General features: G+C 44.9%; 2 protein-coding genes and 1 pseudogene across 4 annotated transcripts; all 3 read right to left on the bottom strand.

Moving 5' to 3' along the window:
- Positions 1–19,245: 19,245 nt before the first annotated feature.
- Positions 19,246–35,952, bottom strand: MAB21L3 (mab-21 like 3). Of its 2 annotated transcripts, XM_087758932.1 has the most exons (7): positions 35,820–35,952; positions 31,279–31,419; positions 29,087–29,158; positions 26,406–26,697; positions 23,334–23,515; positions 22,347–22,541; positions 19,246–19,479 (listed from the first exon to the last, which is right to left on the bottom strand). In XM_087758932.1, exons 1-7 carry the CDS (start codon positions 35,865–35,867, stop codon positions 19,246–19,248), a joined length of 1,164 nt encoding a protein of 387 aa, XP_087615058.1. In that variant the 5' UTR covers positions 35,868–35,952. The 2 variants fall into 2 exon arrangements, with proteins under 2 accessions (XP_087615058.1, XP_009458806.1); XM_009460531.2 differs by lacking the exon at positions 29,087–29,158.
- An 11,719-nt stretch (positions 35,953–47,671) lies between these two features.
- SLC22A15 (solute carrier family 22 member 15) lies at positions 47,672–93,183 on the bottom strand. 2 transcript variants are annotated; one of them, XM_087758521.1, is made up of 12 exons: positions 92,973–93,183; positions 78,457–78,629; positions 74,689–74,821; positions 73,516–73,680; positions 71,713–71,842; positions 69,753–69,968; positions 68,266–68,406; positions 67,375–67,460; positions 64,435–64,555; positions 63,404–63,476; positions 59,872–60,060; positions 47,672–56,986 (listed from the first exon to the last, which is right to left on the bottom strand). In XM_087758521.1, exons 1-12 carry the CDS (start codon positions 93,109–93,111, stop codon positions 56,900–56,902), a joined length of 1,653 nt encoding a protein of 550 aa, XP_087614647.1. In that variant the 5' UTR covers positions 93,112–93,183; the 3' UTR covers positions 47,672–56,899. The 2 variants fall into 2 exon arrangements, with proteins under 2 accessions (XP_087614647.1, XP_009458807.1); XM_009460532.2 differs by having other exon boundaries at positions 78,457–78,669.
- A 7,149-nt stretch (positions 93,184–100,332) lies between these two features.
- Positions 100,333–100,440, bottom strand: LOC148055618 (U2 spliceosomal RNA; annotated as a pseudogene).
- Between the last annotated feature and the right edge of the window lie 43,739 nt (positions 100,441–144,179).

Below are 144,179 nucleotides of genomic sequence, written 5' to 3' on the forward strand. Positions count from 1 at the left end.
AACTGAGGCTTTCTATTCCTAATTAACGGATTCGTCTTATTTTCTGCTCTAACCACCATATTAGCCTTTTAAATATAGAAGGCTCCTCCCTGGCTATGTACACAGCCAGCCCGGCACCACCATCCATCTCAGCTACGTTGCCACAGGTTGTATTTTCAGAACCACTTGATGGGTGGATTAATGGCTGCCTTATTATTGCCAGCTCCTCAGCTTTCAGGGGGGTGGGGGAAGTAATAAAAAAAAAAAAAAAAAAAAAAGTGAGGCTTTCAAGTGTCATGAAGATGGCTAAAAAAAGCCAAGATTTTTTTATTTTTTTTTTTTAAAAAGGAATCTGTAGGGTTTTTATTTGCTGCTTAGTTTGAGAAATGTGAGGCTTTGTAGGCTCATTTTTCACACTTCTCCCACACACCCCCCAAGCCTGGAAAGATCCTTTATTATTTTTAAATGAAAATGTGGTGTTTTTATGGCTCCGAGCTCCAGAGCTTTACTGGAGTAACTACTAACTGTGAGTGCTTGTCAGCGCTGCTCAGTGCAGCCACCTGCACAGAAATCTCGAGGCTTCCAATCACATTTAAGATGAAGATCGAGGTCTCTCATCTTCTCTTTAGGGCTTTGAGAAGTAATATTTAATATGAAAACCATAGAAATGATTCACAAATAATTGTGGTTGTTGATACAGGTTTGATGTACAAAATGAAAAGGGCTGGTTTAGGGTTTTTTTGGGGGTTTTTTTGTTTGTTTGGTTGGTTGGTTTGTTTGTTTTACATTATCACTATCAAGAGGGAAACTACCCAGATTTAAAAGTTTCCTTGTAGGTAACACAAACAAAACCCCAGCGGGATGCAGAAGGTCTGGGTGCAGACTAAGGGGAAGAAAGCAAACTGTATGTACAGTGCTAGAGCTGGGAAGGGGGGGGGGGGGAAATTAAAAAATAGGCATGACTTGCTCTCTCCATCGCCCCGCAAAACTGCGGCAAAGCAGTGCAGAGATCTCCCGTCCAAGCTGATGTTTCTCATAGTGGAAATCCAACCCCCCCGAAGGAGAGGGAGGGATTATTTTAACCTCTCGCTCAGAGCCAAGTCTCCAGCTGCGCTGCAACAGGCAGCACGCTGCTCCGATGCTGTTACTGCTGCGGCGTGGCTGCAGCCCCTGCTCCTGGTCCCACCCAGCCCATGGCCATACGGATTTGACTACGGCAGCGCTCCCACTGCGGACAGATCCGAAATGGCCCCCTGCACTTTGCATATACCCAGAATGACTCAGCCTCACCCTGGCTTGCTGATGACGCCTGTTATTCTTCGGAAAACCAGGGTGACATGAGTCATTTGGTCACACCAGCCCGAAGCCAAACGCTTTGGCCAGCTGCCAGCGCTGCGCAGACCGTCCTCGCCCCGCTGGCTGCAACAGGGCCACGCTCATCCTCTGCGGTCCCCGTGCCTGGAGCTGGAGTCACCTGGCCGTGCCACGGGGACACATCTACCTCGTGGGACAGGAGACGTGTGTCCCACGCTCACCAGAGGTACCCGTCTCCCCACCAGCAGCCAGCCGCAGCAGGCTTTTTACTGTGACTCCTTTGAGTGGGGGGCACCTTTGAGCCGGGTCCCCCCCGACATCATATTTCCCACACCCCATCACCTTGCACACTGGGCAGGGCTGGCTGCTCTGCTGCAAGGGCATGCGGGAGGAGAGGTATCCCTCCTGGGGTCCCCCCTTTTCTCAGCTGCACCCAGCTGCAGGTTTTGGGGCTGATGGCAGGAGGGGGGCTGCTGACAAGGCACACTACAGGGGAGCAGCAGCCCAGGCACCATCCCCAGGGCTGAGCCAAACTGCGTCGAGTGCCAGCAGGGAGCCACACCAACAGCCCGCTGCTCTTTGCGCTCCGGCGAGTGCTGCCTTCAAAAGTCACATCACCCAGGGTTGGGCTGACTTGCTGACACAGGGCATGCCCTTGCTCAGCAATTAATTTGGATGCAAGTAGCATTTGCATGTTAATTACTCTAAGTAACACCATGTGTGGAGTAAAGAGTGAGTGCTTTTCCCCTGCTCTGAAATAACTCCATTTATAGACAAGCTCTTTGAGATGGACGAGACTCAAAGCAGATACCAAGGTACTGCCTACAGTTTCCACACAGCATCACCTCGACTTTGTTGGACTGCTACATGGGATCAGGGGAGCCCAGGGGCACCCCAAATCAGAGCAGGAGGGCAGAAGCACTGTGCTAAGTAACGCAGGGTCCCCCCCACGCCAGCTACCCTCGCACATGGACTTTCCTTCAGTCTGGCACAGCACCAGCTGCCTCCCTGAGCTGGTATCTGGGAGGGTGGGAAGGAATTTGGACCCAGTGGATCTGGTTACCAACGCACAGCGCTGCTGTTAAGGAGGCACACGCCACCATCGCAGCGCTAGCAAGCCGAAAGAAAGTCTGGCGTTAGGACTAGCGATTGCATCCAAAGTGCCTGGCTGCGTCCGGAGCCGGCGCTGGCCGAGGATGCCTCGCGCCCAGCCAGGGGGGCTGCAGTGCTCAGCAACCTGGAGCCTGCACCAGGGTCTGGGAAGGGGTGAGGCAATGAGTGGCCCCCCCGCAGCTTATCCATGGGTTTAAAAGCTCTTCTGGAGAAAAGGAGCAAGAGGGAGCTGTGTAAACGGCTGCTGAGTAATATTTAAATATTTCAGTTTGCAGCGTAACTTGAGTCATTTGGAATGGAAAGTTTCCATTGCCCAATAAATCTAGCACACTCATTTAAGAGAAAAAAAAAAAAAAAAAGAGAGAAAAAGGACAACTTTTGGTGTTGGCTTGAGGAATATAACAGCGCAGCGGAGGCGCTGACGTGCACCACCCACCAGCAGGTACATGATGTTCTTGGCCCAAGCTGGGGCTGAGGAGGGGCACAGGGCAACGGAGCGGGCACAGGGCAACGGACGCGTTTGCCGCCCAGGGAGAGCCTGCTCGCTCATGCTGGCAGGGCTAAAGCAGAGGAAAATTTAGGCTTGGATCAGGGCAGGTAGGGGAAAAAAACACATGCATCTTTGGATGAAATTAAAACGCATGAGACACTTTTCAGGAGGTTTTTTTTGTGGAGCTGCCCAAGTCTGAAGCAACACTGTTCCCATTGCCTGACTGCAACAACAGATTCAGCCCAGGGGTGCAGACGTGCTCAGCTGTGGCTTCTGCCCAGGGAGGGCAGGTTTTACTTTGGGCAGTTACCCTACTGCCCTGGCAGGGACGGCTCTGGTGCTGGATTACCCTGAATCCAGGAGCCCTCAGCTTAACGTACAGGGAGCGGGATGGGGGATCAGCTCTACCTGCCCTGGCGCCTTCTGCCACTCCCCACAAGTGGAGCTTATTCCTAACGGTACACTTTCCAGAGGATCACATTCCCCATATCAGGTTTTAGAGGAATAGAAGGACGTTATGGGGGGAAAGAAGGAGGTTTACGTGTGCATGGACTGCTATAGACCCAAGCAGCCCTCAGCCATCCTGATGGCTCCCGGAGGGAGTGAAGATGCCGTGGGACCTCACTGCCTGCAATCACAGCCCCACGGCAGGTGCCCAGGGCCAGCCCCTGCCCGGCGGGGTGGATGGCGGGGCTGCAGGGCACCCCAGCAGCCGCTGCTCTCCCCGCAAACTGAGGCCCCCGGGTGCCCTGTACAGGCAGCCCCACGGGGGGAAGCGGACTCCCTCTGCATCCCTTGGAGCATCCTCACAGGCCTCCCCGCTGCAAGAGCCCCCAGCGCCTGCCTGCAGCCCTCCCCGTGCCTTTCTGTGCACCACCTACGCCTCTCTCTCAGAAAAACCTTTCCAGTATTAAGGTCACTTTGGTGCCAGAAAACTTCTCCCATGATCCTGTTCCCCCTCCACCCCAGCCTCCAGCAACACGGTACAGGTCTGTAGCCTAAGAAAGGGCTTGTACAAGGACCATGGGCGCAAGGTTTGGGGAACCAGGGGCTGCTCGCAGTGGACAAGGGCACGTGTGTGTGCACATAAGAGTAAATGGAGCAGGACCCTTGACAGCACCTTCTTCCCCACTCCCAAAGAGACAGGCGAGACGAGGGAGAACAAAACCGAGGTAACCTGAAGTCCCACCAGACCCTTCTCCCCAGCGCTCACGGCTCTCCAAGGGGAATAGGCGGGGGGATCGCACTGCGGCACTCCGGAGATCACAAGCGGGCACAGGCAGGCTGTAGGGCGTCAGAGGGATGGCCTACCTGCCCTCTCCCCACCTCGTACACACCAGACCCCAGGCTCAGGGAGCAGAGGCAGTGAGAAGGGAGGGCTCTTTCTGGGAGACCATGGGCAGAGCTGCACGCCCACTGTCACCCTGATGGACACCAGAGCACCCAGCTGCCAGCAGCAGGGCCAGAGCAATGCCCTGCCCCTGATGGGGGAGAAATAAATACAGGGAGATGTAGCCATAGTGCAGAAACTGCCCCCAAATATAACATTAGGCCCCCAATGTTTTTGTGGGGCTGAGGCACAGGCAGCCCACGGCAGGGCTCTCACCCAAGCTGACCAGCTCGGGTCGCAGGAGCAGGGCAGAGAAGTATTGCCGTCCTGCAGCAGGTAAGCGCGATAGCATCCATTCACATGCTGCCAATGCGTTTCTGGGCAGCTAGTGACACTGGTCAGATACTCTTATAGCTTCCTGCCCAGGCTAGAGAAACAGAATTACTGCAAATACTGCTATTTCTGGTCTGTCTGAGAAATATCATCTTTGCAGTCACTCTGCCCTGTTGCAGGGCCGCCTTTTAAACAGAGGCCAGGGCAGCAGCATATATAATGCTCTCCTCATGACAATCTTGCATTTACAGCCAGAAACTATCAAAACTAATGAAAGCTATTACAGCCAAGGCACAAGAAATGTTGCAGACAGAGCACTGCAATTTGGCAAGAGGTGGCTCTGTAATTGCCAAGAAGGATTTAAACAAATAAACAAACAGAAAGGAAACCATACCATTAAGAGCATCAAATAACAACAGAGAGAAAAAAAACCAGCACAGCATCACTAACAGCAGCAGCTTTTCTGTACACAGGAGCAGCTGTACAGTCACAGGTGACTTTCTCAGCTCAGCACAGGCTAAGGAGTCAGGCCAGAGGCCTGGGAAAGCTGGGTCCAGGTCTGCCTCCCACCCTCTGCTGCACCACCTTGGACAAGCCACCGGCCATCCTTTCACCCCACGCGCTGATACAAGCGAGGAGAAGCCTAGAATATGCAACACCGCAGTTGCACCTCCCTCCCCCTTCCCAAAATGATGCACAGTGCTACCTGTGCCAAATGGCTGTGCTTGGAGGGAGAAACCACAGCTCCCTCACCTCCCTTAACTGGATTCAGCACCCAGTTCAAGTCTTACCCTGTCTTGGCAGGCTCTTGGAGGTGGGCTGATGCTTACAGTGCATTCATGTCTTGCCCAGGCTAGGAAAAGGAGAGCAGAAAGTCTGAGGATACTTTTGGGGATGTTCTGGCAATAAATTGAAGGGAAATGGAAGGAAGAAAAAGAGGGGGACCAGGTGATTTTAATGGCCATCTTCCTTCAAAGCACTACCATGTGCCTTACATCACAGGTGTTTCAAATGAGACTCCAGCACCTGCATTTCATTTGACCAGGGTTTTGTTAAAGGGCTTTTCCAGCTCATAAGAGCAGACCACTGGGAGAAAAAAAAAAAAATCAATAAAAGCTAAGTTTGAATTGCAGCCTCTTATAGAGCGATATTTAGATTGAACTGTTGTCTAGTGTAAGAATCATTATATTCTTCCCCCATAGCTCTGCTATCAGCATTTCAAGACTTTTGCTGGGCAGACATTACTGTCTATTAAGCCACAGAATTTGACACACATTATAGTTTTCCTTTATTATTGGTCACAGACCAGATCAGTCTCTCTGTGAACCAAGAAATGGATACGCCTGGTCATGCCTCTGAGTTTTGTGTGAAATTTCAGTGTAGGCTTGGCACAGCAAGTGTGTGGGTGCCCAACCAGCCTCTCAAAGAGCGATGCCTGCAATGCCCGTGACATAGGGTAAAACAGAAATGTATTAGGGCTCTCCCAGAGTGCTTTAGGCTGTATTTTGACGACTGAGTATTGCCAAAATTTCTGTTTGTTTTTTGAGATCTTTCCTGTTCAGAAAAACACACCCGGACCCCAGTGCCCTCCTGTTCACTAACCACGTGTTATGCAGAGCTCAGTGAGCAGACACTGGGTTTGGATGCTAGCATGTTTTTCATAAATTACATGTATTTTGGAAGTAAACAGTGACTATTTGTTGAAGCATTGTTTTCTGTTTTCTTGTTTTGATTGTAGGCTAAAGGTTCAAAGAGATTCAATGTGAGAACACCAAGAGTGGCCTTTGCTGTGGTTTCCTAAGTAAAAGAGGAAAGTTATATACTGTGGGATGTGCTCCTCCACTTTGCCCGGAAAACCTCTGCTCTCGTTAAATCCTAGCAGATGAAAGCAATCAGTTGCTACAGCTTCTCCATGCTGCAGTCACGTTAATGGCTTTGCCCAGGCTGCCTGATGAGGTTGCTGCCACCTCCACATCCCAACCTCCTTCACATCCCGACCCCCTTCTCATCCCAACTGCCCTCGCATCCCAACCGCCTTCACATCCCGACCCCCTTCTCATCCCAACTGCCCTCACATCCCGACCGCCTTCACATCCCGACCCCCTTCTCATCCCAACTGCCCTCGCATCCCAACCTCCTTCACATCCCGACCCCCTTCTCATCCCGACCGCCTTCACATCCCGACCCCCTTCTCATCCCAACTGCCCTCGCATCCCAACCTCCTTCACATCCCGACCCCCTTCTCATCCCAACTGCCCTCACATCCCAACCACCTTCACATCCCGACCCCCTTCTCATCCCAACTGCCCTCGCATCCCGACCGCCTTCTCATCCCAACTGCCCTCGCATCCCAACCTCCTTCACATCCCGACCGCCTTCTCATCCCAACTGCCCTCGCATCCCGACCACCTTCACATCCCAACCTCTGTCAATCCAGCCCGCCACGTGGCTGTTGAACACGCAGCAGGCAAAGCAGGGATCATCTCAGGTCTTTGCTCCTGTTTTGGAGTCTTTTTAACAACTCTTGAAGAACTTTATTTGTGGGAAGGCTGATACCCATATTTTTAGGTGTTGCTGTCCCCATTTTAGAGGCCCCAAGTCTGTGTGTATCATGGGGTTTGACTTCACCGCCTCTGATGTCTGATTGCTGTGCCTCAGATTCCCCTTTCTGAGGGGACCGTGCCTGGTGGAACCTAACTGAAGCCATTTTCAAATTAGTCTTTGTGTTGCAGCAGCTCCGAGAGGCATAATAAAGACTGGGGCCTCTCTGCATGGGGGCTTTAGCAGGATCACTGCCTTTAAAAGCCTTTAATACAAGAACAGACAGCACCTGGGCACAGGCTACCTTATCTGACAAAGTCACCAGGGCAACCGGAGGACAACGTTTGATGGGGTCAGTCTCATCCCCTCAGCAGCGTGCTTTGCACCAGACTTGGTGGCAGCCGCCTTCGGTTCCAGCTGGGCACGCAGGCAGAGAGAGCTTGGGCTCTGCCCCTAATACATGTTGCCTGTGTACCTACAGAGAGTGCTAGAGGAAAATACAGCCTAGGTCTGGCTGGATTGGTACATATGCTATATAATGTATATCGTATCCATATTGCATATGATCATCATCACTTATTAAAGTGATGCCTTTGCTGAGAGCAACCTCTTTCATCAGCAGGGATGCTTTCGGGAGTGTGCGGTGCCACAGAGGGAGAAGCTCCTGAGGGCACGTATCTGCTTTCACCCCCATGCAGCACTGGCTCAGACCACCACTGCACCCAAGGCAGGCTCAGCCAGCCAGAGCAGGATTTCTGCCCCTGCTCCACTCCCACCATTGCTGTGGGCTGAGCAGAAAGGCCTCCAAGCGCTGCCGAGGGGCTCTGCCTCCGGAGCAAGCTTCCTCAGCTCCTCATGGGGCCTGGAGCTTGCCCAAACTCAACATGCTGCATGGAGGTCCCGGGGACAGCCCAGGACTGCAGCTGGCCCAGGGGGAGCAGCAAGCATCCTTCCGTCCTGCTGCAAGGTTAAAGAGTATCACGGCTAAATTTATGCTTTCCCGTTGTGCGGGTGCCCTTTCTCAGTTTCTGTCAGGCATCAGGAGGGGAAGACAGTCTGTTGCTGTCTTTTTTTGGTCATTAATGTTGGATGCGAGTTCCCCGAAGCCATATACTGAGCATCTGGCACTGCCATCCCCTGTGTGCTGGCACTTCATCATCCCAAACCAGAGGACGTCGTTAGCGACCTGCATGGCTGTAGCACTCAGGCAGAGCGAGGTGCAAGTTTCTCGTCCATGTGGTCCCTCCCCAAGTGCCTCCTCATCACCCCAGAAGTCCTCTTGGGTGTCTGGAAAGGCTCTGGCGGCTTTCCAGCTGTTTAGATCAGGGTCTCCTCCGTTACTCTGAGGTTTTGCTAGGGGTTTGCATTGTGTTAAATTTCAGGAAGCACAATGAAACTGAAGATCTTTCTATGCCAGGCTCCTGCCCTAAAGTACTTAGTCTCTAGGGAATGGAGAGCAGACAAAGGAGAAGGAAGAGGGTACAATACCTGAGCAATACATCAAGCTGATGAGAGAATATATTATTCATTAAGTGTATCTCCAGGACAAGTAACAGAGGGAGTGTGGGAACAGAGCTTACAATGGTCTTAGGTACAGTTTTAAAAAAATTATATACCCATTTTTATCTCTACTTTTTTGACAGCTGTTTATTTCTTTTGGGATAGGACTCAGCCTAGCCCCATTTATTGAAAGTGGGTATATTTATATGTTCCCACTGGTTTCACTGGTGATGATGGGATGTGCATGTGATTATACGGGTGCACGCACCTCCTCTGAACCTGGAGCTTCCCTGAGCTGAAGGAGTTCTCTGTACAGATTTTGTCCCCTCTTTGGCTTTAACTGCCCGCTGACTAAGGTGAAAAACAGGACAGAGATCCCCAAGCTGCGCTATGGCAGCCAACATTTTAAAAAATCCTTTTGGCAGGGTTTGGGATACCTTCTGCCCACTGTAATGCCCATGGAGAGAGCTGCAGAGATCTGAGTTTGTTTCTGAAGTTGTGGTAGGTGGGGTCTTTCCAAGAGACCTGCCTGTTAAATGGGCGCAGGACAGAGACCAGAGCTGCTCTGACCCACAATCACTTTTCTCTCTGGTGGCACACATGCCAGAAATTCATCCGCACGCTGCCTTTCCCAGCCTGCCAACTTTTCTCTTATTGCTACTTTTAATACTAACCAAATCATCTCAGCGGAGCTCACAGAAGACCTCCTAGCTGTATATTCGCACTGTGGGGCTCCTGCTGACTTTTGGAGGATGTCTCCTGTCCCCAGACTGCTGGAGGACTCATAGGACACTGTGCTAAATGCACCGGAGTGGGAAGGAGCTGGGGAACAGCAGTTCAGCTCAAGGACCTGGGCCTCCAGCACAGAGATAATGAGAATTAAGTGGCTAGTGCCAAGGGCATCCCCCTCCCAGAAGTGCCGTGCTTCAGTGCACATGCAGCTTTGGCTTCTGGCATCATTTACACTCCCTGGGTTTTCCTTCCCCGTTGCGAGCCCTCTGTTCAAGCCCTCATTTGGGAAGCAAAGCAGAGTGAACCAACCCTGCGAGGGGCTGGTGGCTGCAGAGCTACCCCATATTTCAAAGTGGGTGCTAAAACCCTTCTGCTCAAAACTGAGCAGGGAGCCAGCGAACAAATCCTCCCCGGCTCGAACCTCCGCAATCGCTTTCTACCTCCCTCGCCACCCAAGTAGAGGCAACTCTGCACTGTCACACAAAATTAAAATTTCTCTTTATTCTCCAGGCTAATCTCTCCCTCCACAATATGATCCTGAGGTTTAATCTGATTACGATCCTTCATATCACACTGTAACAAATGGCCCCAGCTGCCAAGCTAAGCAGTTTAATGAGATACCGTGTTGGCTATCAAACAAAAGGTGGAGGAGATACTGAAAACAAAGGCATTGCTTGCTCAGCCCCATCCCTGCAACATGGTGCACAGGCTGCAAAGAAACGCTCACACAGCTGATGTTGTGCCTCTTAGAGACCACCGCACCTGGGAAAGGAAGAAAACCTGCCTTTCTGCAAGAGTTTTGACGGAGAACTGTGCTTTACCAGGTAGGGCTGGTGGATGCTGTGTGACCAACAGCCCTGAGATACGAACACGTTTGCTGGCCATGGGGGTCTGAACGCAAAATACAGAAAATGCAGTTTGTCTTTGTTCAGATGTTATTACATCTGATCTAAACATAAGAGCCCGAGACATATCACATTGTGAATCAATATAATTGTTTGTTAATCCAAATGCAATCAGACCCTTTTTTTTTCTTCCTGCCTAGATAAGACCCACCCTTCCCCCTCAGAACTGCAGCCATAATGTAATTCCCTCTCAGCCGCTAATGGCATTCATAAATTACGCTCAAGACCTATTGTTCATTTAATCCTTTTTGCTGCTATTAGCTCTGGTCACTGATCTGTTGCCTCTCCAGTCTATGGTATTTTAATGACACAGCTAGAAAACAGCCAAACTCTTCAGCTTAGTGGTAAAAATCTGGATTTGTGTTACAAGGAGGGACAGTGTCTACCACTGACTCGAGGGGAAGAAGTGAGGGAGAAACACAGCCCAAAGAAAGCTGTCGACTGTGGAGGGCAGAGGAACACACTGAAACAGACTGATTCTGGCCTGAGCTCAGGTGATGAATCTGTTGGCTCACAGTCTTGGGAATTCGGTTCACTTCCAAGACAACCGGACCATGGCAAGCCTTTCAACCAGCCTAATCTGGTTTGCCAAAGGAAATCATTGACGATAGTTGCTCCTCCTTTGAAGTTGCAGTTATTTTTTAAGGAAACTTGACCCTTGGGTGTTCTTTCCTCTTCAGCACAGGGGGTGTGCTGCATGGATTAGTACTATCTATGTGACATGCTGTTACAGGAGATACTGCTGAGACCCCATCTGGAATGCTGCAGACCACCCTGATTATCCATGCTGAAATGAATTACACTTGGAAATCCATAGAATCATAGAATTGTTAAGGTTGGAAAAGACCTTTAAGACCATCAAGTCCAACTATTAACCCAGCACTACCAAGCCCACCACTAAACCATGTCCCTAAGCGCCACGTCTACCCGGCTTTTAAATACCTCCAGGGATGGGGACTCAACCACTTCCCTGGGCAGCCTGTTCCAATGCCTGACAACACTTTTGGTGAAGAAATTGTTCCTAATATCCAACCTAAACCTCCCCTGGCGCAGCTTGAGGCCATCTCCTCTCATCCCATCGCTTGTTACGTGGGAGAACAGACCGACCCCCACCTGGCTCCAGCCTCCTTTCAGGTAGTTGTAGAGAGCGATAAGGTCTCCCCTCAGCCTCCTCTTCTCCAGAATAAACAACCTCAGTTCCCTCAGCCGCCCCTCCCCAGCCTTGTGCTCCAGACCCTTCCCCAGTCTCGCTGCCCTTCTCTGGCCACGCTCCAGCACCTCCATGTCCTTCTTGTAGCGAGGGGCCCAAAACTGAACACAGGATTCGAGGTGCGGCCTCACCAGTGCCGAGTACAGGGGGACGATCCCTGCCCTGGTCCTGCTGGCCACACTGTTTCTGTTACAAGTCAGGATGCCAATTGTCTTCTTGGCCACCTGAGCACACTGCTGGCTCATATTCAGCCGGCTTGTGACCAACACCCCCAGGTCCTTTTCCGCCAGGCAGCTCTCCAGCCACTCCTCCCCAAGCCTGTAGCGTTGCATGGGGTTGTTGTGACCCAAGTGCAGGACCCAGCACAGTCTTGTTAAATCTCATACAGTTGGCCTTGGCCCATCAATCCAGCCTGTCCAGATCCCTCTGTAGAGCCTTTTGATCCTCCCAGCAGGTCAACACTCCCACCCAACTTGGTGTCATCTGCAAACTTACTCAGGGTGCACTTGATCCCCTCGTCCAGATCGTTGATAAAGACATTAAACAGAACTGGCCCCAGTACTGAGCCCTGGGGAACACCACTTGTGACTGGCCGCCAACTGAATTTGACTCCATTCGCTACAACTCTTTGGGCCCGGCCATCCAGCCAGTTTTTACCCAGCAAAGAGTACACTCATCCAAGCCATGAGCAGCCAGTTTCTCCAGGAGAATGCTGTGGGAAACCGTGTCAAAGGCTTTACTAAAATCCAGGTAGACAACATCCACAGCCTTCCCCTCATCCACGAAGGGGGTCACCTTGTCATAGAAGGAGATTAGGTTGGTCAAGCAGGACCTGCCTTTCATAAACCCATGCTGACTGGGGCTGATCCCCTGGTTGTCCCGTACATGCCGCATGATGGTGCTCAGGGTGATCTGCTCCGTAGCCTTCCCCGGTACCGGGGTCAGGCTGACAGGCCTGCAGTTCCCCGGATCCTCCTTCCAGCCCTTCTTGTAGATGGGTGTCACATTTGCTAACCTCCAGTCAACCGGGACCTCCCTGGTGAGCCAGGACTGCTGATCGATGATGGAAAGTGGCTTGGTGAGCACTTCTACCAGCTCCCTCGGTACCCTTGGGTGGATCCCATCCAGCCCCATAGACATGGAAGGATTTGGTGGCTGATGAGGTCCATCCCAGCCCTGTGTCCTTACCCTTTTAAAAGGGGATCACAGGCATTCACCACTTGATGTTAATTTCCTTAAAAATTCTTTTTGTGAGGAATTTTTTTTATTTATTTCCCCTGAGTTGTGTTTTTTTGGAACAGGACTTTCATAAGCTCTCTTGAATTAATAAAACTCCTTCCCTGGAAAGCGTTACCTAGCCCCCCTGAGTTACAGTGCATGCAACCTTGCCCCTCAGGCCCCCCCAGCCGTGTCAGTGACAGTACCAGCATCAGAAGAGGCTATGACCTGGCCTTTGCTGCTGGGATGCGGTGCAGAAGCAGATGGGTCTAAGGCTGCCTGCAGTTGCGGCAGACGGGGTTTGGCTGTTTAGGTTGCTGGATAACAAATGGTACCCATCTTTCCAAGACAACAGCAAAAACTGATAGGCCAGATGCAACTGGGCCATGGCTTGGGATCAGGCTCTGGACCACCCCGCATGTAAAGTGGTGCCCTGCCAGGCTGAAGGAGGCTCGATGCACGTTTCTCTGAGCTGTTGGCCTGTGTAGCTGCCTGATTCCAAGAGTGGCTTCTCTAAGAAAGGAAACAAGAAGATGTTGAGCTTTTTAATCCAGAAAACTTTAAGTTGCACAAACTACGCTTGTGCAGCTGGTAATTACCAGCACCCAGGGGAGCCTGAGAAGATGCCATTCTTTTTTCTAATTACTACAAAGCCTTTCAATCTGATTAATTCTTTCCTTGATGCATTTCCTTGTAATTTCTATTTATGAGGATGCTAAGAGTAAATTAGAGAATCTTTCCTGTGGAAAACACATCCTGCACTCTCCACAGGCCTGGTCTCTGGTAGCATCTGTGCATTCCTCATCACCCATCCAGGAGATGCTTTCAAAACCAGGCTCTGATCCTGTTCCTTTCTTTCAGACCAAAGGCGTTGCTTGGAGCAGAAATGACAAATTCCTGTGTGATGAGAAAAGCGTTCTCCATTTCTTTATGCTGCAACACAAAGGCTAAAATACATTTGCTACCTGGAGCTGTTTAATTTGCTTTGCAACTGCACGTCTTCCTCCAGCCAGAGAAGTCAGACCCCAAAGAGATCAAAGGCACCCACACACGTCCTGTGGCAATGCCGGGGAGTTGCACACACACGTGGCAGAGGTTGCCCTAATAGGGCAAGTGGGATCTCACCATGTTTTGAACACTGGTGGTGTGTCACTGTCTCATGTGACATTGCAAGGGCCTCGGATGAGAGTCCTAGGGCGAAATACTACTACTACTGCTTTAAAAACACCAATCCTAGCATTGGTAGGGAGAGAAACATTTAGTGTGAAGGCAAAATTAGCCCGTTATCTCATCTATCACTGTCCATGCCCCGGTTTTGCTCAGAGAGGCCAGGCTGCTCCTATTGGGAATGTAGTTTGCAACGTGCTCAAACTCCACTGCTGGGCATCACTCCAAACTAAAGATGGAGCATAAGAGGGGGGATAGATGGTCTGTAATGGCCTCCCTGTACACCTGGGTCCCATGGCATAAAGAAGAGATGATGTGCACTCAGAAATGACCATTCCCACCACAGCCAACGGTGTGGCATCAGAAAACCTGTTCAGAGAAAAATCTGTCAGGGGGGAGGGGGGGGGGGGGGGAGAGAAGGAGAAAAAGAGGGATACAGAGGTGCTTGGGAGGTAGGCATACGTGGGAGCCATGGTTGCCTTCTCACGGGGCCCATGGCCCAACCCCATGGAGAGAGGGCAGGACCCGTGCTCTGATGAAGCAGGGTGGTGGCTAGTCCCGCAAGTTCCCTCCTTCCCAGAACCCTGCCTGCACTTTGCTTGTCGGTGCTCTCCCCAAAACAAGGCTGTTGGGAATTACTGCAAGCCCATCTTTTGCTGCAGAAAGCAATAAATCCATAATCTGGCTCTTGGAGTGGTTCCCAGCATTTAGAGACTTTTTACCCGAGTCTTGCTATTTATTAGAAAGCTGTCCCATGGTCTTTTTCCTTCTTTCCTTTTTGGCAATAGAATTTAGTGTTAAATTAATCGAGTTCATTTGTCTCAGTTCAATGACAACTAACGAGACGCTGATTTTAAGAGCAAGCGAGATCCTGGATCGGTGTGCTTGTTTGAGAGAGACATTGCCCTCTAGTGACTTAAAGGCAGACAGTATAAAAGTACTAGAACATCAGGAGTTTTGTAGGGTTTTATATGGTAACAGAGGAACACATTTCAAATTAAAGTTTCTGATAGATGGAGTAATGGTGTCTGGGGTGAGGAATACCCTATAGCTGTAAGGTGGCCCTTAGCACCCACCATGAGCCATCTCAGAAAGCATCCCTAGTCCCAGGTAAGGCTCCAGCACATGACAGGACAGCGAGGATCACACACACCTCTCCTGCCCAGCCAGCAGCTAGCAACAAGCTGAGGGTACCTTGAAAAACACCCTCCATTAGCACTCAGCCTGAGTGCCATCACCTTGTGCAAAGGCAACGGTGGCCAAGAGCTCAGCCATGAGTCAGTTGAAATTCTTTCATAGCTGCTGTTTCGTGTCTCCTGAAGAGACAATTTCTGTAAACTGTCATTGCACCCCGTGTCTTGTCACAAAGATGTATTTTAATTTCTCCCTCTTTTGCTTATGTGAATGCTTTGGGAACGTCTGTTGTTCTTGAGTGCTGTGCTTCACGTGCATGCAAGACTTTTGGCCACTACTTGCCCCTTTCTTGTTTTAAAGCCAATAATTCAGTTAAGGAGAGAAAGTAAAACTGAGAGGTAAGCAAAAAGTCACAGCCAACCATAAAGAAATGATGAAAGTCAAGAATTCTCCTTCCTTCCCTGATAGAGCAAATACTCATGAAAGCAATTAAAAAGAGAGGGAGAACGATGGTCATTCCTTCCAGATGCTCTGAACAGAGATAGAGCTTTTGATTAAATTTAACTTCAGGAAAGTCTGTATTTGTCAAGATGCTCATTTTTTTTAAAGAAAAACTAAAAATATGAAATGTAAAACCTTTTTCTGTAGCCAAAACACAATATGATGTCCTTTTTTTGGAGGAAAACCTTGGGACAAGGGCATGATTTTGCAATCAGGCTGGATGTGTAAGCGAAAAGCTATTTGCAGAAAGTTTACCGTGATGAGAAATGCAACAGGTACATTTGGCAAGGTTTTTTATCAGAGACCTCCTGCACAACTCTCCCACCACCACAAAAAGCTGCCTCACAAAAAACCCCCCCACACCCAACCAGACCTGCACCAAATGATATAAGATAGTATGTAGTATACCCCCCGCCCCAGTCTCTGAGAGGGAATAATTTCTTGTATTGAACCGCTTCAATGAAGATGTAAGTTCTTCCTTCAAAGCCTTGTCTCTCACCCTTTGCTAGTGGCCAGCTGTATCATGTTTGGCTGTTCTGGAGAAAAAGCTGAGGATGGTTCCTGTGCCTTTGTGGTCAGTAGCAACGTACCTTCCAGGGTAGATCTTTAATGTTACATCGTCACGATGATATTTCCTGTGGCAGCATATGCTAGCTGATGCATCACGAAACTGCCACTTGTGCCCCATTTAAAAATGAGCCCAGAGAACAAAGGTTTAGCAAGAGAAGTTACCTGGTCAAAACAGTTCCACACAATGCGGTTACCCATGCAGAAAGGTGACTCAGGGGGTATTCCCAGGGTCTGAGAAAAGATGGTGCTGGTTTCACAGTAGGGTCTGCACACAGTGGGATCTAATGCAGGAGACCAGTGCAAGAGCGACCACGAAGCTGGGATCCTGCCTGAGCTATATCTTCTCTGCAAAAGAATTAACTGTAGAAGAAAGCCTCCTCCTATACTTGGGTGAAGGATAAGGAAGCAAATAGAATAGAATAGAATAGAATAGAATAGAATAGAATAGAATAGAATAGAATAATTTCAGTTGGAAGGGATCTACAACAATCATCTAGTCCACCTTCCTGAGCACTTCAGGGCTGACCAAGTTAAAGCATGTTATTAAGGGCGTTGTCCAAATGCCTCTTAAACACTGACAGGCTTGGGGCATTGACCACCTCTCTAGGAAGCCTGTTCCAGTGTCTGACCACCCTTCTAGTAAAGAAATTCTTCCTAATGTCCAGTCTGAACCTCCCCAGCACAGTTTTGAACCATTCCCATGAGTCCTGGCACTGGATACCAGGGAGAAGAGCTCAGCACCTCCCTCTCCACATCCCCTTCCTCAAGAAGCTGTAGAGAGCTACGAGGTCTCCCTTCAGCCTCCTCTTCTCCAAACCAGACAAGCCCAAAGTCCTTAGCCGCTCCTCACAGGACATGACTTCCAGCCCTTTCACCAGCTTTGTTGCCCTCCTCTGGAGGCATTCAAGGACCTTCACATCCTTCCTAAACGGTGGGGCCCAGAACTGCACACAGCACTTGAGCTGAGGCTGCACCAACGCTGAATACAGCAAGATAATCACCTCTTTTGACCGGCTGGTTACGCTGTGGTTGATGCAGCCCAGGATGCGGTTTGCCCTCTTGGCTGCCAGGACACCCTGCTGACTCATACTGAGCCTGCTGTCAGCCAGCACCCCCAGATCCCTTTCTGCAGCGCTGCTCCCCAGCCACTCCTCTCCTCATTTATGCTTGTGCTTGGTGTTACTCCATCCCAGGTGCAGAATCCAGCATTTGGACTTGTTAAATTTCATCCCATTAATCATTGCCCAGTGCTCCAATCTATCTAGACCCCTCTACAAGGCCTCTTGACCCTCAAGAAAGTCACCAGCACCTCCCAGTTTGATATCATCAGCATGATGATGGCGCATTCAACTCCTGCATCCGGATCATTGATGAATATACTGAACAGAACTGGTCCTAGAATTGAACCCTGATGTCACCACTGGTGACCGGTCGCCAGCCAGATGTAGCCCCATTCACTTACAACCCTTTGAGCTCTGCCCTTCAGCCAGTTCTTCACCCAGCACACCGTGAACCCACTCATCCCACAGCTGGACAACTTGTGCAGAAGGATGCTCTGAGGGACAGTATCAAAAGCCTTACTAAAATCCAGGAAGACTACATCCACCGCCTTCCCTTTAGCCACTAGGTGGGTGACCTTATCATAGAAGGATATCAAATTAGTTAAAGAGGACTTTCCCTTTGTGAACCCATGTTGACTGTGCCTGATGATTGCATTATTCTTTAAATGCCTTTCAACAGTACCCAGCATAATCTTCTCTATAATTTTTCCAGGAACTGAGGTTAGACTAACAAACAGGTCTGTAGTTCCTTGGGTTCTTCCCTCACACCCTCTTTGTAGATTGGAATAACACCAGCTAGCAGGGATCTCCCCAGACCCTCGAGGCCTTTGGTAGATGATCGAGAGCAGTCCTGCTGTAACATCTACTATCTCCTTCAGTACTCTGGAGTGAATCTCATCAGGCCCCATGGTCTGGTGAACATACTCTCGCATACAAAATCAAGCCAGAAAGCAGAGGCTGGTTAGACCACAATTTGACACAAGGGGGAGATGCTCTGCCACGGATGGTCATCTTGCAGGCCATCCACTGCAGCAGCTCCCTGGAGTAGGGGCTGCAAATACTATCTCTGCCACCTCCCTTGGCAAAGGAGATAGTTATTTACTTTCCCGCGCAGGTGTTGGGGGGGGGGGGGAAGCCCACTTTTGTTTAGTTTCAGCGATTTAATAACATTAAACCCAACATTCTTTATACTCATTCTAGAACTCTGTTCTTTTGAAACACTAAAACCAATTTTCTTTTTAAACATCCTTAATATTAAAAGCGAAGGGGGTTTTGGAGCTAACAGCCTTTGAAAATTATTCTCCTTCTGTACACCACCCAAAAATATGCGGGTGCTAACAACTAGGGAAAGACCTGCTCCTCCTCCAGCCTGCTGGATGGAGCCAGGGGTGGGAGTGAAATCTGCTCTGGCAAAGCCCCCTGGTTGTATGGCACTAACACAACTGGCAAAGGCAAACATGAAGAAAACGTATTTGAAGCAACTGGAAGAAAAATGGAAACAGAGGAGAGAAAAACGAGGAGGCAAAAACCACCGTTCCCCCTCTTGCTTCCCTTGAGCTATTCAACACTAGCAGCATGGTTGTCTTTGTACTGGAGCAGGCTCCCATTTAATTGGAGATGGAGGCATCAAAGTGCCTCTGAGAAAGCTTCCAGCTTCAGTACACTTCAGAAATATTCCCCTGCTCTTCTGCAGAGCTGGCCTGTGAGGCAAGCAGGGAATTAAACCCGCTGTCCTTGTGAGAAAGGGGGAGGCAGCAACAATATATGTGCTACGTTACGCAGCCCGTAGGCAGCAGAGCGAGACTTCTTTGCGCCATCTTTCTGCATAGGTGCCACAAGACTAGAGATGGAGAACAAGGCAGTTGCCTGCTCTGACTGACGCAAAAAGTTGGGTTTCACTGGCTGTAGTTTCCAGGCAGGCTGTCACTGTTGAAAGCAAATTAGATCAGCTGGGCATCAAGCGATACCTCCCATCAGTTTTCACCACCCACTGCTGCCAGCTTGACACTTCTCTTTCATGCTGCATGTGCCAACTGTCTTACAAAGCCAGCTGCAACATCTACTGGAAGGACACGAAGAACAACCACAGGTGGGGAGAGGAGGCGGGGGATTGGCTCAGGTTTGGGGTGAGGAGACCTTTTCCTGCCTTAGTCCAGACAGAAGACAGGGTTCTCCAAGAAGACTGCGAGCTTGCTGGCCACCAGGTCCAGGTCACTGGTGTTGGCGTATTTGAGCAGATTGGTGTTCTTGACAAAGTAATGCTTGAGGAAGTGCTGGCTTACACACTTGTGCAGCTTCTGCACCAGCCTCAGAAAGGCTTCAGGGAAGCAGCGCCAATCCTTGGTGCGTGGGTATTTTTCACACGTCCAGAATAGCACTGTCTGCAAGAAGCAGATGGGAGAGAAGAGGTGTTAGAGGTTCTGTCGAGGGCTCACACAGCTTACCAAGGCAGTTTTAGTGCTGGTAAATGGCTGACAGCCTTAGAAATCAGAGAGGTTCATACTGCTATCTCCCTGTGTTAACATTTCTGCGATGGAGGGATCACAACTAAAGCCTCCTCTGGGGATCAGGCAGAGCAACTCTGATGTGCCTGGTTAGGATCTCTCCGCAGAGGAGCCCCTCTCCATTGACTGGGCAAGGAGCCCAAGGAAAATGGTCTTGCTAAAATAACCTTAGCCTATTTGCCATCTTCCAGCAGGAGCCTCTGTAGAAATGCCAGGCATTTTAGGCTGTAGAGAATGGCCTATTATACAAGTGTAGAAGCCAGTAGGTGCAAGAAGAATAATCAGATTAACATAATTATTTGTTAGCTTCAGCTGTATTTGTGCTGAAGATGCACACAGATCTGCATCCCAAACAGACTGAGATTCCAAGCAACTATTGCAGGTGCAGGGCATGCTGTCTGGTCAAGTACAGCCTGTTTTTTTCTGACACGTGATACTTACAGCATGTGCTATGATGTTCTATTCCCCCAAGTTTATTTTATGTGATTTTACATTTGAGAAATCCGTAGTTAAAATAACAAAATGCATATGATCATTGCTCTTAGACTATTATTCTTACGTTGCCCATGTTGCATTTTTCAGACTTTCCTATGACTTAGAAGAATTTTGTCGAGGTACTTACACTTACTGTACCAAAAAAGCCGTACTGACTGCCTTGGTCAACCTGAAATCAGTTTTTAAAGTACAAAGTCACCCATCTTGAGTTCAATAATTCTGCTAAGTTCCTTACTGTCCTCTGAATCCCAATTTTATTTTGCAGATTCAGCGACCCAAAAAGAGACCCACAGACGCTGTGAGACGTGGCCAAACTACAGCCTTCAACTCCTCTTTTTCTTCAAGAGGTAGAATTTCATCAAAATAAGCCACACTCTTCTGGATTGCCTGGTTAGTTTTTTCCTCCAGCAGGACTTGCAATAGCTGTATTGCTTACAAATTTCTTCTCAGACAGCTTTTCAAATGTGAACAATTTTTTGTTCACAGCTGCAATAACCACAAAGACTTTTTTTTTTTAATGTTGCCAGAGAACAAAAGATGTAGTGAGGAATTCAAGCTGTAACCCTGTGAGAGCTGCTCCTTGGAGACTTGCAGAGCAGTTACCTTTCGTCACACTAAAACTACTTCAGCAAGATCCATGGGCAGCAGTTGCGATGAAATTTCTGGAGGCAAGGAAAACAGAGCTGCTCTTCCAGTCAGGTGACAAACAGGTGATCCGTCCCCAGCATTTACCGAACCATCCCTAACTGCCAGCTGTCTACCGGAGGCATAGAGTTGGCTTTCAAAATGTACCTAGGTTTTTTTGGACTTCTCGATCTTGAACTTCATTCCTATGGAGGTAAACATAATGAGTGCGCTTACTCGGTCCTCTAAGGCTTTCACAGCTTCTGGGGGAAGGATTTTCTCCGTCATAGAGGGCCTTTTTTATATGGAGTCTTGTTTAATAATAGTTGTTGGACATCTCTGACAAGGAAAACGTGATAATGTGAAGAAACCTATCACTAAGCCTCTGCTCAACTGCTGGTTTATCCAGTGACTGTTTCTCTCTCTTGCTTTTCTTTTTTTTTTTTTTTTTTTTTTTAATGTAAGTAACGTTGAAGCATTCCTTCTGTCTAGTAAACCAATCCTCTCTTGCAGTAAAAGCCTGAAGTACAGTTACAGTAAAGGACTGAAGAGGTTCTAAAGAGCTTTTTATTTTGATCGAGAGTCCATGCAGCAGCACTTGCTGCACCTCTTCTCCTTCAGCCAGAGAAAGAGATCATTACTAATGGTTAAATGATTTTCCACTTTCTCCTACCTATGACAGTTTTTCTACCAGGTTGTTCTGACAGTCATGCATTCTGCTAAGCTATAACCAGCCTTGTCAACTCTTTTTTGACTCCATCTTGACTCAGATTAGTCCCATGACTCTAATAGCATTTGATGGTTGCAGCCTTTCTATTAGGAGAAATCTTGGCATTGCATCTGGTTTTGGACACCAGAAGATCAGTAACTACTCTGGAAGCCTGGTGGCTTGTGGCTTCAAGGTGGGAGAAGAACAGCCTCTCCCTGGCAGCTCCAGGAGGATGGAGGCCCAGAAAACAGGATTGCTCTACTGTCTGATAAATGGTGCTGCCTGTGGTCTATCAGCGTCTGCAGCTGTCAAATGTGAGGACAGAGTCATAGCAGAGTCCTCTGTCTCTTCTTCACAAATGTTGTTTGAAGCCATCTTGAACCCTGAAGTACGTGCAGGGAGGATGCTACCACCCCTTTACCTCTTTCTTCCCTTCCCACCCCAGGTGAAACACCACCAGAACTGTTAGTTTGCACTTCATTCATGAAATAATGCTCACCTCAGAGAGTTTTGTTTGGTGCACTTTCACAAAGACAAATGCACAGTTTTCCTCCAGACAGATAGATGGATAAGGATGGCTGGGATAGACCAAAAGCAGGAGGTAACCATGCAATTAAAGACAGTAATACAATGCCTATGTGAAGTCAAAACAGAGCAGGAGCCTCAACTCTAACATTATGTATGTTGCTGCAATCATAATGTTCCTACAGGCTTTAGTTTCTTGTTGAAGTCTGGAACATATATTTACTGAACTTCTCGCCACTGTAAACGAATGAAATGGTACTGCAGCTTTGACAGTTACCTTAGAACTTATATAGACGCAACAGTGATTTATGCCATGATATTTTGACATTACTGGATGGAAGACCCTGCAGCAGATACTGAGACCGTATCTTGGTATCATGGTGATGCCTACCTGAAGGTGATAAGCTGTGATGACAGGCTTATTTCCAGCACACCAGACATCTTCCTTCATCTGCCTCATGACCCTGAAGCACTTCATGCGACAACCACCATCTTCATCAAGTCCTTCCATGAGTATATGCTCAGCACGGGAGAAGCACAGCTGCCAGTGATAATTGGAGCGGGCCAAAAGGTCGAAACCAAGCGACTGTGGGCAAAAGTGGAAGCGTGACACCAGATCAGAGGCAAACTTCTCTGAGCAACACAGAGAAATGTTACTAAAAGGATGCGTGACATCTCTCAAAGTGTACTCTAAACAGGGTTAGCAGAGGCAGCAGACATGGGTGATGCTCCCATCCTAATTCCTAGCCAAATGACTGTGCAATTTGTTTTGTTTCCTCACGTGCTGACATCAGTTACTCCCAGGAGATCCAGCTCTAGAGCCACCAGGTGCAGTACCAGCAGTGCTGCTAAAGCAGAGGCACAGCTCTGCAGGCACTTTGCCGTGGAGCAGCAGGTCGTGCATGAGAGGGGAGCAGGACTGGAAGGCGTAACTGGACCTGCAGGAACACGGCAGCTGGGGCTGAGCTGGAGTGCCAGAATCCAGCCATGAGCTTTGTAGGGAAAGATGGGATTAGGCCGGAGGGAAAACTGCAAGATAGCAGCCCATTTGCAGAAGGCTTACATGAGGCAGAGCAGAACAGCAAGAATGATGCACGTCAGCACTGAGCTACACAGGCAGAGCTGTGTGCGAGAGACTCCTGCAATACACAGTTAACTCAGTTTTTCTTCCATAGAATTCACCACTGTAAGGGGGGGGAAAAAATCCCAATAAAATCTGACAGAATACTATGAAATATCACTTCTCTAGAGAATACACCTTCCAACGATCCTGTTGCCTGCCATGCAGTCCTTCAGTTGGGAAACCGCTGCCAGCACTGTCAGACACCTGTGAGGTAAATTCTGGCACAGAGTTAGTAGTGCTTTTTACACTGTTCACCTTGATGCACTGCACTTTTTCCTGGGAAGGCCAACGCTTAAGGCAACGAGGCCACCGGGCTTTCTCGGGCCAGCAAGTTGGAATCTCCACAGCAGGGACCAGCTCTACCTCGACCTGGGATTCTGACGTCTCCACAGCCACCCGGACCACTGAGCTGAAGCTCTCCAGCACCGTCACTTTACCTGTGAAGGAACAGCAAGAGAAGATAATAAAGAGGAAAAGGTCCTTTTCCACAAGCCAAGCAAAGGGCTGTCTAGGGCTTTGCAGTTCTATTTTTCTGCCTTAACATTTTCTCTTCAGTGCCACGAGCAGAATACAAGAAAAAAGTTATCATCTCATTCTACCCTAGGGAATGAGAACAGGAAGAAGATGAAGGAACAGCTAAATTCTCAATTTTACACTCAGTTACCTTGCTTTTGTTTTCCTTTGTGGGTCCTCTTAAATCCCAGGACCAGCTCCTTAAAAATACAGATAGAGAACTGCTGCAACCTAACATTTCTAATGGTACAGTACAAGGAGACCACTGCAGATTAGAGGGGACAAAATGAACACTTCATCTCTAAAGATCTCCTTATTCCTTCAGAGAACCCATGATCAGACCAAACGACTTACCCTCGCCGGTCATTCAGAATGTTTTGTGGGGTATCCGTAAGTTTTGTTTCTGGAGATGCATTTGCACAGGAGACAATGCCAGAATTTATGGCCTGTTGTGAAGAACAGCCATACAAAAAGGGCTAACTGCTTGACTCACTGGGACTGCTGAGTGTCAAAGAGTTAGTTCCGTGGTGATTTGGAGGAAAAAAAGGTTGAAAGGTTGGACCAGATGATCCTTGAGGTCCCTTCCAACCTGGTATTCCATGATTCTATGATTCTATGAAAAAAGTTTCTTCAGTGAAAGAAGAGCGGCTCATCCCCAGAGGAATGAAAGCTGCAACTAATGGACTTAGTGAGACGTTTCGTGTTGATCCAGCTGTGTTCATGCACGAAGTTTCTGTCCCCAGCTTTCCCTGTCACTGGCGGGATCACTGTCCCTTCAACTTTGCCATTTGAGCCAATTGCATGATCATGCTCTAACCTACTGAAGTAAAAGACGGGGCGGATTACCATAAGCAGGTTAAACAGTATTGTGTTAACCCACCTCATTTTGACTAGCATGGGCTTAGGAGCAATTCCACAAGGAGCCCGCAGAACAGACTTGAAGGGACGGAGATGAACATCATGTGCCCTCACAGAGAAAATATCTGCCTACTCCCAATGGTAATTTAGCACCTCCTCCAGGAAGCGCAGGGGTGAATTACCCTGCAAATAGTGGAGTCCATCCCAACCAGAACTTTATAACCTTCAGTAAAATCTGCGTCTTATTTCCCTGCTGAGCCAAGCCCGGCACCAAAACAGGAACCGCGCTGCTCCCGAGCCCTCAGCAGGGATCCCTAGCAGCTGAAAAGCATTAGAGCAACCCCTGTGTCAGCATGTAAATACATTCACAGTATTTCCAAAAGCATTGCAATTGCGCTACCTATTTTTCCACCGATGAAAACTGAGACACCTCAAAACCTGGTTTTGCTGGTGCACAAAGAATTAAAAAACAGGGAAGCAATGAATTCAGGGAAATTTTTCTGTAACTGTAGTTGTAATGTGGGATGAAGGAAGTTAATTCTTCACAGAAACACACACAAATAGTAATTACTCCTCCTGACTTCATCTTAGCTCATCTCCTCTGTGTCAGTCTCCTCCCAGCTGGCCTTACAAAAAAAGGCATCAGAATCATCACTCCCTGCATCCCTTGGAAGTACCTCTCCTGGCTCAACAACTCGATGCACTGCTGCTAGACACAATGGCAGGTTTTCACTTCAACACAATGACTTTCACATAAGTGAAGCCTCTGATGCAAGCCCATTCCATCTGGTCTTGTCTGTGAGCCTCAATGGTGAAATTTCATTCCCATCAACATTTCCATCTCTATAATAACAAATATCTCCTGGAAGAACGCAATGATCTAGCGGAGCTTGACTTTAACATGTTTTCTCCTGTGACTAAAATTCAGAGTGCAATCGGATGAGTGGAAATGGCTCCTGTTTCTCTGGAATACAGAAGACCCATATCAGGCTGCTGATGAGTAAAGTCATCCTGGAAACACGCTATGAGAAGAGGCGCCACAGTCTAGATTTGACCATGTCACAGTGTCTTAATGTGAAAAGATGGACATAGACTATTTAGCTTGGACCAAGTCAAGTGTTCATTAGCTGAAGTCTATACCACGCCTCTAGGATGCTAGGAATTAAGCATGAGGATCAGCGTTCAGGCAGCATCTTGCTACAGATGTTGCAGCTATGAAGGCACGTTGCATGCACCACTGATTGCATTATGTCCGTGATCAGCACTTCCAGTATAAATAGCCCCAGGAAAGGAACAGGCACTTCGGATTGCTCACAGAGGGATCAGCATCACAACTGAAAGCAAAATTCCTGAGTCCAGTTCTGCTGAACAGGACTGGAGTAGCCTGGGTGCTGGGGAAAAGAGTACTTGTCCAACAGACTTTGCTTAAGTAGAAGTCCTTCTACTTAGTTCCCACCACCCCATGCTGGAAAGCTATGGGCAGCTAAGGTTTCCCCAGAGCATTATCTGCCCTATAAACATCTTCAAGCACTTTCTCCTCTGACTTATGCACCTTCCCTGTATCCAGTTTTCCTATAACATCTCCCTTGCTAGTGTAGATATATTGCGGCTGCTGTAGTAGAAAAAAGATTTTTCCCAAACAAATTCCTAAATGTTCTGAAAATCTGTGTTGCATCTTGGCTGAACTGTAAGGGTGATGTTGCTGGAGACCCTACCCAAATTCCTAAGAAAGGAGCAACATCTTGGGTATGAAGAGACCAAGAACTACTTAATTCTATCCTCGATGCAGGTCTACATGCATCACTGAAATGGGCTAAAGGCTCCCTGATTTTAGAGGGGCTTATTGCTCTCTAACTTTGACCATGTCAACCAAATACTTTGTGTGTGTGATGGTTTCCCCTCTATCAGCTGCAGAAGACAGCCAGTTCCCCTTATACCTGTCCCCACTAGACTCACTGGAGAGGTTACAGGAGATAATCGACTTCTCCACCAGCTCCCGGAAGACGATAAGGACTTTGGCTGGAACCAGATCACCTTCGATGTTCACATCCGTTTCATGCCACTGCTGAAGGCTTTTTGAGAACTGCTCCACTTCTAGCCATTGATGCAGTTCCTCAGGGTCCCGCACAGAGGAGAGGAGCTTGGCTCCATGCACGGTGTAATAACGCCAGTGCCGTAGCTGGCATTCCCTGTACCCGCTCAGGCCGCGCAGAGGGACGGTGATGAGGAATTGGCTGGGTGCTAAGACCTAGGAGAGTGCAGAGAGATTGAGAGAGGAGAGAAGGGCAGATCCATGAGCCTGGAGTAAGGGTTAAGGAAGTAATAGGTAAAATTGGGGGCTTTGGAGAGAAGGAAAAGCCATGGTATGATGGGAGCTATTAATTACAGCCAGGACCTGTCCCATGCCTGTCTGCGGGTTGCTTTGGAGGTATGCAGACTAAAAGGAAATTGTCTTAGGAGTCTGATGTGACAGCCATGGCTCATAGAAGACAAGAGTGCACTGACTGATTTGCCACCACACCTGCCATGGTTTCCCCCATTCCTTGTCATTTCTACTCTGCAATTGCATGAGATGTATTAACTAGCAGCTTCCAAGGAGCAGGAAAACATCAGAGAGCACGTTTTGAGATCCAGCAAAGGGAAACACAATAGTGCAAGTTATTACCTCAGAATTGTTACTAGAGACAAGCCTAGAGTTCAATAGTAGTAATAACTATGGCAAAAAGTACACTTTCTGACCTCTTTCAAAGTTCGCTACAGACATTAGTAAAGTAAGGCTATGGCCCATTCATTTTACAAGTGTTTCAGTCTGCATGACTGTCCTTTAAGAGTCAGAGACGTGAGGCAAGTGACATGTCTGACCGACACAGGCGGTGGCACTCTCAGAAATAAACCCAGGTCTTGGCCAGCTGTACTGTATGAACCTGCATCTCCAGCTGAGCAGAAGCCAGAAACAGTGTAAGGATGGAAACGGTAACGAAAGGACAACAAACCCTCGAACAGGCTTGTTTGCAAGCCAATTAATTGGCCTCACCATGGGAATGACCATTTTCCAATAAAACCAGTGCTGAATCAGTATTTGCAAAGAGTAAATAAGGTGACACAAATACCATGAAACCTCATGCTGGCCCAGGGCATAGCCAGACATCTTCAAACACTAGTTTGGAAGCATTTGGCAATCATGGCTCCAGGTATTCAGAGAAGGCATTCAAACTCCTTCAGACTTTTACCGTGTTGACTCAGAAGCTTTTCAACTCCACTTGCTACCAAGCCTAACTTACATTTGGATTAATAAGCCTTTCTGGGGCTTCTGCCAACACCTTCTGCCCATGGGCCTGGGACCCCCATTTTGGCTCAGCACTGGGCTGTGTCGTAGGAGTGCTGGTCTCCAGCTGTGTGACAGCTGTGCCTCCGCCTGGCCATAAACCTTGTTGTCCTACCTGCAGACTGCCTTCCCAGCCTGACCTCAGACCTACCTGGCCGCTATGGACTTGCCTGGCAATCAATAGGCTTCATCTGACCCTGGTTACTGTCATTGGGCCTGATCCTGACGCCGATGAGTGCTCCTGGCTTGACCTCAGACCTGCCTTACCAGCACAGATTGCCTGATGATCCAGACCCTTGGCTGACCCCAGCTGCCCTCCCTAGGTCTGCCTCGCTCGGAGACCACGGAGCAGGTGCTGCCATGTTGTCATGCTCACCTCCTGGCTCCCTTTCCCACAGGGAGCAGCCGGTCTTCTCTGCTCCCTGGCACGAGATTTGAAATACAAAAGATGGCCGGCAAGAAGCATACAAATGGCAAAGGAAACACCAGAAAACCCTTCTTTTGTCAAATATAAACCACCTAAAGGTAGGAGGATACTGGAAGATGACGTTGCAGACCAAGATGACCTGCACAAGTCAGGTTTGATGAGGCTAAGAAATCCTGTGAGCAGCTCAGGAACAAAGTGCTAGGCTCCATAAGGAAAAAATACAATGGCTGTCATGCAGTTACTGCTCATCTCACTGTCTCGGCCACATTTGCAGGTAAACAACCATTCCTTCCCATACCAAGGTGCTGACTTGTACGCACTGGCACCCAACAGATTTTAAATGGAAGAGCTGCAGGTATTATGTAAGTGCCTTCAAATACAAGTCACAGGGCTCCTCCACTTGGGGCTCACCAGGAAACACCAGAAATCGCAAGGCTGGGGATGGCACTGTAAAGCTGGGCAGCTGGTGTCCTCTTGGCCTAAACAAATCCCAGTCCCACACCTATGCTCTGTCACACGATGGTCTTACGCGCCATATGCAGACCACGGGCCCCACCAAGTCACAAGCTTGAACGAGAGCCTCAAATTCTGGGTTGTGTAATTTATGGCCAATTCTGCTCTACTAAAAACCTGCCTGCGGTATGCTGGGCAAATTAAATGCAGCCTCATTCTTGTGATCCTGGCCAGGATATCCCAGGGAGACAGAAGCATTAGGTTAGAAATAAAATATTTATGCTTTGAGGAAAAAAGCAAGTCTCTTGCGGAGAGGATGGAATAGTCACGGGAGGACTGGTTAGGTGGGTGATGTTGTCTGAAGAAGAGGGTGGGCGAGGAGGAAGCAGGCACAGGGACCGGCAGGCACCAGGTGGCAGGACGGCTTTGTACCTGGATGGATGGGTGGAACGGGCGCTTCCCCCGAAGCATAGCTGACCACTTGGCCAGTAAAGCTGGCTGATCCTGAGAGAAGCAGAAAGGAAAACAAGAAGTACACAGAACAGAGAGAAAGCATGTGCCAGGTCATTCATTCACAGAGCAAAGCCGCAAGCTTCCTTCGAGCCTATTTGTTAAAGGAAAATCCCCACCATGATTACAGAGTTAAGCACTTGGCAATGCTGTCGGGCAGTGCTGTACTAGTAATTACCCTGGACGCTAACCTGCTCATGACGCCTTACTGAAGCCTCCACAGCCTTTGCATCAGCCCTGCACAGCTGACAGCTGCAAAAATGGTGGGCCACAACTAAAACCAAACCCTTTTAGTGTTTAAAATTAAAAAAAAAAAAATATTCCGTTTTGTCCATCTGAATTTTATTTTGATTTTTTTGATAAAGATTTTGACTTTTTGTCCCCTGGGTTATGGAAAAATATTGAATATCTAAAGACTTTTTTTTCATATTCCCCCCCAGCCCTGCATATTTAGAAGGAGGCTTGCAGCTTCTCAACAAATCTAGACCCCTCGCCATGTTAAATTAAGTCCTTTTAATCAGAAGCTGAAAGTTCTGAAAAGTTCCTGTAAATTTAATTGACAGGAAAAAAAGATGTTGCAAAATTAAACACAGAATGGTTAATACATTGGCTTTCCCTTAACACAAGTCTCCTCTTTGTTGAGATGTGTCAGCAGTGATATTAAAGATTCTATTTTTCAGAAGCAGAACAGCCCAAGCCAAAAAAAAGTTGTTATTATTAACTCATTCTTTGCTGCCCCATACCTACAGGACGGTTAGCCAGGCCCTCCTAGTGTGACTACCACAGATTTATAGCACTGGGTTCAGTTAAGTATGAATAACAAACCTGCTAACTTTTAAGAAAATAAATTTGGGGGATTCCTTTTAAGGATAGGTTGTTCAGATCAGCCTACCGTAATACCAAATTACTGCTCAGAACAGATTGCCTTAGTTTTGTTCTGCTTTGTTCTCCAGAACAGCAATTTTACTCTGCCCCTGGTCTGGTCAGACTTCATTAACCAAGCAGGTTTGTTCCAGCATGAGAGGTGGATGGCAGACTATGGCACTAAGGAACACGTGGACCAGGATGTGGCACCGTTTTACATCACTGTGGTCATTCCTACTAGTAAGGTGACATGCCCCGAGATACATGAAATTCCTGAAAAGATATAAATCCGAATGTTGTTTTCCCCAGAGCAATAGCCACATTTCAGGCTGGATGATTATATCCTGCCTCCACCTCCATATCCTTTCAGCAGCTTGATGCACACACAGTTCTCCCCTTTCAATCTGAGACAGCTGTAAAAGTTGCCTCATGCTTTTACATGTTTGGTTTGTTTTGATCCATAACTGGCTCCCTTTTAGTGTAAGGGTTGACATCGCCAGAGTACGTACACTACTTCAGATGAAAAAGATCATTTTCATCTGAAGTTGCCATTGCTATGATTGTTTCTTATATCCTTACGCTGGTTATTCTTGTGTTAAGTAGTCACAGGAAATAACCAGTCTTTTCCTGTCACAGCTGGGATAGAACATTATTATTTTGGTATTTGATGGTCTAAAATGGGGAAACATTTAACTTCTCCCACCAATGAGCACATTTCTTCCCAGTAAAAAAGAAGTTCCAATCCGTGACCAAGAAAAAAGATATTTTTCTGAAGGAACTTTCTAATGTTCATAGCAGAAGAAGGATTTTTGATTTTTTTTTCTTTCTTTAGTGAGTTGACAGGTTTTCCACCTGTGAAAAATATGAGTCATAGCTCATGAAGGCATGAGCATTTTTTTTCTTCTTATGTTACTGCTCTACAAGTTTTTCTTTCTGTCTCCCAAAGAACTTTGGCTTCTGCTTGCAGATTGACAGCTCTGGCAATAGACGCTCTTCGTAAAAGCAGCAGCTGTAAAAAGAGGCTCTGCATGATTTACCCGGCCCTCTCTGATGCTCCTCTAGTTGTAAGACGTCCACGAGTCAGTCCCTACCACCCAGTCAGTCACTAGAACTTCCACGGTGAAGCATCAACACGTTGTTTGTGGTGCTTTGGGTGAGGTACCTGTCCATACAGACACTTATACAATGGAGAAATCACTTACTGACCGCCTACAAGCTGCCAGAGAGTATACTAGAGCTCTTGTTCATACCTTAATATTCTCATTGTGAATGCCAGAGTTGGAGATAGCCTGGAATCGTGTGGCCTTATAGCTGATTTCCACAGTCAGTTGCTGGATGATTTTCTGTACCTCCTCCACTGCTTTGGCAACCAGATAATGTCGCCGTTCCACCTGTTGGTTCCAAGAAAGACACCTCAGATTATAGGTAACCACACTCTTCATCTCCAGCGGAAAACAGATCATTGACTTAAAGCATCCTGAAACATTTGTGCCTGTGCTGCGCTGGGAATAAAACTAATCGTTCCCTGTATGTTACAATCAATTTACCATGAAACAGAGCTCTTGCTTGTGAACACCGAAGGGCCAATACTCAAGACGGCTGAGCATTAATTGATATTTCCATGCCAATACCATTAGATGGAAGGGAAGGAGTTCATTTCATGAATAAATTTGCTGTGAACAAGCTACAGTCTCATTCTTTACCCATTTTGATGCAGAATACCCAGCTATTCCCCTGCATATACTTGCCATTCCCAGAGCCAGGTTATGTTTCATTTGAAGAGCTGACAAGACTTCAAGAATTACAGATACCCTGTGCATTAGCATTTAGATGCCTACATAATATGTTAAAAGTATCCATACTGTCTTCATATCTGAAGTACAGATGAGAAACCATTCCTAGATGGTGAGAAAGTATCTTTCCACAGGTAATCCCACTGGGGACTAGATGTTTGTGTGACTTGATGGATAGTCCTTCAATTCGAGCAGTAGTAGCATAATTATTTATTAGAAATTATTTCAATGGAAGGTCTGAGTCTTGGAAGGATTGAGATGAAGTATGGACAGCTCAGAAAAACAGATGAACCTGAACCTTCACATACTCCTAAAAATTAAGAGAGCGTACGGGGATGGTCAAAATCTGAACAAGAAAATTCAACAGGAGGAACATGGAGGAACTATGTTAGTAAAAGACATTTAAATATTTCCCAAAGATCCTTACACAGTTACCAAAGTGAGGAGGAGACTCAACTACTGTTAATGATGTTCATGAAAATATTCCTCATTACTTATTCATCCAGAATTACTTATACAGGGTGAGATATGAAGACCGTTTACTGTGCTTTTTTGCATACTAATGCTTTATCTCATTTGGTTGAAATCCTTGCTTTAATTTCTTCTTGCTTTTTCTTTTTTCTCATATTCTACTAAATCTCACTTGGTTTGGAGGCGAGAACAAAATTCAGAAACAGATGAGAGGTTTGAAAGGACCAGATCAGAAAATGAAAACCTACGTGAAGCTAGAACTAAAACCCCAGCTGGGCTATTTGCAGGCATGAAACAAGAGTGTTTAGATCATTAACAGCTTGGCTAAGGTGAATGATCAAGCATATTTGCCAGTCAAATATAACTGCTACAGTCTTTTGTTATTATCACAGACCAAAGGAAAAGGAAGCAAAAGCATAAGAAACTTTTTGCAATGAGGGTGGTGAGGCACTGGAACAGGTTGCCCTGGGAAGTTGTGGATGCCCCATCCCTGCAAGTGTTCAAAGTCAGATTGGACGGGGCTCTGAGCAATCTGATCTAGTGAAAGAGGTCCCTGCCCACGGCACAGGGGGTTGGACTAGGTGATCTTTAAAGGTCCCTTCCAACCCAAACCATTCTGTGATTCTGTTCTAAAACTCCTGTGTCCTGCTTGCTTAGCATCTGCATCAACATCTAAGCAACACTCTTCTCCCTTTTAAAAACTACCACTGACAAGCACTTCATCAAAAGTCCATTTGGACACCTTTTTGTCAAATACTGAACTGTCAGACGAAACACTCAAGTGTGTTGAAATGTGTCCCCAAGCCCTGGGAGGTGACAAATAGCTGCACTCCTTCACAACAACGGGCCATACGATGGACTAAAAAGGACTAGTGCTTGCCTAAGGTCAATTAACCAATGAAGACCAATTGACTAACACTGAACTTGAAGGTTTGAGCAGGCTTTGAATACCTCCCTGCCAGCCAACAAAGTTAACAGTATTTTTACTAAGCCTGAATAGTTTTTGCAAGTGGAAAACACAACAGGCAGCAGTATCATATTCCCTTCACTGAGCTCTCATCTACCCTTGACATCCTGATTCTTTGCTAGGTTAACAACACATAGTTCCTTATATTTATATAATATCCTTTAGTATCCCTAGTAATTCATCCTCTCCCTCATTCCAATTCATCCTTGTTCTCTGAGAAAATTTATACTGAAAAATTTTAGCCCATGTTCATTTTCACCTCCTTGTCTCAGCTTTCATTTATGGCACTTCTCCATCTGTAGCTATAGCTATTTTCTCTGTCATGTTTTTGCTCATCCAGAAGAACTCCTTAGAGCAGTCCAATAAGCTTGATTTGCTCAACAAGACACCTAATGGTTGCTCCAACAAGCAAATAGTATGAGTGGTAGAGAAAGTTGTCCGCCTGTAAGAGACACAAAAACTAGACACAAAACCCAGACTTTCTGTTGAAAGTATACAATCACTGTGGGTCAGCTCAAATGGAGGTCTAAAGGTGCCTCTGGACACATTGCTTATGCTATGTTCTTTCTAAGGGACACCTGCCAGAAACACTTTCTGCCATCTCCAGTATCCTGGGAGAATCCATCCAACCCAGCCTGGCCTCATTTAATTGTCCCTCATCACCTGTTGGCTAGGCTATAGCAATGGTCATGAAATCTTTAAGAGAGTACAGATTCTCAAAAAACCTATTAAGGGGGGTATCACTAAACACCTCTTTCTGCATGTACTCCTCATCACTGGGGCAGGGATAAAAGAACAGAGGGCACGTTACAGATGGTGCTCACTGTTGCTAACTTCAGTTAGCTCCCTAATTGTGCCATTGGAAGATATAACCTTCCTACAGAAGGGAAGGCATAAAAATCAGAAGACAGAACTTGAGTGGGTAAAAGCAGCTTCTGAAGAGCCAAGGCATTTATTTAAGATGTCTTTAGCACCAGCATGGACATGTGAGAAGAGACAGAATAAGCTCTTTGTTGGATGGCCACCTTCTACCACCTACTGGCATTCCCCTTACCAGGTCTTAACTTTGGAAATCATGCCAAAACAAATGCACAAAACCAGAACAACAAGGTTGATTAAGGTTTTATTACAGAGGAAGGAAACAGGACTGAGATTTACTGGGGATCGTTAAGAACATTTAGGTTTGTTCTTATTTACCCAGTCACATCCACTCCATACGCCCTTGAGTTTTTCCATTGTTGAGTGGCTTAAGGAAGAAATCTTTGGTATCATAGAGATTCATTGCACCAGGTGGTTGACCTATTTTTGAAAACAGGCAGCATTTTACCGGCAGAACTGTGGCTGCCTGAAGGTTAGGCAGCCTCACTTGGACAGGAGACTCAGGAGCAGGCAGAAACTAGGAATCCATCAGAGCTGGAGGGCTGCTAGAAAACAGGCTTTTGGTAGAACCTAAAATATTGGCAACTATGAGCCTCACTTAACTACACTCTGCTTCTGTTCCCTGTACTTACGGCAGTCATATGAGCATCTTCCTGTGCATGGCTTCCCTCTCTTCCCTCCTTTGTAGCTCTGTTTTATACATCGTCAGAGAAGTGTTCGCTTTTGTAGCTCACTGAAAAAATTCTGATGGAATGATTTTCCAGTGCATAACACTGCATGGCTGAAAATGAAAGTTCTCACAGAAATACACCTACTTGTCACCAAAACATTTCCATAGAGAAAACAAACCTTTCTTACCAGCCCCTTCATGGTACGAGAATATTTCATCCTTTACAGAAAAGAAAGCCTTACAATTTTCCATTTTGAAATGATTTTTCACTTTGGTGTCTTTCATTTTGTTGGGGAAAGCAGACTATAAAATAGGAACTAGCTAAGTACTGTGATAAAACATGTCAGCTTTAAAAATGTTATGGCTCACTTAGAGTTACTTTTATTAAACAGTATTGTTTCATTGATGATTTTATTCTGTTTTACTTCATTTCATAATGGGAAAAAAAAAATCAAGTGCTGGAATATCTCAAAATAGAAAACGTGGTTCCAGCCTGCATGTGCTAAAGAGGCATGTTATTTTAATCATGATATATAGAGAAGCATCCTTAGCTGAGGTGACAGACCGATGGGTGAATTCTAACAATATCTGTCTCTCTCCCTAGTTCTTACATGCATCTTTCTTCGAGGCAACGCCTGGTGTAGTTTCAGTCTTGTTTCTGTCAAGCCAAGACCACTGGACAAGGAGAGAGGCAAGGCCCTTTCCTTAGATTAAATGCTGGCAATTATAGCTAGTCTCACATCTGGAAATCCAGATCAGAAGCAAAAGTTCAGGACATCTGAAGAGGAAGAGGGCAAGCACCTTGAAAAATTAGGCTACCAGCTGAGATCCCTGATAACATTCTGCAACAGAAACCTAGAAATCTCATTAGAAATACAGTTCTCATGAAACTTCACCCAGTCTTGTCTCAGAAATGAAGACAGCAGGCAAGCAACTAGCTGTCAAGTTTGGCACCCTTCAGAATCAACACCTAGTGTGGGAGACAGAAAATCTGGACAGATAAAGCCTTACCTTGGTCTGGATGTAGATTTCTACATCTTCATCTGTGAATGGTTTCATGGCAAGATGGTCTTCGCTGCTCTCTAAAGTGTGAATTCGCTCTTCACTCGTTCCCCTGCCTCTGGAAGTAGAGGGACACTCAGAGCGAGCTGCTCAGAGCCTTCTTGCCCTGTGGAGCTCAGGTCATCTAATTCCTCTGTGGATGAAGAAGAGGAGAGAGAAGCAAGGAAGTATGCCTGTTTTTAAAAAATCATTTTCTGGTCTGAGTTACAACGGCGACATCCAGCTGCTTCAGAAAACTAGCTCCAATTATTATTTTCTAAGTTCAGTCATTATTATTCATCGTATTACTTTTAAACGGTGGGTCTTGCATGCGGACACACACACAAATGTCCCAGCTACTGCTCTGTCTCAGGGCAGATCTGGAAGCGCCTTTCAAATTGCACTGCAGATTCAGTACGCTCGTGCACAGCATTATTATTCCGTGTGCCACAAGTACTTCCCTGCTTCACTAGCCCTTCGCTAAACCATTTGTTAAACACTCTCAGCTATCCCTTGTTGACTTCAATCCGCCCACTTTCCATCTGAAACTGCGTGGGTATTTTTACACTCCGATCATTCATTTGGGTTGCAGTCTGCAGCCGCTGCTCCCCTCTCTTCCCCTCTCCTTATATCTCCTCTCTCTCTCCGGCTGTATTGACAGTAAATATCCTGCAGCCTGTCCCCTCCTGCAGTTTGCTTTGCTTTCTTTACAGTAAACAGACAGAAAGCTGTCTCTCGTTTTCTGCCAGCAGCTCAGCTAACAACCCCATATGGATAATTCAGAGGGAAAAACAATTGATCAGGCCTCATTGATCCAGTGAGGGTTGGTGGCTTTTAGAAAAAAGGGTACATCAGCACATGGAAGGGAGTGACGGAGTATAGAGATGAGATCCCATGCTGCTAAGTGTCCCTTATTAAGGAAGGCACACTCCACTTTTGAGTAAAATCATTATTTCCCCCTGGAAACTGAACTTTGATGTCCCTTGACTGATTTATTACCTCTACAGCAGCCAGCAAAAGGCAGCACTTCAGTAGGCGCTGGGTGCTACCTCAGGGCAGCACTGTTGTTGCTAGTTATCCTTCATGATGTTCCTTGTTAACAGTCAAATACTAAGTACATTAATGAAGTACCAATACCTGCAGGACATCTGATTCCCCAGAATCTACAAACCAAACCTTTCTCTGTGCCTGCCAGGCATCTGCTTCGTCTTTTTGCTGAGGGATCTGGGGACTCCTTCACAAAGACATGTAGGCATTTACTTGCCAAACCAGCTTCCATGGAAGTTGTGCACTGCAAAAGATGAGCCCCCTCAATTTTTAGGGAACCATACCTCATCCTTGCTCACTTCGAGACTTACTGTCTATCTTTCAGTGCATGTGAGCTCTCCTGGGGAAGCCAGACAAAAGGCAGGATCTGAAAGAAGGTGAGAGGAACAATAGGTTAGGAAGGACTTGTAGGGGCGGGTTGGATGGGATTAAGTCCAAGCAGAGTGTGCAAGGGAGGAGAATGAGCCGTTTAAATGGTCAGATTCCGTTAAAAGTGCGTCCCCAAAACATTAACTCCCTTGTGCCCCCTCAGGCAGCTAGCTGTACATAAAGACGACAACTTCCTTAACACTAGCATACATTACTTTAATACCCAGAACCTCAGATGTGTATTAGGAAGCAAGGGGAGATTAAGGGTCTCACCTTCTTGCACGTGTAATGTGGCTCCTCATGACAGCTGTCCAGAGTCACAGGGGCTGGGAAACAGATGAAGAATGTGGTTTTGGTCTTTTTTCTTGTATACAGTACCACACGTTATGTTTATAACCCTTTTTGTATTGGGAAGCACTTCTCCAAGAGGGTCTGGATGTCCCCGGCTCCCCTTCCTCGTAGGGAGGGAAGGTGGCATAAAGTCTAGGACAACGGCTATCTTTATGTTAGAGCATATTTAAGTCCAAGTTTACGCTGAAGTCCAAGGATCTGAGCAACAGTTCCTGCCTGCTCCTGCCATCTGAAGAGAATAAATAACTCTCCCTTACTGTCCCCTGTTAAGGAGGTACAAGGGAAGATGGCTGAGGAAAAAGCAACAAGAAATCCAGTATCAAATGTAACATCACACACAGATTTTTCTCAACTCCAAAACCTCCTTGCTCCAGCTGTAAGAGTTTGCTGCTTCATAATTTCCTTGGGCTTCAATGAATCCAAAGAAAGAAAGAAGGAGAAGAGCAGTTACAAGAATTGGATGCAGGAGATCATAGCAGATGGACAACTTGCACTGAACGCCTATAGATTTTATTATACTACTTATAGGATGAGTGCTATTTGACTGACAGAAAGTACTGCAACCGATAAAGGCCCTTACACCAACAGCAAAATACAGTACAGGTTAGAGTAGCAACAGGACCTTCTGTAAAGGGAAAAGCAGCATGGTGGTATGGGAGACAGGAGCCAGTCTCCAACTCACTGAGGAAAACAGACATCACAAGGACTCTCATTTGTTATATGAGGACCAGATAGCACAGAACACAGGAGAAAAGCAGAAGCAGATGTCCATGTGTGAGGAGGGAATATTACTGTGGGAAAAACCTGCAGCAGAAGGGAGAAAGAGAAAGGGGAGTGCAGGGAGAGAAACATCTGCAGAGGTAAAAGAGGACGTAGACCCAAAGTGGGAAGAATCCAGGCTCCTCCAGTGAGATCTGCTGAACTGATGCAGTGTTGTTGCAGTGAAACCTTCATCTATCTTCAGCCAGTAGTCATGGCTTTTGCAGCTCACCCCATGCAAAGCTCTGGATTTCTAGCTTGACTTTTTTTTTTTTTTCCTCCCATTAACCACCAAAACTACAGAAGGAAACCCATTCTCCAGGTTGGTCCTTGGTCCTTCTCAGGGAGCATCTATCCTGACAGTGCTCATATAGGAAAGTAAGATTACAAATGGAGAAAACCCAAGACGGACCCAAGCTCTGAAGCCTAATAAACACAATCTCCTTGGAACCTCCAACAACTTAATGCCCCAGGCACACCAGCACGAGGGAGTGAAGAAAGGCTATTTCTTGTTTCGCACTCTTCAAGAAGTGCAGAAGGAAAGAACACCCCTCTTGTCACTTAGACTCCCCTCCTTTCTCCAGGGCCAGACACATTTTGTTCCTTGAAGGAGAATGTCTGCTAACTTTTTGAGCAGCTCACGCACTGCTAACACTCCCTGAGCAGGGGAGGCCGCAGCCTGCTGCAGAAATGCGTCTTCACAGACTATCAGCCAGGGCCGTGTGTTCCCATCCAGCTCTCCCAAGCGTCAGCCTGATGGCCGAGCCAGCCATGGACTGAACAGATGGGAAAAGCTCACAACTGCTTCATGGAGATACAAAGCACCCCACTGAAGCCAGGCAAAACCACGAAGAGGCAAACCGACAAGGCCTCTTCAGTCCTAGTTAGCTCACAATCCATCAGATATCATGGATCTGAGCCCTGTAAAGAGCTTTTGAGCTTTGTTAATTTAATGAAGTAAATTCCCCAAGTATACTCGTTTCTAAGAAGATTCCCATCTGTACTGAGAATGGCTACCTTCCTGACACCTCTGAATCCCTTTCTTTTCTCTTGATTTTTGCAAGAGCCTTCAGCCCCCATTGGGGTCTGCGCATGTTTCTGAAAGGGAGGCTCACCCTCAGACAGTTTTTGCTCAGGGCACTGCAACCTTCCTTCCCTCTTTTGCGTCCCTCAGGAGGTTATCAGCATCACTTACATAGTTAGCTGACAACAGACACTCCCCCAAATTCTGCTTGATGGGCATCCGTTGATTTAGCCAGCTGTTCTCAAGAATTTTCAAGCCACGCTTCAATATCTTGGTCTTCTCAAGTCATAGTTTTCTGCCTGCTGATCTGCGTAAGTTCATCTGAAATGATTCAGCTATATTACATCCCCCCATTTGTTTTATTTCAGCGCCCACCTTGTAATGGAGTTCAGTTTGTGGCTAATTTCCTTTGTACCTGTGTCTTCATTTGCTTATCGGCATTCTTCTAGGAGGATTTAGGGATTTCCTAGTGTCTGCAAAAATACTATGATACATCCTCTTCATTCATGCCCTTGGCAATATCCAGAACTGAATATGGTTGCGGACCTGTGAAACCCACATAAAAGTGTTCTGTAAATATATACCTTGAATGGTATTAGATTGGCTCTTGTATCTTCCGAAGCTGCCAATTACTGATGCTTTCCATGCTTGCCTGGTTTTCCTTTCTTCACCCTTCAGCTTCATAAATATGACAAATGTATTTCAAACCTACGATCAAAAATCATCTAGACTGTGAACTGTACAACAATTAAAAAATGACCAACACCATGTAAATAAGAGCAGTAGCATTAACTGTATGGGGAAGTCCAATATTGTGGCATTTTCTGTTTGGCAACTATTTAGAAAAACTACTCGTACGGAACAGTAAGCATGTATTAAAAAGCCTCCAGTAAATCACACAAATGAGTCAGTCCAATGTACCACTTGTGACTCACAGATGATCTGCAGTGGCAACAAATAAGCCCAGTTGAAGATGCTGCCTTCCAGATGAAATACAACCCTTAATTTGCAGTTGCTAATGATGACCCATCCCTTCTTGCTCTAATTACCAGAGGCATTAAGTCTTTTGCATTAGCTGAAGCATGTACTTGGGTCAAGAGAGACTACCAAAACAAATCATCCCAGTAGATTTAATCATCTCTGACAGTTCTCTTGCCTTCTTAAACTGTTGCCCCATTTCTCCCCATTAGTGGATCAAGCGACTGTACAAAATGAGTAATTGTAGCTTGAGTCCCCTAAGACATTTACGCTGTAACAGACTTTAGCAGTGATGGTTCAGTACTGTTCAGAGTCTCCATTCAGAGGATACCAGCATAACATAAGCAGGCTTTTTGGGGGTACAAGTTCTATGAATTTATTGGGTTTTTTTCACTTTGTGTTTTAACAAGTAGATACGGGCAAAGGGGATGTTTCAATGACAAAAGCCTGGGATGGACTACAGGGAAAAGAAAGTGCTGCTAATTCACTGTGACAGCATCAGAATCACATACGGATGCCAAATTGAAATGCTTCTCCACTTGTTCCCACCCCTCACCAGTCAATACTTGGCAGGCTCAAAAATGCTCCAAATGCCTATGCTGCTTGTTCTCACTGCCACACGTTCTCACATTAGCCTTGGGCCTGCACTTCATATCAATTTAAAGGTTTACATCCTTTCCAAACTAAGCATAGCATTGGATCATGTCCAGTGGTTTATCAAGCCTGATATCTTTTTTCCATTTGTGGCCACACCGGACACGTCAGAAAAAGGTAGAAAGCTTTTGCTAGAAACGAGTTCTCTCAACCTAGGAAGAGTTTTGAAATCCAAAATTATTTACAACTGGAATCTTTTCAGGCTGCAGCGTAGCATTTCCAAAGAAAGTGATCACTCCATTATCAGTAGCTGAGGATGCAGGAAATTCTGAAAAATGCCAAGATTCTGATGACCCACCACTGACCAGCTTCAACTAGCAAACGCACAAGAATCCAGTCAGTTTTGCAGCTGTTGTTAAGAAGCAAGCCACTAGGTAGCAAACATAAATCATGTAGCTAGGCTTCTAGTATTGCCAAGATCACTGGCACCCAGCACGGTGAGCTGTTCAGAGAGCCTGGAGATTTCCAAGTTCATAGTGGTCAGCTCAGAGCGGGGCAGGAACCTGGGGCTGCGTCAGCTCTGGGGCTCCCAGGAGAGCTGACTGAGATGTTGGGCCAGGAAAAGATGTTGGGCCAGGTATTGTCCTCTGGAAGTTCACTGAAATAGTACAAGTCCAGTGCATCATGATTTAAACATAAAATATTTCATTAGACAATTTCCAAACATCTGCAAAGGGTATTTTTCATCTACCACTATGTTTTATCCATCACTAAACTACAACTACTGATGTATTATTTCAATCAGGATGTCCCACCATCTTGAAAACCTACCTGTGGCCAACATTCATAAAAACAGGAGCCTTCCAGTACTTTTATTATACACCTAGGTAAACGGCCTGAATGCCAAAAAGGAAATTCTCAATACCAAGAAGCTCTCACTGATTTAAACACATGGTTAGAAGAACAGCATCTGGAGAAAACATGATGTTTGGCAGAGCACAGTGCAACTGGAAAAAACATTTATCACTGGAAGTCTTGGCAGGTGAGAAAAAGCTGCCTCATTTTTGGTGTCAGCATAGGCTTGCTGATTATTTTCAGCTGTCAAGAAAAAGGACTTGAAATCTAGAGGCACGATAACTCTGGGACAGAGAGACCACAGCCGAGACTTACAAGAGCCAAAACCAGGAGCACACTTGCAGTGATGCTCTGTCTATATGTGGGGCTGAATGAGACCGGACCACAGCATTTCCAGGAGCTGGTATTTTTTCCGTGGCTGCCCTCCAGAGCACAAACAATGTTAGCTTGTATTATTTTCACGCTGTCGTGTCCAAACTGACCCGATTCAGAACTTATTGCTTGAGTCTATGACAGTTTGAAGCAAATTGAATAAATCACCAGTGCTAAGTGAGAACAGTCACTCACTCCAACACAAGCTCACTTGGGAGAGAGAAGTCTCAGACTGGAGTCGCTGTTTATGTGCTTCATCCAGTGACTGACTAGTAAAAAATGTACAAGTGTTCATTGGAGCCAGAACTAGAAACTAGGTCTCATATCTCACAAGCCAGTGACAGCTACACACCCATAAGATCTATTGCTTTCTCTTGACGGAAATGTAATAATTACAGGACAAACAGGTCAGCTTCAGCAAGCAGTTGAGAGGGGTCTCCAGACCCAAAGAGCCTGGTCCTTGGGAGCTACTTCTGAGTGCCGGGAGATACATTGGTACGGGAGCGGCGTGGGATTAAAAAAAAAACCCACAAAAACAGAGTGAAGAGGGCTGGATAATCACATTCTGCAAGAGCTTGAACCATGTTAAAGCAGCTATGGTTTTGAACGATCTTGGTTAGCGGTATGGCCAATCTACTGTAAAAGCTGTCTGATCAAACTTCTCAGCTTGTGCCATCTCACACACACAGGTAACATATCAAACTCACAACGAATAGGTGATCCCAAGGACATGTCAATTTGGACATTGCGTTGTGTAATGCGGCATTGAGGAGAGGATGGAAAGGAGAAGCTGAAGAAACAATCAGGATGAAGGAAGATTTTGTCAGTAAACCTGTAGAAACATCTCAAGAAAAGCACAGGGAAAGGGCCAGACAACTGCATGCTTTGGGTGGGAAGAAAGGAGGGGAGGAGAGAATCATTAAGACCCTATAGTCTGAGGGCCCTGAGGGAGAAAATTGCCATGAGGGAACAATTACGGCACAGACGAGAATGAGAGCACCAGCAGAAGTGAAAAAAGAGATGCTCTTTATTAGAAGTATGATATATGTACCACAAAGCAGATCAAGAGATTCAGCAGACAAACCAGTGAGAACCAGCCTTGTCTGAGAGAGAATCTCAGCACAGGCTTCAGTCAAGTCTTTTCAGAGAATTTCTAGACAGATCAGATCATGACCTGCGTTGCTACACGCTCCAGCTTCAGACACTGGAAAGTGAGCTAACAGCCTCCAGTCCAAGCTGTCTGGCAAATACGTACGCTGTTCTTTTCGTCGACAACTTCTAAAAACTTATCATCAAGAGCAGGCAGCAGGAGAAAGGAGGAGGAATGCAATTGCATTCTTCAAGCAAACACTTCCTCCTCTATCTGAGACCATAAAACTATACAGCTTCAAGCTAATCCCCGTCATCAGCTGCCCAGCCCTTTCCACTTTATTGGTTGTTTTGTGCAGTCAAAGCCAAATTGCCAAAGGGAGAGGGTCAATCATTTGCACTGCTTCTGCTGCAGGCAGTGATAGGACACAGGGTAGATAGTTAGGGCTAGAACTAGTTAGATGCAGATTCGGGGCACTGAAAGCAGGAGTGGGGGAGGAGAAACAATCCCGGAATAAAAGCACTGGGAATATGCAGAAGACATTGCTCGGCCAGGCTAGGAAGGAGCAAGCCATCTCTTTGCTCCTTGGGCTTTCATGGAGGGAGGGGAGGGCAAGCAGATGCATGTGTGTGTGTATGTTTAGCAGGGGAAACACGGTGAATAAAGCTACAAGTCATCTGGTAGGAGAGGGCAGGACTGCTTCTCCCCCCTGCTGAGTTTGGGTCAGGAGGGAAGCAGAACAGCATTCGTAGGAGCACAGGGTCATTCAGTCCAGTTCCTGGGATCAGGGACAACAAAGATGTCAGCTGAGTGAGCTTCTACTCCATTCACTGCTCTCTAACAAACCAACGGCTAGCAGAGAAAAAGCCGAAACGGCCACAGCTGTAATTTGAAGTTTTAGAGAAGACAATGGACCGTCAATTCAAACATCCCTAGAGAAAAGGCCACTGTGCAAGCACTGCTTTCTCCTGCCCTTGTGTATTCTGTTTCTGAAAGCCACGCCACCCCAAAAGCTCACCCTCCCCATGTACCATGCAAGGATCAAAGCATTAAAAATTAGTTTCCTAGGAATTTTCAGTTTCTCTGACATCTTCATGCCAACTTTAACAGAGATGCACCCTACCCAGCATCATCGTTATAAACACTGACTGAACATAACCCATGACCTGGTGAACTCACGCTGGCTCCATTTTATAGATGGGAGCAGGAGTGGAGGGTTCAAGAAAGCAACAAACTTCATTGAGAAAAAGTGACTTACCCAGAGCCAGTGCCAATTTCAGCTGTAGTATTCAAAGGTTCTGTCCTAATTGTTGCATTGGTAGCATATGCGTTGACAGGGCTTGCAGAGGCTTGAGAGGATTTTTCCCCCCTTTCCTTTAACAGGGTATTAATCAAACATTTCAAACTGAATATCAAACCAACCAGAAAGAGAGCTTGACCTGAACAGAATAGGGTCTGTGCAAGTGCAAGATCCCCACCGCTATTTAAGAACCAATAGACAGCAGAGTGGGTATTTGGTACCCACCGCAAATGTATCCATGGGTCAGGATGTGCAACGCAGCTGGTGAGGTGCCTTGATGCAGGTTTAAAATCAGAGGAAAAAAAAAACCACTATGTGAAGTACAAGTAGCTACTTCCACTATTGCAGAAAAATAAGGGTGACTGCAGAGCAGGAAACAAGCACCATAAAAAAAATGCAGCGTTGCAGGCTGAAGCTGGCAGGGCAGATCTTCACAAAGGGCAGCACAGGCTTGCTGAAGGATGGAGCCCTGCTGCCCTCCTGTCACATAAGGGAGCTCTGCACGGCTCCGCATTTGGCTCCTTGGTGTAACTGTGGACAGAATACTTCCTCTACCAGCTTTACTTTTACTTGAGCCCAGAGTTTGGAAGACAGCACCGCATATTTGGGGAAGAGGGAGAAACTGTCAGTCAATTGCTAGGACTTGGGCAGAGGTAGTCTCTACCATTTGGTGCATCCACCATCCAAAATGAGGTAGAGGATTTCTACCAAATCCAAGTGCTACTAATAGCTTTGGGAGGTGACAAAGTTTTGCAGGAGCTCTTGGAAGAAGCAGAGGTTGATCAAGAGAGGAATTACCCTACTCTGAATAACTTTATTAGTAGCTTTTACTTGCACAAAGCACCTGCATGCTGCTCATGCTTGTTCCTCTGCTTATGTTGAGCCCGCCCAGTGGACAGCTCCATCCTGACATTAGCAAAGGCATCACCTTGTCCTGGCATTGCTGGTAAGCGGAGCAGCTGGAAGACAGGTTAGGGATCAGGAGTCTCATACTGCAAGATGCAGCATCTGAGAGCTAACAACCACCCTACAAAAATAATAAATAAGGTAACATTAGTTAAATATGAGCCTGGTGCAGTTTGGAAGAAGCAAGTAATTTTGCCTGATAGCTGCTCGGCAGCTGGTAGGCAACACTTACTACTGCCATCTCAACACCAGCACTGGCTGTTATTAGCAAGGGACAAGCACATTTCTCAAAACGTCCCTGCTTTCAAGGGATGGCACTTTAGTTCCACACCTCCCATTTGATGACTTCCAGAGGTGTCTTGCTCTTGTCAGAGTGAAAAATTACTGACAGCAGAAGCATCACAACAAAGCAAAGATTAGAGCTACACTGACTAAAAAAAAAATCTCACAGCCACATAAACCACAGTCCTTCCCAGATGTAATTTCTGGGTCCTTCCCCCATTCTTGGTGTCTCACCCTGTTTTTCCTTATCTTGGCCCAACAAAGAGTACAAGGCAATGGCTTGGTAGCCAAACAGGTCCCAGTTACAGCAAGATACAGCCAGTTCCCAGACAAAGCATCGGCAAGCAAAGCTGCATTTAAGAGCAGCCCAAGTTAACACAGTTTCAAAATAAAGGTGTGTCAATGTAAATCAGCGGCTGCCCACAGGAGCACTCCTTATCCTCATGCAGATGACAACCCACAAAGTCTTTCAGGCCAGTAGTTCCCTGCAGCACATAGCTGAAACATATTAGAGAGGAGGGAAAAACAAATTTGAATGGCAATGGGTGGAATTATGCCAAGTACTTCACTAGACACATCTGAAAAACTGGGCCTTCAGTCATTACCTCCATGGTGAAACAGCAGCAAAAGTGAAAACTAAAGTAAAATCCTCATTATCTCAAGTACCAGAAATAAGAGTAAGGCTCACAAGAATCAGAAATAACAAGAACAGAAGATGGCCTTTGCCTGGTAACTTTAGATCAAGGGATGAACAATACAAGTGCTTTTGGATGCTGGTGTATGCTTCATATATTCTAATTACTCATTCTAGAAAGGCTGCTGATGAAAACACCTGGAGTTCACAAGACTTCAAAATACCTTGTTTAAAGCATCAGGAGATTATAGAAAGCATACGACAGATTAATCAGAAAAGATACTCAAAAATGGTTGCATTTTTCTTTTGCAGTACACAATACAAGAGCAAAGGATGATTTCTGCAGCGGTCTGTGCCCAGGAAGCGTGAATAGGAGTCTGGCTGGATGATCGTTCTTGGCTCCCTGTCGAGGAAGAGTAAAATGCAACATAACACAAGGTCTGGTAATATTATCTATCACATAGACCACCTGTCTTCAGTATGTACACTTTAAAATACTGATAGATGAAGTGCTTTGGCATCTGCTCAAGGGACTGAGGATTCAAGGAGAGTATTTACAATACTTGGGGTTTTTTTGAAGCATATACAGAGGGATGAAAGTACCCAGCAGTTTAAAATAGAGCACTGATCCCTATTTCCCACAGTCACTTTTTTCAGAATCAGACAATATTTTCTTTGTCACCGGACAGAGGATGGGAAATGCAGTCAAGCTCTTTATCCCCTCATTTCCAGGTAATGAAGACAAATATCAAAATTCTGCCATTCCCTGCCAAGATGTTTAGGCAGATGTTAGGCATGTTTTTGTCCATTTGCATAGCGCTTTAAAGAAGGGGTGTTAAGTGCCAACCAGCGTTCATGGGAACTCCCTCAGTACAAATGTTAGTAACACCACCACAGACATTTTGCCATGCTAAACCCCCCAAAGTGTTTCCAGTCTTTCAACATCAATCAGCACAACTGAAGCCAGTAGTAAATTGATTCTCACATTCCACTGGTGCCCGTTTTTGTTAGAAATGATTTGTGATAGATACGGTGGAATATATTGATTAGTACTGACAGTCCCAGTTTCCCAGGCGCTTTGTAGCACTGCCATTCCAAAATGACCTGCTTTCCACCTTGTCAATTTTCTTCTGCAGAGTCTGTTATAAATATCTATTCTATTACAAGAGCTTCAGTCCCCTCCAGAAAACAAAACAAAAGGGTCAGGCAAGTAAAAAAAAATCAGTACAATAAAATAGGTTTGCAGTGTTGCAAAAGAGCTTGTTTTTATTGAGAGATTTTGTGTCAGGGGAAGAAAAGGCACAAAATAAGTTAAAGACATTATATGAACCGTACAAGTCAGAGGCAGTATCAGAGCTGTTACAAATCACCTAAAAGTTGGCTTACTAACATAGGTTAGCCTCTACAAAAATCTTAAAAGAAAAAAATATATTTCAAATGATCAAAATCATTCAGAAATTAAGTGAGAATGTGAAGACCACCAATATTAACTTTTGACTAAATTCACCTGGGCTTACCACCATCACCTTCTCTTAGAAGATAGTTATCACTGGAAAATACGCAGTAGTACAGAATTATTTTTAAAACTCATTTACATTTTATAAATTAAGAACCTGATATTTACCTTTTGTACCTCCAGTGAAGTACAGTACATATAGGTAAGGCAGTATGCATAGGAAATACATTAAGGAAACAGAACAGATAAGTGCAATTATTCCAAATATTTTAACATTTATTATGGCCCCTCACCTATGGCAAAGAACATCTTAAAAAGATGGATCCAACAGCTGTTCACAGAACATATGAATATACCACCATAAAAGGTCTCTTGTGGAAAAGCTTATGCTGTCTTTAGTTGTGACTTCTCAGATCAAGTATTCTAAAACCAGACTTTTCAGCAGTACAACTCTGAGTTAACAACAGCACACTAATACAGCTAAAGGAGGGAATGTAATTCTGAAATATATCAGTCCTCATTTTAACATGGGAAGGCTCATAACACTCAGTATTCAAGTAATCCAAATTAAATATTTAGAAATACACACACCAACTATATACAACGTGATTTTTGTTTGAAGCAGTGAATCTATTCCCTCCCTGCCCTCATTGCCACTTTCCTGTTACTCAACTCTCAACTGGCAAGGACTTTTGATTGTTGGTTCAAATTAAACTGGCATGAGGAAACAATACAAAGTCTACAGGATATAGAGACTATACAAAGATTTGTTTTCATGATGATGAAGGGTTGAGCAGAAAGTGGTTTACCCCTTTGGCTGCTCCTCTGGTCAAGTGGAGATCTAAGTTCTGTCTTCTGAAATCAGCAGGGATGCAAATGTAACCAGACACAGAATTTGGCTATAAGTGTCTGATTATATCCTTAGGAGTTTTATTTACTTGACCTAAGATAACAGTAACACAGAAAGGGAATACAGTATCAACTACCACTCAGAAAAACTGCCAGCCCAAACTGTAAGGACTTAATTTGCAAGAAAACCCTGTACAGTCATGTATTAAGCATAACCATCAGGGTTTTGGTAGTGAGGGGGGTGCAGGGTGCCTTGTGTGGGAAGAGACCAGGGACCGCCCTGTGCTGGTCCCAGCCAGCTCAGCAACAGGCAGCACAGAAATCACAGGATGGCTGAGGTTGGAAGGGACCTCTGGAGGTCATCTGGTCCAAGCCCCCTGCTCAAAGCAGGGCCACCTACTAAAGCAGGCTACCTAGGACTATGGCCAGATAGCTTTTGAATATCGCCACGCATGGAGACTCCACCACCTCTCCAGGCAACCTGTGCCAGTGCTCCCATCACCCTTCACAGTAAAGAAGGGCTTCCCTACGTTCAGATGGACCCTCCTGTGTTTCAGCTAGTGTCCCTTGCCTCTTGGGCACAGTGGGCACTGGCTCACTGCACTCCAACACTCCAGAGGAGTTTCTGGCACTTCTGCAAAAGCATGTTTAAGAAAGGGCAGTAAGTGCCAAGAAAAAGATTATAGTGCTATAGCAGTAGGAGGAAAAAAGGATAAGACCATGCCAGCACAAGAGGAGCTGGAAGGAGAGACAGCTGAGCAGGAGACATGCCAAAGGAAAAATCATAGCCTGAGCAGAGGCTGAGAGTAGACTCAGAAGGAGCTACGACTCTGAAGGGACTGCGGCTGGTGAAGAAACCCACACAAGAGCAGGTGAGTAAGAAACAAGGAGCAGTGAAAGCACAGCAAGCACAACAGACTGATCCCAACCTCCTGGGCTGCCTGTTGCCTTGCTGAAGGGACTGAGCATGACATGCAGCCAAGGAACTGGAGACCACTGTGGGGTGGGGTATGGAATGGAGGGAGAGAGGGAAGACTGGTGCCTGGAAGAAAGCAGCAGTGTTTTCCCTAAGTGTTTTATTTATTTTTTCTTTCAACACCAAAACCAGTAACTAAAAGCTCTTAATTGGCAATAAATTAAATAGATTAAAACTTCCCAACTCAAAAACTTATTGCCCCTGAAAAGTCATGTCCTCAACTGAGGTTAGTACAAAATCAAGGGCCTCCTGGCCCTTCTAAAAGCAAACAGTACACACAGGAGAACCCATGTTCCAAGTGTATAATTATTCTGGTCCTTCAAAAGCTTAAGTCTAACTAAATTTAAAAGACCTTTAAGAAAAACTTTAAGCAGAAGGACTTGTGGTCTTTAAGTCATGAATTCCCACATAAATAAAGGAAATATTTTGTAGTTTCCTAAAAATCAATTAAATACAAAATAGACAAAAAGCTCAACATAAAGAGGTAGTTTAAAAAAATCAAAGTATTATTAGTTTCAGGAAAGAAAGGTAGTGCAATAAGAGTACCCATATGAAAAATATACTTCCAATGTCTACGTGACTTAATTTTAAACAAGAACAAAATAAAATTTGGGTTAGACTTTGGGGAGTGACAAGGATTAAACACTTGAAAAGAGTCTTTTAGAGGCATACTCAAAATCACAGCAACCACAATAAAGTCTTTTATCACAAATCACCCAGCAGTTGTCTGCTCTGTAACAATTTTCAGTGTTATAGACACTGATTTTTTTTTCCCCCCTACAAACTAACATCAGAATGCCTGTCTCCCAACCGAGTTTCCATCATCTAAAAACATTTTGTTTGAACACAGATGTGCCAGATACCTCTCATGGGACATCTTTAAGCAACTCTAACTTTCAATATTGGCAAAGGTTTTCTTAGTGCCATACTTTTTGCCTGCCTCCTGATAAAGTAGATCTAGTATGAGCACCTCAGATGTGCTGGTGGGAAGCAGTAACATGCGTGCTAAAGACCTGTTTCCTCTACAAACCTTTTGTACATGAGGGTGGGCAAGTACTTAAACATACTCAATTCTATAAGCTTGTTGTATACGAGAGGACCCTGACAGCCCATGGTCCCGCTTCATTCTGCATACACACTGGAGAAAGCAGATTATTTCTTTTAACCATTCTTCTAGGGGCAGCCAGCTCTTGCTGCACAAACTTTTAGCCACCTGCCTATTTACTGGCAAACGAGCAGCTATGATAGGGCTGACTTGCAGTGAGTTTTAGTTGTAATAGGGATTTAAACTCTAGGCATTATTATTTAGCAATGCCTCAAACAGACTGTGCATTTTATAGAAATCTGCTAGATCCTAGGAAGCTCCAAGGCAAGCTGTTATTAGCAATGCTAACTTGTAAGGCTGATGAATGAACTAACAAATTCCAATGTGCAGTTTTTAACCAGGTTTTATCAGTCTTAGAGTAAGCTTTGACATTTGCAACTCAGAAGCAAGCAGGCTCTGCAGATTTCTCTATAATGGCTACATGGTATAAATACTGCATGTTCTACGAACCCTACACTTTATCTTAAATCCTTCATTTAATTTCTTTGGTTTCTCAGAAACAAAAGCTACTTAAGTCAACTAGCAATGAAAGACAAGCAAACAAAGGTAACACTCTTTCTGTCCCCTAAAGCTCTGGAGATGCTTGTAAATACCAGTTTTAGCAGGCTGCGTGGAAGAATTCCAAATGAATGCAGCTAGAACTAGTTTTGGACCATTGCTTTCCAGCAAAAACCATCTTTGGCACTTATATAATCCAATTCTATGATGTTATTTTACACACAGTCCCATATCAAGTTGACTGAGGAAATTAAAGACGACTTTTATAAAACAGGCACTTCAAATTAGAACACTTCAACAGAACAAATCTGCTCCCCATTAGGCAACACAGGAGCTTTTTTGAGAATGACAGAAACAGCAAGTAGTACCGAAAAATAAGATGAGAGTTCCATAAATTCAGACTGTCAGGGTGAAAGTGTTACCCAGCTCTACTGAACTTAAATAACAGTAGCACCTGGAAAACCTGAAGGCTACAATAGACTGGACAAGGCATTAAAAATACATAGCATGCAAAAATTCTGTATAAATTTGTTCACCCTCCAATTCTACAGTTCGAGCTGTCACATAGGTTTTCTTCCGTAGGTATCTCTCTTCCACTTAATACATCTTGTAGTAAGATACAAGCAATGAGACTCAAAATACAGCTATACCTTAAGTCTCCTGTTTGGTAAACAGCTGAACATAGACATTTCTGACACAGGCGTTAAGTACATCAGGCCAGACTAACTTTCACCTTCAAGTGGCTAGTGCTGCTCTTGGGCTTTTCTGACATATTTACTGCAAGGCTCACAACCTGCATGCACAGATGCCTAGATTCAGCTGTGCCAAAGAGCATGATCAAAGAAGCTCTAACAGGGTGGGAAAAGGTATACATAGCACACCATCCTTCAGGTAAAACAAAATAATACCAACCAAATCTGCATTCAGTGATTGTGCAGAAGACTCAGGAACAAGAGTTTTAGCTCAAATGTTTCCATTAACACACTCTAGGAAGAGTCAGTTTGTTCCTCACTTTCCCCGTTTTCCTCAGTACAACAAATATTCTCTTGCAAACTGTTTTTATATGCTTAGGTGAAATAGGCTGGAAAACGTACAGCTCAACTGCATTCCCCGTGGTTCTGCAAAGGATATTCTGCTAACCTCAGTACATCCATAGAGTCTGGAAACCCTGGCATGGATTATGCTCCTCTGCTCACAGTGCACACGGCTGCAAACCTTAAAGCCTTGACTGTAACAAAGGTGGCAACTAGCTACAACTTGCTCCATGTTCATTAGGCGTCTCTGGACAGGTGTGGACAAGTTCTTCACTCAGCACCCTGACCTGTACACAGAGTCACCTGCGGCCCTCCTTTATCGTGGAGCTTCTAAGGTTCTGGTGCGTCAGGGAGTCTCTGAACAGCACTTTCCCAATCCCTAAATGGAGAGCACTAGCTTCTTTTTCAGGCGACAGTTTAAAAAAATAAACTTGTCAAATCACTTCCCTATTCTACTCTCTTCAGCCTATCAAAAATAGCTAGGTAGTAAAACCCTTTCAGAAGGCTGAAGTATCACTTCACAAGAAGTTCTGTGACAAAAATGCATCAAATTCTAATCTTCCCATCTTTCTAAAGGGAAGCTGGCAAATGAAGCGATGACCAGTTATACAGCATTCTCCAAAAGAGGGTTTTACAAACTTTAATGATTTTAGTGACATGCCATTTCATAGAAAAGCTGAGTCCAAAAGAAAACTGAAGCATGCCACATTTTATATTGATCAAAAGAAATGTTTCATCACTAAAATAGCAGTGCTGAACAAAGTTGACATTAAAAAGGAAATGATGAAACTAGTGTCCCCAACAGACAACCTGGAATGAATGCTAGCTCTGAAAGAAGCTTCAAGTCAACACAAGCAGCAAGAAGGGTATTTCCACCCAACGGCTATTATCTTGTGCTTTCACTCACCCTTGCCCTGAAGTGTTTCTGTTGAATCCTCTATTCTTTCAAGTCCCTCCAGCTAATTCTCCTCCATGCTGTCTCACATGACCTGTCACTCTCCTTCACTCTTAGCTGTATTAAAGTATCACTTGTGAGGTCCCCAGATAGCAGAATCCTAAACATACCTCATCTGAGACAGGACGAAGATCTGACTAATCAGCACCATGGGAAAGCCTCTCTCATCTCTAGCATAATCCCGCTAAGCGAGCTGGCTGAAAAAAAAAGTGACAGCTACAAAACCAAAGGAATCCAGGGAAGGAATTCCCATCTTGGGGGTAGGTACCCTAGTGCCTGCATAAGACAAGAACCAGTTAACAGTGCAGGCTGCTTAGTATACAAAGCTACTCTAGCAAAAAATGTGGGATAAGGTTGCCATACTTCACTCAACTATAGCAACGATACTGGGTCTCAGACTTTTGGCATTACAATGTGTCATAAACGGATGTATCTAGTGCTGTATCAGCCTCTGCTCTCCAGTAGCTCCTCAGGGCAAACACAGATTTATTAATTGGGCCTATGCAGACTGCATACATACACCTTTAAAGTGTTCTCTCTCACCTTCTGATTTGGGCTGTCAAGTAACATGGTTGTGAGACCCATAACAGCAGGCACTGATCAACTGAAGAACTTCTGCTTAGCAATAATGCTCCATGTAGATATGGAAAATGCTGACCACACAGGCTACAAACCACTGTGCAGCATCTCTCCCCAGTGAATGCTACATACAGTGCAAGTATCTCAGTATCGTAAAGCATTACACTCTATGGGTAAGACAAAAAATGATCCGACAGGTTTCTGTACCAGAAAGCCAGTTCTTACAAAACAAACCTCTCTGAAAAAACTAAATGCACATAACGGATTTGGACTTCAGAACACAAAGGGGGAGAGCAAGTACTTGTAAGCAGCCTGATACTATATTGCTGGGCTCCTGCTGGAGGGATTCTTTCCTATAAAACTTCTGAATTAACTGGCCAGGGAATAACAATAGGGAGTTCCTATGCTTGACACAAAATAAGATGCTGCCCTTTAAAATTCTGAAGGTGCAAACATGGAACAGATTTAAGGTTAAAAAAAAGAGCAGCAACTTCTATGGAATAAAATTGCTGATGTTTTCTTCGCTCTTGTTTTTGCAGTTTTACATATTTATACTTATGATATCAAAGTGCATGAGTGGAGAGGCAAATTTAGTAAGTTGAGGACTGTCACAAAATCCAGCTCAGGTCCTGCAAAGAGTGATCTCCTCCACCTGAACCATTACAGCATCCTACTGTTCTAATGAAAAATTATGTTGAGGTGTCCCATGGCATGACCAGGGTTGCCAGAAGCAGATAACGACAGTAAAACTAGAGAGGGAGGAAGGCTAACAGTTCCTGTCTGCCTCTCAAGTGACTTACTCCACCTACCGTCCAAAGAGGGACAGAGGCAGCAAACACCTAAAAAAAACCTGTTGGGTCTTGGCAGCATGTTAATACCACCAGGCTTCCCACTGTTTGCTTCTAAGTAAGTAGGTTTTATTTATTTAGAAGCCATCAGCAACAAAACAGAAAGTTGTTTTTCCAGCTGTCCATAATTTAAAATGTGAATGCAAAACTAAAAAAAAATATTTGAACAAATAGATTCCACATTTCCAAGTATTTCCGAGTACCTTATTTGGAGCAATTTTCTTGCATACAAAAGGGCCAAATAAGGCAGAAAGACTATCCAGCTGGGTTTAAAAGTGCCCTGCCACATCTACAACAACTATTCAACAGCCTGGAAAAAATAAAGCAAAGACTGCAGGCTGGAATTCTTCTAGCAAAGCTCATAACACAAGCAAAAATCACAACAATACCGACACATTGTCCATATGGACTGAAGTTCTCCACTTTGTTCACAGTCAAGTTCAGGCCAAGGGGGAGTACTGCCTGCGTGAGTCTCCAGTCTCTGGGCTGCCCTCTGCACCAGCCAGTGTAGTCACACTTTGCTCAGCATTACAGTTCCCAGTGAACAAAGTACAAGCAGCTAGCTGCAAACTGCAGATGCTGGTTACTTTCACTTCCTTTCAGAGTAAAGGAGCTTCCCAGTTTAACCTGGAAATATTCAGCAGCTTTGAGGTTTTTTAGTTTAACATCCACAAAAATGGCTAGCAAGCCTGACAATATACTTGCTGCCATTGTGTAGCACTTTGCTAGGAACACCAAATATAAAGACTAACAAACATTTTATGGAAGTCAATCTTAATAAATAGAAAGCCACAGGTTAGAGGATGAAGATGACAATATAATCAAGAAAACTGAATCTTCGTAAGGCCTCATCTTTGTAGTTGGAACATTTCATATGTTAGTGTTTTGTATTTCAAGATTCCATATCCCTCTAGTGAAGCACTTACAGAAAGTTCAGCGTAAACACGAGAGTGAAGTTGTCCTCCTCAGCAAGGTCAAGTAACCAAGTGCTTGAGCAAGCACCTGGTTAAGAAACAATATCAAGTAACCAAATGTTGTCTCAAAGAGGTTTGCTATTTTTTTTTTTTAAATGAGAACTTTATCTACACACAAGAATTTTAAATAAATACCAGCAGCTTCCTGGCAATAATCCCCAAAATGTAACAGCAACCCATAGTTCCTCTTACTACTTCAGAGTTAAGTTTCTTCCAGAAATAAAGACAGACAGGTCCACAAAAATGAGCTATATATTCTAACACATACCTCACACACAGTATGTGATAAATACCTCACCTATGTCCCACCCATGAAATTATATCCTTCACAGAATTATTTCACTGCACAGAAGTTGCTGAGCTTCAATATTTATGGCAAAGTGAGGACAAGGTAAAAGTAGGCAAAGCTATAAACAGCAGTGCTGAGATGTGGGGAACATGTGGCTAATGTATGCATAAGACAGCCCAAGAAAGTGCTCAGTGGATGAAAATCAGGGGAAAAAAAAAATCTGTAAAATCTGTAGTGTCCTTTATGTCTGCAAGCTTTATGGTTGCTCTTTTCTGTAGTCCTTCCTCCTGGCCTTCCATTATCACTAAGTTAATGCACAGCTCATGACTAACCAGCCGCACCCTGTAACTCTATACAGGTGTCTGTGTGCAGAGAGAGAAACCTTATGTTCACAGTTGCCTCTCCCCTATTCAATATGCAGAAGCCATTTTAACATACAGTTTCAGGAATTTGTTTCTATTGGAGTAGCACAGAGCACGTTCTGTGACTACTTTCATGCTACAGAAAAAAACCAGTGGATGTTTTCAAGTTTATCAATTTATACTGAATCAAAATCAACTACCTTGAAAATAAACCACAGACATGTGCATTAGTGATCTGTCCAAATCTGTCTAAGCCTAGGTAATTTCCTAGGCTTCAGAAATACATGATCCCACCCTCGCTGTCTCACCTAGCTTCAAATGCAGTCCATGTACTGTTGTTCTGAACCACAACAACTTGAACAGCTGTCTCATATGGAGAGCATCAGTAGTGTAATTAGTCTGAACAGTACTCAAACCCCTCTCCTAGTCAGGAAAAAAAACACAGGCACTTGCCCAATTACATTGGGCAAGGTCCCCAGGCAAGGTCCCCAATACTCGTCGTACAGCTGGACTGACTGGACAAGTAAGAAAAGGCATAAAATAGGCCGGTGTTTCTTCTTTTCATTACTTGATCATATGAGTCTCTTCATCAGCATCATAAAACTCCTCATCTTCACTTCCACTCCCTGCAGAACTGTCTTTGTCTCCAGACTAGAAACAAAAATGAAGTCATTGGTTAGTGCAGATGCCATTAAATCAAATCTCGAAATACGTAGGCATGAACCATTACACCTCTGTTGGAATGCTGATAGAGAAAAAGTAAGAAGAAACAGGTCAAATCACTGTATTAAAACTTTGTGAAAGACATTATGTGAATTAATACTTCTTTGTGTCCTTGGTGGTTCTTCAAAAATCCTTGAGAGAGGGGCTTCTAGTGGATGGACTTTCTTTGCTCCATCAGTACACTAGAGAATACATGCAGGAGAGAGACCAGCTAGAATGGTTCTGAAGTGATAATCTACTCAGCTTTCTTAAATTAAGTCTGAGGTCCCTACTCTGTGGTGAGCTACTGGAAACAGAGGCTCAGAACACAGATTACTTGATTAGGTAAAAGCTTCTGCATCCTGAATTATTACTTCTCCATGCATAGCATGGGCATTTTCCTACGCAAGTTTTTAATTAAAAAGATCCCCCTGCAATACTAACTAAAGGTGTTATGGAAAAGGGAAAAAGAACAGTGCCACTTCCTATGTTCAGAAAGTAAACTCCCTATTACAGGTATACCTACTCCAGCCAGTCCTTTTAACAACAAAATTTATATCATAGACCCAAACCAGAGTCAGCTATTACAGCTAATTGATTTTTATTTGGCCAGTGTAGCATTCTTCCATGGAACTGATACAACTATTCCAGTTAAAAAGATTCTCTTGCTAGCATAAACTCCATCTAGTTTGAGTATTTAGGATTTTTTTTTTTCCAGTACGCTTGCATCCACCCTAAGACTTCTGCCTGCCTAGTCATATGCGAAGAAGGGTGAGAGAGAGGGTGAAAAATAGAGAAATGGAAATCGCGCTCTGACTGACAGTACCATACAAGCAAAATCTGTAGCTTTATATCTGTCTTCAGAGGAGTTTTGCTACAGCAATGTGCGCTAACTGCAAAGGAATTTCAAATAGTTTGAGCACTAAGACCTGTCAGAAGATATAAAGGGAATCATGTTATGCTTTTTTTCTGGATTTCTAAAATTTTGAGGAAAGTCAGGCTATCACTGGATGCTGTCCCACTTCAATATCACATTCATGTATGTTAACAGGGACAAAACCTCCGTTCTGGCAACTAGAACACGTGTTATCCTGGAAGTGGTACAAAAGGACAATGGATTCCACAGGGGGAATTCTGGGTATGCCAAATAAATTCTACATCTTTCTTACAGCAGCTTCATAAGACCTTTCCATGGCCTTGTCAAATAGGGTTCATGTTTAACAGCTTTCCATTTTATCAGCACTTTGAGAGCTTTACAATAAACCCCTAATGTGACATTCCAGATATAACTTCACTGAAGTTACAGGATTACTTCAGGCCTGAACCAATGACTTCTTTCATTTGGATTCAATAATTTTAATCCATCTGGGGAAAAGTGTTCCTGAAGAACATTAATTTTTCTTTTGTGGATCCTGTTCAGATTGGGATTTTTAAGCCTGCAGAAGTGCAAGCAGGGAAGATTTAAACCGGAGAAGACTGCTTGACATAAGTGAACCAAGTTGTGCAAATACTGATAGACAGACAATACTTACCATCCCAAAGGGCAATACTGACATTACTTGGATAGAAAGGAGAATAAAATGTGACTTTTCCCCCTCTAAGTTGTAATCCCTGCACTGTTTGCTAAAATTTTTTGTTAGTAAGCCATCTGCACAGGTAAGATGTAATAATGATGTAATTACCAAAATAACATATGATGGATTTCTGTAGCCAGCAAGAATGTGGTGCCATAACACATTCTCCAGTACGGTTAAAAATATTTATAAAAGGTGCATGTAAAATAGCTAAAGTATTAATTGTTACAGGGCTGCCTCTTTCATAATTCCTGTGAAAACAATTTTATGACTACCTGTGAATCTCAGACTGCTTGACCAAAAATTAATCAAAGGAAAGTAAAAGGTGTTATAAGATCCTCTCTCATCTCAGCCTAATGGGACAACTAACAGTTTTTATTATGAGTTGCCCTTCAAGTCTGAGCACTTACTCAATTTTTATTAGTCCATCGATACTTAAAAGTTTGGGACCAGGATTTAAGCATTAAAACCTTACCCAAATTCAAACACCCACTTTGAGCTCTCTAGCTACTTCTCTACTCCATTCACAGAGCAGCAGCCATGTAAAAAACCCTCCACACGACTGGAAGATGTACACACCTCAAGAGGTGTCCAGGAGTTTGACAAAATGTAGTATGAAGTGATATGAAAAACAACATTGAAGGAAACCTCACTGTAAAACATCCTGCTGCGAACATTTATTTATGCTTATGCCTGGGAGTTTTGTAGTTCCAGCGTTTTCAACAAATCTCATTTCCCAGAATCAACAGTGGGACAGATCTCAGAGGTTAGTCTAGCTTTAATCCATTTCAAGACTCTCTAGGATAGACCTAACAAATTGACATTGCAGAACAGGCAGTGCAGGTCAGGGCAGAAGTACAGTGTGCTGCCTTTGAGAACAGCCCTTCACAAACAGGCTTCTGTTTTCTTTAACATCTAAGGCTTCTCAAACTTCAATGCATAAAGCAACTTTGCATGAAGCATACTGCAGCAATCCATCTTAGAGATCAGAGAGGCACAGACACCAAGTCCTTTATCCCAAAGGAAAAGATTGGAAGTTTTTGGCTTTGAAGGGATGAATTAACCCAGCCATGTTTCAGCCTGCATTTCCAGACAACATTTCAGACATGATGGTAAAGTTACTAAACTATCTTCTGTATCTCCTTGGGGCCTATCCTCCACAGGCCAAGAATCACTACCCTAATCTATTTAGAGTGGCATATTCAAGCTGACAGCTGAAATAAACACAACAGAAAAGTACTAGGAAAAAAATGAATATACCTGTGAGCCATCTAGGGCTTGCAATGACATGGCTTCATCACCCAGCCTCCAGTACGAGCATACCTGCAGGTCTGAAATAGTTTCTAGCAAAGGACTGTTTAAGGTCTCTGGCAACAATAAACTTAAGAGCCCAGACAAAAGACCAGTCGCTCCAAACACAATGTAAGGCAGAGACCACTGTACAGATTTCTGGAAAAAAGAACAGAGATAGTTAGGTTGAGATTGGTTTCCTCTAGTTCATATGCATATTAAAGCACTTAACCTTTACAACCATACTATATGGCAAGTGTTCATATTTAGCATAAAAATTACCAATCCTACTGTTTTTGGTTTTTTTTAGCCAATATTGTCAATTGTATCTTAGCAATACTAAAAGATCCACACAGATCTTGGGATGGACTTTAAGAAAAATGCCTGCTGAATTTATAGTCAATTCTTGTCCATAACATATGCAGTTTTTAACAAATGCAACATCACTTTGAAGTAGGGAAGAGAGATCACAGAATCACAGACATGCTGGTTGGAAGAGATCTCTTCAGGTCATCTAGGCCAACCACCTACTCTAAGCATGACTACAGCCAACACTAGACCAAGTCAATCACAGCTTTGTGTAACGAAGTATTGAAAGAACTCCAAGGATGGAGATTCCCCCTCTGAGTAGACTGTTTCAGGGCTGCATTAAGCTTCTCAAAAAGAATGTTTTCCAAATTTCTTATCTAACCCCCAAGCCAAAACTTGTGGCCATTGACCCCTGCTGAACTGTTCCACACTGCTGGGAAGATCAAAATTCCCTCAAGCTTTCATCTGAAGCCTGTGCTCTAGGCCCCTGACCATCTCAGTTACCCTGCACTGGACCCTCCCCAGATTTTTCAACATCCCTCTAGAACTGGGAGAGCTTAATCTGTGGGCCACATACTGAATTTGGCCTGATGTAACTCACTGTGAAGTTTGCCTGTTTGTGATGAGAGGACACTGCTAGCTCTCATTTAACTTGTCATCCATTATCATATGCACATCTCTTCCAGCAAGGCTGCTACTCAGCCAGTTGGTTCCCAGCCTGTACTGACCATGTAATTAGTCCACGTCAGAAACAGATTTTCATTCTTGTTGGCCTTCACAGATTTCTGTTGGTCCAAAAGGTCCCACTGGACTCAAGATCTACCATTTGGTGTGTCAATCACTCCTCCTTATTTTGCATCCTCTAAAAATCAGAGGAGGATGTATTCTGTCTTATCTTCCACTTGTCACCAGCCACCAAATACTGAGCCTGTCACTATCTCTTTGAGCCTGGTGGTCCATGCAACATTCAAATCTAATATTCCTTTCATCCAGGACACACTTCCTCAGCTTCCAAACAAGAATGCTGTGGGACAGTGTCAAAAGCCTTACAAAAGCCTTTCCTGCTCTCCTCCCTTTCCTCATGCATGTTACCTTCTGTAATGAAATGGCTGACTATCCAATCAAACTGGCTGAGAATGAATTGTCCTTAGTAAATCCATGTTCACTGATCCCGATTGCCTTCTTGGCTTTCACATGCTCAGAAAAAGACTCGGAGGTCATGTCCCATGATCTTCCCAGAGACTGAGTTTGAGCTGCTCAGCCTCTAACTCCCTGGATCCACTTTCTCATCTTAAAGATGCATATAGCATTAGCTTTTTTTTCCCATAGTTATCAGTGACCCTTCTCTACCAACAATGGTTTGTCACAGATGATGGACACTTGCCTCACTACCACAGCCAGCTCTTCCACCACCTCTTAGGGAATCCTATCCCATGGAATGGAAAGCTTTCAGCTTTAAGTGTTTTGAACCTATTGCTCCTCCACTGTTTGCTGGACCTCTGCTTCCTCAACTGTGCTGATATGCACAGAGTCTTAGCATCAGCCTTTGCCTATGAAGGCTAAAGCAAAAGTGTTAAGTATTTCAGCTTATTCCATCTCATCCACCAACAGGATGTCCATCCCATTCAACAACAGGTTAAACACATGTTATCTAAATTTCCTTTAGCTGATGGAATCCCTATTTATACTCCTTGCTAGTCTTAGCTTCAACTGAGCTTTGGCCTTCCTGTCATCACCTCTGACAGCCTAAGCAATGTTTATACTCCTCCTTTGATGCCTGTCCCTGTTTTAACATGGTTTGTTACAAGCAAAAATACACTGGGGAAAGGTGTGTGCAAAAATACGAGTCATCTAAAATATAGCTCCAAAATGTGTACATTCACTTTCAGACGACCAGTAAAGCATGCTCATTTGGAAAAAAAAAAAAAAAGGAAGAGTTTAGCTGTTTCAAAAACTCACTTTGTATAGTAAAGAGCAATTCTAAATTGAGAAAATAACAGGCTGTGATCAAATACAACAGCAACATTTAATCTCTTATTGCAGCAATTAACTTTCCCATTCCCACTCTTTTTATAAGATCCCCTGACAAAAGATACTGAAAAATGCATAAAAATAGTTGACAAGATTCCAAAACACAAAAATACTTAATTCTTTCCTTAAATCAATGTTCATTTGTTATTTAAACAGAGCTATTTTCACTTTCATAGGACCTTCTCAAACATGATGATCCAAGATTTGAGTCTCCTGCAGTGCAAAATCTCTGCTAGATACAACATAATGGACGCCCCAACTGCCACATAAAAGCTGCCTATTAAATCCACCTGGGAGATTTGCACCAGCCTTGGCTTTGCCTGTTGTACCCCGGAGGTGCTTGCACTCTCACCTACCCAATGTTTCATTCTGCAGATTAAAAGGCTCACTGTGTTCATCTACCCTTTTGCCAGCCCTCTGCTGACGTAACAAGATGGCAAATGGCAGAGAGGACAGTTATGCCGGATGAAGTCTGTCACATTAAAGGAATTGTCACTTGACCTCAGTTTGTGTGAAAAAATGGCACACACTTTTACCTGCATACACATAAGATTATGAACACAGAGGAAAATAACGGTATCATCCCTATGTTTCATTCTTCAGAATTTTTCTTTGCCTTGACAGACTGCTGTGAAGTTTGTGCTCAAAAGCCTTGCCAGTATATCAAGTCTCCACATCATCTTCATTCATTGAAAGATAAACCACTTTCCTGATAATTATAATCCATGGATATTCAACGAAGTGCACTGACAATAAAACTAATTTATTCTCAGAAATATGAGTTATTGAGCCCATATGCTTTATCTTGATGCTGTACATCTTTTAACTATGTGGGTTTTTTTTTTCTCTTACTTGCTTTGGGTTTAAAATTGGGTATCACCATCTTGGTATTTTGAAACTACTGTATTGCCAAAGTCCACTAGCTAAGTCCCAAAATTCTTACAGGGCTAAAACACCTTCTGAAATAAATAATGTTGAGTTTTTGTCCAATCACACAGATTATATCGTAATGCCTTTGGCCTACCACAATACTGTTAAGACATGCAATTTACATATCTTAGTTCATATGCATAATTTATCCAAAATATTCCCACTTCTAAGCCTCTGATACATCAGAGCCACAAAACAAAAATATACATAACAGTGAGCAGTTCAGACAAACCAATGAAGGGACGAAAGGAGCAATGATTCCACCAACACGGGAAAACATGGAGCAGGCACCCATTCCAACATTCCTAAGAAAACAAAAACCATTAATCAGTGACATTTGCATAGAGAAGTTATGACTTCTGAAAAGTGCCATTGAGCAAGGAAAAAAAATCTCAGTCATGACCCTGACCACATCAACTGGCAAAGAAAAGTCAAAAGCAACTGAAAGCATCCCAAGACAGGAATTAAAACATGCTTGGTGCTTCAAGAGAAGCAAAACCCCCCTGCACATTCAGAATTCTAACATACATGCACACAGAGAGGCAAAAAAAGTGCTATTTCAGTTAATGCACCTTGTCTCTGCCTGAAACTTTGGCTAAATTCCTTCACCCAAATCCTATTTATTAGCAGATTTGCCCACCCATGAAAAACACCACAGTATAGTTTCACTGGTGGCTGATCATCAACAATAATACCTGGTTAAAATATCTATTAAAAATTGCACCCATATGATAGATGCTTTTGTCTCCTCTGTCAGCACAAGCACAGGGTACTTTTGCCTCTAGTGAGTGAAACCTTACTGTTGCTTACATATGGCCTATGAAGCACCAAGTTACTTTTACAAAGCTTATTGACCAGTCATCTTCAGTATTGCTGGTTAAGTAAGTATGAATGTTTAATAGAGTTGTCTGGTTTGTAAAGCACTGAAAAAGTTACAGATATCACTCATTAAAGAAATATCTGCAATACTATTGTTATCCTCCTTGGTGGAGAGACCTGTGAGCATACCAAGCAGCCAAAGGACTATTTTACTGTTACACAAAGAATATGGTTAGTCTGAAAAGAACACTGCAAATTTGAGGGAAGAGGAAGTGAGATGAGGATAAAGGAAGAAATTCAGCATATAAAACTACAGATGATCATTATATGTAACTGCAAATCTCAAATGAAAAGGTATAGTTCACAGAAAAAACTAATATAGAAGTAAAAGGTGATCAGGTAAGAGAACCAGAAAATGAAGACCTTAAAATTAGCTTGTGTTACCTGATCACTGTGGGATAAAGTTCCGATGTGTAGATGTAGACAATGTTAAATGCAGCACTGATTGTCAGTTTCCCCAGCAAAGACAGAGAGCGACTATTCACCACAGCAAACACTCCAGTATCTGGTAGAGAAAATGTGACCCTTGTAAGGCTTTCGAGCACTCAAATACATCTCCGTAATCATTTCAGTCACACAACAGTATGGAGTGAAAAGGAATCTTATTAAGAATCTGCTATGACAGCCAAGCATTTTTCTGTTAAAGGACAGTATTTGTCAGAGATGATCTTCAGGAGAACTCTCAAAAACTCAAGAGAATCCAAGGAGCCTTCTTTTAGGCAGCAACGGCAGAAGTCATCTAACAATTTATATTCTGTGTCTACAGATTTATTACCTTTATCTGTGCAATCAAATTTGTACAAAGAGGAAAAAACTCTCCATGTAACACAAAAAATAACTGAAAAAAGGATTTTTAAATTCATGGCAGACTTGTTACTAGCCCAGAATTGTTTCCATTCTCTTTAATATAATCCAACAGAAAAAGACTGAGTTAAATGACTGAACAGTCACAGAGACTACAGAATGGAAGTATTGCTCAATATCAGAAAAAAGAGAAACTGAGTTTTCCTTTCCTTGCCCTCAGTGTTACAATAAGTGACATCCTTAAAGAATTAAAATCCTGCATTAAGGCTTCACTAGAACATCAAATTTTAGAAATGCAAGATAAAAATCCTATAAACATAGTAAAAGCTGAAACTAAAACTCAACATTTTGAGTCTACCACTAATAAAATACTAATCTAGTTCTGTCAGTAAGTTATTACTTCTTAAGTAACACATAAGAAAAGAATAATGGGTACATTTTTCAAAAGTGAGCAAGTTTTTTTTAGTAATGAGAATCCTATTCAGTGTCAATTTCATAGTATAACATGTTTTTAACATTATTACTTTAGAAGAAAAACAAAAGACAGGAAGGTGCTGTAAAGAACTATACCAAATATCCCATCCAGCTCGGTTCTGTCAGAACAGCCAGTGCTTATTCGTTTATACCAGGCACATCAGAACACATGCTGAATGCCTACCAAGGAAGGCTACAGCATAAATCATTACTGCTTTGAACAAATCGCGCTCAGTAGGGGCAGGTGCTTGCTTCTGGCCAGTTAGCCATTTCACTTGCTAAGGTACTTTGCTCCTGGCTGACTTTGGCAGTTCAGCACACAGCTGATTTCCTGGGGTCTCAGTTCTATCCTCGGAAAAAATCTTTTTCACATGTTATACTTGGACTGATATGCAAACACTACTTGATGACTGGTACCAGCCTAACGAGAATATCTCCGAGTGTCTGGGCTCTAGCACCTGGAATACTTCTGGAAACTTCAGTTGCATCCCTTTAGAAGAGTCTTACCTATTACATTCATTGCCATCTAGAGCAACTTATGCATACTCTCATCATAAATGTTTAATCTTTTTGTATCATGCTTCAAATGTTTGAAGCATTTTCTCTCCTTATGACAGGTGTTATACATGCACAAATCTTACAAGCAGAGATGAATTTATGTACCTAGTTTTCAAAGCAAAAATTCCTCACTGTGGAATTTTATTTCTATCATTCTTGAAAAAGGTCTGAAAATGAAGAAATGAACATTAGTGCGTCTTTACAAAAAAAACACACTTCATTTCACATTTCTTAAAGACCCCTTACTTCAGAAGATTTTCAGAATGCTCTGAGCTATAAGTTACATGGCCACATTACTAATATCACAGTCACGCCCGTCTTGAACATTACAGAGCAGTGAGGAAAAGATGGAAACTTGCCACAAGATTCAATTCTTAGGATCTTTTGACATTGGTCTAACTTGGAGAGATACACACAAGTTGCATGGGTACTACTTACACTGACCAATCATTTGGCTAATGGAGATACCCCAAGAAACATCATTCTTTGGTATTAACCCCATGCAACGCTACAGGCTTGGGGAGGAGTGGCTGGAGCGCTGTCTGGCGGAAAAGGCCCTAGGGGTGTTGGCTGACAGCCAGCTGAACATGAACCGGCAGTGTGCCCAGGTAGCCAAGAGTGCCAATGGCATCCTGGCCTGTATCAGGAGTAGTGTGGCCAGCAGGACCAGGGAAGTGATCGTCCCCCTGTACTCGGCACTGGTGAGGCCACACCTCGAGTACTGTGTTCAGTTTTGGGCCCCTCACTACAAGAAGGACATGGAGGTGCTGGAGCGTGGCCAGAGAAGGGCAGCAAGGCTGGTGAAGGGTCTGGAGCACAAGTCCTATGAGGAGCAGCTGAGGGAGCTGGGGTTGTTTAGCTTGGAGAAGAGGAGGCTGAGGGGAGACCTTATCGCTCTCTACAACTGCCTGAAAGGAGGCTGGAGCCAGGTGGGGGTCAGTCTCTTCTCCCAAGTAACAAGCAATAGGACAAGAGGAAATGGCCTCCAGTTGCACCAGGGCAGGTTTAGGTTGGATATTAGGAAAAATTTCTTCACTGAAAGGGTTGTCAGGCACTGGCACAGGCTGCCCAGGGACAGTAGTTGAGTCCTCATCCCTGGACAGGTAGACATGGTGCTTGAAGACATGGTTTAGTGGTGGACTTGGCAATGCTAGGTTAACAGTTGGACTCAATGATGTTAAGGGTCTTTTCCAACCTTGATGATTCTATGATTATATAAGTCAAACACTGGAAAGGAGTGACTGATGTGATCAGAAGGACAGAATCCAAAGACAACAGTTCAAATCCAAGCCTTTCTAACAAGCTTTCCTTAAGGTCTTAGGAAGGTTGCTGCTTATCCTTTTTGTAAGTTAGCTTCTCTGGCTTCAAAAATTGAGACTCACATGTGGTACGAGCCTAATCTACTGGCAACCATCAAATTCTTAGGCTGTAGGATGATGTGTTTACAACTTCTTATCACATACTCCAGAAATAAAAGGAAATATTTACCTTTCTTTTTAGGAAGAAACATGACAATAAGACAAGCCAGTCCTCCCAGGAACAGAAACGCACTCAGTGTTCGCTTCCGACCAAACCTGATGTGCAAGGATAACAAAGCTTTATTCTACATTAGATCTGTAGTTTGCAGAGCAACGAGTCCTCTAAATTCACATTGCCTCTTTATTTGCAGTTGGAAATTCTGAATGCCATCTCTCAAACATTTCCTCTCACATTGTTTTTAAACAAGCTTCTACTGCACTCTTAACAAAATGAGCATCAAGAAGTCTTTATGAAGGGGCTGACAATTTCTAGGATTTTGATTTGCTTCCCACTGTGTGTGCACATTTGTAAAGCTCCTCAGGAGACATGCAGAGAAGAGATTGGGAGGCGAATTCTACAAAAAGTAAAAGACATTGTCCAGAATATCATGGCTCAGAAAAAGGCTAGATATCTGAATCAACAGCTCTGCTCTCATACTAGTGCACACAGCAGCTGTTACACAAAACCACGATAGCTTCAGTTTAGTTCAATAGCTTTGACATAACAGTGAGAATGGGGATTACAAGGCAGAGGTGGGAAGAATGCCATCTTGTGTTAGCACGGAGTCAGCACAGCTAGGTTCGACTGATGCAGATCAGCCTCACCTCTGAGCCAAATTTAGACGGCTCATTAATAAGTGAGCTACTGAGAACAAGTTAAACTGTTGTTATTTGAAGTAAAGATATACTAATGGCACTTTCAAATAAAAACGCATTTCCCAGGAGAATATAATGAAATAGTAACACTGACACAGGAAGCCCCACACAACAAATTAAGCAAGTCAATGCAATATACAGGAAACCTATCTTTGAGAAAAATTATAAAACAAACCCTGAATAGGTTAATAAATTTCATACTTACCATTTTTGATTAATCAAGTAAATACAAATTGGGTATGCTGGGATTTCTATCAACCCTGAAAGGGCTAAATTGGCATAAATACTTCCACCTAAGTCACCCACGTTAAGGGTAAGACCATAGTAAACCAAGCTGCACACAAACCTGCGAAAGACAGAAGAAGAGTAAAATCAGAGCTGCTGCTTTGCCTGCCATGTCAAAGCACTGGTCTGGCACAATACACTATAAACTATATTTAGTGTTTCAGAAGATAGGCCTAAAATGTTTCTCTACAACTGGGTGATGCTTTCTAGGTAAAGAAACCATTTTGTCTCTGCACAAACCCAATTCCTGACTTAGTACTCAGTTAAACTTAAGACTACACTTAAGAATGTGCATAAACCAGAATAAAGTTAAAATATGATCGTGATTATATTATTTGACTTGAGAAATGTCTTTGTCCTTTTTGTTTTTATCAGGTGTCACTTTAGTCCATACTTTTCCAATTGTGTGTAAACCCTTTCTCAAACAGTTCAGACAACACTTTTGCCTTCTTTTAATTTCTACACCCTAGTCCAGTTTTATTCAGCCTCCAATTCTGATTTTTTACTTTTCTTTTGTAACCCTGACTGGCTGTCTTCTTTACAGAGAGGAAGGGAACAGGTCACTAATTCATTCTGCAGGAAATCAGCAACTGTCATTTAAGGAACAGAAAAATCAACTATTCTGCAGTAAGCATTTGGAAAAGCAACAGGAAGACAGCTTTGTGTTGTCTGCTGACAAAATAATGCTATTCGGTTTCTCCTTAATCAACACATCTTCCCCAAATATATGCGTTATAAAAGCAACTGTATGAACAGTGATGCCAGAGGACTCGCATACCATGTCATACACAAGGTTTATTTCAAAGTGGCAGCAAAAGGCCTCAGGGCTAGCAGAGCTATCTGCAACAAAATAGGCACTTTTGGAGAGTTAAATTTCTGCTGGTGACTAGAGGGAGTTCCTGCTCCATGTTCCCATCATGGATTCCTGCTCCTTACTACAGCAACTGCTAGCACTGGCAGCACTTTCTCTTAAGAAAATAAACACTCATTAGACAAGGTAGGCCACCCACCTGCTAATGGGCTCCTTACACACAAAACAAAGAATAATCCATGCAACTGAACATACTGACACACAGCACTGGGCCAAAGAGGAAGACAGCATGACTAATCTCAGCAGCCCTTGAAGGTCAGAAAGGAAGAGAGAGTTCTCAACTATTTTGAGACTCAAAAAGAATGACAGAAATGCAAAGATAAAACACCTCAGAACTAGATCGTAAAAATGGTTTCACATTAGAAATGCACTACAGAAATACTACAATATAAGGATCCTTTTTAGGTACAGTGTCCCTAATAATACAGGCTGAAACTAAGCACAGTCTGCAGGATAAGCCAATTCTCAGCAACGTGTTCTCTCAAAGACAAAGAGGGAACAGTAGCATAGCTGGGCCTACAAAGAATTTCAAGTACCAGGTAAACATCATGATCAAGGTGCGTCCCAAGAGAATCTTATATCGGAACAGATCCAAGAAGCTGCCAGCCTCTCTGGAGCTCCTCTCTGCTGGGAGTTTTAATGAAAAAGTGCACTTCTGCTTGCGGTTCCTCTTCGCAATGAGGTAGAGGGCATCTTCTGCTTCATTCAGCCGGCCTTGTGAATAGAGCCAGCGAGGGGACTCTGGAATGAATCTGAAACACACATACATACACAGCTTTAGGGCTTTTTGCTTCTACAAGGCTGGACTTGTCTATGGAAATAAGGCTGAAATACATTTCAGTATAACAAAGAATTTTTCAAAACACCCTTCAGGTATAGAATTCACTTATTGAAACAGAGACAAAGCACGTTGAAAGGAAAGGGAACATAAGTTATGTAATTTAGATACCAAGCAATTGCTTTGAGTATATGCATATATACACACACACATATACACACAATACTACAAATTACAGTATCATTAGGACTCTTCCGAGAATTCAGAATTAAGGAGGCACCACATTACAAGTAACCACAGGATGTTTTTGTAACACTAACTAGTTGTCTTCTGCTCCACATTTTCCCACTTTTTCCCAAACTCTCTCCTGTAGACAGGAAGGCAGAGGCTGTGCAGAGGTCATGCTCTTGCTCCCCATGTGCACTGTTCACTTGCTAGGTCTATAACTCCAACAGAGCCTACAAAACAAATCTTCTTCTGTTACTTTCAGACTCCCAAAACTAGTTTAAACTTTAGGTCTTTTGCCAGAAGCTTTAAGATTTTTGCCTCTGACCAGAAGTAACATTTTTCCTTTAAATTTAAAGGAAAGTGATTCTGTGCTTTTATAAAAGAAAAGAGCTTAGAAAGGAACATGCTTTCTTCCCCATAATAAAAAAATCTGATAGCATTTTCTGCAGTGTAATTTTTAAGCAATGTGGGAGGGAGGCAGTGTGAAATATGGAATAAAAAAAATCCTTTCTTACAGTAAGATAGGCCTTTGAGCACAGCTCTGAAGGCCCAAGCATAAAGCACTTCAAAAAATTGCACATAAAGTTAATTTTTTCCAAAGGTCCCAAACAGCACTAAGTTTTGAAATATCAGAACTGTCATCTCTGCTTTTCACTTCATGAACAGCCTCTAAGACCTTTCCTTGACTTCTGATGCTTCCTTTGAAAGGGTGTGTTGACTCTTTAGCAAAGAGCTTTATTCAAAAAGTTAGTTACTGAAGTTAAATAGATGCTGGAAGAAAAAAACCTTAAGTTTAAACGGCAGCTAAAGTTATTTTCTTTCAGTTACTGAGATTTTGCTATCAGGAAGTATATAAGAAAAGAACACTGCATCATATGGCTTTCAGTGCTGAAGTCCACAAACACAAAACCCCTATTATCTTAATAATGAAGCCTTCTTCCTATTCTTTTCTAATCACATTTGAAAAATAAAAGGAAGCTGCCTATTTTTCCTTTTGCATGTCACCTTTAAGATGTATGTGCAAGCAATTTTGATGCTGTTCCTTCTGTGCAAGTGCGATTGTAAGAGAAACATCATGTTATCACGTAACCGCAAAAAACATTTCTGTATCTTTTAGCATGTATATATGGTGTCTTGTACCACACCAGACAACAGTTTAGATCATCTACATACACCTGTTAAAGAACAGAATGTGCTTCTACACCACTCTAGAGACTGTTCCCATCTACAGTAACAATGCATATACAATAAAATGTACACTTACATTTTCAAATACTGCAGCACTGCTATTTAAAGAAGGCACAGAACATGGGGTGGTAGAGGTTGAGAGAAATACCTTAGTTACACCATTTCATACCATCCTAAAAAAGCACCTTGACTTAGCCGTTTGGTTTGTTGGTTGTTTCTTCTTTGTTTTGGTTTTTTTTTTTTTTTTTTTCATTTCTTATTGACATCTTTCTTGATGAAACTCAGTTTGAAAAATAACTTACAGAGAGAGAAGAAAGACGACTGTTCCTTCCAGGTTAACCACAACAGCCAGAGTCCTCCAGGAACGAATGAAGTAGCCTAATAAAGCATACTGGGCAATTCCCACAGCAAAGAACAAGCCACCAATAGACCCTAAAATACAATTAAAACCAAAACATTATCACTCCTTTAAGGAACATTATTAACTCCCAACACATGGGATCAGACAGAAACTAACAATTCATTAAGAAAAATCTACTCAATAAAATAGGCAAAACCACAGCTATTTGACCAAAGAACATTCTGTCCTTCACCCATGCAGGGCAGAAGTATTATAGCTAATCGCAAAGATCAATACAAGTCCAAAAAGCACCATTCTACATCCTCCTCACCCAAAGGCCCATGAACAATCAAGTCTTGTAATTCCAAATGTAAGTATGCTTCAGCTTTCTATGTGTAAAAATAAATACTACAAACCATTGGAAAACTGGTATTCTTAGGAATACATAGTATTCATTTGTAGCTCTCATCATTTTTAAGATCTCCTGTTTTGAAACAGGATCAGCACAGCACTTTTGGCACTTGTCACAGGCTGGGTAAGTCAGGCCCCAGAGCTGTAACAGTACAATTTATACGCATATCTGAAGGACAGCTTCAACACTAGCAACCGAGACAGTTAAGGGTGTCTGTGTCTTTTGTTCTAAGTTATAAGGTTGATCACCACATGGGACAACTTTTTTTTTTACATATAAACAATAGTTGTCTCATCTTCCCATTATATTCCCAGCAGTGTGCCCAGGTGGCCAAGGCAGCCAACAGCATCCTGGCTTGTATCAGGAATAGTGTGGCCAGCAGGACCAGGGAAGTGATCGTCCCCCTGTACTCAGCACTGGTGAGGCCACATCTCAAATCCTGTGTTCAGTTTTGGGCCCCTCACTACAAGAAGGACATGGAGGTGCTGGAGTGTATCCAAAGAAGGGCAACAAAGCTGGTGAAGGGTCTAGAGCACAAGTCTTAGGAGGAGCAGCTGAGGGAGCTGGGATTGTTTAGCCTGGAGAAAAGGAGGCTGAGGGGACACCTCATCACTCTACAACTGCCTGAAAGGAGGTTGTAGCAGGGTAGGGGTCAGTCTCTTCTCCCAAGTAACAAGCGATGGGACAAGAGGAAACGGCCTCAAGTTGCACCAAGGCAGGTTTAGGTTGGATACTAGGAAAAATTTCTTCACTGCCAGGTTAGTCAGGCACAGGAACAGGCTGCCCAGGAAAGTGGTGGGGTCCCCATCCCTGGAGGTATTTAAGAGACATGTAGATGTGGCGCTTAGGGACATGGTTTAGTGGTGGACTTGGAAGTGCTGGGTTAACAGTTGGACTTATCTTGAAGGTCTTTTCCAACCTAAACCATTCTATGATTCTATGATTCTATAAAAACACTTCTGATTTCTTTTTGAGAACTGCCAGGAATAAAAGAATTGCTATTTAGCGTACAAACACTAAGCTCTGTTTAACAGAGTCCAAAATTCTGATGGATAGAGCTCAGCTATCACAAACCTTGGATGAGTATTTGGCTGTGTAACATTTGCTGGGGATGTTTCAACTGGACCTTTGTCAACTTGAGTGATGCAGCAATCTGAATGGCCCCAAGTCATCTACGGTGCTTGTCTAAGATTCATATTAAACAAAGCAGGGCTCAAAGACCATGGTCACAAAGATCCTCAAGCAGAGTTAAATTTGCAGCTGCTACGGTGTTATCTTTGGTGTCTCTCAAGTTGTGTGTGAGACTGAAATCTATAAATTCTGACAATAAAGACACTGACACTTAAACTTTACCTGCTAATGCCCAGTAGGCAGTACCCACACACTCATTCAGTAGAACAAAGGCCACCAGTGACATCCCACCATTCATCATCCCTACCAAGAAGCGAGAGATGGCAAAGAACTCATATGAGGGTGAGAATCCATTTGCAATGGCAAACAAGATGTCCAGGGCAAAACCTGGAAAACAAGGCAAAAGGTTTAATTTCAGAAGAGTACCTAAAGAAAAACAAAAGCATTTATCAGTATCTTTACTTGATGTTCAGTGGCATCTGTCTTAAGTAATCACAGTCAACAACTAGAACACTGCTACATACCACAGTTTGGGCAGAAATTTAAGTACCTAAAGTCACTATCATAAGGGGGGGGGGGGGACGACACACACAAAAGGAGTGGTTTCTGACACACAATTTGCAGTACTAAACTTTCAAATTCCTTTCACAGCAGACAATTTTTTCACATATTCATAACTGCTGTCTGGCTCCAGTTAAGATGGCTTGATATTTAACCCCATACAGAAGCCACAGATTAAATATATGACCAAATATCTCCCCTCATTCTTGGAAAGTAGTCCATACAAACTAGAAAAATGTTACTGGGGACAGCACATGGGGAGTTTGCACTGCATAGCAGGCCCACCTTTATCTGCTTTGAGTGAGGTTGTTCCTTTAAAAAAATAATTCATTTTTTTAATTCTACACGCTCATCCATTGACACAACTTTATAAATACATACACAAAACATAAGATCCAAACGTTGTTTGATCTGGGGACAGTAAAAAACCCCATGAGCTTTAAAACACAATAAGGATCACAAACACATAAAAATGAAATCATGCAGACTGGAGATAAAAGGTGCAACAAATTCCTAGCAGGTTATACATGCAAGAACATTGCTAACAAATTACTAGAATGTATTAACTGCAACCTGTGGAGATCCCATGAGCATGACATGCATGAGCGTAAGCCCTTACGGTATGATTCCTAAATCCAGAATACCTTCATTGAACAGTCAAATATTAATTTCTTGCCCCTACTTATATTCTTGAAGTATACTGGAAGGACAAACACAAAATCACAGCACGTTATTCACTGCTGTGTATCAAGCTGCCAGCAGAAACTAGGCTCTTGTCACTGATCTTCAGAGACACAACAAAATGAAGTAGAGGTGTTAGGTGGCAGAGGTTACCTGTGAGATAGACTTTCTTCCTCCCAAAGCGATCTGACAACTGGCCAAAGGAGATTGCTCCAACAAACACACCACTGAAGTAGAAAGAACTGGCAGCACTGACTTTGTACGATGTGTTGCCAATTAAAAACCACTGGATGGAGGGAAAAAAGAAAAAGAGGAGAGTTAACAGAACCCAAGCAGTTCACCAAAAGCTAATAGCTGCAGGGGGATGACACATGCTTTAAGGAAGATCAAACTCTGCATAAATCTCCTAAGCATCACATTCAGGCAGTCAGATAGTCACCAACACACAACTGCTGACTCCCAGACTCACCGGCTGGTACTAACAAATGGCACAGCTCCCTCAAATCACACGCAGTCTTTGATTCTAAAAATCAAGGACAGATCCCTCATAGAACATTGTAATTCTTGCAGCCTTCTCCCATTCTGCCTTTTATTGCCTTTTCTCACATAAATCTATTAGCTTAAATAGACTCAGCCCTACCTCTTGACGCTGCAGCGTGTAGGCATACTGTCCTGGTTTCAGCTGGGATAGAGTTAGTTTTCTTCTTAGTAGCTAGTAGAGTGCTGTGTTTTGGATTTAGGATGAGAATAATGTTGATAACACACTGATGTTTTGGTTCTTGCTGAGCAGAGTTTACACTAGTCAAGGACTTTTCAGCTTCTCATGCTCTGCCAGGTGCATAAGAAGCTGGGAGGGAGCATAGCTAGGACAGCTGACCCAGACTGGCCAAAGGGCTATTCCATACCATATGACATCATGCTCAGTATATAAGCTAGGGGAAGAAGAAGGAAGGGGGGGACACTGGGCACGATGGTGTTTGTCTTCCCAAGTAACCGTTACACATGATGGAGCCCTGCTTTCCTGGCGATGGCTGAACACCTGCCTGCCGATGGGAAGTAGTGAATGAATTCCTTGTTTTGCTTTGCTCGTGTGTGTGGCTTTTGCTTTACCTACTAAACTGTCTGTATCTCAGCCCGTGAGTTTTCTCACTTTTACTCTTCCGATTCTCTCCCCCATCCCACCGGGGGGAAGTGAGCAAGTGGCTGTGTGGTGCATAGTTGCTGGCTGGGGTTAAACCACAACACATACTATGCAAAAATAAAAATAAACCACAGGTTTATGTCCAAAGATAATCCTGCATATGCTCCTCCTTATGAACTGTCTTGTCACTGAGAAACACTTTGGTAGCATTAGACAGGTTTTCTGGTATTTCAAATGCTCATTTTTTTGCAGTCGACTTTGTGTCATTTCCAGCTCTTCTCAATTCCAAATACAAACCTGATCTTCATATGTTTGATTCTTACAGACTTAATGTCTCAGGTTGAATCTGACAGGAAATTCTTTCTCCCCCAAAACTGTAGAATGAAAATACACCATGCTCTCACTGTTCAAAAGTTATTTCTTTTTGTATTCTAAAAACTCTACATCTTGTATTCTTTTCTTTTTCTACTCCTCTTGCATCTTGAAATACTATTTCCTCTTAGTGACACCCAACTTTTCTTCCTCTGCTGATAAGCTGGTGATTATGTCATTATCCCTGCAATAACACTCTAATCTTCTCCTCATAATCTTCTCTTCCTCTACCAAAACCCCATTAAATATCCTTTCTAGCAAAGCTTATATTATTTCAAAGCTCAGTTATAAACTACTTCCCCATGAGAACAGAGCCATGCAATTAAACCTCACCAAGATCAGGGAGCTAACGAAACAAAGTCATTCAGAATCTCCAAGAAAATAACTTGCTTACTCTCAGTATATGCTTCATTTTGAATTGTCACTTTAATGGTGAGGTGTTTACTGATACGATAGGTAATGTGCCCATAAAGCATCAAGATTGAGAAAATTCAATTTTGTGGTCCATGTGACCACAAATCAGCTTTTGAAGCTTCTCTAGAATTTAAAAACAATTCCCAGAAAAATACATCTGTATAATAGCACATGAGATTAATTTTACCTTGAAATAACATGGTCAGTTTGTTTTATAAGACCTACAAGAATCATGCCCTAACTTCTGGTACAAAAATTAAAAGAGCTGCCAACACTGAAACTCAGTGACATTAGATGGTTTCTGTATCATTCAGGGATTAAGGGATAATTTAGTTGAGAAGCAAAATTTGTTCTGCAAATTAATCTCAACAGCTAAGAAGCCCTTTAAAGGGCTCAAGGCTTTTCTCTTTTACATAAAGCATGTTATATATATATATGCCTGATATTCGTAAATCAAGTTTTTTTACATCAAAATATTTTTTAGTGTGAATCTGCAATGGTCATGTTATTAGTGATGCCACAAGATAAGCATGAAAAACATCCTCCTCAAATGCAGAAAAAGCTTCTTTATACATCAGTAATGAAACTAGATAGTGACAGATATTCCCCAAGTAAGTGTGATATCACTAAAATCTTTGTATTCCACACTTCCAAATGTATGACACATTCAGCTAACAAATTTTGAAAAAATGTATTTTAACAGTGGGAAAGAGGAGAGGCAACAAGATTTTATACACATGGACCTTTACTGAGAAGTATGTTAAAGAACTTCAAAGTAGAATCTACACAGGCTGCCTTTTTTTAATTTTGTATTTTTCAAGTAAGCTTCATTCTTTATCTGCATTTCTTATCTATGCAACTAAAATGCATAAGAATCTTTACAAACTTGGTCCTAAAACACTGCTAGGATCTACAAACATGTCTGACTTGTCAAGTTTAAGAGAATAAAAGATTCTTGGATAAATTAAAAAGCAAAAAAGAAAAAGCCCAGAGAAAGTTTGAAAACCTTACTGAGCTTTTAATAATGCTTAAAAAAATCCACCATCCATTAGGATTTCAATTTAAATAGTGGTGTAAGTACTCATATCCTCTTTATTACCAGAAGCAGCAGCAATGCCTGTTGTACACAACTGCTTGGTACTATTCCAAAGCTGGCAGTTTTTATTAATATGCTCATAACCAATGAAGTTAAGTGCTTTACAGGACTAAGTCAGATGACAATAGCCATGAATCAAGTGGTACGACACTTGACTCAACTGTATAGCTCTAAATTCAGGTCTTGTAACAGATGCACTCGGATAGGGCTCGTGCACAGAACAATTTGACATTAACAGACACTGAAGGCCCCAGGAAGGGCAGGTGTTGCACACATCAGCGCAGAGTCTAGAATCATTTCTATAGGGGCTGTGGCTGGACCATGATAGAAGACACACCAATAAAGCTAAAGCTTATTTTGCAATAGAATGGGGGGAGTTGCTTTGTCCACCTGTCTCCCCACCGCTCATGCCTTCCCTCACATCTGGAGTTGCAACGACTGCAGAAGCTACTTTCTCTCCCGTTCCTCCACTGCTTGCTAACTGCATGATGGATGCACTACACACATTTGACCTTAGCAAGGGAATCACAGGAGGTGGCCAGAAAGAGCTCAGGGTCCATAAAGGGTTTTGAGCATGTTAGTACAACAAATGACATGATTCCAGCTCAATTGTGGAACCAGGCTACAGGATCCAATACATAACTTCCACATGGAAAAGGTGGGAACCTTTGGAACAGAACTGTGGTCAAGATCTGCATAGCAAAATAAAGCTAGTTCTTGTTGCCAGTAAAGATATGAATAGATTACCTGTTCTCTACCTGGAGGTAGCACCCATTTCATTTGCTAATCAAAACATGCATTAGTATGGAAGAAAGAAGGAGTACACCCAGCCCCCCACAACTGACCCAATAAGATTTACTACTCACAGACGAGGCAGCAAAACACATTTCAGACTTACCTCAGAGACTATTGATGTGAAGCTGCTGCTGAAGTGTACATGCTTATGCACCTCGCTGCCATTGGCGGTCAGAAGCCATTCCCCAAAAGCTCTCTGCTCGCTCACTGACTGGTTGCTGTGGCTCTGATTAGCTGAGAGCTCTTGGAGGTCCCACTGGTAGGGAGGAGTTGCACCTACCAATGCAATGAGGATGGCTTCAGTGGCCACATAGAGCTGGCATGAAAGACAAAAAAACAAAGATGCTAAACATACATCCAAGCGATGCTTCCTCTGCAGTTGGATCAAATCAGTATTAGAAAATATTCCTATTTTATATTCGCCTTCTACCACTACAAGATGCCATGTATAGCCTCCATCTACCAAATATCACACACTAAAGAACCACGACTTCAACACGCTGGTTCTTGCACTTTTTATCTGTTGATTATGAGAGAAAAGAAGTTCCCCTCCTGACACCCTTCCCTCAGTCAGAGGCCCCCACCTCTCACACATAGCAAGTACATCTCCTGGATGCATGAGAAGTTGTTAGCAGTACTAAGGAGACAAAATAAAACTATTCTTTAATGCAAATCTATTACTCTATTATATCCTCTCCTTCCACCTGTGTTGTATTCCAAATGTCAAAGCAGAGAAATGAACATCTCCTCACTATTTCATATCTAATCTTCCCCAGTTTTACCAAAATTAGTTCTTTCCTGTTTTTTAATCTTCTGCAAACGTGTTTTACTCTTAAAGAGGCACACATGTGAACATACATATGCATTTTTTATATATCTACACATTTATACAGACACACAAGGTCTAAACAGAGTGACTAACAACTGGCTTTGTTTAGGTAAGAATAAATAAGACCACTGGAAACCCAGACATTTCAAACCTGGTCTAGAGCTGGGTCACTGCTGCTTGCTCAGACATCCACAGGCCACTGCTTTAACAGTCTGCATTACAACTCCATCTTAAAACCCAGTGTTTTTAGACCTGTTTGAACATAGAAGTGCCACGAGTTCTGCAACAGAAGACAGACAATAAAGTCTTCTGACAGACCAAAGGAGTTGCTGGTAACAAAGACACCCCCACCCTCCAAATAAAACTGGCTCTTGTCTCAAAGCCCTCACTGAGGAACAGTAACTCAGCACAGTAGCTCCTGACAAAAAAAAAAAAAAGGATCCTGTTGCTTCTCCTGCCTACTACTTCCTCCATAAAAAAACCCAGCTCAGCCATGCCACTCCATTCCTCAAACCCCGCTTCATTCACCTCCCAACTACAGCTCTTGCTCTGCTCCCAGCATCTCCTCCATCTGTTCTTGGGAAGAACGTACCTGCAAGGAAGCGTGTTCTCAGAAGGCTGCTACACAAATAATTCTCAGAACATAGACAGGCACAAAAAGAAGTCTGAGGACCTCTGAATTTTGATGCAAGCAACACCAGGTAATCCTGTTCTGCTCTGTACGACAGCTGAGCAGTTGGAGTTACACCCAGATCTAAATGAGAATTACTACTAATTAACACACAGACCCCTGAGTTATTACCTGAAGGCATTTTCTTTCCATCAGCTCCTTTGCATTCTACATGATAAACTGCTACTGTACTGGCATGAGGTAAATAAATATTTTTAAAAATCATCCTCTTTCCATTTTTTAATATAAAATTATTGAATATCAAAGGAATTTGGAAGAAAAACCACAATCTGTTAACTATGTGATTATTTAAGCTAAAGAACAACTTCTAGATAGACAACAATGAAAAGTAAAAGACCTCACCTGGCAAAGGTGGCAATGACCAAGATTACATGGGGAAAGAGGTGTTAAAAAGCTGAGTGGCCATGTTCCTAAGGATGTGTGGATACAGTACTCAAGAACAGTTTGAAATTACTGAGAAATGAGAATTGTAGGTCATGATCTGTGGTGCATCCCTGTACTCTGACTTGCTCAGACAATTTTGTGTCAGGACTAAGTGATAACATTCTTGCTTTTGTCTTGTGAAATAAACATATTTTTGAAGCGGTTCAGGAAATGAAATCCTCAAGGCATTTGGTTTAGAGAAAGAAAGCATAATGCTTTTCATTTTTGCTCTAGGTGAAACCCACCCCAGCTACAGGAAACTAAATCAAAAAATAAGTGATTGCAGGCACACAAAGAAATGCTACAGATATTTTTTCAATAAAAAAATTCAGCCTTAAGCATCCTAGTGGCTGCAGTAAGCAAGGACATAACAAAGATAGAAACACTTTCAATTGATCTGTTGAATCAGAAAAATGTATGAAGACGGAGGTATGTTTTGATGTTATCAAATAGCATTGTCCTATAATCAAGTTCACTGGAGTCACTGCTGACACAAGACTTTCCTAGTGATCATCTGCCTTGTACTTTGGGTAACAGGATGGTAAACCTCTTCATTTCATTGCAAAAATAAAACAAAACCAAAACTCACAAAACACTCCCCAAAATTCATTTACAATTCTGAAGACCAGAAACATTTTCTAGATGTTGTCTTAAAAACATGACGAAGCAAACTCTAAAAACTTAAAGAAATTCAAAATACAGTTTTTATCATTCAAGTAAGAGGCAGAAGTTTGTTAACGAATCTGGAGATTCCCCCCCTTAAGAATTCTAAATGCTTGCACTTAGCAGTAACATAGTTGTGCAGACCAGTGATCAATATAAAATGTTATCAAATCAAATAGAAATACTAGGTAACAACTTTATAAGGTATAAAATGGCTACATTATATGCACTGTGGCAAACAAAGCTCTTAATTTTTCATTTGTTCTATAACCCAAGTCAAATTTATGTCGTTTAATGTATACCTTCTATTCATAAAACATTCTAATTGGCTCTATGTGGATGTTAATGGTTCCCTACCGAATCCCCTGCACTGATCTGTATTAATCAAGATGAATACCAAGCACAGGAGAAGGAGGAGGCAGCAGCTCATAGTCACTGACGATGACATGCTGAGAGTTTTGTTAGTTTGGTTTAAGTTTCTCCTGTTTGTTTATATTCTCTGTAAGTTAAAATTTTATAGTCCATCTAGATTAGAAGTTTATGGTATAAGATTTATTAAAGGCAACACCTTAGTAACCTGTAAACCTTTACTTTCTCTGCTAAGTAGAAGGAATTTTAGTGAGCCATTTATAGCTATTTCATTAACAGGTTTTGAAATTAACTTAAAATTAACATTCTGAAATTAATATTAACAGAAACGCCTGGAATGTCTTGACCAGCTTTCTTGGTGTTCATTTCCATAACAAATTACTTCCAAGAAAAATGTAGAATCTCTAATAAGACTAGCAAGGGAGGGGGAAGAAGAACTTAAATAGTTTCCTTTGTGTATAATGAAAACACACAAAAATAATTTAAGAAACTCTTTTAGACCTCATAATTTATCCATTATGAAGCACAAATGAAAAATAAAAGCAAGACTTAAAAAAACAAGACTTAAATTGCACTAAAATTGCACTTAAATTGCACTAAGAAGTGCAACTGTTAACCCAGCACTGCCAAGTCCACCACCAAACCACATCTCTAAGCACCACATCTACCCAACTTTTAAATACCTCCAGGGATGGGGACTCAACCACGTCCCTGGGCAGCCTGTGCCAGGGCCTGACAACACTTTTGGTGAAGAAATTTTTCCTAGTATCCAACCTAAACCTGCCCTGGCACAACCTGAGGCCATTGCCTCCTGTCCTATCGCTTGTTACTTGGGAGAAGAGACCGACCCCCACCTGGCTCCAGCCTCCTTTCAGGCAGTTGTAGATAGCGATAAGGTCTCCCCTCAGCCTCCTCTTCTCCAGGCTGAGCACCCCCAGCTCCCTCAGCCGCTCCTCACTGGACTTGTGCTCCAGACCCTTCACCAGCTTCGTTGCCCTTCTCTGGACACACTTGGTAGATGAAGTTGTATCTATCTAGATATGATGCTTAGGAACAACAAATAGGCTTGCAGGCTACTAGTTACTTTAAAAATACTTTTTGCCTTCTACTTTTGTTCTATACTTAAAACTGTTTAAGAAAACATTATATACACTACTGATCACATATTTCTGAAGAAAAGAATCAAAGTACAAGAACTTAGCTCAACCCAGTGCTTCAGAAGTAATAACCAGAGGCACTACAGCCTTTGGAAGAACTTAGGGTTTCTTTAGAGAAACTGAGAAAGTCAACCCAATTTAGAGTTTTTCAACCTTAAAATGTAGGCCTCCAGAATCCACAGAAAAAAGTCCAAAGTCTGTCCAAACCCCTACATAACTTTATTCTAGACATTCTTTAACACCTACATCGAAATCTAACATTGTACAACAAACCACAACTCACAGAGCCTTGTTTCTTACAGGTTTGTGGAAAATGTCCTCTTACCTTCCCCTTCTCCGTTGCAAACATCCACAACACACACATCTCCACTCTGTTTCATGCTCAGCATCATTTTGGTGGGCAACGGCAGCAGTAGGGGTTTGGTGCTCTTCCTGCTCAGGCTTCCAGCCAGCACATGTGCTGAGTAGTCAGGTACCTGCTGCCACCAAACAGCACACGCACAGACAAGGCCTGCTTTCCTTCCCAGCAGCACAGGCAAACATTTGAGTCTCGTCAGCAAATAACTTCACTGTACAAGCTTTCTGCAAAGATAGTCCAAGTAGTAGCCGACTCCTGTGTACATACCTTTGCCTGACAGGGCCATGGGAACACTGCACACATCTTGTACCTGTACTCCTGCCTACCTAACGATGACAAAACCGGTTACAGCACTGGTGATAGGACTGCAGGACACATACCTAGGCTCTCACCTCCTCAGCTCAAGTTGCTTTAATAGTTATTTTGTAGTCTATCACAAGAAAATGAATCTACCCTTTTTCTGCCAACATGCAGAAGTGATCTTTACAAGCAAAATTTAGTGAAGTACTTTCAGCTCTGCATTTTCTTCACCAGTGCCATTCTAGAGATCCAGTATTTCTAGGTAAATTGATACCATTTGAGATTTCTCAGTTATTGTCAATGAACCCAAGACAGAGGGTATGTCAGAATCTGCTTATAACTGGAGAGCAAAACAGAGGGTGGAATGCAGACGGTGACAAAGGCAAGTCAAAACAAAGTTCCACAAAGGGTTCTCCAAGAACAAAATATTCTTCACACAAGATCACATGGGTGAATTTAACTCTGAATATGCATACTTCATGAAATTGTGCCAGTAGCATTAGATTCCTCTACCCCTTCCACCACCCCATTCTCCTAAACACTGGAACAAACAAATAAAACTTACCATCAAGAGACAGGTTGCTATTACTTCCTGCAAGCTGGATTTCTCCACAGTGCTATAAATACAGATAATGAGTCTGCTGTTAAGAAGTCAGCTGTCAGTCTTGTACTGAAGCAAAATCTTGCAAGACAATTATCTATATGGTTTCCTCTGGGACAGATGAAACAACTTACAGGATTGAAAAAAGCTCAATAGGATTCCTCTACTGTGGTGTATCAGTCTCTTGAATAAATTAGCACCTAGTATACTATCTACCACAGAAATATTAAAAATGACCATAAATACATTTTTTTCTTCAAAATAACATAGGAGGTACAGGCAATGCACATGATGCTAAGGGGACCTGGAATTTGCTAAAGACATAGAATGGAGAAGCAGGTGCTATAATGTTTCTGGCACATTACGAAGTACACCACCCTAAAAAAAAAACCTCACAGCCTTGCCCTACAAAGCATCAAGTTCAGTGACAGAAATTAACAGAAGTTTTACTATATGTTTAAACCATTAGCACAGCAGCCAACTGCATGCTGGTAGACTGAAAACATGAGTCTAGAACTGCTTCAGGCAGTATAGCCTAAAGCATTTGCATTTTTGTAGTATGCTGGACTACATGCAACAACACTTAAGAAAGGCAAATATACTTATTTAGCACGGACTCATATACTGCATCTCAAAGGGCTGGGACAGGACTTGCCACTGCTACAACTGGATCATCCTGAGCAAGAGAAATAAAGTCACCCTCACATCATAGGTTGACAGGCCTCTGAACATGAATAAAGAAGTTGGAAGTATTATTTTTCTGCCTTTAAAAACAAAAGGCAGAAAGAAAGCTTAGGTGCCTTATTAAAATATCTACACATAAACTTCCAGTTCCTCTGCCAAAAATGCTCACACACTGGTAAGTTAGAGAATCCAGCCAATAAACAAAAACCAAAATTATGAAAAGCACTGTAAGTGCTACCTCTGCTTGAACAGGAATATTCAAGAAAATTAAATTACTTTAATGTGCAACCAAGTGCCAAGACTCCTCAGTTGACCACCAGCCATACAGTTTCATCAATACCACGTCAGAAGTGCCACTCCACTCTTCTTACATAAAGAAGGACTTAGAGGAGAATAAAGCAAAAAAGTGCCAGAAGCTCCTATGCCAGTTTATGAGCATACTACAAACCAGCCGAGGAGTGAACCGTCTCAATGGCATTGTAGAATAACATGAAGAAAAAAAGTCAGCAACTGCTGGTAAAAAAAAAAAAAATCAGGAATTGTGGGCTGACAAGTATCAGGCAGAGTTTAGTCCTGCTTCCACAAGCAGGATTATTCTTTTGCCTGCATTTCTTTGTCCCTCTTTCTCTCCATGTCTTCCAGCCTGCTTTGGCTATCAACATATCTGAGTCACAGCCAGTATCGTAAGAGATGAAAGTTTGCACCTTAGCACGCTGTTTTGGGATGCTGCCAAAGAATATTGGGTGAGCATCTTGGTCTCACAGAGGGAGTTCTGCTAAGACTGAGAAGAGTACATTCTCGGCTGTACCTGGACTTGCTAGCTACCAAGTGACTAAAGCATTTGACTTGGTAAAAAGATGTAATAAAAGCACACACTGATTACTTCAGAAGTTTCTGCTGTTTAAGTATCCAGACTAAAAGCTGGCATTTGTGTAAGTGGCTTTCACTCATTTATTACTTTTAAGCACTTGCCTGAGAATAAGCAATTGGATCTACTTGTGTTTTGTTGTTTGGGTTTGTTTTTTTTAAAAAAAAATCAAAAGTCTTGGGTTTACTGCTATTTCAGAGCAACATGATGCTCCAGAATTGAAAGAACATTTTTTTCCAATTTTGTGGTGGAACTTGCTAAACCAGTGATTTTTCAACTTAGCACCTACAGGCCTCAGAAGTGCCTAAATTACTTCTTAAAGTCCTGGGAAAAATAATTAAGAAACACAAAGCTGTCAGCAGTCTTAAATTTATTGTACAAGGATTTAACATCTTCAGTGGGAAGTCTGTAGGGGGTCTGCAAATTAAAAGAGATTGAAGAGCTCTGGTCTTTCTCTATATATTTTAAGACACCAATAACTGATCCGCATACCACAAACAGAAAGCTGGAATAAGTTATACATACAACTCTGTTCAGCTTTCCTTACCTGAGGATCTCAAACGCTTCGTTGTGCCTTGCAAGGCAAATTCTTAACACCCTTTCCCCCAAGCCCACCAGGATTAGGAAAATGACCAGGTGAACACAAATACAATGTTTAACCAGGTTAAGTCCCAAACTTAGTCAGAGATCATGTTGTAAACAGACAAGACCTCAAAAACAGATGCTATTGCTCCAGAGGGACTCCAGTCCCACTGGGCTGGTACTTGCAAAAAGCAAGCAGAGGTTTTACTTAATGCAAACAATGCACACGGAACACTACATTACCTATAAACAGAATATTAACCACTCCAGTTAAAACAAAGCATGAGAGCACAAAACTTTATTTGGGTCAGAAATAAAGAGCAACAATCATGTGCAAGTTGTAAACAATTGTTCTGAGTTATTCAATTACACACCTACCAGTTCTATCACCCAAGAGAAAATTAGTCTCTAAAATGGAGGAAGTGTCAGTGAGGAGAACCCTGATGTGGCTTGCCAGTGGAAAAATACAGGTAATTTATTGCCTACAAAATATGGGAAGTTAGAGACTGTGTGCACACATGGGCAGGGAAGAAGGAAAGGGAGATAACGTGTCATAATACAAATACTTTTAATCTTTATGTCTTTGCTATCCAGTAGAATTATGCCTGTTAACTCCCAGGCTCATCTTCTGAGGGTGCTCAGAGGACAGACTGGCTAGATGGATTGTTTCAGAGTCTGCCAGGCTGAAAGCCATCTGGATTCATAGCAGAAGATGGGATTGCTTCAGATCCCACTGAATCCAAATACCATCCCATGGCACAAAGTATTCTATGTGACAACAACTTTGTTGTTAATACTCTGAAAACATCTCCCCATATGTTTTACCCACACTCCATATAAAGATGCCAGTCACCACTGACACAGTGCCTCCCAAGCACCTTCCGTTCCCAGTTGTAAAAAAGACATGGCAAAAGCAAGGCATGCAGCCACAGCTGGAGTAAAGAGTGACAGAGTGAGCTCCTTCTGACAACTTCACTCTTTACACAGCACATCACCTTCACTTTTTAAAAAAGTTTAATTTTTTTTTTAATAGGCAGAACAATCTGCTTCCTTCCCTCTGTTGCTAGGCCTTCAGAATGTTTACTTCTCCGTGCTTCTCCCAAAACTCATGCTTCTTGCTACGCTCATCAGCAATAATTCTGTTAAGGTTTTTACAACAGCACACTGTAGAACCATCTTCTAGGACTGAACTGCACAGAACCTGAAGTCAGCCTTGTAAGTTAAATTGCAAAAGCTGACTAGATGTGTTTATACATACACATAAAACATGCGGTTTCAGTGTCAGAGTGAATGCAGTCATCATTAGAAGAGCAAGATGACCCAGAAATTGTGAATGACACTTAGAACTACCTAAATATGAGCTCAATTTCGTGTGCTTTGCAGTTCAGATGCAGCTAAAGAAGGGAAGATCTCAAAGCTACGGCTCTTGTTTCTTCTATACTTCAAGCTTGCTCTGACCATACTTTTCCCCTGCATACAAGCATAAATTTAAAGCTTAGCTGTATGGATGATGCACTGGTTTGGATTAAGACACAACGTAATTTTGAGGGAAGATGGAGATATAGGCAGCTGATAAGGTATTCATGACTCCCCTCCACTCAGGATTATTTTTGGAAAAAATGATAGCAAGTTATCTATTTAATCTGCAAGTAAGCAGTTATTAGAATTTAGACTTCTGCATTATATCTGAGAGTTAAGGACCCCACTGCTAATGAAGCACATCACAACTCAGCATTATTATTTCAGATGTTCTGCAGAACACAGCACAATGTCTGCATCAGCTGCATTCATGTTTTTAAGGTTATAACTATAATATCAGAAAAGATAAGTGATTGTCTTTTAAGGAACAGTTAAGGATCTGAAAGAAATAATTACAGAAAGACAGACCACACTGGGTCTTGACTACATTTCTGATTCTTCTGGAAGCTATGTTTTATTTACAGAAGGCCACTAAAGGACCAAGGAGTTTTGGTTAGCAGCTAAATCATTGAAATGAAATGTAACATGGACCAAAGAATTACTTTTTTTTCCTTAAAGATTCCCTCTACCCAACTGAAGCAAACAGTAGGGTTGGTCTTCACTTAGAAGTTCCACCAACTTTCAGGTTGAAATATTCTTAGCTAAATGAGTAGCATCATATCTTTGTGTGATTAGTTTACATACTGACACCCACCTAGTTTTTCTTCCCAAGCAGGAGCAAGCTATTCCAGAACAAGGAATTATATTCAGTAATGCAACTACTCTAAAAGCCTTCATCACTTCTACATGGAAAGCAACACCATCCTTTAGCATAAGCATCTTCTGAGTAAGATACAATGCACAAAAAGATGTGGGAATAAGAAGCTTACCTTGAGAAATAAAAATTTGGGCCCCTACTTTTAATGTTTGTATTGATGCCACATTTGAAACCACCCCTCCATGTAAGTGGCTGCACATGTTTGGCACATTCTGCAACTGCTTTCTTGATAATCAGAGGGACTTAAAACTCCTACTTCTCCATAGACAAAGAAAAAAGCCAAACAGTGAGGTAATCAAACTGAAGGAACATTCCACGGCAAGTCTGTAAATCCTTTCTGTATCTGCCACCTTGCTTACATACCTTACAGACACTTATAGTTGAACTATGTCTAAGTTACAGTGCAAGTAACTTTGGGTAAACAGCATACCTGTCACGAAGCCCCTGGAACACCTTCAGCACCCTATACTAGCAACTGTAATGCAATTTGTGTAATACCCATCTATCTTTCATTTTAAATTGTTCACTACATTTCGGATTTGTTTAGCATTTCAATACAGATCAAGTCCTAACAGCATATCTCATCAAGGACTGGGAGTAAGCTGTCCAATTTATGATGAAATCTGGCTTGTTCAAAGAACAGCTTAATAGACTCAAGCAAGCCTAAGTATTAGAAGAAGATTCACTGACAACGTATTTCATTACTGTCATTACAACCAGAGAGTGATGTCTCATGCCATTAAAGAGGTAGAATATATACGGGGGGGGCAGATAAGAAATGTCAAGAAACAGAGTTAAACAAGGCTATGTATGGGATCACATCTGTATCCTCTCTGAAGACAGACACTACTTCTTTTGAATTACTTCTAAGGACTTGGGATGGGCCTGCCTTACTTAAGCCACATGGCCCAGAATCTACTTTCCCTCAAAACATGTGTGCAGATGGGCTGATTAAAGAGCAGCTTTCTGCATTGGGATATTCTAATGATAGAAGTCACACATGATCTTACTGCCAACAGCAAAGAGATGTTAGCAGCACCGCTCATTTCAACTGCACTGCATGAAGAATGCCTTGGCCTTGAAACAAACCATTATTTAAGGAACTTGATGTTACTATGTTAACTGTTTTTCCATCTTCCCTTCAGTCAGTAATAAGTCCCTAAGAGGGAGGGAAACACCACCCTTGGTAATTATCCATACTGCTATGCAATGCACATTACCCAACTTTAGGCAAAGCCTTTTTCAGCTGTGCTAACAAAGCCTCCCTTTTAAACTCTAACGCATTTCAAAAAGCCTTTTAATAGAGATATAGTAGGAACACATTTCCATTCTCAGCTTTCTGCAGGTTCAGCTTGGACTTGGGCAATCCTGTAGCTGAGATTCACTGGCAAAGGCAAACCTCTTTCAACTGCGTATGTTGAGTCACAAGAGACCAAGAAACTTCTAATATGTTTGTACACTCTCAAGCATCTGATCAAGATGTGAGATTCCGTCTAACGTTGCCACACACACTGAACAAACACCAAAAGACAGTCTTTAATAATGCTTCAATATAATTTCTTCAAAAGGTAGTGAGCACCTTTCTAGTAATCAATAGGTGTCAAGCAATTACTCTTAGTTCAAAGTAAAGTCCCAAGTATTTTAAGAGTTATCAGCTCCCTTTATTCCTCCCTTACTCTCTTAAAGATACACTGGAAAGGCAAGACTAACCCAGCCTCAAATCCACCTCATTAGTCTATCCCCACATTCTTCAGGTAAGTTCGGTCTTTGGGTAATTCCATATATTTTGGAAAAAATGTTTCTCTACATTAGCTGCCTTCACTCCATTCTAAAGTTAGCAACCATTGCTACAGAACATCCCTAAAAATCTTCCAAAGTCCTGTTAAGTTGGTAGTGAATAAGCCAGGCATACCTTAACACAGTAACAGCTCACCAAGTTAATGAGTAACAGCAGCGGGTAGCAGAGGAATAATAGAAATCAGTGAAGAAGTAAAGAAGGTGAAAGCAGCAGCCCACAAGACTTAATCTAGTTTCATACTGATGACATACAAAAACATTTTTCCAACTCCAAGCAACCTGGAAGTTTTTTGCCAGAGTATCAGTAAGGTCATTCCACAGGTGGAATACCAGTTCCCTCAAGGCCACACGAAGACTGACTATCATGCGGAAAGTCTCACCCATTAGACATAAGCGTTTGGTACAACTCGCCTGAAAAGTTCTGTGAGCTAAACTATGTTTGGAATTAGAATTCAGAGAGCCGATACATTGGCATATCAGTACAGCTACATGGTAGAAGTAGTTTACTATAGAAATTTATATGAGAAGAAAAACACTAAGATGAGGGAAAATACCTACAAAGTATAAAACTGAAGAGATCAAAAACTCAAGAGATCAGAAACATGCATAGATGAAAAAGCACAAAAGCCTACAAGGAAAGCAAGCACATCTGCTGGGAATCTTAAGGGGCAGGGAAAGCAAAGAGTTTAAGCTCAGTACCACAGCATCAGAGATGAAGGGACTGGACACAAAGACAAGAATAGTTTTCACCCCTGTGGTATTATCTTTAAGCATATAGAAATTTTTTTTTTATACCAATAGGCCAATGTGAAAATATAAGCCAACTGTATTGACACATGGGAAGGGACAGGGAAACAAGCAATAAAGTGGAATAATCAGTCCATGGCAGAGCCAGTGACACAGACTAACAGGAGTTCTCATTCTGCAGCCAGATGCTGCATCTAATCCACTAAAGGAGCCCATGATTACCTACATCTACATCACACACACCAGATTCACTACTTACCTTTGGGTCCATCCTCCAAAGACTGACGATAAACCAGACAAAAGGCTAACACCAATCCTGGCACCTGCTCTCAATCTTCCTCTTGCACATCCCAGTGCCCCATTGCGTAACTCGGCACCAATAAAGGAACACAGAAAGCAATCAACCACCCAAGCAGGAACCAGCTGTATAAGTTGAAATCTATCCACGGACTGAAAGACAACAAGCTTCACATCTAAATCCCTTACAAACTCCTACGCTTGCATGATCTGAAGCAAAGAAAATGTGTCAGTCAGGGGATGATCCCCATTGGTAAAGTTCAAGAATTAAAGATAACATACGAAGAAAAAAAGACCTGCAAACCTGCTATCTTTTTTTCTTGAGTTATTCTGAATAAGTTCCAGGATTTGTAAAGATATTTCTGTTTACTTCTCCCATGAGAAATGCAAGTTAATCCATTAAAAAGAAAACAAACAAACGCACTACAGAACATCTGACCCATACTACTTAAAACTCTGGGAATACAGAGCACTTGTCATGGTTGCAGTTTGTTCCAAAACATGACCAGCACTGGAAGAAAAAATAACCTACTTCCTTAATCCCTAATCTTCAGCGAGCATACAAATTTTCCAGCTAGTCAGCCAGCAGAACAAGCTCTAAGCAATGTCTAATTTTGAAGGTTTAATCAGCTAAACTGGAAAAAAAAAAGAGAAACAGTACAAGGAAACAGAAACATACAAAGCTTTTGCTGTTCATCATCATAGCTTTGCAACCAAGTACAGAGTTCCCAACTGACAGGATTGAATTGGCATCTTGAATTTTCTTTGGTCTTCTTAACACTTCTGTCAGTCCTCTAGCCGCCAGGAGAGGACATCTTCAGTCTCACAGCTCATGACTGGAAGTTCTTGATCACTACAAAATACTGGTCAGCAGAGGCCAGGGGGACACTTCAGCTCCTCTCCTCTTTCCTGCAGCCAATAAGTTCCCACAGTGGCAGTAACCCAGCATTTGTCAGCCTAGCTGAATTCACCACAATTAAGTTTTTGAAGAGTTAACATGGAGTAACCCAAACTTCTGTCACATTCAAACTATATCTTATGCCTAGGCCTGGCTATGAAGGTGCACATATCCTCATCTTCCCTCCCCACAGGAATAGGCACAAAGATGAAGCAAAGCAGCCAGTAAAGACAACAAACCGGGTTGCAGAGCACATCACTTGGTCTTGAAGTCTCTGAATGATGTTATAGCACTCCACTGTTACTTTGGACTCCGTTTTTATCACAAAACTTAAGAGAGTTCCAGTTTTGTATCGTACAGAATACAAACCTGACTAGCCAAAAGCACAGAGCCTCATCCAACTCCCTAATGCCAAGACACTCCCTCTACATTCTAAGAGTTAAGTCAAGACAAGTCAAAGTACGATAAGCAGTCACAGCTGATTAGATGAGAGCTTCTGCACACAGAGGTATCAGTGACCACCTGCAGCTTTCCAAACATTTCCACCACAAACAAGCCACATGCCACCTAGGAATCAGTAGCCTAGGCCATTAACTCTAGGTTATGTAGGAACCCCAAAGTCTGACAGAACTCGCTGTCTTCAAGGCTAGCTCATGGAAACATCAGTTTAATTTCACTTCAACCAGCCCTTCGCCTGACAAACTGCGTACTCCCAATTTGCTCATCAGGTGACACAAGGCGTAACTCCTCAGGCAAGGCGGCACAGATAGGATCAGCCGTGTGCCCCAAATTCACTCTACAGAAGTTCACCCTGCCTTTGGGCAGAGGTCACCTTTGCCTCAGAAGCACAGCAAACTGCTGCAGGCTAAATCCAGTGGAGAAGTGCAGTTACTGCCACCAGCAGCCCTCAGCAGAAGACCTCCAACACCAGCCTTCGCCCCAGGCAGTGCTCACCACAGGCACATCCACCCAGCCCACTCGAGAGGGACACTGCCCGCAGCACCCACACCGGGCGGGTGGGGGCACCCCCCTCCCGGCGCTGCCTCCCCAGGGGTGCTCCCACGCCAGTCAGGGCGCTTCACCCTTGGGAAAGGGGCGGGAGGGGAGGCGACCGCTCACCTGGAGGAGCACAGCCAGCAGGACGCACAGGTACACCTGGTAGGGCCCCATCTGCCCCACCAGCGGGAACGCCTCCTCCACCTCCATCCCGCTCCCCGCCCGCCGCGCAGCGCCTACGAACGGCCGCCGAGCAGCGCATCCCCGGCCCGGGGCGGGGCGCGGAGCAACGGCCGGGCCTTCGCGGAGGAGGAGGAAAGGGCGGGAGGCGCGAGGCGGCGCTCAGGCGCAGGCGCCGGGGAGAGCGGCTAGGAAGCGGCCCGCCCCGGGACGCGCGCGCAGCCGCCGTCCTGCCCCGGCGCCCGCCAGGGAAGCGGAAACACAACGGCCGCCGCCCTACCATTACGGGCGTTAACGCACAGGCGCGCGCACGCTCCTGATTTAAAGGGGGTTGGGCGGGGGAGTCGGGAGGCTCGCGCGCTCCTCCGGCTGCCGTTGGCCGCCAGCGGGGAGAGAGGGCGGGGCGGGAGAGGGCAGCGAGGGGGGCGTGAGGTGGGGTGGGGGTCTGAGGGGGCGTGGGAGGTCGGGGGGGGGCGAGGGGGTGTGTGAGAGGACTGCGAGGGGTCTGAGGGGGTGTGAGAGAACTGTGAGGGGTGCGAGAGGGCTTGTGAGAGGACTGAGGGGGTTTGCGAGGGGCTTGTGGGGTGTGCGAGCAGGTTTGTGAGAGGACTGCGAGGGGTCTGAAGGGGTATGAGAGGTCTGAGGGGGTTTGTGAGAGGACTGAGGGGTGCGAGCTGGTTTGTGAGAGGACGGAGGGGGTTTGCAAGGAGCTTGTGAGGGGTGCGAGCGGGTTTGTGAGAGGACTGCAAGGGGTCTGAGGGGGTATGAGAGGTCTGAGGGGGTTTGTGAGAGGAGTGAGGGGAGTGTGAGAGGTCTGGGATGGGCGCGAGGGGTCTGAGGGGGTTTGTGAGAGATCTGTGAGGGGTGTGAGGGGGTGTATGACAGGACTGAGGGGGTTTGCGAGGGGTTTGTGAGGGGTGTGAGGGCATTTGTGAGAGGACTGTGAGGGGTTTGTGAGGGGTGTCAGGGCGGCAGCATGGTGGTGCCTTGAGCAGCTGGGTTGCTTACAGCAAGCGGGCACCAGACTGGGGAGATGGGTGCTAGGCAGAGGGGGGTGGTGTCCTCATGAGGCGGAGCAGCTCTGGTCATAGGTGTTTAGCAGGCTAGGGGTAGAGAGGCATTACCCCTGGGCCCTTGGTTAGACCAAGGCAGTGCACTGGCACTGCGGGCTTGGCAAGAAGGCTGCTCTGGGTCCATGCTAGTGAGGTGGTTCTGGGTTTTATGGCCATTCTCCATGCAGCAGCTTAGCTCTGATCATCGTGAGATCACATCATCATCATAAGAGCACAGCTAAGTTACAGCCTGCGCTCAGTGAGTTTGCACCTTCATTGAACAGTGTTAGCCTTGTTTCTGTACCCACATAGTGCACACTGCTTAAGTTCTGTAAATTCATGCAGGACCCCTAAATCCTGACATACCTCAGCTGTGGAATATTCTGTGATTATACTTCATAGCGTACCTGCTGGCAGTGAAAAAAACAAATTTGGCATAAGACTATTATGTAGCTGCCACTAGAGTTCAGTTCTGGACCTACACAAATCTTGCTGTTCTTGATTTAATCCCTAGTGAGGACATACTTCTCTTACAGCTGTCTTCATAAAACTCGTCGTGTGTTTTATGCTCGTCATGTGTTTTATGAAAAGTATTTGCCATTTTTTGAGAGACCCCTCATTGTGAACGTGCGGTAGAAGTTCTCACTTAGAAGTAATGAGGCTGGCTTGTGAAGGAACTTGAACTCTACTGAGTGGGAAGGGAGATAAATACATCTGCGAAATAATAATATTCATGCAAAGTGGCCATGAACTTCTCAGTCCATTTTCATTCCACCTTTACAATAAAGCTCCAAGAACATGAAACAGCTTAGATTGTTGAGACTTTCTTACCTGGTGGTACCAAAAAGGAGCAGCAGCATCTTTATGCTTGTGGCTTTTATGGTATGAACAACAGCTGGAGAAAAAGGAAGAGAGTTGTGTCGCGAGATGTGACCTTTAGGACCATGCCAGGAGCCTGGGAAATAATACCATTTCCTTGCTGTAAAAATCTTGGCAAATTGACAAGCATGGAAGCAATTTACTCTTAATATGAAAGTCACCTTTGCCCTAAGCACTTCTTTTCATATTTGAGGCTTAGTACAGATTGATTAAAGGCAAAACAGCAAAGGATTTCTGAAATGTCAGGACCTTTCTGGTGTTCATCCAACCGCACTTGTCTTGTTTTATTACTCGGCTAAGATGCAGAGGAGGCGTCCCGGTGCTCATGACGCTCTACGTTCCTCTCCCCTGCACCCTTCCCGCCCTCCCAGTCAGTTCAGACGCACTCCAGGGCAACCGCAGCTTTACTCCAGCTTGCCCAGCACCAGGGAGGGCTGTTGCCTTTGCCATTGGCTCTCAGCCCCTCCTCGACTCTGGGGTCAAGGTGAGCAGAGTCAGGGTGATGGTACTCGCCCCCATCAGGAGGGTACTGCCTCCCAAATCGCTGTGCTCCCTTCAGCCTCCAGGCACTTCTCCTCTTCTCTCTCTCACTTGGGATCTCAAGCACCCCTGCTGTTCTTGTGTGGGTGGTTCCCAAACGGAGTCCAGCAGAGGACCATGAAGATGATGAAGGGACTGGAGCATCTGTCATGAGGGGAGAGGCTGACAGAGCTGGGACTGTTCAGCCTGGAGCAGAGAAGGCTCAGGGAGGAATTCCCCAATGTGTATAAATACCTGATGGGAGGGAATGAAGAGGAGGAGGGCAGGCTCTTCTTAGTGGTGTCTACTGACAGGACAAGATGCAATGGGCACAAGTTAAAAAAAACATTAAACTCAGTCTGAATACAATAATTTTTACATGTTTCATTTGTTTGGTTTTGGTTGGTTTTTTACTGTGAGGGTGATCAAACACTGGAGCAGGTTGCCCAGAGAGGTTATGGAGTCTCTGTCTGTGGAGATATTCAACACCCAACTGGACACGGTCCTGGACAACCGGCTCCAGCTGACCCTGCTTGAGCAGGGGGGTTGGACTAGATGATCTCCAGAGGTCGCTTCCAACCTTGAGCACGTGGTGATTCAGCAGCTAGCACGTCCCAGCTATGACTGAGCCTCTCATATTTCCACTTCATTCTAAACCTTACAGATTTTGGTCACCCCACCAAAGCCGCCTGATTTTAGTAGGGATTTGACTTTTCATTTTTACTTGCAGTAAAACCTGAGTGTTGGCAGAAAGGTGGTGTTTCCGGGTCAGCCTGAAGGATGGGACTTGGCAGGAATGGCTGCAAAGTGCTTATCCATGGGACGCTGACCAGAGGTATGAAGCAAGGAGCCCAGGTGGAGTGCAGGGGGAGGAGAGGAAGAACTGGCTGGGTGAAGTAAAATACCCATTAACCATCACCCTAACCCCAAACGTGCAGGTCACCTCATGTCACGTTCTGCAATGACCATAGGGTGAATTTAGAGGAAAACAGGCTTTTTCATCTTCCTGATTTTCAGTGACAATGAAAGGTGTCTGCCCCACGAGGCTGATGGTTTTGGAAAGGATTGGATGCAACGTTCAGAGGTTTCAGCATTTTGTCGACATAATGATAGCGCTGCTCTCCACTTGGCCAATGACATCTCCTCACTGGAGCCCTCAGACCTTCCCCGAGTATTATTGTCTGTGAAGTTCATTAATGTGCAATTTGCTCCCCCCTCCTCCTCATTAATAACCATGTCGGATAAGAATGGTCTTAACAATCCTGTCTGCGGGGAATTTTTCTTTTAATGAGAGTGATTCAGGCTTCTTACTCAGACATAAAAATGGTATCCCCTAGGTTTTCCCACGTCACTCCCAACCCCCCCTCTGTTACCACTGCTTCATGGTTTTGTTGCTCTTTAGAGGCTTACGTGTCAAATTCACATGGGCACCCCAAAACTGAGACAGCTGCATGACTTCTTTTTCAGCCTTTCTGAAATAATAGTTCCATTCATGTTCAGCCCCTTTCTGTCTGTATGTAACGGTGACCCAGAGCATTCAAAGCACTAGATATATGTAAATGCAAAGGGATAACCCTAAGCTAAGTTTCTCTCTCTCAAAAAAAAGTTAAATCAGATATCTTAGAGCTAAAAACTCATTCTGGTTCATTGGCATTGTGTTTCCAGATTTGTTGTATTCATTTGTAGTAGATTCTGACACGGCTGTTCATTTTGCCTTGAAAACACAACCAATAATAGCCTGAAAAAAAAAATCTTAACTATTGAAGTTCCCACCTTCTAGGTGGGGATTTCTCACCCAATCAAAGGGTGGCCACACAAATCATTGATTCAGCACCTAGCACAGATGACATCTGAAGACCTGTTCCCCATGGAGGAAGTTTCTGCTCGTCCATCAGTGGACGTTGTGACTAGGCTGTGAAACTCCTTCGCCCAGGCTGCTGTGGATGCCGGAAGATCAAGTGGGTTCAAATGAAGGCTGGACAAGTACGCAGAAGGAAGGTCCACTGAGGCTTATTAAATGCAAAGAGGAAACACCTCTGGCTCCAAAACATCCCTGAGACACAAACTGTTCAAAGCCGATACTGGAGGAAATACTTATCCTCTCTTCTTATACTCTTGCCTAGGCATTGGCTTTTGGCCCCAGCAGGAGATGGGATTTGGGGCAAAAAGGACCTTTGCTCCCATGCTGCGCAACCACTGTTGTGATCTCGCACTTCATCAGGTTCCCATCCCCTCCTGACCTCCATCCCCTTACCTCACAGGAGGCTTCCACCGCATCAGCTGAGCTGAACGCTGAATGACTGAGCTCTGACTGAAGCAATGAGAATGGCAGCTGTGGGAAGAGGTAGTAGAAACCTCTTCCGTAAGAAAATAAAAGGGTTATGGTTCATAAAACCAGTTACTATTAAACAAGCCTAGGGCTAAAGGAGGGTCCCTCCTTTAGGCCGAAAATAAAGCAGAGGTTCTCTTGCTCTCCTAGCTTCACCTGATCCACATCAAGATGACGGGAGCGGTCCGAGGGGTTGATGGTACCTGCCAGAATGCTTGCCTTTGCTGGCCTCCTGTTACGGAAAATGAAGATTTTTCCATCCAGACTAATCAGCTGCACGTTGCAGCTGGCTTACCCCATAATACTCTGAAAAGCTAGCATATGGCTCATTACAATATACCCTGACTAAGTGTTCAGCCAAACAATCCACCAAAGCGTTTTTGCTTCTCTGATGTGCCGTTTGCACTTTTTGCAAACAAAGCAACAAACGATTCCTTTGGAGGCACTTTTCAATTTTAGATGAGGCTTGGGGATGCTGAATTTCTGGCTGTGCTGTGAATGATGTTACAAGCTGATTCCCAGTCCCTTGCTAGATGGACAGTTGTCTGTTGCAAACCAGCTCCCGTTCAGGTTCCAGAGAGACCTGAGCTTCCTCACACATCACATATCCCTGGCAGTGGACAGTTGCTCTCAAGACGTCTCCCCTGGTCATGTCCCAAGGTGCACATCTGCGTCCAACACCCTTCTTGGCCAATGGCATCTGTAACTACTGTCCCGATCCTGCTCAGTTTGCCATCACTTAGACATTACCTGCAGTGTCCACCCTGGGGTGGGAGCTCTGGTTTCACCACAAACACCTCCAGGGCTTTCAGGCTGAGCAAAGGAGTTTACGAACCACACTTTTGTGCTAACAAAAACATACTAAATAAAAAGAACAACAATGTCGTCCTAAGAGTGGTTCGTCTGGCAGAAGCAACGGCACTCTGGATTTGGAGGCAGAGAGGGCACTTGGCAGATGGTAGCTTCCTCAAAATGCCCTCAAAATGCAAAAAGCCCTTAGCAAGGACAATCACATGGATTTCAGCAGCTCTTCCTGCCCCAGCTGTGCCACATAGTGCAGTACCGGTACTCTGCTCAGTATGTTTGGCCCCCATTACGTTTCTTAATCACCACTGCTGCAGGTTATCACAAGAGTAACTTGTCCTTCAACAGCAACTCCAAACTGCAAAAATAAGGCTTTTGGTCCTGTCCTGCCCTTGCAAAAGAAGTGAGATAACTTAGGAAAACCCCTCAGAAATGAAGGTGTAAAGACAGCCAGACATCAGACAGGTGCTGCTAAGCGTCAGGTAGAAGCTCACAGTCAAAATTAGCAGAAGTTTGGGGACCTAAGAGCACTGTGGCAGTGACATGGAAAGCCTCACGAGGCCCTACGTGCCTGACCTGATGGGTTTGCACCAGCTGCGCTATGTGGACTGCCAGGCACTGGCTGACGCTAGCTCAGGGCTATCCAAAGTACGATCGGCTGAACTGTGTAGACATAACTCAGGCTTCTGCACAAAAAGAGAAAGCATCCGTGGGTGATGGGATTCTGCATTTTTAGCTCTAGACATGAGAAGTAGGGGATACTCATTACGCCAGTAATTAGGATGCTACAGAGAGGTTTTCTATAGGCAGTAGTAGGGCATTTCTCCAGCAAACAGGTTTGCACCTTGGGGGAGTTCCCAAGACGCAAAGGTCTTGTGGACTTCGTTTCTCCAAAGAGCTGTAGTTCTCAAAGTCATCTTGAGATCATGTAGGAGCATCCACAACAGACGTCTGCAAGGGAAGACCCTCACTCCGTAATACCAGGAAGGGACAGTGCACACAATCAGGGTTTTGCAGCAAAGAATGCTTTTGAAGTTTGTGCAGCTAGGCAGTGGAAAAGGAGAATTTCAGGTGCTTCCCATTACCCAAGGAAACGGGAGGTTTCAAGCTGGGACCTTCCTGTACATTTGGTTCAGGACAACGCGCAAACCACTGCAACAGGATGGACATCCAGCCGGGGTCAAAACGTTCAGCTGGCTGTACAAAGGAACGACATGGCTGCGTCTCAGTTTTGGAGAAGGTCAGATCTGGCTGTCCCGCTGCTCACAGTCTGCACGTTAGCTGTTTGGTGAGTCTGGGAGGGAACTTCTGGATTCAAAGCACTTCAGTCTCGCCTCTTGTTTACTATGCAGTTACAACCAGCTTTAACACAAGCTTAAATCAGAGAGTCATAGAATGCTTTGGGATGGAAGGGACCTTTAAAGGTCACCTACTCCAACCCCCTGCAATGGGCAGGGACATCTACAACCAGATCAGGTTGCTCAGAGCCCCATCCAGCCTGGCCTTGAATGTTTCCAAGGATGGGGCATCTACCACCTCTCTGGGCAACCCCTTCCAGTGTTTCACCACCCTCATTGTAAAAAATGTCTTCCTTATACCTAGTCTGAATCTACCCTCTTTTAGTTTAAAACCATTACCCCTTGTCCTATCGCTGTTGGCCCTGCTAAAAAGTCTGTCCCCATCTTTCTTATAAGCACCCTTTAAGTACTGAAAGGCTGCAATAAGGTCTCCCCGCGGCCTTCTCTTCTCCAGGCTGAACAAATTACAGATATTAAACTGATAAGAACAGATACTACACTTGATCTTAGCCAAAAGGCCGAGAAGTGGCCAAAGTTGAGCATAAGCGTTGAAGTAATCCCTAAGATAGGCCCAAGATCAGGGCTTTGTGACTCAGCTGGGCTGGATTAGCATAAATTTTTGTACAGGGCACAGTTTGTCATGTTCCTGCTCGGCACCCTCAGCAATTTGCACTTCTGGAAAAAGAACTGGGTGGGCGGAAAGCAAAGGGTGCCCCGCTCAGGTGGGGGCAAGGCTCCCTCCGAGCCCCAACGCTTGCCCGAGGCAGATGAAACAAACGCGGGAGGGTGGAGTCCTCCCACCAGCAAAAAGGCCGCCCCGAGGAGCCGAGGAAGATGCCTAAATCACTTTTCAGTGAAAAAGAAAAGAAAAATTAAAAAAGCGCTGGGATCGCTTCCCTCCGCGCCGGGAACAAAGAGCGCCTGCGGCGCCCGCCGCGGCCGGCAGGGGGCGGCCGAGCGCTGCCGCCGCCGCGCCGTGGGCGGGGCCGTGGGCGGGGCCGTGGGCGGGGCCTCGGGACCGTGGGCGTCCATCTCCCCGCGGCGTTGGGGCCGGTTTTCTGCTGGTCCTTGAGTTCAGCCCTCAACTTCGGAAAACGCAAGGAGGAACTCCAGTCCACTGGGCATTTTATTTCATCGCTGCAAATTTGTTCCGCGGCCGCACGAGCGTCGGTTGCAAGCTGCTGACGCGCAGTGGTATTCAAGCACCGGTCCTCTTGGCGTGTCTCCTGAAGCAGGAGTCGCATAGGGCATTGCAACAACTTTCACATCTTGCTGCTTAAATACACTATTTAAACATGACTGCGCTGGCGTGTCTGCAATCTGGGTTTGAATGCTGTAGCCTGGATTAATCTTTGTCCGAATATGATGGCAGTCTCATCAGATGTTTCTAGCAAAAGATAGGCAAATTTGCCATTCAGACTTGTAAAGACCTAGTTCTTAATCTGTATTACTATCAATCACTGTGCCCATCCCCGTACCACGCTATATAGGCATAGAGATATGTACAACAAAAGCCAAAGAACACTTTTCTACCAGAGGTGAGAGAAGCAGCTGCTCTGTAGAGGATTGACTTACTTGACACAGGAATGCCAAGTACCAAGCTTACCAGCATATTGGTCACTTGGCTGCGATGGTCACATTTTCCAGACTGCTGGGGAGTATTAAATTACCATAACAGCTACAGAATAGCTGCAAAATTTGTTTAGGGTGGCAAAACCTAGGAAAGGGGCAGAGAGAGATGCTTGTGGAATGTGGCCATTCCAAGTCTAAATCACATAGTGGAATTCCTGGAGGTAAATGCATGCTGTGTTTTTAAACCTATTTAAGCCTCTGGGCTATCACACAGAAGCAAATTTGTCGTCTTTGAGTTAGCTTCGGCTGAATGGGAGAAATCCTTCCAGAAAACTGAAATGGAGGAATCCAAGTCTTGTGCAGCAAATTCAAAGACTTAAAAAGCAAAAAGCAAATATGGATGATGCTGAAATCTGAGAGAGTCACCTTTGTCCTCCAAAGGGAGAAGAATATCTCCGCATTAAAAATATATGCTTTTCTGGTACAATGCACTGTAGAAGAACTTAAAATACTTTCAGCAAGAGGCAACCAAATTTCTGGTCTTTCTGGATTTCTATGATAAAGGAAAGGGAGATCTTAATTCTGCTAATGTTTTTATCCTGGAAAATTGTGGGTGATTCCCTGAACAATCGTGGTGACTCTGCTGCATGCATTGCAGACCAGATTCTGTTCCCTGTAGGTCTGTTGAAAACGTGGATGGTCTCTCCGAAACTTAGCACTGCTCTTCTGGGTGAATTTCAGTAAAAGTTCTTATGCAGCTCCATGGGAGTGAGTTTGGATGTCCCCCTCAATCCAGAGTCAAAAGCCATGAATGCCTGTGCTTCTGTTCCTCTGAATGCCTTATGGCCACAGGGAAGGCATACCCTGCCCATGTCAGCCAGGGTGGGCTATCTGACTTTGAAATGAGCTCCTTCTAGGACCTACCTAGTCCCATTCACCTTTCCCAGTATCACTGGTATGTACTTCCTCTAAAAGTAGCTGTACTGGATCTGACCCAAGATCTCCACCACTGACCAGTTGCAGATATCAAGGGGAGAGTATAGGGAAGAGGGAAAGCATACCTCAAGGCTTCCCAGCCCCCTTTCCCTCTCTTATTGCAGTGTGTGGCTGGTTCAACCACAGCTGATGCCTTTATGCTTAGTAGGTCTGGACAGGTTTTCTTCCATTGCTCCATCCCCTTCGGAAGTCCTGCCAACTCTTGTTCACTGTGTCCTGTGGCAAGGATTTCTGCTGTGTAATTGCATATTCTGTGAAAGAGGACCTCCTTTTGTTATCCTGGGACCCGCCACCTGCCAATGCCATGTTCTTCATTTGGTGAAATGGAGGAGACTTCACATCCTTCATGCCACTTGTAGTTCTATAAACTTTGGTGGGCACCATTAGATCTCCCGCTGTTCTTCTGGGACAGTGCACAGAGGAAGAACTTCCTGGGGAAAGGTCCTTAGCTGGAAATGCTGGGAGAAAGTAAGGTTCTCAGATGCATGATTTTCTGTGACCAGCTCCCAAACCACTTTGCTCAGTCCAGAGCTGGCCATTTAGAGCAATCTGGTTTATAAATAAAATGAAAGCTGGAGAGCACTTTTACTGCCAGAGGTGGTGGTGGTGCTGAATTCAAGCTATGCATAGCCTTCATGTCTACAGACTTCTCAGCGAAGGTTGCAGGCAGTGCTCCTGCTCCATTTCCTCCTTCTGGGAGTGCTGGATTGTGAGAATAGTCCATCCAACAGAGACTGGTTTCCCAGTCTAATTCTATCTGATAGTAGCAAGCAGGTAGAGAAGGTAGGATATGCATTCCTCCCCCAAAAAATCTGGACATCCACAAGCTGGAGTTGTCAGCTGGCCCCAGACCCTGCAGTTGTCCCTGGGATTGCTCTGCCCATCGACCCCGAGACCTATCTCCAGGAGACCTGTGTGGAGCCAAGGGAAGAAGTTTCCCGAGCAGGAGACAGTTCACACAAGCGGCTCTGTTGGATTCTGGTGACAAGCAACATTAGTAGGAGCTGACATCAACTCCAAGCCCCAGTAGGCAGCAGCAGCACAGAACTCCCCTTCTGCTGTTTCCACTGCTGACACTCGGGGCCTGAGGCCTCCTCTTGGAGGCCAGGTTCATTCTTCATCACTTAGCTCCTCATTGACTCGAACTGCCAAAGAGGACATCTGGCAGCAAAGGGAGCTGGTGCTTTTTCTGAGGCAGAAAGACAGTATCTTTATTAGCAGCTGCATTTAGACTTCTAACTAATTTCATCTAGGCCACTGAACAGTTGGAGGATGACAGCAACTCCACTGAGTTTTGAGGGTACAAGTGCACCTAAAGGCTTCAGCTGTATTAACATGTTTGGCTACTGTGTGACAGATCTGCCATCGGGTATGAATTCAGGGATGGCACTCTAAGAGGAGCTGGCGTTTTTGACCGGTTCATTGGTCATGACACCCGAGGCAGGAGTTTGCATAAGTCTCAGACCCTATTTCCAACGCCTTTAATGATTGCAGTCACTGAAGTGAGTTGTGTCAAGGGGGCAGAGGCTCCATTAGGAGGGATAAAGGAAGCACAAGTGTGAACAGCTGCGTTACTCTTCACTGGGGCTGGGATATCCATCCTAACCCCAGGGTGGGCAAGAGAAAGGGCTCCAAGCTTCTCAGCAGAGATTAACTTCCTCACTGCCTCACAGTTTATTTTTAAGATCCTCGTGTGTGGGTATTGGGAACTGAATCCCACCCTAAATTACCAGATCCCCCAAGGGGTAGAGTAGAGCAAGAATTCAGAAATCAGTGTAGGAGGCTTAGGGAAATGAAGGCCATGAGCTAAATTGATTTCGTAAGCTTCGTGAGATGCACAGGGAGTCAACAACAGTGCTGGAAGATGTGAAGAGGTCTTTTTCCACAGGTAGCTGTGAAGTGGACTGCCACTATCCCTGGTCTTGTTGCAAAGTGAGAAAGCGTAGCAAACAGAAACAGATATTACATTTGATGAGGAAGAACCAGAGCATAGCATGGTCTGGGCCAGCAACCTTCCTGCAGGAGGGGGGGCAACAGTAGAAAACTCCCAATAAGGGTAGACGCAGTAGGACATCTAGGAGGATAAAATAAGGTTGCTACAGGGATTTGGATTTTAAATAATTTGTGAGGTGCACAGGAAGCCAGAAGGGTTTTAAACAGGGATTGCAGGGACAAGCTTGTTGCTCAAGCAGAGAGAATCCTGATCCGGTTGATGCCTCAGATGCATGCCGTGTTTTTTATACTGAGTGAAAAAAGAAACCCGACTTCTTGGACTTGACTTACTTTGCTTCCTATGTTCCTATGTTTAGGACAAGAGGAAACGGCCTCAAGCTGCGCCAGGGGAAGTTTAGGTTGGATATTAGGAAAAACTTCTTCACCGAAAGGTTAGTCAGGCACTGGAACAGGTTGCCCAGGGAACTGGTTGAGTCTCCATCCCTGGAGGTCCTTAAAAGAAGGGTAGACGTGGTGCTCGAGGACATGGTTTAGTGGTGGACTTGGCCGTGCTGGGTTAACGGTTGGACTGGATGGTCTTAAGGGTCTTTTCCAACCTTAACGATTCTATGATTGTAACGTGTTTTAAGGAGCAGTTTGTGGAGCTGAAAGAGATGCATGGGACATGAACAGAGCATGGTGCAGTGATGCTAACACATTATAGCATTTCCAGTACCCCGAATCAAGTATTTCTGCATGGCACAGTATGGACCTACTAGCTCATTCAAAACCAGCTTACAACTCTTAACCTTGACATCCACTTGTCTAACAGACTCAGCCATTCTGGACTTGCTGAGAGGGACTTTGCTTGTTCTTTCTTCACTAGGCCTTTTTTCCTAGTCAAAAACTCCATGTCAGCTCAGCCCTGTTCAGTTGAAGTTACAGTGGTGGGAGAGGGAAAGCTACCAATGTTTGCTTTCTGTACCAAGAACAATAACATTGGAAGTACTAATGAAGAGTAGGAAAGGTGTTTTCACAGAAAACATGTTGCCTACATTTAATCTGAGAATGCGAAGAAAAACCGTGTTGCCAGCTCTAAACTTGACAGGTTGCTGCCAAAACAGAAGCATTGCCAATAAAAGCAAGGAAAGATTTGCGAAGAATACAGGCAAAACTGCCTTTGCTTCTCATGAGTGAAGAATAGTTGGGAAGTGATTAGTGCCACTTTATCTTCATCATTTGTGTCATATGGACTGCAACCCAAACATCTCTATAGTTTAATATTTGCTAATAAAGAAGTTAAGTGAAAAAATTGCATATATGTCTATGTAGACTGAAAGGGAAAAAGTCGAAATGGAGAGTATTTCTGGCAGGCATGCGCTGCTAGACTTACAAGCAAACAGTCAAGAGGTGGGAGCCTCAGATTTGACCATGGGGAGGAGAGAAGAACTAGCCATCAGCCAGCAGGGATGATACAGCTCCTGGGAAAGCGAATGCAACACCGGAGGTAGAACTGAACAGCCCCTTCTTCAAAACCTGCTGTGATTTTAGTAGTCCTGTGTTCCCCTCTGGCATGTTCTGGCCCATCTTGACCACTAGTTATATTCCTAATACAAAAAGAGGAACCCCACTCTATAATTCAGATGGGATCTAGTTTTTCAGCTATTTGAAAGTCAATAGAGACTTGTCAATTGAGTCAGCTGAGAGCTGTGAGCATAGCGAGGTCAGTCCCATGCAGAAACCACAGCACCTGAGAAAGTCAGTTCCTAGGTTTTATGTTGGGGGATCAAGGCTTTCCCTAAGCCAGGAAAAGCTGGGGCTGGATTTGGATAGTCTAAGGTATTTTCACCCCATGTGCCAGAATGTACCTGCCGCCACCCCATCCGTCCATCATTATTGCCTCTAAGCAAGACTGTTTTAAGTATACGCTCATTAATTGCTGATTTCTTCGGAGTTCCAGTTGGGCTCATTGAATGAGTTTATATTGCGTTTCCAATTATCTGTAAATAAAACATAACAGCTACACAGACACCAAAGGAGGGGGAAGGCAGAAACGGAAAAGAGAATAGTCAAGGGAGCTTTTTGGATTCAGTTAGAAGTTGTTTGTCCTTAATTCATGCTATACCAAATCCATATGAGGCTTTGGGATTTTTTTAAACTGAAAAGTTTCTTGAAGCGATTTGAATTTGCACTTTGAAGTTTAGCCCATTTCACATCAACTGAACATCCTCATCCCATGGTCAATACTTCCTAAAATATGTACTTTTCCTAGTGTCAGTCTCAGATTATCCAAGCAGCACCAGACATTCACCTCAGTGCCTCCATTTTCCCCCATCCTCCCCCAAGAGGAAACAGATTATTCTTCTTGCCTACATGCCAGGATTTTCCAGAACCTGCATATTTCCTTATTTTGGCACTGATCCAAAAGCTGCTTAAGGTCAATGCAAAGATTTCAACTGATTTCCCTGGGCTTTACCTTGGTTAATAAATGTACTCTGAAGTCTTTGGACAAATAGCACCGTAGAAATGCACTGTGTTAGTACTAGCGTGTCTTATGCTCTCTTCAGTAGGTTCTTTGGCTGGCAATATTCCCATACAAGACAGACTGAGTGAAAGCCAAGTGTAGAGCTCCAGATTTCACCCATTGTCTTCTAAAACAACTGACTTGTAATGCAAATTGTTCTGCTTTGTTAGGAATGAAGTGTAGAAACTCACCAAAAGTGTTTATTCCCAGGGACATTTCTTGATAGACAAGATGCATTGCACCCAGGCAGTGGGGCTAACACCCTAGGAAATTTAATGGCCACAGGACACCTAGCTTTTTGTTACATCATAGGCAGTGCAAGCCTGGAGGGAGCTTTCCTGGTGAGCAGAACTATCCTTATTTCCTAAGTAAGGAAGAAAAGGCATTGACACTTTAAAGCCAAGCTCCTAGCAGACAACAGGAAACCTCCCATTAGCCTCAGAAGTGCCCAGATTTATCTAATGAACTGGTAGCACAGGCAAGGAACTGACCCAAACCTCATGACTGACAGTAGCTCTGCAGATTGACCCCATGACTCCGCTCCTTCTTTTAGCATTGTCTAAACTCCTTGCATTCGTTTAGTCATGTTGATGAATGATTGTCGGCTTTGGCCATTCGTCAATGCTGATGCTGGGAAACAGTGTGGAGGCACTTCTGGCCTTTTAGGTCCCATTTGGTTTAACACTGATCTGCTGAGGTCTCTGGTTAGTGTTCAAGACCCTGACAGGAGCCTTTCTGTAGTGAAGAACCAGCACTAGTTAAAACTGGAAAAGAATCCTGCCAGATGGAAAAATCCTGCAACGTTTCCTCAGTGTCTCCCAGGCTATAAGGGTTTACCTCTTAACAAGATCGCCGAGATGAACAGATGTGCCCTGACCTGAAAATTCTCAGCATTTTGATCAGTGTATTAACACACAGCACTTGAATTGTCAAAATCATTTACACCTCCAAACACATTCCTTTTGCCAGGCGGTTGGAAGAAGTGCATTGAATGTCTAAACAAAGGCACTGACCTATACGTGAGACTCAGCTAGCTCTTTGGATCATACACCCTGTAATGTTGCCTGTCAAAGCAGGACAGAGGTATAGCCCCCGAGTCTGAATTGCCACTCTGGAGTCACACCAGCCATGACAGATGTTTCTTTCTGGCCTAGAAGAGGTGCCACATGCAGAGAATCCCGCTAGCTTTCATCAGTGCCACTTGTGCAAGTACACCATGTCCCATGGGTAGGCAGGGAAAGTCAATCACACTGCTTCTCACACGCTGCTTCCTAGGGATGGGCAACAGGAACAGCATGTATGGCCAGGTAAAAGTCCGGAATCAGTAGGTTTCAGGGCATATTCCTATGATCTGTTAATCAGCAAGTTCATCTTCAGATCCTGTTACAAAAGTGCGCTGCAGCATTCATCTTCAGGGGTTGTCTTTGAGGGACAGGTATTAAAGACTTCAGTTTCTGTAGCCTAGGACATGTTCAAGAAGCTGCCAACATCTTATTTCTGTCTGTCAAGTAATATACCAAAGCCATCGCTTCATCTCAGAGAGGACCCAGGGAGTGAGGAAGGAGTGGGTACCAATAATTTATTAGACCTGGGCTGTTGACTCCTTCCACAGACTAATAGTTTAGCTACCAGGGATCAAAGACATTGCCTCCAACAGGAGGGATTCGCACACACATCTGCTTGGCACTAACAAAGTAACTAGCAAACAAAGTGGAGACTCCAGCCTTTGAAACCTACCCATCTATTGTCTGGGGCTCGGGGCTCACAGTTCCTTGGACCTCATTCGCAGTGATTTTGAGGATCCAGCAAAAGGCGTATTTTCTGATTGTAGCAGTCTGTGTTGGAGCGGGAAGGAAATATTGGGGGAACTGGTAAGTTGGTCTATGCATGTGTATTTTAATGCTGGCTGCCATATCACTCTAAAAAGACATCTTCATCCCTAAGGAGACCTCTCTTTTATAAATGGAGCCCTTTCTGATTCTTACCCAGTGAGCATGTGGCAACATTGAAGAGGATAATTGCCTGCAGTCCTGCGAGATCCACAGCAAGAATGAGACTACATGGAAAGAAAGTAGCTTGCAGAAATAGTGCAGGGATAGTCTGCTTCCAGTCTCAAAACCATGTGCCCAAGCCTGCAAGGCAATGTTCCTGCTTTGGTGCTAACGCTGTTGGTCAAGGGGCGCATGGACACAAAAGTTAAAGCTACCCCTTTCACATCTCGCTGGAGGAAAACGTTAAGTAGTGAGTGAGATATGCTTGTTGTGAGTAAACACCCCCACATGATACAGGGAAGCCTGCGATGTATTTGGTGAGTACAGTGACCCCAGGGAAATGAGAGTTCAGAGAGCTGCTTTTGGGGAAGTTACAATGTGTTAATGCTTATACAAACATATAATGCAGAAGAAACGTACACAGAAGAAACATATACTTAGAGCAACAACAAAACTGGCATTGAGACTCACTAAAGATCCTGCAAGTGAGCCCACCTCTGAACTGAGGGAACCTCAGTTTGTCCAGAGACACAGACCCAGGCCTAGGGAAAGAGTAGCAAGGGCTTCCGAACTGAACCAAAGACAGCATCAAAACAACGGCTGCTGCAGGAGAACAAGTATATTTGCCAGAGCTAACAGTTTTCATGAAGCAGGAAGGCCAACTAATAAATCATAGTCCAGTGCACACCTCACAGAAACAATTCAAGAGACAAGGAAGATAACATACAGGTCACAAACAGCTGTGGAAGATGTTGGAGAAACTGCACCATTTCACCTCTCAGTGGGTTCTCTTCTGCAGAATGAAAGCATAGCTGTGTAATGGATAGTAAGGTACATGACACAGACTTCCAGTAAAAATGATATCTGTAGCATGATAACAGAGCCAGGGAGATTCACACATGCTAGGCACATCTCTGAAGACTGCTAGCCATTCAGCTACCATTGTAGTAACTCTGCTCTGAGATCAATGACCAATTTGATTTCTGCTGGACTGCAGACCCAGCTGCCATGTAATACTAACAAAAATAATAAGCAGGAAAATGAGCTGGGAGAAATATATCCATGCTGATGATATGCATTGGCCAGTGCAGGGCAAATGCAATTTGTAGTAGGAAATGCATTATTCTGTACAAGAAACAGCAACCTATTATGTGCTTGAAACAGTTAAACACATCCTGCTCTCAGGAAGGATTCAAAGGAAGCCAAAACCATGCCTCTGAAAAGTCAGGAGCAAAACCACAAGAGTGGGAAGAATTTCAGTATTGATGTGTGCAGTGTACTAAAGCAAGCTTATCTGCATGCCAACATCTCCCTGAAGGTTACAGGCATGATGACTTCCTTGCCTCTCTGGATCTATCACAGCAATGTTCAGCCATTTCTTCCAACAAGAACCAGAAAGTTGACTGCCTTTTATTGTCATGGAGTTGACCAGGCAGGACATATCTGACAGCACCAACGTGACACCTGTCCAGGAGCAGCACAATAAAGGCTACTCTTCAAGGGAGGGCAGGCATGGAGCTGAGGGTCACCTCAGCACAGGCAGGGCAGCACCCTCACCAAGACAGCACAGTCCCACAGTACCTGAGCAGGGCAGAGCGGTGACAATCCCAGAGAAGGTGAAGTGATGATTCAGGCCAGGGAGCCCAACCAGGAGCAGCAGGACACGAGGCCAGAGCCAGGACTTGGAACAAAGCTGCTTACAACAGAAGTCTGGTGCGCAACCTTGAAAACCAGCCAGTAAAGGAGGACAAGACAGAGGTATCCCTAGGACACAGCTCAGGGTAGATCTGGGCACCTGTGCCCTGAGTTTATACAAAGTCCTTGGGCCTATGGGCAGAGGGTGTGTTGGTGGAGAGCCTAATGAGGGTTGGGCAGGGCAATTAAAGTTAATTGGTGCTCTCAGGGTCCTAATAGCACACAGAAACACCCTTTTCAAGCAGTGAGTATTTCAAACTTTCAGTTTGAAAACCTCAGGGAAATGAGACGCTATTGCTTAGTTTATGATATAGGACCATGGCGGAATGCCAGAACATCCTCACCACGTGTAAGGATGAAGAGGTTACTGTAAATCTTGCCCAGCACTGTAGCAAAATATTTCAAGAAGGTGAAAGCCCTGCAAGGCTAAGATGAAGTTAGATATGGACCCCTTTGTGCCACCTGTGAGACTACTGAAGTGTAGAGTTCTGCTGGCTGTGACTGTCAAGCCAGCAAACAACAAAGAACAGATCCACATCTATAGCCATCTCTAGACTTCTTATGCCAACATGAAGAGGAAAAGCCAGTGGCAAGACAAGCCCTGGTCGTATAGCAAAAATGGAGTATGCGGTCTGCCACAGACATGCCTAGAGTTCATGACCATACACAGCATTAAAAATGATAATTTCCATGAATGACTGGACCTTTAGAAACTGAGATACATTAAGGATGTGATGGGAATCCAGGAACTTATGAGAAGAGATGAACAGATTCTGCCTACACCACTGAGAAGTCTACAAGCCCCTGAATCGGGCCACACACTGTGGGTACATCTACTGTATTTCAAGGGCGAATCTGGATATACACTTAAAATGAAGCTTACCTCATGTCATCAGCACACACCTAAGCAGCATCTGCCTTCAGTGTGGGCAATGGGAGACACGCTGTTTCCAGCCTGAGGCTGCCACCATGATTCATATGTACCATCACAGTGATACCACATGGACAGCATTGGGCAGACAAGACCTCTGTTTGGTCCTTACAGTGCCACATGCCACAAGGGCCCCTGGGATTCGGAGGCAGCCCAAGGCTGGAATGTCCTTATAGCAGCACGATCAGAGGAGTCACAGGCTGGTGATGTACATGCATGGAGCATGGTGAGGGGAATGCACCACAGTTTTTGCTCATTTCCTGAAAGTACATAGGCATAACCAGTGAAGCAGCAAGTCAGGGAGCTGCAAAAAGACTTTTGAAAGGAAATCATGTGAAAGGAATCAAACTTGAAATGCTATGATTTCTGGGACTTTTATTTAAGAGATCCCTAGAATAGTGACGCTGGAAGCGATCCCTCTCTGTTTGTCTTGGTTTTTACACTCTTCCCTAGCCAGCTGCTGCTGGCCACTGCTGGAGGCAGGACGCTGGGCTTGGAGTACATTTCATCTGATCCAGGATGGCCATGCTTGTGAGATGTGTGAACTGAGTGAAGAGTGTAACAACTAGTAACAGAGAGACATTCTACATGGGCTTGAAAAACCCAACCCACCTCTAGAAAGGGCCAGAGGGGCTGTTCACTGTTCATTGGCAGGATCATGAAAAGTTATTCAAGCAAGGATGGTGATCAGGAAGTTGACAGTGAATTTTGCAATGGCTGGCATACCAGACCCACCTTGCTTACACAATGGATCAGAAGGCACTGCAAGACATGACTAATTAGCACTAATTGGGAACCTCTGCTCCAGATTCTGTCACTTTTGAACACAGCAATCTTTGGGAAGGTAGAGTCAGTAGTGAAAGCAGCCAAGCAACAGATGATGAAAGCAAATGGAGTAGAAAGGGATGCATGCCAAGCCAGACCATCACAGGACAACCTCCCTGCATAACAGAATTGGCCAGTGTAAAGACTTAGTGGCCAGGAGGGCAACACTTCTTCACCTGAAAAGTAGTCTCCTGCAACCCATGTCAGGAATGACATGTGGGATGCAGAACTGTTGAAAGGGCTATCAAGATAGGCAGGCCAGCATTACAGCAAAAGAGTCTGAGACTGTGCTCGGGAGTAGGTCTGCTCCAGCTACCAAGTAGTCACACAACGGGTGTGCGGCAGGCAGCAATTTGAGGTATAGTGAGGTGTAAGTGCTGAGGTAGCTGTAGTCTCAGGACAGAGGGGTAAACACCAACCAAAGGCAATGGAAGAGAAGCAGCAGACAGCACACCCAAAGAAACAAGAGCCATGTCCAGAAATGGGAGCACTTATAAGTAGCCTCTGCCATCAGCTTGCTTGGCATAGGAGAGTTGGGAAGAAAAAGCTGTGGGAGCAGCAAGAAGGATCGGCAAAGTGGATGCAGCAAGAGGAAGGAAATTGTGTCCCTGAGAACAGCAGCGGTGCAAACAATGGGTAAGAGAGGGATTCAAAGTCTGGCAAACTTGAAGGCAGTAGTAAATGTTCTTTCTAGACGGGGCTGTGCACTGATAACCACAGGGTATGGCAAGTCAGCAAACATTCAAACAGAAGAGAGCAACAGAAGCCAGTAAAAGGGAGGTAATAGCAAGCTGCATGGGCCATGGAGCAGTGAGCACAGGCTTGGAGGAGGCTAGAGTTTGGAGGATGCCCTGGGAAGTCTGTCTGGCCACATGCAGGTACAACGCCTGCTGTAGCTGCAGTGCCTCTGAAACAGCTGTTGCCAGTGAAGCAGAGGTTTAGTCTTAGAAACATTGCACTGTTTGTTGCTGTGTGTCCTACTAAGCAGTGCATGAAATCATCTCAAAAGCCGTACTCCAGGTTGAATTCACTGCCAGTGGCCCCAGAGAGATTTAAGGCTCTCCTCCTGCCTCAAACCACATCAGCCCCGGGACAGGGCAGGTTTCTAGAAGAACCTCATGTCCAAACCATTCCAGGACCCCTGATTTTCCAATTAAATTGGCTTTTGGGCTGCTGAGGGTGAGCAAAGCCGTGCAATAAGACACACTGGAACGCCTGACCCGAAGCCCCTGCCTCCAATTCTTTCAAAACAAATAGCATGCAAAAAAGGAGCAGGTTTTAACCAGCCTTGGTTTGCAGCCAACATGGGCACATGGTTAGCTTTAGCAGGACTGGACAGCATATGGCACAGCGACCTGGCTTGTTGTGAATAATGGAGTATAATAAAACCTGTCAAACTGCTATTGGCAGCTAGGGTGAGGAAAAACTCTCTGCGCGCAGACAGTTTGAGAAAACCTACTTGTCACTGCCATGCAAAATATTTTCCAGCAGTAAATATATATTCATAAAGTGCCTCTCAGCCTAAGGTGTTTTATCCTCAGTTCCTGAATTTCTACAGGAATCCTGCACTACTGTGGGGATGGCAAAGTGGGGAATGCTAACAGCTGGGAGGAACAAAAGACAGGTGCATGGGGAGGGGAAGGAGAAGGAAAAAGAGCCAAGGAGCAGGTCCAGAAGCAAGAAGAGCAGGAGGAGGCAAGAAGGGCTGGTAGGTGGACAGAGGAGAGTCATGGCCACCAACAGGTCTGTTGGCTGAGAAGTACATGAGGGGGCTGCCTCATGGCCGGGATGGAAGAGGGGGCAATGGTGCGTCCTCAGCCAGGCACAGGGAGGAGGAGGCAGGATTCTGTCGGGGAGGCTAGCGCTGGCTGGCTCTGTGATTGAGGAGGTCTTTGTGGGTGATGGGAGGGCTGCATTTTGAGTGCTAAAGCTTAAAGGCAAGGAATCAACAGAGGAGTTTCTTTGTAATCCCTCTACCCAGCCAGCGCTAGCAGGGAAACGAGGGCTAGGGGAAGTGCAGCTCCTTACCTGTGAAAATTCAGCCAGTGCCTGGCCTCCGTGGCATCTCTGCAGAGCACGTGGGGCCATCAGGTGGGCTTGCAAGTGCAACTCTGGCTGACGTGCAGGGAACTCCGTGTCCCAGTGCCACCCCCAGCCTGGGGGAAGGCTGAATAGAGCTCTGCCAGAGCAACACAGGTCAGAATTAACCTTGAATTTTCATGTCTTGAGTCATCAGGCTGAGCTTTGATTTTAGGCTGCATCTCTGGACAAAAGCAAGTACCACAAGGCTTAAGGGCAGCTCAGCCTGGGCTTGTTTGTGCCCTGCAATGTTCTTCTCCCTCTGGCCTTGGATTTGACTGCTTTCTGCAGTTGTCCTGCTCCCCGAGAGCATCACAGGGAAGCAGGAGCACAGCTTAGTCATTACATCCTGCCATTTCAAGCATCAGTCTTGTTTTTTCAAAGAAAATGCTTGAAAGTACCTCCCTTATAGCCTCAAATGCCTTAAAATGTTGCTACTGCTGCTTGGGGTGGCTGGTTTGTAACATCAATGGCCTGTCTTAGCTGTGCTAAATGCACTTACATGGGAGCAATAGCAACAATCTGGAATTCAGAAAGTCTACAAACAGGCAGCCCTGTTTTAATTAGTTGAGTACAGAGACTAATTAATATGCAAATGAGGAGCTTACCAATATTAATCATCTGTTTTACTAGGCTGCTTTACTAAAGAGTTTCTAACGAATTTGCAGATGAAGTTTCCTTGACATTAAAAATCAGCTAAGAACCTATCTGAGAAATACTCTCCACTTAATATAAGGGAAAGAGAGAAAGGGAGAGTGGGGCTTTGTTTTTTTGGAAGGAAAACAGCAGCGACTAAAACTAATTTTGTCTTTGGCAAGTGTCACATAGACTGACTGAGTCAACCTTTTCCAAACCCTAACTGAAAGCATTTCAGCAAGCTAGACACCAGAAAGCACTTGGACCAGCAGCCGCGCACGCGCGTCTGCGTGTGCATGTGTGCATAGGTGCTTGTGAAGCACATATTGACTAAAAAAATTGCACGATTGACTAAAAGCATGATTGACTAAAAAATAACTATCTACCTTTGACATCTATCAATAGCTCTCAACACTGTGGAACATAAGCCCCAAGTAAAATCACGCTGGGGTGTATCTTCTGTGATTTTCCTAGCTCTATTCCTGTTACTAATGCCTTAAAACATGGCAACTGAAATCCTGCCCCCAGTTGCGCCACTCTTTACTCTCCTAGGTTTATTTTTTTGCGCTTTGCTGAGCTTCTAGGTGAGTTTGGAGAAGCTGCTTGTCAAATTCACTCTCTGATTCTCATACATTACTTCAATGCAATTGCATACGGGTTCCTCTCCCTGCCCCAGTGAATGCAGAAATCAAATAAAGAATGTTTTCATTTCTAACAAATCAGCCAAAGCAGTTCTGTACCTCCTGGTTTTCTTTTCATATCCCTTTACCCCCATGTTCCCTCTATTAAAAGCGGAGCCTAAATTCTTGGTGTGATGTGTCCCTTTAAATGACTGAAAAAGTGAGAATGAAATTTGCAAATCTCTTCTTGAGTCACAGGTGGGACCAAAAATCCGCCAGCAAGATACTTCAAAAAATTAAAGACAGCCTTAAAAATGAATCCAAAAACACTGGCTGATCTTCAGTGCCAGTGAATGGAGCTTGGCGGGTGGTTTGGATTAAAGAGGTTCCTGAGGTTGCAGAGCTGGAAAATGGAAATAGCTCAGCAGCACCTGCCATCACTCCTGAGATAGGCTTCTCCCTCCCAGCTGACCACATGGAAGATACACATTTCATTTATTCAGAAACAAGACCTGGGCTGAGGCTGCCCTTGCTCTTTGTTCACCTGCACTTAAGTGACAGCCGGGGAGTGTTTCCTTCCTGAGCTGGGGATACTGAGACGAGAAGGATAGCTGAGCCCCATGCTCACTCCCAGCATCCCCTGAAAAGTCCTACTGCTGCTAACTGGTAACCAGTTTTCCCATAGCTGTCTGTAACATGGAATACTGCTTTAATTTTAATTTTTGCATCTAATGCAGGAGCATTGCTCAGTCTTCCTCCCAGCACTGTCGCTTTTCATCACTCCTTCCATGATGCTTTTAGCTCCCAGCCTCAGGAGCTCTTGGGGTGGTGCAGTAGTGCCAGGGGAGCGCCAGGGACGGGGCTCACACCGAGGTGCTTGCAGGACGCCGTGGGGGACAGAGCAGGGGCAAAGGGAAAGGACAGGCTGTAGGTGGATGTCTGGAAGATCTTGGTGTGCTTGGGAGTAAAGAAGGGAAGCAAAGGCAGGGAAGTGAGGACTGGGAGATGTCACATGAGTGTGGGAGGGTCTACAGGCTCTGAATCCACCTTGGGAATAAGGCTTAATACCAACTGCCCCGCTATTGTGAGCGCACAAGCTCTGATATTCCTTGTCGTCCTAGTGAACCCAAATCTGGCTTTCCTGGAAAGAGCTGATGTGTGCTCTTGAACCAAGGTCGCTTCCCTGGGTGTTTCAGCTCTTTCAGAGGGGCTGGGGTATTAGGCAGGTGTGGAGTCCCTCCCTCCATACTCCATGCAGAACAAAGGGCTTTGCTTTCTTCTCTTCCTTCTTTCAAAATGTTTCCAGGTAAGGCTTCCCTTGTTTGCTCCTGTCCCAACATCACTTGGAGAAGACCCTCTTCCTGATGGCAGGAGTGTGCTGGAGGGATTGTGCCTCTCTCCCCTCTCAGCCTACCCTGTTCCACCTTACACAACCCTTCCCCGTTGGTCCATGCCTTCCCCACCCTCCTGTCACAACCCCATCCTGAACACCATCCCCATGCTACCACACACCTCCCACATGCATGAAGATCTGAGCCTCATCCCTTCGGGTATTTGTGGCACATCCCATCTCCCTGTCTTCTGCCTGCAGAGCTAGAGACACCGATCCTGGCACCCACTGAGTCCTGAGCTGCAGCGTGGGGATGGAGCAAGCCCGGGGCCAGGAGGCTGGCAACCTCCCCACGTCAGTTAAGGGTCCTCTTCTCCCTGAGGGATGCCTTTCTGCCACTTCTCAGCCTCGTCCCCCGAGGCGATGGAAATATCTCCTTGGACAGAACTGCTGAATGGCTTGGGCTCATCTTTCCCAGATAAATCCGCCTTTGAGTGGTCACGAGGAACTGGCAGGTTGCAGTCCCCAGAATGAACAATTTCTGAAAGTTATGAGTGACTGAAAATTGGCGAATGGAACAAAAATGTTTAGCTGGCTTTAGCTGTAGCTGTCGCTAGCACGACACCCACATCAGCAGGCAGAAAGAAGGCGAGCGCAAGAGACAGGGAGGTGTAATAAATACAGCCAAGTAGTCTACAAAGCAAAGAGCTACCATTTTGCTGATACGAGCAAGTTAAAGTAGCCTCAAAATTTAGGGTCTGTGAAACAAGCTCTTTCTAAGCTCAAGACTAATAGCAATATTCCCATGGGGGAAAAAAAAGACCCCATTGATTGGAGAGATTTTTAACAGGGAAATGTTTTCTCTCAGTATTAGCAACGCAAATAACAGCACGGTGCTAGAGTTTGGTAATGGAAGGATGAAATTGTGTAGAAACTGACTGAGAAAAAAACAGAAAGCCTGTCTTTTTTTCTTTTTTTCCATGGAAAGTTAAGCAGAACAGAATGAGATGAAAAAAATCAGGCAGGATGTTTCAGGCTATTTTACACAGGAAATTTCCATTGTGTCACTAGCCAAACTTCTGGAGTCATTTTGTTTGGTTTGGTTTTGTCTTTTAAGGAAAATTTGCACTTTTTAACAAGGCTTTATTATTTTTATCTCATGTTACAAGTTTCAGGGGAAAATGAGGAGCAATCTTCTTGTTCTTTGAAGGAAGCACAAGGATAGGAGAAAAGACAGAAAGAAAAGAGCAAGTATGGATAAGCAGAATCAGTAAAGTGTCTCATCTCTGATGCAGAATCCAAGAAAAAAGACCACTGAAATGGTCTTTCCAAGCCCTGGTGTCATGTCTCTGTATAATCTCTTCAAAACAGTGTAAACCTCAGTGATTATTAATATATTTTTGGTTGTTTATATGAATCTTGAGGGGGAAAGGAAGCTTCTGCCATTTTAATTCCTTTGTTAATGTCTTTATGAATGCAATTAGCACTTCATTCACGCTTCTTTGTTTCTGGATCCCATTACGATATGGCTTATGCCAACTTCTCCCTCCCAGGAGAGGTGAGGCATCACGCAGCACTCCACTCAGCTGTGTGGCTGAGCACTGACAAACTCAATTTACTGGAGGAGACCATGAGATGACACCATGCAGTCGCCGTTGCTGTGATATGGACAAATGGCATCTTTTGTTCCAAACAAGACATCACCTATCCTGCGGAAACGTGTCTCTACATAGGTAAGTGAAAGAAAAACAAGGTTGATTTACCTGACAAGAAAGTAACCTACCGCAGCTGGTCTTAAAACTGAAATATCTCATTATTCAGTCCCTTTTTTACTGTTGTACCTCACCTGCTTACAAGATACCCATTCAGTTGCTTTTCATTTCTAAACATGACGCTAAAGTCACCCCTCTTATAACCCCATCAATCTCTACGGTCCTAAACCAGGGATGGATTTGGCCCCTCAAATTTTTTCCTGTCTGCTTAAAACAGCTTTGACATGAGCTGAATGCCACAAGCTCCAGCTCCTGAGGCTGCATGGCTGGAAGCCAGACCTTTACATTACCAGGGGCTTGGGCTCACTGGGGTCTGATCCTGACCTCATGGCCCATCGGTATAAGTTAGGAGGAAGCCCAGTGAGATGAGTGGGCTTGCAGTGGTGTAAAACTGAAGTCAGAAGGAGCTCAAGCCTATCGGTCTTCCAGGGAAGCTTTTCAGCGCTACGTGGACATTTACAGATGCGGGGACTGTAAGCATCAGGTGCTTGAGTGCTGCAGCACCCATGGGCAGTGAGGAGGCCAGGTGTTTCTGAATAACCCACCAGGTACCAGTTCACACCTAAATACTTTTGGAAATCTGATTCTGAACTCCTCCGAGGCCGGGAGCCAAGGACTAGCCCTGATTCAGGAGCATGCTAACTGCACGTAGCCAGGAAAATACGGAGAGATTTGAGCCTGTTGGAGCCCAGCAATGCTCCTAGCTGGAGGGTGACAAGTTTTTTGCCACATCCACCAGGGGAGAGGATGGAGGTGGATGCAGTTTAACCGCAGGACTGAGTCTTTAAAATGACTGCAAATATTCCACGAAGGGTGAAGACTTCTCTTCCCAGACAGCGGGATGAGGGCAGTGAAGCCATAAGCTCTTCCTCCTGCCAAAAACTTCTGGTGTGGGGGACTGGGAGAAGCTGGTTTACAGTGTCGTAGACCCTTTCTCCCTCTTTTTATGCTAGTCCCACGCACTCTTTGCCTTCCCCAGCGCATCCTGGCACACAAAGCACATCAGCAGACACTGAAGTCCAGACGCTCCCTGTGGGCTCCAGATCCCCTCTTGCACCGCCTCCTCATCCCTGAGGAACCCACTGCCAGGTAAAGAGGATCGTTGTTTACATCACAAAACGGAACGGAGGGAAAAACTGTGGGCTAAAAGCCCAAGGAAAAGAGACAGGAATTCTTTATCGCTTATTAAATGTGCAATTCAAAACCTGGTGAATAGGGAGACGAAAAGCTCCTGCTGAGAAATGGAGAGAGAAATTGCATTTTGGCCTCGGGGAAACCTGTGCCTATAATATTAAAGATGTGCAAATAAATAAATAAAGGCAATAGCTAGATTTACGTGTCTAATATCCTTGCATGCCGTGATCAATGTCGGTATTTTACTTTTTTATGAGGTTCTCCAAAAATCTATGGCCCTTTCCTTTATTAATTGTAGATCGTCATTGCAAAGGTCTTTCGCATGTCTCCAGCAACTAGGTCTTAGCTGTCAACTCCATTAAATTCTATTATAATATGGCATGATTGAATGCTCCAGTGGGATTGGCCAGCCAGTGCGTATTAATATATTATGGAGCACAGAGAGGCAGGCACCAGCACCTTGCTGCATTCACAAAGATGCTGTTGTGTTTACATTTTTTTTTTTCCTCTCCGTGCGCACGTCTGCTGTTTCAGTGGAAGCCGGCTTTACCGTAAATTATCCCTTGCAAAAAGAACAATGTAAACTGCAAGGGAGCTTTCCCTGGGACGTGGAAGCCAGTGGTCGTCCCTCAAGTGAACAGATTCTCATTCTCTGCCTGGGATGTATTTGTACGACTTTAATTAGTTTGTGTTTGTACAGTATGAAAATCTAGGAGGCCCATGGTATTTAACGTTAGGGAATATTGAAGAGCAGAGGATTTCCCACCCTGCCTGTTAGAAAGCGGGATGTTATGCTGCTGGGATGGAGTAGAATCAGAATTCAAATAGATGGGATCACAGATTTTTTTAAGTAAGATCCACTGAAACATCACCCCTGGTTGCCTACAAATGAGGAAATAGTTCTAATCAAGACAGTTTTTACTGGGGCGGAGGGGGATCGTGTGACATATTTTTCAAAGAATGGGGAAAGGACGTTTGTGGTACAAACACCACATCCTTCCACACCAAAAGCTCTGTTTGCTGTCCCTGTGGGAGGAAGAAGTACCTGATATGGCTACAAAGCCTGTCTTCACAATCCCTTGCTTCTCTCAGAGCCTAAGCAGCCGGCTAGTGCGGAGCTCTGAGCTGGTGCGAGCTGAAACAGCCCCCTGCAAGCTGGTCCCCTCTCCAAAGGTGAGGAGAATCCTGGACATCCCACCCTGCCTCCTCCTGCCCCATCACATTTTCTGCTTCATCATCTCACACCCAGCCTCACCCTTCCTTGCAGGAGGTGGAAGTGGTCGCATCCTTGCACCTCTTGGACATTTGCACCAATTCAGGATGATGTTTTGCTCCAAGAGTCAGGTTGGGGCTCAGCTGCATGCATGTCTAGCGGTCTTTTAAACCCCTATAGCATTCAAAGGGGTCTGGCAGATCATATGTATGGCTAGTGGAAGACTGTGCCTTTTTTGGGGCAGTGCATGTAGGGTGGATAGGATGGCACATGCAATGACACCGTTTAGACAATTTAATCCCACCCTCAGTGCATATTTGCAGCCTGAAATGAGCAGCCCAGCTTGGGCACCTTATGCTTTTACTAGGAAGACAAAAGAGCAAAGCAAGACCACAGGCTCTGACTGAAAATCAGTTTAATTCAGAACTGGGGAAGAGAAAAGACATGTGAAGGCGTATCCAGCTCTCAAACCATGTGTAGCTCCATGAGATCTCTACTTGTCCAGGGATGCTTTGATCTGACGCATTTCATAGTGGCTGTAAGTCAGCACTTCTAGGTCTCTGGCGAGCTCTGCGGGGTCACCAGCCTCTCAGCCCATGGCAGCCATGTGCATTAGTGCTATTAGCTCCCTTTTCCTGTGTTTACACTTGACATTTCCAAAGCCCTGTGTGCTCCCATGGGCAGGAACGTGGCCAGGGAAGCACCAACCACAGTGCTACAATGGACGAGCTTTGATGAGCGTTAACGCTGTGGCTGCAGCCAGAAGACAGAAGACGTAGCCTGATTGCCTTTTGGGGGCCATGCTGAGGTCAAACCAAAGACTAATTCATGTCTGCCCAGCCAGGATACGGCTGGCAGGGAATCAGGCAGGGCTCTGTGTACCCGCGTGGTGCACTGTAGGCAAACCTTGTGAAATTTCTGGATTATTGGGTGGGGGGGGGCTGCCACAATGATATTGCCTGAAATGCAGCCTCCTCCTCCTCCCTCGATTCCTGCAGGATCATATTCTGCACTGCATGGTTTCAGTTCCCATGCTTCTGACATGCTAATTGCCTTGGTCAGAGATGTTGCCTTGCCCAACTCAATCTGCTTTTAAAGACAAAAAACTCACCTAATTCCATAATTCATCCTTAGCATCACACTCCACTTGCTTCCAAACAGGAATCATAGACAGATTGATTGATCTGTCACAATGAAGGCTAAAGACGGTCTAGTATTAGGGGCTGAGGCCAGGGAGAAAAAGACGCTGCTCATACTAATAGATTGCAATTCTTTTCCCAGAGGATATCATTGCCTTTAGCCAATTCAAGAGACTAACCATCCAATTTAGAAGAATAAAAATAATCATTATAGTTACAACAGTGACTGGGGGTGGGGGAGCGGGCGGAAAAAGTAAAAAATCAAACCTTTCTGAGAAGGAGAACGGGAAAGGGGATCTTCTCCTGCTTTCCCAAAGATGTGCTTCACCTTTGTGCCTGCGCTGCACAGAGAGGAAAACCAGTCTGCTTTGTTCCTCCTGGAGCCAAGTCAAAGGGCAACAGTGTAAAACAGAGGCATGAGCTACGTTTTCCTAGATCCAAGGAAGATGTAAATGCGTAAAATGTGATGGAAGAGGTTGGATTTCCCCCCCCCCCCCCCCCTTTCTTTTTTTATTATTTCTCTCTCAGGAATGGTCTGACAGCCCCAGGCTGGAGTATGTGTCTCTCCCAACTACTCTGTCACCCGGGTAACCATGGAGACCATGACGATCGATTAGATGCCATCTGATCTCAACCTCATAAAAAAAAAACCCACGTGCACCCGCGCGCGCGCATACGCGCACGCACTCACAAAAAAAAAGAAAACAGGCAGCAGATGGCAACCAGGCCACTAGACCTGTCTCCAGAGAGAGCGAGCCGGGGAGAGGGACTGAGAGACGCAGGCGGAGAGAGATCATGAGGGAAAGGGAAAAAAAGACAAAGAAAGAAAAGGTGGGGAGCGGGGGAGACAAAGAAGCAGAGAGATCAAGGGAGAGAAAGGAAAGAGGGAGAGATGGGAGGGGGTCCTCAGCTGGTGAGATTTCTGGGGGACCTGTTTGGGTGGAGCAGCGATCATTTACACTGCCTGCAAGTCTGGCTTGCTTCGAGGGTGGAGAGTGAGGCTGAGAGAGATCGGGGAAGAGGAGAAAAGTATAAAAATACCAGGTCAAATCCAAGGGAAAGCCCATGGAAGTGCAATAAATGCACCGTTGCGCGCTTCTGCCTCTGCAACAGCTAACCCCCTCTGCAAGCGGTCAGGCCAAACAGGTCTCTCTCTAAGGATGTGAGAAGGGGTCCAAACAGATCAGAGCTCCCCACCCCACCGAGGCCAGAGTGGGTATAATCTGAGAGCTCCTGCACTAGGTCCGTGCCACAAAGAGGACTGCTGCTACGCTCTGGTCACCCCACCTGGGGTCTGCACACTGGGATGGAGCCAGAGGAGCCACCTTGCCTCTGAGGACCCGTGGGTGGTCTGACCAGACATGCTCTCACTAGTCTGGAGGTGACTGGCAGGAGTAAAACTGCCTGAAAGCCTTCACCGAAGGAACTCCTATGTCTGTGCAACACCTAGAACGACTGGGTCCCTCCACCTGCTGGAGGCTCTTGTGGAAATGCCAAATAACCAAATAAATCATAAAGGGACCTTGGAATTGTAGGACAAGTGATTGGACTGAAATCTCAACAGCATCTGGCAAAAAAATTAGGGCTTTGACCGTCACTCTGTGGGGAGATACCAAAACGAGGCAGGTTAGAGCCTCTCTGAAGTCTCACAGCAAGGGTCCTGGGGTCCGTTTTTCTGCTGCTGTTGGAGAAGAAGTGGAAATGCTTTTTTAATATGAACTGATTTGAAAATGAGCAGGCTGAGAGCAGAGAAGCGAGGGTGCAAGGAGCAGAAGCTCATCTGAGGAGAAGGCCAGACCTACATATATGACTCACGGGCCTCTTCTGGAAGCCAGGGCTGGGATTTATGTGATCAGTGCTGAGCATCTCCATCTGCAGTCATCGGTCTGGGCTCCCTTTAATGGGGAGAAACAGGTCCTTCTGGTGGGCACTTCACCTCACCCTACCACAAATGTCTAAAATAGGCTAGATGAGTCACACCATCGTAGTGCCTTCTTTTCTCCAGTGGGTGTAAAGGGAGCCAGGAGGAACTATCTCAGATGAAGCGGGGACATTAACTGAGACAAATCCCACTTCAGGTGTTTCAGTGGCACCAAGACTGCTGCTAAATAACTCATCTTTCTCCTTACCATCATCCCTTTACAGACACATGTGCAATCACATCTCAGCAGACAGGAGCTGGTCCCTAGGGGTACCTTCCCAGGATGCTGTCAAGAATGGTGGGCACCGTGTGGATGATACCTTCACTGTGAAGACATTGCCAGGCGAGGAAAATGGTTCATGTTCAAAACATGTTGACTCAGGTGAGTTTGAAAATTGGTCTCAGGAACAGTGGACACCTTGAAAATTCAGTAACTGACAGCACCTATTCACTAAAGTTAACCATATCTAGTTTAAATGGGGAAAGGAGGATTGTCCTCTTCTGAAGATGGTACCTGTCTGGTGTTGGGTGGGGTGTGGAGGGCAGGGGGCTGATGATTGTCTGAAGTGGGGCTTCTTTGAGACCAGCTCTCAAGAAGGTGCTAACTCACCTGCACTTTAGGGAGTGGGTGAAGAGGACCAGATCTGTATTCATGCTACCTAGAGATTAGTCAAATGTATGTTCCTCCTTTCCTGGGGTTTCCTGAAATGTGCAAAACAGGATATTACCTACACTGATATCTAAGGTTGCTTCTTAAATTGACATTTACCCTAGTTGAGAGAGCAATCCAAACTTGAGTGAAGAACACTAACCATGAACATTAGTGAATTCAAAGAACAGTTCTGCAGATCCCCAGGATGGTCTACAGCCCAAATCCTTATTTTCAGAATTGTCAATTTTCCCATTTTCTTCTCTGAATCACTGCTATTAAAAGAAAGCTTCATCTGCCTATCCCCAAGTAAGCATAGAAGGGAAATGAATCAGGAAGCCAAGAAGAGGTTGCTGATGGTGAACTGCACCCATGAAAGCATTTTTCCCTAGATACCTTCAAGGAAGATGAAGGCACAAAGTCATCTTCTGTTCTCGGCTGCCCCTCTGAAAAGTCACATTAAATATTTCTGCAGCCAAAAAGTTACTCTTGATTTGCAATGAAGAAACTGAAAAGGTAGCATGACAAGTCATCTCACAGCAGTCTGATCAAGTCTAATGTAAGCCACTTGACCACACTGGTTATTCAACCTTAGTCCGTCATCAGGAAAGTGTCCTGCACTTCTCTGAGTGTAACCCAGTGGCAATGGGTTAGTGTCACTAACCGAGGAATGAAATTGCTCTAAGAAGGCTAAGAATCTAGCCATGATATGCGTGATTCTTGAAATGAATGGGAAATGGATCAGGCATCCAGAAAGGGCTGAGTTCCAGGACTGCTAGAGCAGTGCCATTTCTAAAGATCAGTGCTGTTTCAGATCAAGTTTGTTTAATTAAGTAGAGTACTATATTAAAATCAGAAAGAGCCAAGGAATGTTTTACGATCTGTATTACACAGGACAAAAAAGCCCCAAAACATCGGTGTCCCAGTCCACTTCTCAGCCTGGGAGTAAAATTCTGCTCCCTTGAAATCAAGAGCCAGTTGTTCTGTGGTTCAGATTTTCCTCCCTGGATTTTCCTAGCAGATGGGTAATGGGGAAATAAGGGATATGGCCCATGTTATCCATAAATGCATGGCACTGACCCAGCCTGTCTTGAGGTGCTTGTCTTCCTGTTCTCTTGCAGAGGGAAGAGATTGATCAGTGTTTGGTGGTTTAAGCAACTTCAGTACTCATGACCACCTCCTGTAACTTTTTTCTGGGATGACAAGCCCAAAGCCTCCTAAGTAATTTCTGGCTTCACAGAGAGATGACAGAATCGATGGTTCTGGTTCTGTTAAGAGTCCACCAGGGGCTGATAACAAACTTCCCTGCTCTCCACAGCCTTTCCCAGGTTGTACCAATTGATGGAGCCTAAGAGAGGGACCGTGGCTTTACCAACATTGATCACCACAGTGAGAGATGCTTCAGGGCACCTCACCAGCAGCAGGGACAGGTGTATGCCCTAGTGAGAAGGATATTGTTTTTAAATTGACATCAAGTTGGGTATAGGTTGGCAGGGTGGAAGCATGTTCAAACATTTGGTAATTACCAATGCATCTATCTCCCAGCAGAACTGAGTATTCATTATCCTCAGGGTCAGAGGACAACATTATTGCTGCAGTGTTTTGTCACCAGGCTACCATGTCAAGAGATGGCAGCATGTGATACAGTATTTTTAAGCAAATGATTCAAAATCCCACCTGATTAGTAAACAAATACAAATACAGGCTCAATTCCACCTCAGGGAGACTGCAAGAGGAACAGGAACTGGCAATGAGCTGAATTTGGACCGTTAAGTTGACAGGGTTTTGCTTGACAAGGAAGATGTGTTTCTTTCTCCTGCCTGCCAAAAGATGACTGGAATGCCCAGTTTGGAGCAAATCACCAGAGCGTTACCCAGGGAATTTTCTGAAATACACAATAATGGAAATCAATATCCCATAATGATGTTACACAGGAGTACAAGAAAACTGGCATGTTTGGTGTGCGTGACAGATTCTGAGTGGTTGATTTCTCTGTTTTGTCTTAATTGCTGTGGATTACATGACCATATCCTCAGGAACAGAGCGCAGAACACTTTGTTTTGGGTGACCATAGTTAGGTTCCCAAAAATCAAGAGGCACTGAAACAAATATGGCCTCATCTTCAGAGCTCCTGCACATCCATAAGCCCTCTAACGTTAGCTGCTGTGGAAAATAAATGACATTTTTATTTAGAAGGTAGGATCTGAGAGATTAATTTTATTCACTCAGGTGTAAGAATATAAGCCACTGTGCTGGCATAGGTAACAAACAGTGCTTGTGGGGATTCCTCTTGAAATGACACCCATGATGGACGTTCATCAGGCAGAGCTCATTGTTCTTGCTCTTTAGATAATGGTTCTTTTCCCACTGGCTTAACTGGGAGAGGAGGCAGATTTGCCTCACAAGAAAGTACTTCCCTACAGCTTGTTTTCACCTATCCTCATTTCCAAAAGCCCAACCAGCCGGTCTGTGAGCCATAAGGCTTCAGCAACTATGTGGAATGCACCCTCCACCTTTTTTTTTTTTTTTCTGTTTTCATCCAAACTCGATGTTTTCCCACGACTCTGCCTCCTCATCCTGCATCTCATTTTCCACCTGCACACTTAGCCCAGCTATCCCAAAAGACTGTGACCATTCCAGCCTCCTCTATGCCAAAAGCCACCCCTCCTTCAAATATTTTCTCAGAGCTTTTCCAAGTCTTATTTAACCAACAAGGCAAGAAAAATATCCTTACTTCATCCCCAGGCTCTTGAACTTAGCGGCACCAGCTCACAAAGGAGGACAAGGACAGATTCAATTTAAAGATCTCCAAAATAGCCTTTTTGCCTAGTGAACTCATTGTAAATACCTGATTTCCACAGAGACAAGAACAAACTATAAGGGAGAAAGTGAAAAGCAATAGCAATAACCCTAGATAGGGGCAAGAGGGTTTTATTTTGAGGAAAGACTATGTGTGGGAAGAGTACCTAGCTTGGCTAGGCAGCGACCAAGGGAGAGCACAGCCTGCAAGTATTCACAAGTACAAGGAAAATATTGTGGGGGTGCAGTAAGGAACAAAACAAGAAAGCATACAGGACATAGCAGTAAGAAAATCTGAACTGGACTCTTAAAGATAGAGTTTGCCAACGAGTGGGTGGCCAGGCACACAAACCTGAATCACCATGTGCGAAAGAGTGGCGGGCACAGCCTGATGTCAGTGGAGGACCCTGGTGGCCCACGTAGCGTGGTGGCACGGTGTTACTAATGAGGGGTGTAAGAATCCATTAGCTTCCTGGGAAAACCACTCCTGCTAACACTCCCTGAAAGAAAATAATCACCTGCATCGAATGGAACAGTACTGAAATGCTTCTGAGTGTCTGAGTGATGCTATGGCCTTTTATCAGGCTGATATAGTAGTAACAAATCAGACAAACTTTCGAGCATGTATGCCCTCTTCAGGTCTGACACCAGGTAGGGTGCTGGAGAAGATCTCTTGAGGCACCTGTCTGCAATTCCAAGTTTTGAGGGTGTGAGAGGCACTGTTTGATGGAAAAGGCTCCCATGGGACATGGAAGTCCTGCTGGCTAGAGTATTTATAACTAGGCAAAACACTAGTAAAGGTACTTTTGTTTATAAGCATATGCCAGGAGGAAAAGGGAACAGATGGGACCCCATAAATCTTTTCCACCTCTAGTTCTCATGAGCCCCTTTTCTATTTTGTATTGCCCCATGCCTGCATGCTATATACGTAAGCAGAAGGATGACCCTACTAGTATTTGTAAAATGTCACTTATGCCTATGTCTGGTTAAAGAAATAATAACACCAATAATAGTAATACTGGCTCTGAGGAGACCCAGGTTCTGGGCCAGAAGAAACAGGGCTTGGGAAACCTACATTATGAGCAAGAGTCTTCAGCTTGGGCTGTCCTTCTGAAAGGGGCAGGACAACAGACACGAGTTTTGCTTCTGGGTCTGGGTGGTTTTGTGTTTTTGTTAAGAAACTAGTTAGTTTTACCAGGTCTCTGTACTTGCTCAGCTACCCTGTTTTTATGACAAAAGGCCTTAGGCTAAAGAGCAACCAGGGCCACTTACTCCCAGCTGCTCAGGATGGGCCAAATTCACTAATTTCAAGCCCTTCTAGGTTTGTTTGCCAGTTGGCTGGCCACAATCATTGAGACCAGCCATGAAACTCATCTTTAGAGCCTTACATTTCAATACCACAAGTCCCAAGTTTTGTTTCCATCTCAAGTCAAAAATCATGCAGAATTCCTAAGTGTGAATAATTTATATTAGGGGATGGTGTGACAGCCAGTTAGATTAACACACTCAGATAAGTTTCCCCCCTCAAGGATGCTCGAAGCTCAACATGACTTGATCTTACTGCTAGGAACTCTTTTTTCTTTTTTCCTTTTTTTTTTTTTTTTTTTACCTTCTCCTTCCTCTTTTCCTACTCCTTTCTTCTTTCCTTCCTTTTCCTAACTTTTCCCATCTTTTCCCTTCTTCCCTCTTTGCAGTACACTGTCATCTTGCCTTGCCCTTAGTTAGTGCAAAGCCCTGTTTTATCTCAACAGAGCAGGATTCAGAAAAGATGACCCGGAGTGGGTGCTCACAGCTCCCAGACCTCTTTCAGACAGTGCTTAGCCCAACAGCTCTTTTCCTCATGCAGCTTTTTGTCAAGGCTGCTCTGGATTTGATTCTCCCCAGCCTTCAGGACTGCATCCCACCAGTTTGATATAGTGCAATGCCAATTATTTCAGCTGTGACATGTGAGGATAAAGTTGTGGGGGAGGAGGTGGAATAAGTCCCTGAGAAATCACACTGGCCGGATCTTCAGAAGCACTGAAGAAACTAATTCCCTTCAAAATCAATACTGCGATGCCGTTGAGGAATCAAAGCAATGTACTTGAGCGAGAACAGAGCTGAATATACCTGTGAACAAGTGTCCTGATCACGTACACCACGGTGCCTGATCCCCTCTCCCTTGCAATATTACAAGTCATGAGGAAATTAATTGTAGTCCACAGGGCAGTGCAATCATAAACCACGGGTAAATGAGTGGAGAATCGGGGCCAGTAAAAATATACTCACAGTGATCGAAACACTCTTTGCCAGCCCATTTTTTTCCTCTTCTATTTTTTGTCTTCTCCTCTTCATGCTTAACTTCACTTCTCAGCCTTCCTAGCACTATAATTATTATTATTGCTATTATTATTATCATTGTTGCTTTGTGGGCTGAGAGTTGCAGATCTCAAGAATAAAGCAGATGTCAGCAGCTCCGAAGGATCCTATTCTATTACACAGCAGAACAAATGAGTATGTCAAGGAAGGGCTCTCCAATCTAACAAGAAAACAGCACAAACAGACACAAAATAAATACAGAAAGAAACCCTGCGGGGACAGGCAGGCTAGTTCTGATTAGATATTATGCTAACATGATGCCTACTTTCTACGCTAACAGTGTTTTAATACATTTAAATGATACTGGGGAAATAAGTCATGAAATAGGAGAAGAAGCCTTCATGTCAGAAACGATTAAGATTATCCAAGGGGGCCAGACTGCCTCTCTCATGGAAACGCGGCTCATGGTGTGGGATTATGAATGTAGCCCAAACGATATTTACATAGAGAGCCCGACACCATCTCATTACCTTTGCCAATGATTGCTTTTCCCAGCTGCTGGAAGAGCAGTCCGGCTGGTGAGGAGGAGGCCAGCATCAGTCTGCACCATGGCAAAGTCTCAGCCTCTGCTGAGGCTCCAGGAGGTCCCTGGGTTTTGCAGGGAGATGCCACGGGGGAGATGCCCGAGCAGCCGTAAGGGGGGCCAGAGCCAGCTGCCACATTGGTGCCCGCACTCGAGGCTTGCAGAGGGTGCATGCCCACCTCCAGCTTTCCTGCAGAGGGGCCACGAGCAAAGCTGAGCTCTTTGGAAATACACATTTCCAGAGCAAGATCATGCTCGCAGTCCTTAGAGTATTCTCCCTCCAAACCTTCTGAGAAGGGAGGAAACCACGTCTTGCCTGACTCAACCTGTAGCCTTTCATCTTCCTCTTCTCCCCAGCTGCCTCCCCATGCTTCCCCATCCCACAGACAGGAAGATGTCTTTTCTCTCAAAGGACTTGCATAAAAACCTGAATACACTTGTCAAGCTCCATGCAGTGATGTTAATGTTGTTTGTGAAACCACGGCCTTGGGAGACCCTCCATCTCCCAAGTCTTTGCAGCCCTGGTAAATGGCTATTTATTAGCTGCAGCCCATAATTTCCTTCCTCCTGTGACCCATCCTGTAATTGTTCTTGAGATGACAAGCTAGGAATGAAATGTGTCCTCATTTTCCAGCTATAGAATATAAAATATGGATATGGGCATGAAATCCCAAATCCATCAAGAAAGCAGAGACTTCTCCTCTTAGGACGTAAGGCTCTAAGGACCCAGGGCTGGGCTGGAGCCTCCATAACTCCTGTGAGCTGGAGTCTGCTCAGGCATAGAGCAATGATACCGATCCCAATTACCAGTAACTTGATTCACCCAACTGCTCTGACAGATGAGCTACGACAAACCCCACAGCAGCAGTTTAAGAACTTCCTGGTGACCTTCCTCCCATTACTCCCTTTGCAGATTCGGCAGATGGGAATGTGTGTCCTCCCGTGGCTCTGCCATGGTGGAGTCTGGTGCATTAGCTTAAAAGCACTGAGACACCAGATGATGAACTGGAGCTGCTGAGACTTTCTGTCACAGGGGCAATAACTTGTGGCTGATGGACGAGGCAGACAGCTGGATATGAAAGTAGCCTAAACTGCCACAAAAAGACTTGCCAGCTCATCTGTCAACCCTAAGTGAGCGGTGAATCAAACTGCATTAGCTTCTGCTCAATACTGCAGAGCAGCAGTTGTCAGGAAGATCCTACCCAGTACGCACAGCGGGGCAACTTACAACTCAGTCCTCATTTTAAGAGACTATGGAGAAAGTGAGCAGAGGAGAGACTGTGTGGGAGCAGAGAAGAGGACTTCAAGATGGCCTAACATATAACTTTATTTCTTTAAGCCTAGACCCGGTATACAAACAAACTATGGCTGATAGCAAGCTAGAGTCATTACCGTCTAAAACCAGCTCGGAGGTTTCATTTTGTGGAGCTGAGGACTTGGGGATGCTGTGCTGCATAAATGCCCCTACTGAGACTACGGCTACCACCAGCCTGTGGATGAATTCCCTTGGGAATGTTCCCCAAACACTGAGGCCAGTGAACGACAGCATCGGCAGACCTGGGAGCATGATCCCGTTTGGTTTAGCAGAGCACCAATAGTTACTGCTCTGTCCTAAGCCAGCTCACGGAGGTGGGCAGGGGCCTGTTCTCCTCCTGGATACAAACTCCTGACATCTGAGCCTTGGTGGAGAGAGGATTGGATCATGTTCCCATCTGTCCTCTACCAGATTTCTTCTGTGCCTGTAACTCACCCATACCCCATCTTCCCTTGCCCATAAAGTGAAGCTATTCACCTTTTAAAACCACGTTGAGATCAATGGGTAGAAATCTTCTCTGTGAGCAGGTGGTATTACACTGAAGTCATTCAACAAGAGTTTCTTGGGTGCAGCCCTGACAGGGGTAAGAAAGGCAGTTGAAGTGGAGCTATGCGAGGCTGAACATTTAACTACAATCTGCAGAAATGGAAACACCTTCTCCCCCTCAGCCTTCAACATCAGGCACTCTTCACCACCTGGAAATGCGTAAGCTTGCTAAGCCATGTGGGTTTTTAAGTGCTTTACAGGGTCCTACTATGACCTCTAGTCTTGTTAAAAATCTTGTGAGTAAATGTGCACAATGAAATTACACCCCATCAAAAAGATACATATCTCATAGAGTTTTGACCTCAGAACACCACATACACATTCAGACTTCTCTGCATCTAACACCCTCCAGACATATTTAAAAATTCATCTGAAAATGAGGAGGGCTAGAAGCACTTTTTAAAGGGAATGCTGTAATTTTACGTAATCATGACTCCAGAAGAACTCCAGACTCCCTAACAAGAGATAAGGCTTATCCTAACCCTGCAGAAATTAACACATAGGCAACAGAAGAAGGAGTAAATGATAATGTGAATTATGACGTGCAATTTCATAGGCATGCAATTTTTTCTGCTTTTTTTCCTCCTTCTTTATATGTAAGAGTGTTCTTGAGAAGACAATCAGAAAAAATGGAGCCTGAGAGGATTCTAAAGAAGCAGCCTCACAAATATGCCTATCTGAATGCATAACTATGCATATATATATATATATATAAAGAATTATTGCCCTAGGAGGCTTCAGTAGAGTTCCTATAAACATCAGACATTGTCCTAGATACAAATAGGAATGGTCTGAGTTCACGAGGAAATCCTGAAAAGATAATGGAGGTTATTTTATCCTACAGGGAGGCTGTGTTCTTGGCTTGGACTGAGCCCTGACCAGCCAGTCTTCTTGGTAAGTCTTCCCTTCAAACAAGAGACCACCCAGCCAAGGGGTTTGAGAATCATTTACGATGAAGAGTAACAAATAACAGCATGGGAAAACAAAGGAGAAAACAGAGGGTGCAGGCAGGAAAGATAACTGTGGGCAACCGACATTTCATATGGAGAAAGATATGAGGAAACACATTCAAGAAGAGAATGCATAAACAAGTCTAGAGCCTACAGCAGGAGACAGAGGTCAAAATTACAGGAATACAAGGAGAGGAACATCCAACAGTTGGTGACACAGCAGGTTTAAGTTCAAAGAGGATCTCAAAAATCAGGAGGGCAGTGCTACATAGCCTCAGTGGGATGGGGGCAGGTGGTCAATGGAGATGACTGAGAATGCAGAAGACCCAACACCACCTTCCATATGCTCAGGACTAGAGAGCCAGAGGTCTGGAGGCTGAGGGAGAAGCAGCTGCTGGAGTACAGAGGAGGTTAAAGCATGCACAGAGATGGAGCCTAGGATATGGTGTGAACCTCTATGGGAAGGGAATGGCTTTTTCAACACCTGATTGTGTTCCCCGGAAATATTTTGTTAGGAAAAACAAATTGTTAGGCCTGAGTGACTTCTTGGAGTAAATCAATTTGCCTCCTTTGCCAGGAATGACCATACAACTCACAGGAGCCAGTGTAAAGCCAGTTACAGCTGGCCCAAGCTATGCAAGGGGAAATCAATTGGTCAGTCTGCACACCTGAATGCTCTGCATGCTAGCGATATCCTTGCTGCTTGTTCCAGGCATTAAAGTTGTTTGAATTTTCATTATGCTTTTTCATTATTAATCAGTTGATTTTAGTCCCTGTTTACAAGGCAGTGAGAACACAGGGAGTGAAACAAGCCAGAGACGGATGCGAGGAAGAGCTTTACAACTTCCTCTGTGCGAACATAATTAGGGCTGATCCTAATTAACACTGTCCTTCCTTTTCCCAGCAGCATTCATCCAGGGATCTCAGACACACTCACCTTGCTTCACACTGTTTCTTCTGGGTTAGGTTAGGAAACTCCCCCTTCCTGAGAACAGAGCTGAGGCATGGAGAGGTGAAATTGTTTGTTTGAGACCACTTTCTGACTCCGTTGTGGGTCTGGACCCAAGAACGGCCTTCTAAGAAACGCTTCTTCTAACCAAAGAAGTCCCGGCTTCCTCTTCCTCCAGTATCACCCCCAGACACCTCTGGACCTCCCATCCAGGCACAAAACTACTGGGAAGGAAGGGTGAACAAGCAGCCACTTTGGGAGCTGACTGTGCCAAGCATGGAAAGAAAGGGGATACGTGACATAACGAAAAGCACCATTATGTCACCGTATGAATCTATGATGCATCCACATCTTGAAGTGTACATTCTGGTCCTATCCCCACCCCAAATGACATAGCAGAACTTGTCGTAGTAAAGGAAGGGCAACAAAGATGGACAAAGATATGCAGCTACTCCCATGCAAGTTACTACATGGATAAAGTAGCTTGTAACTACATGGACTTGGGAATTTTGTGTCTGGAAAAGAGACCGCTGGGGAGAAAGATATGATGGGGTGTACAAAAGCAGGAAGAGTGGAAAAGCTAATGCATGGGAAGAGAAGAGCTGAGAATGGTTGTTTATTGTTCCTAGAAATCAAGAAGTAGGAGGCAAATGAAACACAGCATGTTCAGAACAAACAAAAGGAATGGGGTCTCTGTGTGTGTGTGTGTGTGTGTGTATGATTTAAAAAAAAAAATTTGACCAAATTAATGGAAAACACATCCTTCAGGGATTGTTAAACCCCTCGAACCACTTCTGACCCCAGGAAATAAACAAGTCACAGTTTGCTAGAAGACAGGAGACCATGCCTGGTGATGTTACTCACCTTGTTCTCACCCTCCTCCTCTAAGCCTCTCTTACAAACCAGCGTCAAAATAGGGCAAGACAGCTCTTTGGCATGGCACAACAGGGACACTCAGGTGTCTTTAGGCTAGCGAGTAGCTGTTCTTCCACCTGCCTGTCTGATTAAACTGCTTCTGAAGAGTGCTTACCTGGTTACCATAGGCCACTTGCAGTATGAGGTAAGCCTTAAAATGACATTTATGACTGCCTGGTTGCTCGATGCCCGTTGTGTCACTCCTACAGACATGATCTTAAACTCTGAACTCCGTTTCGTATTGGCATATCTTATTTTCAGGTTGCAACACTAGACATTCGCATCAGCATCTTCCAGAGGGCTCAGTGCACCCATCTGTGAGATGCCCAATACTGGCCATGGCTGGGGAATGGACACTGAACTGGGTGGAGGACCTGGATCCTCCAGTGAGGCAGTCCTTACACTGCATATATCACTTGGCAGGGTTTTTCTTCCCTGGGCAGCTGGCCTAAGCTGTGCAGTTGTGATCACTGGGTTTTGTTTTACAAGTTCTACTTCTTCCAAGTGAAGAAAAGAGCCCTGGGGGCTGGGGTACGCGGCATCAATGGAGGGAGAAATATCTGCTTATGGAATGCAGGTGGCTTCAAAATCTCCTTTCTTTTTCTCCTTTTTCACAAGAAAGAGCATTCCCCATGGCTACACACACAGACATCAGATTTTAAAATAGCCAAGTTCCACCTCGACTGTGGGGGAGTGAAAGACAGAAGACAGATGCATTGGCTGCCAGCTAGACTTGACATCCACTTTTTCTTTCCTCACCCTGGCAGCCAGCAGTCGCACACATGTGCACAGGTAAGGTCCTCGGTGGCAAAGCACACTGTGTCTGTCTCCCCCTCAATTCACTGACTGCTGCACCCCAGCCATGTGTGTTTGGGAGCTGCATAAGCCCACGCACCCTATTTAGTACGCCAGGCATGTATCAAAATCACCAAGTTCCCCCTACTTGTCCTGCTTAATTCACAAACTACTCACTAGTCATTTGTGTGCGTGACTTGTTAGCGCCTTGCAAAGGTTACCGTTCACATCTCTGTTCCTGGCTTGTTTTGTTAACTGCTTTAGTGCCTGCTCCACACAGCCGCTTCCCATGGCTCCAAGCTATATAACAAATGTGTGCGCATGTGCATGACTGGTCCTATTTGCAGACCCTGGCCCAGGTCAATGTAAGGTGATCAGCCACTTTCAAGGAGCCAGGCCTTGGTCTTGCTACCTTCCCCCCACTCAGGCAGTAGGAAATTCCTCCTCTTTTCCCTAACTGGCTATAATCCACCATTTATACTTTCAACGAAATGCATTCATTGAAAACATAAGGCACTACTGCCCACATACTCAACACTACTCTTCATGTACTCATCAGCAGTAGAAGCCACAGTAATACAACAAACTTGCTTAATTTGTTTGCAAACATGCTTACAAGCATCTCTTTACACATTTACTTAAATTGCATGGCTTACAGAGAACTCCTTGCCATGGGAAATTATGGATCCTGAAAGTTTGCGTGAATTCAAAAAGCAGCTTGACAAATTCATAGAAGAAAAGTTGATCCAATGCATTAAACTGCAATTAACTGGACGTCAGGAGAATATTTGGAGGAAATATCACTGTAGCTTTATGTTGTTCTCACAGGTTTCCCAGGCATGCTCTTCTGGTCGCTGCTGAAAACAAGATACCTTTGGTCTAACCCACTGTGGCCATTCTTGGGCTCTTATATGTGTTTTCTGTCATTTATGATTTCTAATACACCTGTCCCAGGAGGATCCAGGCTGCATTAGAATCTTATAGACCCATTGAAAAGCATGATATGTATTTCTTGTTCTACATTCAGAGCTTGGCATGCTAAGCATCTCATTTCTGGGCTAGGATTATGGACAGGAATAATGGGAAATATCCCAGAGCAGAACCACCTTAAAAGTAAAGCAGGCTTAGTCTCTTTTGCATGATGACAAGGCATTCAAACCTGTTCAGTTTAACAAAAAGAAGGCTGCAGAATTGATATGGGCGCTACTAATGAATACTGACCTAGGAAGGACTGACAGATGTCTGGATTTACTCAGGCATGTCTTCTCTTTCTGCTAGAAATGTTTGCCCAGGTGGAATTTTCCCATTTGTCCAAAATTTCCAGACGTCTGGTCGGAGCAGCAGCAATAGCTGTAGCTAGGCTCTGCATGACGGGGAAGTCCAAGCTAATAACTGGTGCACGCAGGCATATCAGCTGTACAGCACACATGCATGCACAGCTGTTTACAAAATCCCTAACCTAAACCTGATAATATGATAGCAGAGAACTCTTAATCCAGGGGGCCACGATATAACAAAATCCCACAGCTGGATGCTGAAGGTGTGCATGCTCATTTTCCATATCGGTGTTTTCAACAGTGGGGAGAAATGGCTGGTGGAGTAACTTACCAAGGATCATGGTGAATCCTCTACCACCAGCAGTGTTTAGACCAAGCACGAATATTATTTCTGAAAAATGCATGCTCATTCATACAGGGAACAAACGGGGAAGGCCTGTGGCCTTTAACCTGCCGAGAGATGCTCACAGTGGTCCCTTCTGCCTTTAAAAACTCCGCATCATCCTTCATCTCCCGAGACACCCTATCCTCAAGAGAGCTGTGAATATTAACTAATGTTGCAAGGATGATCTTTGGAGATGTCAAAACAGTATGGCAGTGAAGGGTCCTAAACACCCTGATGGTGGCACCTGGCTCTTTACAGTAGCAGCTAGAGCTTGATCTTAATGTCACAGGCTCGTCTAGTCCAACAGGCAAAGGAAAAGACTGGACTGAAAACAGAAACCAAGGGGCATGAGCCAAAGGCTGCAACTAGGTAAGAAGAATTAGGATTTTGCCCAAAAGCCATAGATTTCAACCATTAGCTAGCCTGGAGACTACTGATTTAAGCATCGCAGCCGGTCCCAGAGACAGTCACGCTCACACTTGCAAGAGAGCAGCTGAGAGGGCCAGCAAATGCTCGCAGACCTCAGCCAGGGTGGCCTCGCATCCAGACCTGCTAGCCCTGGTCCCTCTGTTCGTGGCCGAGAAGGGAAACTCTTTTTTCACCTTCCCCAGTTGAAGGCTGTTCCTGCCAGCAGCCTCAAAGCTCCCAACCCATTATTAAAACAGCCTCAATCCCACTGCCTAGAGAAAGCAAACATGACCAGCGGAAAACAAAAAATATCATCCAAACGTCCAAGCAAACCACGAGCAGAGGCACTGAGCTATATCCAGCACAGATTTTTCAAAAGGACAAGGATTTTCATGGCTCAGCGTTCTAATTTGTTTGACCGTTTATTTCCAAGGAACACATCCAAGAGTGACAAGCTCCATTTATTTCAATGGGCAGCATATGCCAGCAACGTGAATGGTGTATGCTATAAAAGAGAATGGATGTTCTCAAGCCTCCTGGAAAGCTGTCCTTTCGACAGATAGAGGACATGTCGGTAATGGAAGTACAGCTCTGCTCTGACAAGCAACACCATAAAAGCGGCGTTGTGGGTTCCCGTGTTTGATGTCTCCCCATGGCGGCCCTGTGAGATTTGCTCAGGCTGCAAGCGAAAAACGATTTTCCTAATACCTGGCCCAGCACTGGAGAGGCCAGCTGTGTTCTTTTGTTCTTCTGCTTTGCCAGGCCAGAAGGACATCTTCTTGGGCAAATGGCTACTCCAGGGTGTTAGTGCTGCACCCTTGCAGACTTCCAGTGGGTACGTGCCAACCCAGTCTATTCTCACAAATGACATTACCTTCAAATGATCGTGTCACATGAATCTGAGATGTTCACACAAGCAAGTGCCCCCTTTCCACAAAATACCATCACACGGCAGCGCTGTTTTCAGTCTTGTCTCTTCTGACTACACCCTGAAGACAATCCTCTTCTGAATCTTGCCTTTCCAAGCCCGATCCCACCGGCCCCTGAAAAATCCTGGATTGTGAGTCTCTGTTGCAGATTCAGCATTACCTATCACTTAATATTGTTTGGTGGCCTGTGACGCTTTGCTGTAAGTCTCATAGCAGTGGGCAGCTTTTATTAGCTATCATTAATGAATTAGCTAATATTAGTCACATGCTAGGTTTTATCTAGTGAGCAGTTCTGGTTTTATTGGCTTGTCAGTGAGCCCTGGAAGTCAAAACAGAGTGATTTTCTTCTTGCTTTTCAGTGAGATGGTTCCTACAAAGGTGGGATGTGGTGGTTTTGTTACTGAACCTTTCTCTGGCCACCTTTCATTCTCATTAAACTTCTGAAGTTGCTGGGAAGGAGATGGGAGTTGTGTGAGCTGCAATCCCTTCCACAAGAAATCAGCTCCACTTCTCCTATGCCTCTAGCCCTGTGAGGTAAAGAAGAATAGATACTCGTGCCTCCCTTACAGCCCTCCAGTGTGGCAGAAGGTAATCCCAGATTCTCCTCCAGGAGATGCCTGTCCACTTGTGCTTCAAGATTCGGTATCATGGATTTAGTCTGCAGTAAGGCCACAGCCATAAAATGCCCCTGGACATCCACTGGACAAACTGGAGACCCTTGTTATGCCTCAGTTTTTCCTATTCACTTTCCCTTTGTCAGGTGCAGCTCAGAGACTGTGGTTTCACCTTTTATGGAGAAGCCAAACCAATGCTATTCATACCATTGAGATCACCTTTGATACCATTTGGGAATTTCAGCTAGTCTTGGTGTCGTTGAGGTACTTGCTTAGTGAAGAGACCAACCATGGGCTTACACTTGCCACGACTGTATTTGAGGATACAAGTCATAAGGTGGCCTTGCATTTATGCAGCTTCCATTGGGACCGTACTGATTCCCAACATGCAGGTCTCCACTTGCATCAGGCTATATTCTAATAAAAAAGATGCAGAGACCTTGAGGAAGAACTTAGTCATCCCTCCTTCGCCAAAATGGAACTGGTTTAGTTTCCATCAGCTGCATTTTTGCCTCAGAATTTCTGATCATTTCTGACGACCTCCACATCTGGGCCAGTCGAGCTCTGGAGTCATACAATCATGGAATTGTTAAGGTTGGAAAAGACCCTTAAGATCATCGAGTCCAACCGTTAACCTATCACTGCCAAGCCCACCACTAAACCATGCCTTCAAGCACCATGTCTACCCGTCTTTTAAATACCTTCAGGGATGGAGACTCAACCACTTCCCGGGGCAGCTTGTTCCAGTGCTTGAATAACCTTTCAGTGAAGAAGTTTTTCCTAATATCCAACCTAAACCTGCCCTGGTGAAGCTTGAGGCTGTTTCCTCTCGTCCTAACACTAGGGAGAAGAGACCGACCCCCACCTGGCTACAGCCTCCTTTCAGGCAGTTGTAGAGAGTGATAAGGTCTCCCCTCAGCCTCCTCTTCTCCAGGCTAAACAACCCCAGCTCCCTCAGCCGCTCCTCACCAGACTTGTGCTCCAGACCCTTCACCAGCTTTGTTGCCCTTCTCTGGCCTTGCTCCAGCACCTCCATGTCCTTCTTGTAGTGAGGGGCCCAAAGCTGAACACAGTACTCGAGGTGCAGCCTCACCAGTGCTGAGTACAGGGGCACTATCACCTCCCTAAATCAGACTCTTCCTCCAAGCTTGACTTGTGGGAGGCAGGAGAGCTCTCCACTGGGAGAATGTGGCCCTGCCTCTGGGCTTTGTGGTTTTCTCTGCTCAGAGAAGAGCCAGACCGTCAGCTCCAGCATTTCTGTCTGGCTTTTTAGGGCTAAAGATACAGAAGCTACACCCTGGCTCTTGCGGTTGGTGTGAGAAGGTTGGTGATGTCGCAGCAGGGCTGTTTGGGTAGATGCTGCAGGCCTGGCATGCCCAGGGGAGGGCGGGAACCTCTAGATTTAACACGTCTGGGAGCAGAGCAGTGGGGTAATCAGATCCCAGTGGCAGTAAACAGTGCTTTATGAGGGGTCAGAAATGTCCGCTCATAACTGAAGGGTATCGAGAAGCAACTGCTCGGTCTTTTCCTGGAAATCAAAAATAAAAAGCAAGCCATGTGATGACAGCATCTGCAGCAGAGAGCAGGGTGGCTTGCATGAATTAGCAGCTTGCTGGCTGTTATCTATGGCAGCCTTAGCCATCTACTTGTTCCATCAGCTGCAGCTTCTGTGGGCTGAGGCCTCAGACTTACGCCTTGAGGAGTACTGCAAGCCAAAGCCCCCAGTCCTAAGCCACAGACAAGTAAGATCTGGAGAAGGTCTCCTTCACATCTTCCTCCTTGAAGCGTGGGACAGTAGTCATTTGGTGGAATGGGACCTCGGGTCTTGCAATGTGGAGCACAGTGACCTTGAACTGCTCAGATCCTGATCTCCAAAGAGCACGTGTGAGGGTTAACTGAGAGCTGAACTGAATGGGGATGTGCCACAGCCTCGGCGACTTGCATCTGAATCTTCCTGGCGGGGTAGCTGAGGTTTTAGTTACTTCTCTTCACAGTGGCAAAGGGGTTTGCTGTGTTCCTGTGCCTAGGAGCTCAAACACCCCTCCAAGCACTGATGTAACCCCCCTTTCCATGCAAACCGGGTACCTCAGAGCAATGCCTCCCTGCTCTCTTCAAGCTTTCAGGTGGCTTTCTGCAGATTTGGGAAGCCCCTTGTCAGGACTGGCGGAGGCGGGCTGAGGGCCCGTGCCTTTGGCACCCTCCCAGCCAGAGGCTGCACTGCATTTCTACACTCCACCTTCCATGGTGGGTCTGTGACAAGCATGTCCCATGGCAGCCAAGCATCACCTAGCCAAGCATCTCCAGAAGCTCCGCTGGGGCTGTATTGGATATCCATGAATCCAGTCAGAGCTCCTAAACAAGTGACAGCCTCCTGCTGCCTTGGAGACCTGTTGTGGGCAGGGGAAGGGAGAGAAATTCCCACATTTCCCTGGAAGAAACGTTCACAAGGATCCTCTTGCAGGCATTTCTTTTGCTAGTGGACCAGGTGACATGCAGGGGGATTGTATTCTCTGCCAGAGTCTCTATAATTTTCAAAAAAAATTGACAAAACCCAAAATTATTCAGGCATGTTACTCATTTTTGTTAAGGTCCTGTAAATCATATCAAGAGCAGAACCTCTCCCCATTCAGAAATCTCCCCGCCTGTTGCATACGTTACTGGATGAGCCATGGGGATGCCTGCAAGTGTTTTCCAGCCACCTCGCCCCCAGCCCCCCTACTGATGGGACCCAGGGAGAGAAGTGGCTCTGGCGAGGCCAAGCACCCACAGCGCTGCCGGTGACCCCTACCTCACCCCCCCTTCCCACTGCCCCTTTTTGGGGGCTCTGGAGAGAGCCTGTCAGTGCAGGCTCCCAGCGGAGAAAAGTCCCCAGGGAGGAAGATGATTACACTGAGAAAAGTGGCCCCCATTTGATGGGATCTGTGGGGAGGGAGATGGGAGAAAAGGGGATCAGGGTGGAGAAGGGGGGCTGGGGCAAGGTGGCAGCAAGAAGAGTCCCCTGGGTCACAGGCATCCCCCGGCTCCAGCGCGAAGGGGCCTGGCTCCATCCAGCCTCTCGTGAGCAGAAAAGCCACAGACCCGTGGCCGGCTCCCTCGCCTCATTGTCTGTGTGCCGGAGCGGGGAGGCGGGGGGCAGAGGGACCCGGGGGGGAGGGGGGGTCCTCTCTGCCCCCCTGGCTCCGGCAAGGCCGTACATTAGGATTAGGGGTGGGTGGGAGACAAGGCAGGGGGACCGCAAAAATAAATGCACTAGAAAAACAGTCTGTCGATTCTCCACACGCTCGGTGTACATGATGCGGATTGATGTTTAAAGCTTATTTATTAGCTTGCATGCGAAATGCCAGTGGTGTTTTTCTAGATCAGTGGGTATCCAATATTTTTTTTTGGGGGGGGCCGCAACGGCGGTGGGAGCGAGCGTGGCTAGAGACTGTATATCCAGAGGCTAGGGTTTATATCATGGGCTGCTTTCAACTGTTATAATTTGTGGCACAGATTCAGCGAGAATCTGATCTGCTGAAAATATTTGGGCTGTGAAAACTCCCACACTGTGACAGATGTCAAGTCCAATTAAGTGACTCGTGTCCAGGTTTCTGTCCAATAGGCTTTCCCATTAAATATCAATTTAAGAGGGAAAAAATGCCGTCCCCTTTTCTCCGAGCCTTTATCCCTTCCCACCATCTCTAGGCTAAACCCTGCGGTACCAGGAGCGGATCCGCACGCTGTCTGTCTGTCTGTCTCGCCCCTGCCACCTTCCGCACCCCTCCTTGGCTCCTTTGCCACGCCGGGAGGGGTGGGAGGAGGAACTGCACTTTCTTTTTGTGCGTGTGAGCGTACCTTTTTCTGCACCGCCGTCCTCTCCCGCAGCCGCTCTGAACCCACGCCGAGATTTTTCGTTTATTTTGGTTTTTTGGTTTTGTTTTGTTTTTCTTTTCAGCGTTCGCATTTCTTTCTTTCTTCTCAGTCGAGACATGCAGGAGGAGTTAGGAAGCTCAGGGACGGATGGGGGTTTCGTTTATCCTTTTTTCCCCCCCCCTCGCCAGCTCTTGAAGGACCAGAAGAAAAACTAAACCAAACATTTATTTTCTGACGGCCTCTCCCCCCCTCCTCCTGCCCCTCTCCGCCGGACCGGTGAATTAACAAAACCGCACGTTACACCCCCGCCAAAAAAAAAAAAAAAAAAAAAAAAAAAAAAGAGGGGGGAAAAAAAAAGAGAAATAAGAGAGAAGAAAGGAGGGAGCGACGCATTGTTGCCCGTGCCTGCGCGCCGGGCCGCGGCGGAACAAAGCCGGCGGGGCCGCGCCGGGCTCCGCGCTGCGCGCAGCGGGCGCCGGGCTCCGCGCCCCGGGGCTCCGCGCCCGGCCCGGCCCGGGAGCAGCGGCGAGGCCGCGGGGGCGGGCGGCGGCTTCGGCGGGGCCGCCGCGGGGAAGGAGAGGCCGAGGGGGCGGGGGAGAGGGGACTAGCCCCGGCTTGGTGCTATCGCCGCATCCCTTTTGTTATTTATCGCGATCGGAGGAAGAAGAGCGGGGGAGACGGCACCTTCCAGAGCG

The sequence above is a fragment of the Nipponia nippon genome, unplaced genomic scaffold (genome assembly GCF_047370975.1).
Source record: "Nipponia nippon isolate SJK-2023a ecotype South Korea unplaced genomic scaffold, ASM4737097v1 scaffold_2, whole genome shotgun sequence".
Lineage (NCBI taxonomy): Eukaryota > Metazoa > Chordata > Aves > Pelecaniformes > Threskiornithidae > Nipponia > Nipponia nippon.

What these genes read in the sequence shown, in the direction of transcription:
- MAB21L3 (XM_087758932.1), bottom strand. Translation starts at nt 35,867, where the DNA reads ATGAAACCATTCACAGATGAAGATGTAGAAATCTACATCCAGACCAAG. An exon ending in AAATCTACATCCAGACCAAG is followed by an intron (nt 31,420 to 35,819) that starts GTAAGGCTTTAT and finishes TGGAACCAACAG; the next exon opens with GTGGAACGGCGACATTATCT. An exon ending in TATCTCCTGTAACCTCTCCA is followed by an intron (nt 23,516 to 26,405) that starts GTGAGTCTAGTG and finishes GTTCCTTCACAG; the next exon opens with GTAAAGTGACGGTGCTGGAG.
- SLC22A15 (XM_087758521.1), bottom strand. Translation starts at nt 93,111, where the DNA reads ATGCGCTGCTCGGCGGCCGTTCGTAGGCGCTGCGCGGCGGGCGGGGAG. An exon ending in TGCCTACTGGGCATTAGCAG is followed by an intron (nt 71,843 to 73,515) that starts GTAAAGTTTAAG and finishes ATTGTATTTTAG; the next exon opens with GGTCTATTGGTGGCTTGTTC. An exon ending in CTCCTTTCGTCCCTTCATTG is followed by an intron (nt 60,061 to 63,403) that starts GTTTGTCTGAAC and finishes TCTTTTTTCCAG; the next exon opens with AAATCTGTACAGTGGTCTCT.